Raw genomic sequence first — 137,320 nt, forward strand, 5'->3', positions numbered from 1 at the left:
GAAGACGCAGTCAGTGGCTTATTGCTGGGGTCGGTGTGTGCTAATTATACCCTGGGTAATCACCCTACAAAACATGTGAGCTTTCAAACTGCCGGGGCTATTTTTACTAAACCTCGGCTATATTTACCCTGTCCCTGTGCATTCGGTTGGTGGCACTTTAGCATCCCCTTTCTGGTGTATTTATAGCTGAAAGCACGGCTGAAGGTAATCGGCCGGGACATGCACTCTAAGGGAGGCTAATCCCGCCCTAGCCGTGTTGTCCCTGGGAATGCGAGCCGTCATCCCTGCAATCCTGCTCCTGTTCTCTCCCGGGCAGGTGAGCACTGGCAGCCAAAGGCCGGAGTTTTTGCTTCCGTGTTCAGTTTGGAACAGTCCCACACGTCACTGTGGGATCCCACGGGTAAAGAAAGGGCCCGGTGAGAAACTGCAAGGGAGATAAACACCTTTTCAGTAGCACCAAGATCACTGAGATGAGATACAGATTATAAGGCCTGACTTTGCACAAAGGGACTTCCCTCGGTACTGCTTGATCAGCCAGGATTTGGCAAATAATTTAAGCTTTGTAGGAAATTCACATTTAGTTCAGAAACAGTTTAACTGCATCTTGCCTATGATAATATCCTTTCAGGAATGGAAATTACTGTTTTTGATTAACTCCCTTGCAAAATAACGTCTGGAAAAAGTTTTCAAAATAATCTTGTGATTGTCTAATTGAAATGATGACACTTGCAAATAGGGAAGCAGCAGCATGGTGCAGACTGATACTCCGCCTGCACTGCTGATCACTTCTTACCTAGGAAGTTCACTGTTGCTGGCCCCAAACTTCATCAGACTGTTCAAAATCACTACTCTTCCAGGGGCAATATCCAACGTCCCTCACTTCCTGTGTCACAACTTGGCACAGCTGGTTACCATTGCATCACAAACGGAGTTTCTTCCCACTGTGTCTGGGTCTGCATTTTAAATAAATGACAATGCATTTGCATTATTTTTATTTATTTGAACACTATGATTTAAGAGCCTAAATGCAAGTTCTTCCCTTTATTTCTGCAAGTAGCACTGCAATCATAACTTACAAAAATGTTTAAAATACAAAATGTACATGAAATTACAATACAAGGCTCTGTAAACATCTAGAACTTAATCTTTATTGTCCCACATTTTTAAATATAAAACTTCAATTTGAACGATTTCCGAACCTCAAGGAATGACATCCATTTTGAGTATCAAAAATAGAGTTTCAAAGCTTTGTATCAGAACAAAACCATTATTTTCATTCTTTGGTTTAAAAAGGGTGGCAGTTCCCCTGATAACAGGTAAGTTTTACTACAGAAATTCAGATTGCTAGTTTATGGTAATTTCAAAACTCATTCCTGTCCCCCTGGATTAATATGCTACCCCTTTATTTCTTTTCCTAAACATCGATCTTTGACCCTCCTTATAGAAAAGCTAGCTCATCATTAAGGCTTTCCTTCAGGACCATCTAAATTATTAAAAATTTTTGGAAAAGTACTCAGGGAGAAGACAGGACTTAAGGGCAAGGAAGCGGATGCCAACAAAATATTAACAGTTGCCGGGTTCTGTTGTTTAATTAAATTTGCATAGTCCAATAGAGATCGTGTGCTTTTTATACCACTAAAATTATACAAGATTAACAGTCTGCATCTACGTTATCACACAAGCTAAAATAAAATTAAGACCCTTGTATTGAAGCTTTTACAAGGCAAATACAAAACTGCTTTAGTATCCAAAGCTATATTTTTTTAAATTTCATTTTTAAATAGGAAAGCATTTCTATGTCTACAGGCATCAAGGTATTTAAAGGCATCAGAAAATTTAGTGCATAGCAACTCCGGATTGTTTGGGCTCCTATATTTAAGGTACAGTGTGAATTCCAGCTACTTGGAGAACTTGCAAGGAGAGTCTGTACCAGCAGGATAAAGGAGCATAAATCCCATACAGTATGAAAAGCTTTTAAGTCAGAATTTTCCTACAAACAATGGTTAATGCAAAAGACCCAATACAAGAATGAAAACTGGAACACGCCTTGCCACCAGCACACACTCTGAGACAATTACATAGTTTACAGCATTGTGTGGTTTGATTTCTTTTGAAGGTGTTAAAAACATAAATAGATGTATTTCTGAGCATGTGAGTTCTTTCTAGGATCTTTAACATACATGAGTAGAGGACAGAGTAAAGCACCATTGCTGAGGGACCATTACAATATCACACTTTTCAGATTCCAGCCCTGCCAATTACTTCTTGCAAATGTCAAGACTTGCACCACTGAACAGTACATTCACAAAAAGGATGCTTAGGATTCCCAGCAGGTACACAGTGGCCTTGCATTAAGTTGTTTGAAATAATGATGAAACATCAAGTTAATAGCCTCAGGCTGCACTCTTAAAAGGAAGTACATGATAAAATTATAATTTTACCTACTTAACATATGATCTTTAAAAGTTCATGATTCAGCTATTACAGAGATGCAATTACAGCTGCTGCAGTGGTATTGCTGGGGCACTGACTTCACTTCAGGTATAAGGTTTTGCCTACAAAAGGTTCAATGGAAAGTTTTCCACAGCAAAAGCTGTGTTTACTCTTCAGGTGTTATAACTCAGCACTGTTCTCCACTGTCAGACCCCTTCATTCATTTGAAGTCTACACAGACTCATGTGCTCCCCATGTACTAAACTGCTAAAATGGCCACACTTGTCTGAACTGGATCCAATGCAAATATTCTTTCAAATTTTCTAATTCTTTGCATTAATTCACTCTTAATTTTCATTAGACTGTCATGGCTGACCCAAATGAGCAACTAAAAGCAACACCTTGGATGTTCTGAGGTTCCATATACTGCTGACCTTCCTTTGCCATGATTGGTGTACCGTCTGTTCCATGGAGGAGAGTTCTGTAAATAAGTGATTCCTGGGGGAGGGAAACGTGTGTGGCCTTCACAGGCAGTGTCGGATCCTCTCTACACTGTCTAATTGTAAAGGCCAGAGATTTTTAAGTAAAGATGTAAACAGATTATTTCAAATTCATCAGATTATGTGGATAAGGGAGATGCAGCCTCAGAGCACAGCACAGAGTTTACTGCTACTGTGATGAATCTTGTGTATTTCTTTGGTAGCTCCTGCTTCACACCTTTAAATTAAACACGGACACATTATACTGCCTAACCACTACTTCACAGTAAATTACTTTTTAGCAAACTGACTTTTATAAACAGCCTGAATCTAAGGAACTGTAGTGGTCCTCTCCTTAGGACTCCCAAGTGGCATGGGCAGGCATACAGCATATAAAAGATACAGCTGTGATCAAATGATTTATTGCACTGACAACTTGAATGCCACTGAATTAGTGATCTCAAAACCATATTCTGCAGGGATAATGGGAACATTTAGATCCTCAGCAAACATTAGATTTTCTCCTGTATCTAACATGGCTTTGATGTTGCTGTTCTTTAATCTAAAATCCTACTGCTCAAATTTGATTACAAATGTAACTTTCTAAGAAAAAAGCTATTTCAAGAAGGAGCCTGTGCTAATAAAGATCAGGAAAATTATCCATAAAGTTATAGAAGTTAAATTTTGGAATGTAATTTCTATCCCAACACTTTCATGATGGAATGGTCTTTTTGCAGCCTATCAAGTAACATTTTCAGTTTATAAACAAGTGCAGATCTACATTTGGCTTTGCTTCCTATGAATCTAAGAAAGAAAACACTACAGTATTCATATACACAATGGCTTCCATGGCATTGGCTTCAGATGACAGGTATGATTTGCCACTGGAAGATCTTATTAAGAAAAAAATTAAACAACAGAAGCTTTAAAGGCTTTCCAAAATGACCAAAAGATGTTACAAATCATCAGTTACAAACTATACTACCTCTAAGGGCAAGCAGCACACTCAAGATGTGCATTAAATCTTTTTCCATATTCAGGACTGTGAATATTATAAGAGCAAACTAACATCTCCACACATCTGAAGCACTTACAATATAAAAGTATTCTATTTAAATGCAAAAAGCAAAGCTTGTTTGTAACTTTAAAACAGTTAAAATATCTGGTGTAGATTCTGTGTGTCCATTTTAAGAAGTCTCTTTACAGTATCTGAGGAACTATAGTTAAAATGCTCTGTCTCTACATCAAAAATGTAACCCACTAAAAGGGCTTTGCAAGGATCCACTGTTCCAGTTCATAAAGGCCACAGAGTTGGAAGCACAGTAAGTCTAAAGAGGAAGAGGATGAAGAAATATTCAGAGAAAATGTGACGTTTTCATGGATGTTGAGTCGTTAGCTTATCTGTTACTGGATTCCATCAGATATTCTTGTCTCCAGAGATCCAGGACACGTATGTGCAGACTGGCTGGCCACTGTTGTTCCATGTGACACTGAGATCTGTGACATATCTCTTCCTATGATCTCATTCACTATAAAGAAAGAAGAAATATTAAAAAGTGACAGTTTTTATGCTTTCCAAAAGGCAGAACTCATCAGTATAACCCTTTTAAAAATAAATACTTCCAGTCCTAAGCCTGGATGCTGTTACATGACAGAAGATGGATGAGGAGCCTGGCTTCAGCAACAGTTAAGCAAGGGGGGGGGAAAAAACGTCCTGCCATAATCCATGCTGGAGCCTCCCTAAGCCCCTTGAAGAAAATAAGCACAAGACACACAGGTAACTGAGAGGCACAACATAGGTCACCTTAATAGAGATTTCCCCACAAAACTCCTTCTGTTCAAGATTGTTACAGGCACAACAAATAACTCTAACAACTCCTGGCTCTTTCAAGCTACTTACAGAACTTCCTCAGAACTTGGATTTGGGTTAATAGAATATTCTTTTTAAACACTACATACCTATTAATGGGCCAGTTTTCTGAATACTTGGATTTCGGAAACCACAGTAACTAAATTTTATCAGTCAATTTCTCTATAATGAAGATTTAGGATGGACTAATATGCAGGCCAGTTTGTGTGTCCATGCGTGTCAGCTTCAGTACAGGTTTTGTCAACAAAACTCGTACTATTTAAAAGTGAGGGACACTTGTCTGATTGTGACAAAGTTAACCTAAGTTATCAAGAAATGACAACTTTGGAGTCTTACTCTAAATCCTATAAAATTGATTGCAGGACAACTGAGGTTGGAAGATGATAAAAATTATCATTTTAAAGATTAAGTATAAAAGCAGTGATAGAAATGTCTGTTTTACAAAAATGGACCTTGGTAATGTTATCAAAGAAAACCGAGTAACCTTCTACATGGACATGAAAAATATCACATTAAATAATAATGACAAATTTTAGAAAAATATTGGATTATAACCAAGATCTCAATTGTTATTTCACTGTTAGAGGGAAGCACACCTGTTGACTCCCATTACTGAGTGGGCAGTAGGTTATAGTATCTCTTAGGGAGACTTTGAATATGCTGAATTATAGAGGCTTTTCCTTAATCATTGGCATGAGTTTGCTTGGACCTTCTATCAACAGGTATTTAATGGGATCTTTGTGTTGACTAAGGACCATTCTTGTGTTTAGAATGTTTTGTTCTGCTAATAAGCTGCTTCTGTTGAACATCTTAACAGACTTGGAACCCAGGCTTTTGCTACTTTGTTCTCCGTTGAGTAACTTTACAGAACAGTGTTGATGCACTTCACCACCTTTCTTAACGCTTCCTTAATTTTCCACAGCAGGATTTAGCTTCCTACTAATCATTCCTGTCCGGTAGAAGCATAACAAAATCAATCTACAGGTTGCGTTTATAGCACTGAATAGCCTGAGCACTGCCCTTTGTGGCAGCAGGATCGTAAGTGGTTCTGAAAGAAAACATATTAATATTGTGAATATGCTGAAGTCTGTGTAACTTATATGAAACCCAACTCTGAAAAGAGGTTATGTCTATATTCTTTTAACTTGCTTGGGAAAGCTTTAAAACCACCTCATGTCACAGCGCTGTGTGTAATGGAGGAGGTGTTTGCTATCCATGAGTTGACCACCTGCAATGGTTTTCTCCTCAGGAATGCAAGGACAGCTTGTTACACACACAGTATTGCAGCCCAAATGTTCAAACAGGTCACACACACTTCGGAAAAGCCAATTCCCTCAAGTATTACAAGACTTGCAACTCATTTGGCTTCAAAAAAACCTGTCATTCAATGAACTTAACTGCACTATGACACTGAAAGTTGTGTGACTGCAGGTAGGGCACTTTCCCAAGTATTTTTATTAGGCCAACACAATGCATAAGTAAACATCTGCTAAAAATCCCCCAAGACTTTTATTTTTTTAAACAAAATATAGATGATCATTCATAAGAACTGTGCTCCACCAGCTTCTGTCAGGGCATTCATTAGCTTGCTCTGACCTCCAACAGCTTTTATCTACTGAACAGTAGCTTTGTGCAAATCGAGTGTCCCAGCTGTTCAGTACTGCTAAAACTTTCATGAGTGCTACAATAAAAACATTAAAAATAACTATCTGAAGTTCAGTATTTTGAAATTATTAGACAGTTACTTCCCTTAAGTTTTGATGGCTGATCTGTATCTGTAGTAGCACCATCAACACAAACTGGTCTATCCCGCAAAGGTTTGTAGTTCCCACAGGCAGAGGTGTTTACCTGAACAGCACATAGCCATTGGCACTGCATTCTCCTTAGAACACACTACACTGAAGACAATAGCTGATCACACGGGATTTTATTTGCCAAACTTCTGCAGCAGTCATTATGTAGAGTATTAAAGCTACAGGTTAGCTCGTGTTGCTTTGTTCTAAACAATAACTGATTTGTTTATAAGAAGCTCTTGTGTAGCTCAGTGCTTTTTTTTTCCAATACTTTTAGCACGTGGTGAATACAGATGTATCTGGTTTACATGGATTTCCATTAGAAACATCTACCATTTCTTAGGCAAATGCAGGACCATGTCTTCATTCCAACAAAGAATTCTAGTGGAGAAGTCTTACTTGTCCCTGTGACTTTGTAAGAATTGCTAATTTATAAACCCAACCAGTATTCAAGTGTGCTTTTTTCAAAATAAGTATGTAAATCAGTGCTCGGCCAGAGCACCTTGCAGGCCTCAAGAAAAGGCCAAAATGTTTTTCCTACTGTGTCTGGCCAAGGTGTTTTTTCACCGACTTTGGCCTCCCAACTAACACATCTTCCTATTTTATACTTTCCAGGAATGTCCATTTCAGCTGTCTGGAACTCTGTATCCAACAAATGGACTGGGGGGAGCCTGCAGAGTTCAGAAAAGTCTCCATTGATAATATGAAGTACAGAAGATATAAATATAAAATTCAAATAAATATAAAATAAATGCTTCAAAGAAAGCAGAACTTGCATAAGGCAGCAGCTCAGATCAGTCTCCAATCTTTCATGGCACATATAATATTAATATAATACCAGCATTATCAGAACTTGTCTTTCTGATGGGGAATGGTAAAAATTAAAGCAGTTTAAAACGTAAATCATGTAGTCAGAAGAGATAAAATCCTTCATAAAAATGTACAAGGATGAAGGTGAAATCATACAGCATTTTCCTTTTTGTATTAACGACTAAAAGAGAAATCCAAAGGTCAGTATGACATGAATGCATGGCATGTCACCTTCTTCCACTGAGGGACAAGCCACACAACACGTAGTAGTCTGTGATTAAAACTGAAAACTTAATTCATGAGCATAAATACAGGTTTTCTACAATATTGTCTAGAAAAGCTCAAGTTCTTCAGGTGACAAATTGTGAGAGGAAATAAATTCCAACAATTCTGAGAAAGGACAAGCTCAGGCTCTATTGCTGATGCTTTACAAACAAAAGAAAATTTCTTTGCTTTTAAAAAACTGCTTAATTTCACCTCTCCTAGTTTTGACTATGGCTGCAATGGCTACTCTGTCCTAAAAATACAGCTAGAAAGATTTCATACTCCCTTTTGCTTAACCTTTACAGCCATCGCATTAGCAACTAGACACTGGGAAAGCAGCATGCACGGCTTTGTTAATCCTCCTTGTTTTGATACCATTTCCTTTCTTCAGCACAAGTTTGCACGGGAAGGCTGCAGAGCTTGTTTGGGATTCAGCAATACAGATCTCCAGGATGTTTTTCAGGTTCTCTGTGCTCTGTCTGCCAGGTTCACGTGTGTTGTGTAGTTCATACTTTTGCTGCCTCTTTGGAGAGAGCCAGTCTCATTAGACTTTAGATGGAGGTGAGCAGTTGTGCAAGTAGACCTTGACTTTTCAGTCCACTGCCCCCTCCAGTTAAATCCCTGCCTGTTTGGTACCTGTGGTGCCAGGTGTTGACTACTGATCCCATAGCCTGGACCTCTACTCACTCCTCAAGTCAGGAGGAACCAGAAACATCTTACACACAAAATCATTACAGAGACCTCGCTAATATTTAGCAGTCATTTGGTACCTGCTGACACCTAAAACCATTCTGGATGATCAGTGTCAACTGAGTGGATGACATCAAAAATGTTACAAAATGTTTTCTGTTCTAACACTCCAGGTCACTAACCCTGAAATAATGACTGGAGCAGATGAAAAGAAAGAAGGGTGCACACACTACACTCTGTACACATGTGGCATATTCCTCCATACAACAGTGATAAGTGCACTTTGAAAACTTGTCAGATATGGCACAGATCAAACTGTGATACAGCGTTTTTTTTAATAAGTTTTTCCTCCCTTTTTTTTTTTTAAATATCAGGCTGTGAAATGGAAATGATTTTAACAACTTTTCTCTGTCTGTGTAATTGACCTCTTTGGCAGTTTTCCCAGATTTCAGAATTTCAGCTGTTACTTTATTTGCAATACTTTCACCTTTTCCTCCCTTAGTATTTATCTGAACGTAAGCTGGTTGGTAAATTTATACTAACAGTTAAAAATAGATTGTGCAGAAGAGAAGTTAAGTTGGTGGGGAGAAAATCTGCATACATACAAATTACATTGGCCTGGTCAATACTGGTGATACTGCAATATTGGATTGCAAAGATTTTTGTGATTTTTTTTGTTTGTTTGTTCTTCCCTCTCTGTGCTGCATTGAAAAAGGAGCAACACACTGCATTGAGAAAGCACCAAATGTCAGATACAGGCTCCAGCATACAAATTAAAAATTGCAAAAAATGAAGCGGCGCCCTAACATCAATATGGGTGGAACAGAGTAGAAGTGGCTCTGACTTTTGGATCTGCTGTCAAGCTGTAAAATAAGAGCAACCACTTACTCTGTTTTTCTGGGTTCTTCCCATGGTTTTCATTTCCCATTGTGCTCTGTGTGCCTGTTTCCACTCCCCGCTCACTGCATAAGTGGAAGCAGCTGAAGCTCTGAGGCCTCCCCTGCCCCTGGGGCTGAGGGCTTTGCCTCTGGTCACTGAAGGCTTGCACTGGACAGCTGACACAGCCACAACTCCAGCTGTTTGTGCCTGACAGCCAGACTGCTCAGGATGGGCTCTTCAAACTTTGCAATTTGCAATCCAGACTTTTAAGATCTAAAGTTAAATTGAACAGCTCAGCCATTTGTGCAGTGAGTGACACCCAGAGCTATGGGTGCTGATCTTATCAGCTCTTCCAGTACCAACCAACCCTTCTGGAGAAATTCCCACCTACAAAAAGTGATCCATGTTCACTGATTTGAACAGAACAAAGCTCTTGTGTTATGAAGCTCGACATCATCATGAAAGCTGGTGCTTCTAATAATGAATTCCCAAATGTTTTGGATAAATTGAAAAACCCAACTATGAATTTAGAATAACAAGCTCTCTTAAGGTGTTTTTAAGGTGTTTGAAGTTCTAATATCAAAAGTAAAGGCATTATCTTTTTTAATCAAATGCCAAGCAAATACTAGCATGCTTCTGAATTGCTCAGTATTTAATTTCCCCTCTCATTGTGCTAAGAGAAAAATATTTTGTACTGGAGCACAAAGGAAAGCAGAAGTATATCTAAGTATATATATTTTATATAAGAACATAAGAAAAGGAAATTCCTGAACCTACAGGCCTTTCAGGGAATAATGCAAGTAACCTCTTTCTCCTTGCAGGAAGCCACTAATCTACAATCAGCATCTATACTTTCTACAGGACAAGCAAATCTCTTTAATGGTCAGTTACCAAGCATTTTAGGTTTTTCTAAGTCAAAAATGCTGCTTGAAAACCTCCACGGAGAACTTCAGGCAAATCACTTCAGACCACTAGGTCTGCAATGGGCAAGAGCAGAGACATGTGCAAAACACAACAATGCTTCCCCAGGGTGTTCCACCAGCCTCCAAAATACGTTTTTCCCAGGGAACTCCTGAGTTAGAGACAATATCTTTTGCACCAAATGCTCCCATATGGATTTTTCTCCCTGGGGTCTTTTAAGGTCTGTGCAAAATTTTGTCAACTGCAACATTCTGCGACAGCGGATTCCAAAGCTTAACTCCCTATAGCAGTAGCAAAGCATTTTAGATGTGCTGAACTCGCCCCAGGATTCCTTGGTGGTCACTTACTGGTTTCTTTCCCAGGAATTATCTTCCATTACCTTTTCTGTGGCCCCCACTCATTTTATTATACTTGGCATTTTCCCCTCATTGCTTTTTCTAGCTGCAGAATTCTAGCAGATCCAACAACAGGCATTCATCTAATTCCTTTATGCCATCAGGGACAAAATGTGGGCACAAAGTAGATCTATGGAGTAGCATTTTCTTATTCTCTGCTGTTCCCTAGACATTCCTAGCCTTTATTCACCCTTTCAAGACTACTTTTAACATTACTGAGCAAGTTTTCAGAGAATTGTCCATTTTAAATTCAAAACAGCTTTAAATGAGAATAGTTCACAGAGCAGTTGTCACTGTATTGGTGAGTGCAGGTTTTATTATTTCCTTTAGTCTAATTTTCACTTTTTCCTCTAGCTATCTGGTTTTTGTTAATCACAAAATCTTCCTGTAGAGGTTTCTAGACAGTTTTTGGTTTTCACCCTTCCGAACAGCTGAGCAGCAGTGGTGTCACATTTACCCAGGCTCTACATCAGGTTCTACATTACAGTTGATAGTGAACTGTTGCTTACTCTTTCAGAGCTGTTGTCTGGCATGTCATCTACTTGAGGACAATTGTCACTGTCACTGCTCTGAAACCTTTTTACTGACACCTTACCTTGAGACAGGTCCTGCAACATGTCTCCTTTTCCAAGGACTTTGGACATGAGACTCTCTAGCTCCTCAACTGCCAACATCAATACACAACACTTTCTAAGATCACTTATCTAATTTTAACTGACTAACTCATTTGTCATCCGCTGGTCACATTTCCCATTTAACTTCGTCACTTTAATGTTCTTTTCTGATTTCTGCATTTGGAAGCAGCTTGTAGTCTTTCTCACAACAGAGTAACTGCACACTTAATATGAACCTTCATAAATAATCTGCAGACTGCTTGCAACTATTTGATCCTTTTGACCACCTATTATATCTTCATAAGCTTAATTGTTTTCCTACAGTTTGTCTTTTCAAGTTTGTAACAGCCTGTAATGCTGAAACTGCTACAAAACGAAGATTGAATTTTTTTGTACACTCCTTTTGACCAAATAAAGAGATATTTCCTCGTGTGGGTTCTCCTCATGTTTTGGTACTCCCTGAAGCAGTCATCAGACTTACCCCTTCTATAAAGGATGAGTCAAGTATTCCATTAGTTACTTCCTGCCTTTGTAGATGCTCTGATCTCCTGCAGCACACTACAGTCACAGTTGCTCTCCTCTTCATCAGTATAATTTAGAAGCTGTGCTCTTCCTAATTTAAGCCTGAAAGTTGGCTCTGTAAGAATTATGTACTGGCAGTGGATACAGTTAACTTGTCTGATTTGACACTAAGCATTCTTCAAGGTACAAAACCATCCTACTTTCCTGTGTAAACCTATCTCTTGTATTAACACCACACTACAGTATGCCAAATACATAAATACCCATTATTTTTATTTTTAAAACCACCATGTTTCTCTATTGCATTTGTCACATGCTAACATGTGTGTATAAACGTGTTTCTCTCTCGGTCTGGGTTTCTCTTCGTGTGCACTTTGTAAAAGGGACTTGTCAGCGTACATTTCACAGGCCTAAATTTGGGGTTTGCCACCCTGTGTGTTATTTTTTAGTTGGTGATACTGGTATTTGGGGGTTATTTTATTATTAGCCCGAATTTCCATTTTTCAAGAACTTCTGCTCTTCAACAATTATTCTGAACCTATCAGATTCTGAGTTGCACAGGATATAGTGTAGAACACTGAAATAATCTAAGTTACAACTTGTATTTTACGAATTGATTTGCTGTTTCAAGACAGAGCAATGTCCGCTTGGTGTACAATCCTTTCCCTGGCTTTGCCATTCCAAATAGGAGCTACTTACCTTACTAATAAAATTTTGAGAGGTAAGGAAAGCAGAATTAAGTTTTTTGAAAGCTGGCAAAAGACCAGTATGATTTATTTCAGTTTCACAAGCAAACTTAGGATCAGTCTACACAGTAATTGTGTGAAAGTTTTATGAAGAGCTTGATTATTTTACTATTACCAAATCTACTGTACATTTACAGGTATTATCCTTTAAAAATCTATAGAGAAAGTAGAACACATTATAAGTGTTTATAATATATTTGTATATGTGTATATATTGAAAAAAAGGGCCACTATATTACAAACATGCCTAAAATGCCAAAGAACTATAGTGAAAACCACTAAAGTCTAAACACAAACAAGACCAATATACCATGCAACAATTTCTAATATCATTAGTATTTAGAAGAGTCATAGTGCATAATTATCTTGCTTATATGTGAAATAAAGAAGCTGAAATAATAAATCCAGATATTTGTACCCAACTATAGTGCACATTCAACTCTAAATCTAGTTATGGATCTGTATTCCTAATACTCTGACTGGTAGTGCACATCACTGTATCCCATCTATTTAAATTGACATTGCTTCATCTTTTTGAAAAAGAGAAACATTACCAATTTCTCAGTTAACTGATCTGGCCAGTCTTCTACCTTGCCCATATTTGGCTTAAGATTTTCATATCCTCTTCTGATGTTTTACTAGATCCTACAGCACTCAGGAAGTTCTGTGGCAGCTCTGTATACTTTGAGTGGAGATCTTTACTGAATGAGTGTACACCTGGTTCACAAATGCTGAATTTGCAACTATTTCAGAATACAGAAATAGTGTGTCCAGTTATAGCAATACTTCAGTATTTCACAGTGCTTTTCACTTGTAGCTCTTAAAACTCTTAAAACACTTTCCCCTTTCCTTCGTGCTCCAATTTCAAACATTGAAGCATTTCAGTAAGCAGACTCACCCTCTAGATTTTCCACATAGGAGTTGGACATGAGTGCTGAATGTTGAGTCCATTTCTCTGTTGAACCTGATGGCTGGTATTCCAGGTCAGAGATAAAACTGTCTGTGTCAGAGAAGAAGACAGACATAACTACTGACTGGACTAAACCAAGAAGTTACAGTTCACTCAATCAGGAAGTGATTTTCATTTTTCTTTTAATAGCACTAAATTTAAATACCCAGTTTCATTCACCAACACTGCGTTGTGACATAAGTAACTATTTATAAGTTATCAGAGTGCCTATTAAAACCAGTATCAGTTATCTTGTGTACTTAGTTACTTTTCAGTTAGCAGCCAGAGCCATAAAGGTAATGGTTAATATTTTTGGATGTCTGCCTAGTTGTATCATCATGAATTTACACTACTTAAATTTGATTTTAGTATTTGTGTTCAGAACATTGCTCCTGCAGTTTTTTCAATTTGCTTTACTTACTGTGGTCAAATTAGAAGTACTCAGGGCCCTTGACAGCAACTCCAGGGTAGGTAAAAGAGTCCTAGTAAACAAAACCTTTCCTGCCATTTTCCCTCTCCCGCAAGCACAGGAAGCTGTTGCTGCTCACAGCTGCTGGCTCCCCTTTGCTGTCCCACTGCACACTCTGCCCACGGCACTGCTCTGCGGTTGGGCCACCACAGCTGCGAGTGGCAGAACACCAAGTGTTATCTTGGCACAGGTGCTTCCCTCAGACCAGGGCCATGTGAGAAACCCTGCAGGTAGTGCACAGCTGCATTCATGGAACTGCTTTTCCTAGAGGAAAAATCAATGTCAAATGGTGTATTCATTATTTTAACCAACAAGTCTGTGTTTATTCAGTTGTGATTAGTGGCTATGCAGAACTTACAAGAGGGTTGCATTTGGTTTTTTTTCCTGCCCAAGACAGGGTTTTAAGTTTAGTAAACTAGGCTTTAACACAATTAACAAAAGTACTCTGGACCATGGCTAATTTGTGCCTTCTGGATAGAGGCACACATTTGTTTTGCCAGCATGGTTTCTAAGCCCTGCTTATGGATGACTCCTCGGAGAACAAAGGAATCTACTCTTACTTCCTTCTGAAATTCAAGCAGCTCAAATTACCTCTTTGGATGACTTCTTATGCTTAACTGTTCAAAGTGTAAAGTTACATGGGTTTAAATGGGAAGTGGAAAGCATTATCTGGGTTTCAATGAAAATGTTTGCTGCCACTGTGAAGGAAAGGAGTAAATTAAGGACAAATTCTTGTCAAATAATAGGAGATAAGAAAAGATCATTTTTCCCCATCAATTATGGCAGAAACAGCAACAAAGTGATATTTAAATAAAGATCTAATGAATCCAGGGAGATGGGCAGGAAATTGCCTCGTGATGAAACAAATTAACTGTACCAACAACCCTCTTTAGAAAGGTGAAGCTTTCAAGAGACCAGACAACAAACACTGACAAAAAGCCTCCAGAGAGAACAGTGGAGTTCATCAGCTCATAAAGCAACAGCCTCTGCACCATAAAGACAGCACATCTTATACAGGATTATATGTCACTCTGGCAGGGAAATATGCTTCTGAGCAATTTTTCTAATTAGTTTCATACTTAGCAAGATTCTGAGGTTCTTGCGTGTGCTACCAAAGCTGCTGACAGTGGTGAGTGTTTGCTTTTATCAATCCCTGACAACTGTGTCATGCACAGCACACACAATGTCTACAGCCAGCACCTTCTGGGACAGAGCATGCACTGCCCTCGGGCATACACTGCTTCTTGTTTGGGAAACGTGAGACATAAAGCAACAGCCTTTTCATCTGTGTGATACAGCATAAAGATTTTGTTCTACACACACACATTCGACCTTAAGGTACCAGAAAAATATACATTAAAAATACCATTCTTCTTTGTAATATCCTAAACATTTGAGAAAGCTTGTTACTTCCTTAAGCACTACTAAAATGCGTTCTGTAACCAAAGAATATAAAGCCAAAATGAAAACTATTAAGTTGAAACAAAAATAAAGAAAAATGACACCTGGTAGATCTGTTTAACTGATCAAAAATTCATACTTTTTGAATGACCTCTTTGTCCTGACTCAGTCTTTAAGTAAAGAAAGTTTAAGAAAAGCTTTAAACCCTCAATTATCAGCACCCGGTTTGGGTCAAAGCAGGAAGTCAATTTAAAATTAGAGGTCTGTTATGGATACAGGCAGACCAAAGAGCTCCTGGAGTCATCCCATTTGGTTTTCAGCATCTCTTCCAACAGAAGTCAATTAACTTCCTGTTTTTGTAGCACTATCTGATTAAAAGTTCAGCCTGTGTATCCTTTACTGCTGCTGAACTGAAGCAGGATGTGTGGGCTGTGGGACATAACCTAGAAGAAGTACTGGTTTTGGAAAATTAGATCTCCCAAAATATTCTAGAATGCATGATTGTCTGCAGTGTTGCTTCAGTGAGTAGCACAGAGTGGAGTTTTTCAAATATGTTCACAAAAAGAAGTTTGATACAAATTGTGTGTTTTAGAGGACAAATGAGTGAATTGCTCCTCTGACAAAGGCAAACAGGATCAGCAAACTTCAAGGAAAACTATGGACAGACTGCAGCACACACTTCCTGGGGCATACACCTTCTGCCAGCTCCAGACAGAACTCTACCAGCTGAATTTATGTGAAGAATCCCTGCAATTACATCACATTGCTTAATGCAATATATTTAGCCTGGTTTTGACTCCACTTGACCAGCAAGTAATACTGTGTCAACTTTCCCTAACAAACAAACAAAGAAAAAAAAGAGAGAAAAAAAGAAGCTGCCCGGCTATAATTAACCCTCAGCCTCCTGTGCTGGAGCAGCCAGCTGATCATGCTGGTCTGAGACCAAACCAGTCACATGTCAGGCCATGGCTGATGTGGCAAATTACCAAGGACGTGGTGGGTTGCCTTACAAGTCACCATTCCAAGCCATAGGCCAGGCTTGCTTTTAGTAATTTCAGGTTTAATGCCAACTTCACTAAGCAGTACTACTTTTTTTTCTAATTAACTGATAAAATAAGGCTGTATGGAATATTGGAGTACAGTTTTCCCATGCAGATTGTGGTTACAACTGTACAGAAAAACCAAATGTGCCTGCAGAGTCACAGCACCAGCTCTGCAGTTCTGTGCTACAGTAACAAATACCTGCTCATGTCCTGGCTATGCTATCACACTCTGCATTTCTGTATCCTGGCGAAACCAACTCATTGCAGTCATGTTTACCCCTTCTCTCACACAACAAGAGAGCTGAGTCTAACACAGAATTCAGTGCCAGCTTTGGCTCTAGAGAACGTGTGGGCTGTGCAGTGAAAAGTGGTGCTTAAGGGTCTCCGTGGATTTTTCCAGGGTCACAAGGTGTGCTGAGCTCCTCCTTCTGCTGCGATAGCCAGCACCCACATCTTGGTGCAGATGTGCCACCTGCACTCATGGAAGAAGTCTCTAACCTCTTCCAATTCTTGAATGGGAATATTTTTGAAGTGGTGCAGCCAGCTGAGTTTACTTTGCATTAGTTACAAGATGTTCTGCGGCTCTCACAGGGAGAGCTGGGCATAGACACCTGAGGATTTAGATGGCATTCTTACACATTAGAAATTTGTAACTGGTCTTCTCAATGGATGCCTTGCTGACACAGTTTTTATGGACACAGTGAGTGAATCCGCTAGAACATATGGTCAAAGCATCCTTTAACTGCTGACAGCTCCTGATGCATAACATTTCACCTTTGCTCACTGTTCCACCCTTCAGCTTTTAAACTACTGCTCAGTCTGGATCTTTATTTTGTTCATAACACACATTTCTCAGAGTAGATTTCCATTCTCTTTCAACACATTTCAGGTTCTGCCTTATCACCTCAACATCTCACTGCAGGACTGCTTTTTACTGCTGCCTCATACTGCTTGACAATACAGATCTAATAATCAGAATGCTAAAAAAGGAGGAGTTTGAACACAACTTTACTAAACAATTTATACTAGTATAGTTTTCAGAATGCCTCTTATCAGCAGGATTGTTCTGAGAGTTCCAGGTACAGTGTAGGTTACAGTCCTTGGCCTTACTGGGCACACTGCAAGGTGCAACATTTCTCTCTGTACACAGGAGACAACGAAAACAACTTGGATTTGAGATGCACATCTCAAGTTTGAGTTGCTCTGCTCCACCCTACACCAGACTCCAGCATTCAGTACTGTCTGTGCTTCTGCAGACCTCCAATGGCAGGATGCTGCCTTAATTAACACTGATCTGTTAATGATTAAGTTTTAAATATAGACAGAAATAAAAAGTATAGTCCTTCTCCAATCCTTTCTTATTCAGTCACTACTTTGATGCTCCAGAAATTAAGCTGAAGCTACAGTAAAAAAAGCTGCCTGCAAAGATGTACAAGTCTTCTAGCCAAGATCAGAATAATCTGAGCTTCTCAGCAAGAGAATTTATCAGCTAGAGAGTTATCACAGAACTATTAAAATGAATGAATGCTAATGGCCGAGAGTTCTAAGTGGAATGTGTCTGACAAAGCAGACTTACTGCTTTATATACACAAACTGCTTAGGGGATTTCTAGTTATGATTTATAGTAAATGCACATACTGGACTTTCTAATCTCCAGCTTTATGTAATGGAGATGCAATGAGTAACAAAATGTAAGAGGATTAGTAGAAGGTCATCCTGATTTGCTGAATACAGCTGAACAATATATTAAAAATGGTTAAAAACAGGTGTACATGTTAGAAATCTCATCACTGGAGAAAGCCATGAAATCCAAGGTAAACTCCCTCCTAAACTGCAAACCACAAAAGATTAAATTTGAGATCAACAGTATTACAACAGTTTTAAACCTAAAACTTGACAGCGGCAATAGGTAAACCACTACATTAGGAACACTTTTCAAAACGGGGTGGAAATTAATTAGGCCTCATCAAATAACCAGACTGAGTCTAACTTTGAGTAGCTTTTCTTTCAAGTGGGGAAGAAATTTTATCAGATGAGTGTGCAGCAGAGCCCAGTATGAATGATGGATATGGGAAAGGACAGAAATGACCAGCTGCCTGTTTCCTGTCACTTCAGCTGCCTTGTTTACATCTATTTGCAGCCCTAAACATTCCACTGTCTATCCAGGGAAATGTTAATCTGAGGTGCTGGCCAGAGGGCTGACTTGCTGAAAGATGTTAGAGGAAAAAAGGTCCAACACACTAGGGGGTCGAAAAAGTAGAGGGGACAAATAAAAGTGCATGAAGCTGCTTTTACTTACTTGGGTTCCAACCCAAGTTTCTGAGATTGTGCAGCCTGACTACTCCAAAAACCTAAGCAGAAAGGAGAAGTTTTCCAGAATACCTCTGAAGTAGTAGTATACAGTAGTATTTTGAAATTGTTATGTTTCAAATATTTTTTTAATATAATTTGAATTTCATATCCATGTGTCCTCATGCATTTTGATCCCTTGTTTCAAGTGAATTAGAAGGTGTTTCCTGTAGAAATCGAGGATGGGAAGAGGGGAAACAAAACATAAAAGCAAATTCAAGGTGGAGATTAGAAAAGTCTAAGGTATCAACAAGGTCCTGCTGAAAAACAAGATAATGAAGTCACACAAACTTCAGTATGGGGGGGAAAAAAGGAAAGAAGTGTCCTTTGTGCAGACACACAGGGGCAGGATCTGCCTTTCTATTGCGTAGCCTGTGTTCAATCACGGTCTGAACAGAGCCCAGGTAAAGGGCAAAGGAATACAACAGAATTTAAAAAGATTCTCCATCTGGTGATTGGCAAACACCTTGGACTTTGCAGGGAAACTGAAAATGTATTACACTTTCCAGGAGATGCTGGATCAAGACTAATCCAGATGGTCTTGGCTTGAGCACTGATAGATGTAGCAGCTTTGTAGTTCTGTACTATGTAGTGGTTTTGGAGGGCTTCTTGGTGTGTTTTTAAGAAAACACCTGAATGTTGGCTGAAGAGGCAGTGAAGAGTCACTTCTAGGGGTCTTACTTAAATTAATTTATGTAACTATTATCCAGACTGCCACATCTGGAGGTGGGGTGGGGGTTTCCAAGTTTCATGGTGGGTTTCTTGTTGGGATTTTATGAATTCTAGATCATATTCTGTCAAACTACACAGTAATTCTGGGATTAACTTTGTCATGGGGTAGCACTTCCATACTACACTGAAATTTTGTAAAATATTTCTTGAAATATTTTATTTTCTTGGCAAAGAAATATCTACTATTTTAATTTTGAAACAGTGTACATTACTTAAAAGCAAGAAGGTAATTTATGCTCTCAGAGTTTTTTGTTTATTTTAAGACTACTGATTTAAATATTTAAGGCCAGTAATCCAGAGATGATTTAAAGAATTTTCAGTTGACTTTGCGTTAGTGTTTTGTTTTGAGAGGTTTATTTGCCGTAATTGGTAACCCTCAAACCCCTATTTTCCAACTAAGTAGAGCTTTCAGTTTTGATGTATTAGCTGGGAGAACATACTGTATCAACACTCATTTTATGTATGTAATTATGTTTGGAGTTTTTTCTTTAATTGCTATAACATTATTGTAGAGTAGCCTATTTGCTATTTGTGCCTGGCTCTATTTGTACAGAAACTAAAATTCAATTATACATGAAAGAGAAATTTTAGAATTATTTTTTAAACCAGAGTATTATGTTAGATAAATTATTGAAAAAAGTGTTCTTGTCTAAACATGCTTCTTTTTCCCTCCTAAAGCTGATTAAGCAGAGGAAGTATTCACTCACATTGAGAGAACTGAGCAGCTTTGCTTCTTGTCACTGTGCCCTTCCAGACTTTTGGAACAGCAGGTTCATTTCAACATCTGATTTGTATTTGCAGATTGGAAATGCAAGCAAGCCCCAAACCCAGCCCCTAGGAAATCATCGCACAGTGGCAGCATGGGAGGGAAAGGCAGGAACCTGCTCCCAAACCCAGTGCTGCTGCCAAGGGCAAGTTCAGCATTTAAATCCATGTTCAGTTTTCCATATATGAAGTGTGTTGTTTAAGCAGCAGCTATCAGAACCTCTTTAATTTTCTATAACAATCATTTTTAAAAAGAAGTTAATTAAGCTGTGGCCATTTGACTCCCATGTTCATTGTACTCTAAACCATCAGCAAGTGGCCACGCTCTCCATGGGGCTCCGACAGCTTCTCCTGTGATCCCATGGCTTTGTCAGCACAGAAACAAGGCAGTACTTTCAGTGTGAAGCAAAGGAAATAGTATTGAAAAGCAACAAATAGTTGTGATATAGAGAAAAAACTGACTTTCTTTTTACTGCGCATCCATTTTAATTTCTGATCAATTATAAACAAACTGCCAAGATGCTCATAAATGCTAAACACTTCTGCTTACACTGTGAACAGTCTAACTACAGTATTTAGTTATATTTTATCTGTTTCTACTTTTTTTTTGGGGGGGTGTGGAGAGAAGAAGGATGAGCAAAAGTTAGGTTCTAACCTGACACCTCTTGAAAAAAAAGGATTTCTTTCTCACTCCTCTATATAGAAGTATAAAATGCTATTTTTTGCTGCATGCTGTTTCATAAAACTCTGCTTTTCTCCCCTCAGCAAGTCCTTGACATAATCAGTCTCTTCCTTCCCTTCTAAATAAACTTAAGTTGATTGATAAACAGTGTTTCTAAAAAGAGAGCTTTGTTTAATTAAGGTGGCCATTGAACTGAAAGCACAACTAGATTGGTTTCTCTCATTTTCTTCTTACTATGCCATGTCTTTAAAGGCATTTCTTACTAAATTTTATTACTACTGTCTGGAGGTAACAATAGCAAAGCTCCATTTATGAAAGGAGCTGGGACAGACACAGATATTTAACAGATGGCCTACACTTAAGCCTTTATTCTACTGCTGATGCAATTAAGTAATTAACAGGGATGGTTAAAAAAACCCCAAACCACAACATTTAAGGCTACTTTAGAAAAGAGACACTGGTACGATTCCCTCTGTCAAAACCAAACACATTTTACACAACCTTTAAGGCCAGGCCTTCTAGTCTTCCAGTCTTTATTAGCACAACATGTTCTTTAAATTGCTTTGCATCTACACCTTAAATACTCCAATGTTTAGGATCTGATATTTTTCTTTTTTCACTTGGTGGGAAAATTTTATGAATAACTATTTAATTAATAACTAAATAAAAATTGTCCAAATATTTAAAGTACAGTCTTTTATAGTCTGGCCTTTAGCATTAGAATATCCTTGTTCTGTTTATGTTAAGTGAATTTCTCAAAAAGGTAGCCAGAGTGGAAAAAGCAAACAGCCACTGTGAGCAGAAGTGCTGAATGATGACAGGTTATCTATAGAATGTCTGTGAGGAGGCCAAGACAGTGCCAAAATGCATGTGATAGATTATCAAAGCACCAGCCTGCCCTTCAAAACTGGGACAACTCCAAGAAACAAGCCTCCAAACTACATCTATGCAATTTAGATACCTTACTATGATTTTCACTGAAACATACCAATGAGACAATCAGAAAAGGCTTCAAATTACTTTCTTGAATATAAGATGTCAATGTGTAGGAGTTGATCCTCATGCCTTGTTTTACGACAAAACCAAAATCTGTGGGCAAATGAGACTAAAATGCTGGAATTGTATAACTACAAATTAACAGCTGATATAGTTTTAAACAAGTTGTTGCTTTGGACACAAAAATATGACTCCATTCTGATTATATAAATTTTCTTCTGTGAAGAGCAGTGTGTTCTAAACAAAACAACCCTCTCACACCAACTTTGTAGTTCAATGCAGATTATACCCCAGTATTGCAGTATTATATCCACTTACCATCATCTAGTGTAATGTCTTGTAGTCCTATAGTTTGAAAATTCAATTCCCGGTCTTCAGGTTCTGGTTTGATGTGCACAGCTGCCCCCTCGGGTGCAAAAGGAGACGAGTCACACACGGGGTGGGGCCCCAGGGGTGACACCGTGCCCAGGGCTCCCAGCGCGGGGCTGGCGGCCTGCGGTGAGTGCTGCCCCGAGCGGCTCCCGGGCGGCGGTGACGGGGCGGGTCCTGAGCTCGGAGATTGGTAAGGCAGAGGCTGGAGCTGGGGAGAAGAGGGGCCGGAAAGCGGCGAGTGGCACAGCGGGTGGGAAGCTGTCGGGGATGGGGATGAAGCGGACGCTGGATTTGGAGAGTGGTACGGGACCTGCTGCAGCTGGGGAGAAGCCTGGCCGAGGGAGCGGCTCATTGCAGAGGGCATGGAGCCCTGCCCGGTGCCCGGGCAGTGGTATCCCAGCGATGGCAGGTGAGCAGACAACTGTCCTGAATGAGCTGCATGTGCCAGTGGGTGTCCTGCTGGACTTGATGCTGACACAGAACCTGGATTTGAAGAATGGAACTGCATTGGTGGTAGAGCTTGGCAGCTAAGATTTATCAAATGAGGTACAGCCGTGTCTTGAGGAAACGAAATCGGATCAAATCCTTGGCTGGAGGCAGAGTTCATAGGAAGACCAGGCTGTCCATTGTACACATCGTTAGACTGCATAGGCTGGTAAGAAGGCCTCACAGGAGGTGCTGATGTTACCTGAAAAGACTGAACCACAGCAGGAGGCAAAACATGACACTCTTCACTTGGACTAAGGTTTCTACCCTGCATATGTGGCAGGTGTGGCACTGCTGAGGTCACCATGGCCGTGTAGGGTGGCTGAACGGGACACACGAGGCTCCTGGGTGACGTAGACAGCAAACCGTCATGGGGGTGTCCTTGCTCTGGTGAAGGCAGCTGGGTTCGCATCGAGTGCAGGCCCTGGACGCTGCCTGCGTGCGGCAGGGCCAAAGATGGAACAGCAGACAAATCCACCTCATCTCTGTGCTCTTGCTTCATTATAACTAGAAAAAGTAAAACAGTTGTACAATTCCAGCCCATCCATACCCTTTGACAAATACACACCAACTGCTGCTTAACAACCCAAATAGCACTGTTAGTGCCATCATTTCCCTTCTGCTCTGCTTTTACCTTCTTTGATTTTATGCCTGCTACATCAACCCTGCAAAGCCAGAACAACTCTCCCAGCAGGTATTCAAGGGCAAGTATCTTCCCTTCCAGCACAGCATCCTAACCAATGTATGTTTTTAATGACATTTGCAACCCAGCCAGAAAAAGTTCAGTTCATCTAAATGATGTTCTCATCACCAGAGGGGGGAGATGCTGCTGGGCTCCACTGAAAACAGGCAGATGTGGGTTCAGTATCACGCACTAGGAAAAGGTGAAGGAAATTTTTAGCAGGCTTCAGGCTTACCTCAGCCTCTGATCACAATGACAGCTGAACTTTGCCAACTTGCACACTAGTTTGAGTAGTGCACCTTGTTTTAATTACAGCAGCCCTTTAAGCAGGTCCCCCAATTTCAGTGATGGCAACAACTGTTCTTTTAACAGAGTTACAAATTGACACACTTTCAGTTACAGGTTTATTTTTTTTAAGTACGAGTAGTAGAAAAATGGTAACACTTAAATGCTCATTTACTACTTTATAAAATACAGTTAACTAAATATTACAGTCAAATGAACTGTAATACATACAGAGTTTTTTAAGTGCCTGTGTAATAACAGCTGCAGTTACAATTAAACTTGCTTCTTATTTAAGTAGCAACTGTCATTACTTCATTCCACCATTTAAATAAATAGAGATATTTCAAACAAAAATACAGTTTAAGATGTGCAACTATCTTAGGAGCTGATATTCTTGAAAAACAGTTGACAAATACCACAGAAATCTGATAACACAGTTAATGTGTACTTAGCGTACCAGACACCTCGGTAACACTGCCTAAATTTAAAAAGTGGGTAATTTTAAAGCCCAACAAGTGAGCACGGCTTATTTTAAATTGTGTTAACTAATGGAAGTTGGCTTTGCCAGCATATACATAAGTTTTAAGAAGTTTATTTTAATATCTGTATCCGACTTTAAAAACTCCTTCAGATGACTGACTTCAAGTGCTCCAAGCAGCACCAAAGGGTCCCCACCATCACTGGTACCTTGGGAATCCTGACTGCTCCAAATGGGCATGCAGCTCTTAAATAAAGCAAGGGGTAGGAAAGGAGCAGGCATTGCACACCTCGTGTAAGCTCTTCCTCACACCAAAGGCTGTTTTAACTACATCTGCAGTTAACATATCCTGTTATTACTTCTGGGTAAGTTACAAACTGATTTGTCTCAGTAAGCTGCAATGTGTCCAGAGAGGGGGAAAAAATATTTTGACCTTCCTTGTATCTAAACCTGGGTGTTTTTTTTCTTTTTTTGACATTTGAGAATGGAAAAAAATGCATAAATCTGTTCTTCTATGATCTCACTATCCTCTGTGTCATCACCAGGGTTATTTAAAGAGCAGCTTCTGAGATTCATCATCATTGTCAAAGAAAAGTAGAATGCAAAAATTATTCTGTAGAAAGTGTAATGAAGAAATAACTGGCTGTAGTCACAGAACTGGAGCTTATTGCTCTAAATTTCAGCTTTTTAATTAGACAAGCTTTAGTAACTGTTTTACAAACAGTTCCAAGCTAATCTTATGTACCTGTCAAAGGGACAAGACTGTCTGGAGTATTTTTGTATGTACACTTTAAAAACCAAAATAAAATGCCACTTTTGTATTTTTCATTTGATACCTGGTGTGTAAGTAAAACGTTGAGATTGGCTTTTTTTCCTCTTGCCATTGCAGAGATAAAACTGCACCTGAACTGCAGCTGTGATGGTTTTTTTATGGTATGGAGGAACTTCAAGTATGATGTTTGCCTATAGGAAAGTTGAAAAAAAAAAAAGTTTTACACATTAAATGCAAATGAAACTATTAATTACAGAAAAACTAAAACACCTACTGTAAAACTAAAGCACCCTAATATTTTGAAATTGGCAAACTTCAAGTTTATGCACATTACACAGTAAAACAGTACTATAAGCAAACTTTTATTTGGAGAATTTTATCTTCTTTTAAACACAAGTGCTCTGAAGATAATGCTTTCATTAAATAGACTTATCATCTAAAGGACGCTTTGCTTATCTGAGAGCACAATAAAACCCTCTAGCAGTTAAAGAATTGCATTTTGGATCATTAAGCTTTCAAAAAAAAATTTAGTTCACTGAAAATAATTTGTCACATTAGAAAAATTATCTTGGTTTTTTTTTTTAAATTTTCAAGTTCTTTTTTCATTACTTTTACAACAAGCATGCTATTTCCAATTCCTTCAAAGCATCATCTTAATGGCTACTTTATAGTGTTAAGCCAATTAGAAGTCTCCAATTGTCTGAATTAGCCAGTGATCTATTACTTTAATAAACAAAGTCTAAATTTCAGAACAACAATGAAAATGTCTATTATCACATTTTTTAAAAAATAAGCTTTCTAAAGTAAGAAAAATTGTTTCTCACCCCTTGACACTTTTCCCTAATTATTTTCCCTTCTACCTCCCACTGAGGTCGTCCATCTGTTGAGAGAAATTTACAAATAATTCAAACAAAAATCATTTTCTTAACACCTTAATAATTCATCTTAAAAATACTTAAATACTTAATATAAAACTGGATTTATTTTCAGTCATGAAGAGGCTGTTAAACTTACAGACACACACTGTAAACAAAGAACAGAGATGCTATTGGAGTTTCAACACTGTAGCATTATCAGTTGCCTGTTGTGCAGGGCTCTGCATTGGAACCCAGTGTGCTCATCCCATACAGGCAGACCGAGCTCCAGAGGAGACTGTGTGTGCTGTAAAGTGCACACAGGGATTGTCCCCTCATGTTTCTGAAAATGCTTCTGAAGAGTGGTTAAACTACTGCTGCCACTTGTGGTTATTCAAACAAACCCGCTGATGACTTGGAGGCTGAGTCAGCATTCGAGAGATAACCCAGGCTACACCTTCCTGCCCAGCCCCACGGGCCATGCACTGCCCGCAGCCTCCCTGCCCCAAACCCAGGGAGCCCGTGGGTCAAATGCTGGGCAAGGTGGCTGTGCTGAGAGAGGGGGGAATCACCTGGACAGCCTCCCTGTGCTCTGATCTGGCATAACCCACACCCTGAACGGAGCTCTTGGCTCTCTGTGCCACTGGGGGTTGTTACAGGTAACCAGGGAACTACAGCAGCAGCTGTGCTTCTTCCAAACGTATTCCGTTTGTGTGGCAAAACACATTATTACATAACATATGGTATTTGCTAATAAAAATAACACAACTCTTATTTACATATGTAAGGAAATAATAAGAGGTAGAAGAATTGGACTCGGTTTGCAAATTTTTATTTTTAATAATTTCTTTTGCTACTGTTTCCCTGAAAGTTCAAATCAGACACTTAAATCACAACAATGATAATTTAAGAAGTTCAGATTTTATGTTTTATTATTATCTAACTAGCATTTACTTCATTAGCTGAGGAGTCAGTTCCTATGCATTGATTATACCAGATGTAACATGGCATCAATGCCAAATAGTACATTTCAATTAGTTCCCATGTTCACTTTTCATTTTTTTATAATAAGAAGGAGAAAATACATGGTATGATCCGTCAACAGCATCTTTCAAATACACACAATTCCAAGTTAGTTACTCTCTAACTGTCTTCCTGAATCAGAAGTAGTACTTCATTAATAATTGCCAACCAGCACATAGATCAGTGCCCAAATGAACTTTCCAATTACTACTCCAGACTTTTTTTTTTTCCCCTTTTAAAACATCCTTACTTCTTACAATCAAACTCAGGTACTGAGCTTGGTTTGAAAAAAAAAAACCAGCAAGACAGTATTTACCTTGTCCTTTTTCAAAAAATATAATTTTGGATTCTGGAAGAAAATTGGATCCTGTCACCACCATTTCATGGCCTCCATTTACTGAGCAGCTGTTGATGCTGTACTTCTCAATCTGAGGAAGTTCTTGAGCAGATCGCTGAGCTTTAGAAATATTAAGGGAATAATTGTTATTCACAATTTTAATCTCTAGAAGTTCAGCTGTTCACTAGGTAAACATATAGAGATAAGTCATGGTACAAGCTCTTGTCAATGAAAGGGTTTTACCTTTAGAATGAATATTTTCACTGAGATGTGTCAGCTGCCTCTGCTCATACACAGACACTGCTGAAGCTGCTGTGTGACTGCACTGTGAGCTTAAAGCCCAAAATGTTTTTTCTCTACACCTCCAAGCTGCCACTTGGCAAGTACCATCTTTATTTAAAGATACAGTAATTTTTGGCAACTGAGCTCTTTACACGCAATGCTTTTTGCACACTTGTTTTATACAATTCTGGCAATAAATATTGTCAGAATGACACTACTACTGACACATGCAGAAAACGTAAGTATAAATGATGTATAGTTAGAGCAATCTTACAGCATTCAACAGGTATGGAAGCAGTCTGCAGAGATAAGACTTTTCCACTGGGCTGTGGGATGTGAACACGGAACACAAGGCGCACTCTGGTGTTCTTTCTTCCAATATCTGTCTCTCCTTTCCGGAGCTCTATGTCTGAATTGCGCAGTTTCAAAATACCAGCACAATCGATACTGGAGATAGGAGAGGATGGACAGATGGATCACAAGAGAAATGGAAGAAAATCAATCAAGCTATTGCCAAAGTACACTCTGTAAGCCTTTCTTTGGTTAAAGAATTAAGCTGTTCTATTTTTCCCCCACATTATGGCATTTCAAGTGTTATTTTAAATGTCTGAGATTAAAAGAACTCTTAGTGTGAAAACAGCAGCAAGTACTAGTGAAACATTTTGTCTTGTAAATGTCCAGCTGCTGCTTTTTTGAACCTTTTAAAGATTATTTGTTATTGCACATTGTTTAACCTCTGAAGTGAGTTATTTAACATAATAAACATCATTTACAAGGAGCAAGAGACCAATATTTAGTTCTGGTTTAGGAAGGACTAGAGAACAATAAACTGTACCCATCAAGTCCCAGCTGCTGTTCCACACAGTGGTCAATTACTCATAAAAGACACACAACCTCAATCAAATAACACATACGCACGGAGCTTCCCTGCCTCTCTGCTCCTTTGCTTCTGGCTGTCCACACACTGGCTTGCTTTAAGAGGTGTGTCTCTTCATCATGATCCAGGTTTGTGGAAAATACACTAATTTTACAAGATTTTTCTTTCACCTTTGCACAAACAAAGAAAATAAAAACTGAATGGCTAACTCATGCTGTGATGTACCTGGCTGACATATTATTTTCAGGAAGAAGTGGAATTTCCAAAACTTTGGTGCTGGCAATGATGATCTCCTGGCTGGCGGTGGCGACAGTCTTGCCAGTGATGCGGTGCACCTGGTAGAAGGCGTGGGGCCGCAGGTAGCGATCGTCGGCTGTGCCAATGAACATCTGCAGGTTCACTGGCTTCTCGCTGTAGCCCAGCAGCTGAGGGAAGGGCACACGGAATAGGAACAGATTAGCTGCCTCCTACTGCGTCTGTGTGCGCACAGTACAAACACACAGCTAGGCCAAAGAGTTAAGAGTCAGTAGTACTTAATCACAAATTTTTTCATACTCTTCAGCAAGCAGGAAAGTGAGTACAGGTATCTGTACCCAAACACAAGTAGTGGCAACAATTACTGGAACAAATGGATACCAAAATATCATTATTATTTTTGAATCTCCCAAAGAGAATTTTTCTATCTACAGAATGTCTACATCAAAACTATGCTATGCTTATGTCTGTTTCTGGGATTGTTTTTAATCAAAGCCAAATTACCAATTTTACTAAGATGCAACTAGATTCTAGAAATACTAAAATATTTTAGTTTTTCTACTGTGAAACGAAATAGCAACTTTTATTAAACTTAAGAAGTTTTGTGAATGCAAATGTATCAAGTTAGGACAAGAAGATTCAGTTTATACATAGAAAATCAAGCGTGGTTTATTTTTGGCAAAGAAAATACTTTAAACTCCCAAATTTTGCAAATGTTAATTTACACATATTTCCTTTTCTCAAACACAAATCTAACCACCAATGCACTCAAGTTGTCATAAAACCACCTGTTGCTTGAGCTAACTGCAGCAATTCTGGCACAACACACTGGAACAGCAGAAAAAAAAAAATTGAATCTAAAAGAGAAAGCCCATTTTATGATAGTATGTGGGTAATATTATCCAGAAGATTTAAGGAAACAAATGTAATCAACAGTAACATCAAAGTCTCCTTTAAGCACTGCTATTATAAGTCTGAAGCCTAGCGAGTATTTCTTACAAATCCATTTTCCTTCACCTTCCTGAAATTGGCAGATTGACGCAGGCTGCAAGTTATATAATTGCTAAACTGCATTGGAGCAAATTTACGTTTCATTGACTTTGACATCAACTTATGTTCAAGCGGGAGGGAGGGCCAGACAGTCATTCTTTAAACATGGTTTTGTCATGTCAATATTTTTGTCTCTAGGGAGAGTTATTTGGTCACACAACAATATTATCCAAGCTCGTTACAGAACTAACACTTAAAAACCAAGCAAAACATGTCAATTTAACCTACTTAGAAGAGTAATTTAAGCCAGTAGTCAGCGGCACAAAAGCCCAAAGCACACCCACACCCAGCAGTCAGAAGCTCCACTGCTGGTGCATCACTCCTGGCAGGGAGTTTTATGGACCAAATGAACTCCTGGTTTCTATATTCAAGCTACATCTATGGCAGCACCTACCAGTCCTGTCACTTTCATTAGAACTTTCTCAATCAGGAATAGAAATTTAGGTTCTGACAGAAGTCTGGAAAGTCTTTGTTTTGTCAAATATGTAACATCTTTTTGTTCTCGCTGGAGTTCTCAGTACAGAAAAAGCTAAGTCCAGCTACAAAACACCCAGACCAACCCAAAATATCCCTTCAGCCTCTGAGTGGAGACAGTCTAGATTGTCAAAGTTGCTTCCCATGTAAATGAATGTGATAAACAAGTATTCAGAAATGTTACAGTAAAGAACCTCCTGTGACAATCAGTGTACTGACAGGTTTCTCTCCCTTCATCTGTCAGAAGTCAGCTATAAACTACAGGAACACAACTGGACCACAAGGAACTTTCCTCTGAATGTTGTGATGACAGTGGAGCATAGGGACTGTTACATCAATTAAGTATATACACATGCATAAGTTCCTTTTATACTTTATGCAGGAATTCAGTTTCCAAAAGTTTCTTTTCGTTAAACACCAAATGAATATTTGAATATTTTTTATTAGTCTGAATTATTTTAGGAGTTTAAAGAAAATTAGGACATGTATTAGTTTAGCATTACAGCAGCCATCTTGTCACAAGTTTTCAACACTGTGACTCCACCATCCATTTTCCTCAGAGTTAAAATTAAATCTTAACACAATGGAATCCAGCCTAAATGTGACGTTAGTTAAATGTGTTCACTCTAATACTGGGAATTATAAAAATTACAAGCCAGACCTATTCAAAAATTTGACTGCCTTCCAAATGCGGTCACTGTGACAAAGCTAATTTCCAATTAAGGCTAATCTTCCCCATCCCGAACAATGGACATGTACACAGCAGTTCTAGAGATACTGGTGATATCAGAGATAAGGAGGGGTGGGGAGATACTTGTAAAACTAAGCTGGTCTGTCTACAGTCCATGAAGACCATCTTCTACAAAGGCCTACACAGAGTAAGAGCTCAACTTCAGGAAGTAAAACATCCCTCATGCAGCAGTCACACTGGTATTGCCCAGGAAACTCTATGGCCATATACACTGGCAAGGTAGCAGAGACTTAAAAAATATGTATTTGGTATTGCAGACAATTTATTGCTTTTACTCAAGGTTAAAATAAAAAGAGAAAATCCCCTCACAATGTAAAGGTATGAATATAACCAATGTGTGCAATACCCGTGGCAATTAAGTAAGCCAGGGAGTAGGAAAGAGAATAACCCCATGTCCCCCAGCACAGAGTGTAATTCAGGGCCTGACTGCACTAATGGGGCCTCATTAAAAGGAAACATCCCAGCCTTAAGCAAGCAATGGACAGGCTGCAGTGTCCCCGTGCCCAGTCCACAGCTAAAGCCAGCAAGCTCAATAGACTGTGCATGCTAACGAGACAGCCTGATGTGCTAGTGAAACTCAGGCAGCTGGAGAGATGGTGGATAGGAAAAAACCCAACTTTTATTATAAGAATCTGTGCTTTAGAATTAACATTTCCCCCTTAAATCTTGTGTAATAAGCGAGCTGACAACTCCAGGCATGCAAACGGATTCTGCAGAAGTACAGTCCAAAATTTACGGTGTCTGTAATTAAAGATAAGATTCTGTGGGGGCCAGTGAGTCAAAGTTTCAGTAGAAAATGATCCCGTATCTTGTGGAGAGGACGGCTGCACATTCCCTGAAGCCTCTGTTACAAAATCACTCAAAGGCCCCAGTGAAACCAACACACTGTGCACAGCACCACCGAAGTAGAGACAGCCCATGTGACACCATCCTCGAGAACAGGGGACAATGCTGGGTTACTGTTAATCCACCTCAAGCACCCCCACCATATCTGCAGGTACAGTCAGCACTCTGCCGAAGAGCATCAAAATATTCCGAAGTCCATTCTGTGGCTAGTCCTGGTGAGAGCAAGTCTTGGCTGTCACTCCCTACACAAAACAGAGTAAGCAAAGCAAAACTTTCTGCCCACCATACTTGGTCCCCACCAGAGACTGAATTATCACAGAACCTGCATCGCCTTCCATCTCCAAGGAATGCTGTCATCTCTCCTCCAAAGGAAAGACAGTGTTTGGATTCTGACTTGCCATTATTGATGCAATACCTACCTTGAAACTAATGCAGGAGCCTTACTATCCCAAATCGACTTCAAATCAGGAAAAATGACTTATTTAGGCATTTAAAATACATTTCTTTTAAATACAGTTTTGTTCTCATTCAAAAAAAAATTTGATTGTTCCTAATTTCATTGACAGCAGGATGACACTTTCTTACCACCTTGTCTGCTTTAGGCATAGTTCTGTAGGTTGAACAGCCCAAATACTTAAGTCAGTAAAAAAACCCAACCTGCTAATTGTTTTTTCAACTAAAATAAGCACTTAATTAACTTGAAAGAAAAAATACTATATTTTGTTCAAATACATAATGAAGCCATTGTATCTGAACCTTTAGTTCACCTTAGTAAAGAATATACACAAATAAGAACACAGTGTCTTTATATAGACCATAGGTATTTAAATAAACAGCATTTTACAACCTACTGGCAAGTGCTGAGAATCAGCACCACGAAGAAGTATTACAGTAAGGCACTACAGTATCAATGTGCCCAAGATTCAGTCATGGAGGAGGAGGAACAGTAACCTGAACTACTGATTTAGCCCTAGGTAGGCTTTCAGGTACACCCTTCAGCACTTATTCCATTAATGTGCAATCCTGGAGCTGCTCACTATAAACAAAAAATTGCTAATTTTACTTTAAAAAAAGATACACCACTTTCCCAGGAGCAGCAGTGTGCTGCAGACAAGCAGTAAGTTACTGCACTGTGTCACTACTGACCTCTAGAAACCCTCCCCTGTAACAGAATCCTGATACACCACCCACTGCTCTGCCGAGGAAACTCAGCCAAGTTGTTTTTGTGTTTCTATATCGTTTCCATAGCAAAGGTCAGTGCCTGCGTAAGTTAAACTAAAGCTGGAAGGCTAAAGACTGAAGGTCACTACAGGATAAGCCACAAGGGCTTCACGCCAAAGCATTTCCAGCCGTATTACTACACTGCACACAGGAAACCCCTGCATGGCACTGTGAGTTCAGAGCTTTTACCAAGCAACTACAAAAGCAGGCAGTTAATGAGAAAAGTTTTGTATCATCAAGGAGTTGTATTTTATGTGACAAACACTCCTATGTTCTTAATGCACACATGGAAAATCCTTTAAAAACGTGTCATGCTAGAGACTCCGTGGATTAATTGGATCACCAAAGACAGCACTATTTAAACTTGGAATTTTGTGGCAGTGGTGAGAACCTTTCCTTACTGAGGAAAACAAAGAGGTCACTTTAATTAAGAGGCATTAACCTGGAAAAAACAAGTTAGCATTTTTCCAGATTACATGCAGATTATATTTGGGCCATAGATGTCTCACATATCATTGGTTCCATGCTCTGATCTAAAGAAAACCTTGCAAATTGAAAAGCTTGTGAGAAGACTCTTTTAGCCTCTAATAATTAAAATTTTTACCTCCTCAACCCATTTCTTTTTAAATGAAGAAGATTCTGTCCATGTTTTCCATTTATCGTTGCAGGCCAAGTCTTATCAATCCCTATTCAAGTGTAAAAGTGTCATTTCTTAAGACATGCAACAAGACTTGGGAAAAATATCCAATAGAAAATATACACTTCACAGTAACCAGGTACTTACAGACAACACTAGTATACTTGGAAAGAGTCTGGTTTTTGGAACGAAAGTATCCAAAACCCCAAATACCTAATAGTGTCACTGAACCCAGAAATAATGTCAGCATTGATACCAACAACATTCAGATGGTGTTAAAACCTAATTGATTGTATTTTTAAAGCATTTTTCCTGCAAAACTTCCAATCATTTATTAGGAAATTGCCATGCTTCATCAAAGATTCATTGGGGCTTAATACTCATGTTTTATCTTTTATGTGCCTTTTTTTGCTTGCTAATTGAAGACAAAGATTTGATCAACACTTCAGTGCTCCTTTGCCTTTGCACAATTAATTCACTGCTTATGGCATTACTGGATTGGTGAAGTAGGCTGATTAGAAAGAAAGCTTTTACATACAATTAGGCCTCCCTAAAAATAGGGTATAGTCTTGAAATACAAGGCAAGTTTGGCATAGTCAACTCCCTGAAGTTAATCTATCTTCACCAAATGCACCAGTATCTAGATAAAAATTCTCAGTTCAAACGTGAACATGGAAGGAAACTCAGCTGTGTAAAGAACCAAAAGCATTTACTAAGCATTTACTTCAGATGGAGATTTCCAATGCTTTTCAACACTTTGATATGAAAAGCATGTTGCAACTATTTATTTCCTCCTTGATAGACGCACAGCAGCTGGATGCATTTCAGTGACTTCTGTATTCCTTAGAACATCCTCCAAAGTGACAAGGTAAGGAGGGCAAAAGAGAAGAACACAGGCCCCATTCTAGAGGGTGAAAAGAGCAAGCTGTTCTCTTGAATCAGGTACTTTTTCCTTTTACTTTGGAAGGCTGAGCAAAATATGGTATAGTTCACCATGAAACCTAAACGATCCTAAAGGAAAAGAACCTTCACCACTTAAATTTCAGTCCACTTCAAAAGTAAAATACAATTCTTTTAAAAACTTAAAGAAAAAACTGAACCATCTTAATGATCCTTCTAAATGTTTTATCCCTTGAGAAAGGAGAAATGTGACCCACAAACCTAGAATCTTTTGGACAGTGATATCAGAGAGGCACCAGTGCATGGCTTTGAACAACTGAACTTTTTTTTTCTACAGACATTTCTCCACAAGAATTTCCCTTATGAGTGGTGTGCAGTGACTTTCCTAAAGAACTGTGAGAATTGCTGGGTTTAAAAGCTGCAGGGCTATTTGCCAAGCTGAACAGCACATCTATCAACCATGACTTGGGATGACAAGGATCCAAGGGCATGAAGATGAACGTAATTCGAAACAAAAGACACAATGACTAACACCAGGGGTACAATTTATTGTGAATTTATCAACAGTTGCATTTTGAAAAACTTGAAGCAAACCATGGGCATGAAACAAAGAAACCAGAGCTCAGGGAAGCTATTGAAAGTCAGACTGACCACAGTCATCCCTTGCAGCCCTGCAGAGGTGAAGAGAGTGCTGACCTGTAATTTCCAATGGACTGCTTGAAAGAGACTGCAGAAACTGATGGAAGAAAACTCCATTCAGATCTGTTATGCAATATCCCAATCACTGGCTCAGAAAGTCTTCACAGCACATTGGAATTTTTTTTATAATTTCATTCTGACTCCGCAGAGTTTATAACGTTACAAAAAGTTAAATATGTTAAACCAAAATACCTGTTTCAACCCCTTCCTGAAGTGCAGTACTATTTTCTGTCGCTTGATTATTTGATGCACCTTCCATCAACTGAGAAGGAAAAGCATACATATTGAAAAAGTATCTTCCTTTGTCTTTTGTTAAATAAACTTATTGAGTAGACTGACTTGAAGACTTTAAAATAGTACAGACCTTTGCAATTGTGGAAAAAAATAGTGGCAGATAAAAGGAACAAACTTCAATAAACTATTAGGTAGGGGCACAAGCCCAATTAAAAACATTTTAAAGGTCATCACAAAAACAAACAGATCCTGCAAAGGACTAAAGCAAACAAGTAATGGCAAATATCAATTCATTACTGGTCATGGTACCATGTGTTTACACATGTACAGAACATTCTTCAAGGTTCAAAAAGTTGGATTCCTGTTTCTGAAATCTCACACTTTTACACAGTCACTGCTTGCAGACAGGATTGAAAGTGTTTTAAATACTGGCGTCAGGCATTTTTGAGGTGTTTTAGTCCTGCCCCATTTTACACTATGCAAAAAGGATATAATTTAATAGCTAAAATAGTGTTAAGGCTAACACAGTGCAGAATTGCAAGTCCCATGTAACCAGCCATCAAACCATCCATCTGCACTTGGCTCTACCACACTCTTGAAAAAAAAAAAAAGTGCTATTCCTGAAATACCAACTCCAAATGCTAATTATGTTATGGACAGTTTTTGGACAAGCATTGCTGGGATAGGAAGACATTATTCCCAAATAACCTGTAGAAAAAAAAAACTTATGATAAAAAAAACAGATGACCTTTTACTGGTTTTCATACCAATTACTGCATTTTCTAGAGTGAGTAGATGCATCACTTTTGCTATCTATTTTTGGGATTCTGAAGCAGAAGATGCCTAAATCATCAAACTGTTCTTGAAAGATACATAGGTTTAGAACCTCATCCAAAGGTCAATGTTTTTCCCAATACAGCCCATTACATAGTTCACACAGGCTGAGACTCACCTTCTGCCTTTTAGATTTATTGACAGGTTGCTGCCACCAATCAACAGTAGGCAACTAGAGCTGGGATACAGCCTGCCTTCTGGTGATGGACAAACCAGGAAAAAATTCAAGACAAAAATGAAAATTAGAGAGTGAAAGGCAGGAAGAATGGGAAGGGTTGCAAAACACATAAAAAGTGTGCTGTTTATTGGGCATAGAGAACAGGGAGAATTCCAATATAATACCTGATATTCAAGTAGTTACATGCATTGGCCACAGAGAACAGCTGGGAAAAGGTGACAGCCACAGAATTACAGGCCAGGAAACACATACTCATTTAGACAACCTTTGTTAATTTATTTTTATCAGATCATCTGACATTGCTTGGATAGATCCTCTCTTGTTGGTTGCAGTTTCTTCCACCAGGACTCAGGCAGAGTTTGACAGGCTTTTTGAGAACACATTCCTGTCTCAGAACTTTCAAAGCAGTTCAAAGTAAGTTTACTTTTGCTCAATTAGTTTACTTTTTTCTTCCACTGCAGCACTTATCATGACTTCAAGCTCTGCAATCACTTTAAACAGAGCTGACACTGAGTCCCTCTTTTACAGGTCTCCATTAAACCTCACACAGAAGACAACTCTTTGCTTGTCAGTGAGTAGCAGTGCATAGCTGTCTAAATAAACTGGCTTTTATTCAGTATTGCTTTGATTTTTAATCTTACATCTTTTTTCAGCTGCAGAACTGCTGAGTTGTCCATATGGATTACATGATGCTTCCCCTCATCTGTTACTATGAAGCAGCTACAGGAATAATTTTGCTTATGGCAGAGGAACAGAATGATTCCACCCTCTATAGGAAAAAGACACTTTTGGTCCAGGCAAATTCTTAATAGCTACCACAACTCCAAATCTATCTTGCATACATGGGGTGTAAGTGGGTTCCATACAGTGTCTGTTGCAGATACATCATCAGTTGTAGAACAAATTACGCCATCACAGTTCATATCTATACCTGACTCCCATAGGGGTCAATGGCCCCGGGACAGACACTCCTTGCACACTAAATGGTGCTATGGAGTAGCTGTGAGCTCACAGCCCCTGAGTACATCACACTGTATGGGTACAAGATGACCAGCATGGAGATCACCTTCTTCCCCAGGAATAGGACAAAAGATAAAAGGAAATACTACTTCTTGTGCACAACATGACCTTTATAATTTACTACCAAAAGATTTCATTAAATTTAAAATACTTAAGCACAAAAAACCGCAGAAAATTACGAGTAGTAGGAAAACAGTATATAAAACAAGTCTGCTTATTTAAAAAAGGAAAGTTCATTTTAGATTGGAAAACTAAGACACAAAAGTAAAAAACACCCAAACTATCCCTGAGCGATTCTTATCATGTGCCCACCTGCTCTAAAAGGCTTTTCTGTTTTTGATCATAGGCATTATCCAAGTGAAGTCTCATGAAGAACCTTAACCAGTCCAGACAGAAGCAAAAGCTCGTTCTATCAAACTGTAAGTGCAAATGTTACTTTATGTACAGTTGGGCCCATGGGAAGGGTGGAAATTCAAGCAATGATGACTGTTCATTTAGAGTTGGATAAAATGTGACAGCTACTTGTTTAAAAGGCTTTGTAGATGAGTGAATTGCAGACTCTCACCTATGAGTTAGAATGGTAAAGGTAGGGAGTGCTCAGAGACTGTCTCCTGGCAATGCAATACAAAATTTTCACATAATTTGGATGACAAAAGCGCAACATGCCACCTTTCTCCTTGCAAACCATTCTGCTGTATTATTTATTCCTTCCCTGTGAAAACTGTCAGCATTATCATGCAGATTCTCTACCAAGGTAAAAGAAACTGTACCAGATGACATGGATTAGCTGGAACATACTTCCAAGAAAACAGAGCTTAAAACAAAAAGCATCTGCTATTTAGAGCATTTTGCATTAAAAAAAGCAAAAAACAAGGGAACATCATTATAGAATTAGCTTTCTTAAAGTTAAGAGATATACAAAGCAAAGCATGATGCTCCACTTATTTAATTTCCTCCATTTGGAAATAAGCTGATTAAATGTACTCACAACAGATGATGCCAAATTTGTCAGAAGCTTAGTGTCCTAGCAACAGGTGTGGTACAGTATTAGTAATAGATTAATGACATGCACTAATACATTAATGGCGTGAAGCCATGTACTATCTTAAAAATCTTTATTTTAAATAATACATCAAGTGCACATGCAGAACTACAGAGGCTTCACAGTCTGGAAATTAGCACTCCAGCTCTCTATAAAATAATATTCAAAAGCAAAAATGAATTGTGTAAGGAGCAAAAGCACAGAGGCCTTCAGGCACCCAAAGATGTGGCAGTTGGATTTGACAATCGCTGTAGGTGTGTTCCAATGAAAAGATTCTATTCAATTTACCCACCTCCTTTCTCATCTCTGACACTGGTTAAGACACAGTTGTTTTACACAGGAAAATGCTGAGTTCTTTACTGCAATGATCACACACATGAAGTGTCTGCTCTAAAGCTAAGAGCACCAAAAGAAAAGTCAGAAACAAGTAGTAATGCATATTGTGACATGGATTTCTGTAATAGGCTTCCAGAAGTACTTGAAAACGTTACAATTTGTATGAAAGTAAAGTAATATTCGTCTGCTTACAGATATTCAGTAGCACCTTTTCCAAACTTGGCCCTTCCCATGCTGTTTTTCCCAGCAGTGAGTAAAAGAGTAAATACAAATCAATGCTTTGTTTCATAACAACTTCCTATCTCCTATCAAACACAACAATTAATTTCCAATCCAGCTGGAAGAGACCAAATTGCAAAGTAGAATATTGATTTGCATTTGCATTCATTTTAATTTAGAGAGGCGTAGTACAATGCATGTGTTGAAGCATGAGACTGTCAGAGACATAAATGCTATCCACGTTTTAAAGACAGCGTTCTCATATAGCAATGTATTCCACAATTTCAGTGCAAATAAATAGCTTTTAAAATCATTGGTCTAAGCCACACACTAAAAGATCTGTTTCTTCTAACTTGCATCTAGGACTGCAGCTTAGAAGCATCTAGTTCTGTAAGCAAAAGAAGGCCTACATATTTGTCAAAACTTACAAATATCAGCATAAATTCCCTTAATGCAAATATTAGTGCAAAACATAAGCACCCAGAGGAAAAAAATTAAAGAATATTGAATGCAGTTTACAGAAGTTCAGGAAAGATTTATTTTGTCAGCTAAAATCTCTCAAGTTTCTGTCCTCATTAATGATGTGTTAAATTCCACTGTCAGCACCTTGGCATGTGAAAGCTGTGTCTCCTTGTCCTCCACTGACTAAAGCAACACAATGCTCCATATGAAGGAACGTGTCTTGCCAGCTTTCCAATTCCAGCCTAGTCCAGGCATCCTCAATTTTCTCTAGTTTGCAGCATACACTTCCCTAGTAAGCACTTGACCCTTGCCTCTACTGCGCTAAGAAATCTGACAAAGGGAGAAAGCTGGAGCTCTTAGGCCACAGTACTATGAGAAAAAAACTCCGAGCAACTTTGCAGGGAACATGAAAGCTGGATGAAGACCTCAGCTTAAGAACGGAAATGGAAAAACAAGGAAAGACATTCAAGGAAGAGCATGGGATGCAGATAACCAACCCTTTTTAGAGGGAGAGAAAGGAACGATACAAAGTCTTTAAGAGGAAAAAAGGTGTAATGAAAAAGTTCAAGGTAAGATATCAGAGAAGAAATAGTTTGATAAACAGCCCAAAGAATATGGAGTCAGGTTGATGGAAGAAATTCATCAGATGAAGCGCCTGGAAAGCAGAGGTTGCTTCGACTAATTAAGAACAGCAGATAGTTTAAGACATTTAAATTCTGCTGGTATATCTTCATCTATATAGATGAAATGTAATGATGTAATTAGAGTGTGACAGAATTCACTTGCCAAAGAGGAGAAATAAACTATAAGGAGGAAAAGTGATAACATGTTTATACTACAGTAAGAGTAAGAAAAAGAATGAGGACTGATTATGCCAATCCTAATAGCACTTTGCATCTGGTCTCCAGTAGTAATGAGTTACTTCCAACTACTGGAAGAGGATAAATATATAAAATATGTTTTTAATATATGGACTGTAGCAAAAGATTTAGGACTGAAACACTGACCATAATTTTATTGGAAAAGAACATGAAATATCCTGGATTTGGAGGAAAAGACAAAACCCACTGTAACCTTGATGTAATCAGATTTTTTTCCACCCCTCTTTGTTTTATAAAGATTTTGTAACTGGTGTCTGATTTCACTTATAAACAAGCAGTTAAATTTTGTCTTAACCTGACCTGGGACTAAAGTAAAGACCATTAAGCAATATTGAGGTAATTAAAGAGATACTGCTTTCACCTAAGGAAGTGGCAAACATAAACCAAGGCTTCTTAAGAAGTCCCACAGTTTCTCAGCACCATTTGCCCCATGTTCAATGAATGAGGGTGGGTTCCCCTCCAAACTGTGTGAGCCAGCTGACACCACGGATATTAAAGGAGAATCAGTGACTATCCCTAACCAATCCACAAGTCTCCCCAGCACAGAGCAAGATATTTGTGTACACACCTGAACACTCAAAGTCAGAAAGAAGCACAGCACATCTCGTGCACACAGTTATTCCAACAAGACTGAATCCACACATTTTTCTCTTCAAAGAGAATATAATGCCAAAGCCAAGTCTAATTTACTAGGACCTTACATCTAATTCTGAGCTAAACAACAATTGGTTTTATTGGTCAGTGTTTTCAAAATACTTATCATTACATTTAAGGGAGAAAATCTTGCCCAAGAAAAGCTGTAAGCTTCACAAAAGGTAACAATTCACAGCATTGTAAATACCAATAACTGTAGTTAAAAAATTACTTTCTATTCAAGAAAGCCAGACTTCCTACCTTTACTACAGGGTGTCCTCCAGTAGATGCTTTTACTGCTCCTCTGCTTCCTTCTGTTTCATAGTGAGCTCTGTGATGAGTTTTAGGCTGGATTTCTATTTTCAGTTCACACTGCCCATAATGGCTTGGTAAAGGCCAGTCAAGAGGTGGCAATGAAGATGTGCTGCAATCAAAACAAGTACACTGTGGTTACATGAACTGTGCCATCTGGCCACAGCACAAAGTCTTCACTGTAGAATACAGACAATAATGTCACTTTCCTAACAAATGATAACCAAATAAGAATACCTATTAGCCTAAAACTGTTACATGAAAATTCCAAAGTTTTGCTGGTACATTAAAATCTTCAATTAGAATGGAATTTCTTCTTTCCAACACCTGAGCAAAAGAAAGGTACTGTATGACCCCCAGCCCCACACTACCAGTGCTACTCTATAATGCCCTTAATATTAACTTTTTAACCTTAAGTATATCAGCAAGCAAATTCAAATGTGGTTTAGAGGGAACAGTCTAAATTCAATCTGCCAATCATTAAGTTTTAACTCTTTGCATTATTATCTTCCAGCTTGCTGGTTTTGTTTTCCTTTGGCAAGCATTGCATTGTGTTAAAACTATAATTAAAATGAACACTATGTGATCATCCAAAGTTTTAAAAAGCTAGCTGTTCTATCCAAGCATAAAGACTTACTGCAACAGGCAACAAAGACACCTAAAGTTGTATTCAGCTTATCCATGGACACACCCTTACACACAGTAGCAAAGTCACTCCAGGGAAGAAGAACAACATACAGCAATTGAAGTAACATGGAAGAACCTCAAATCAATGTTTGCATACCTACCCTTTTACCTGCACAGATTTATAGACTTAAGATTCTAATAAGATGACCAGTCAGATTCAAGCCAGTAATTACCTGGTAGAGTAAATTAAATTATGACCATTTAGAAGTGAACATTTATAGCATTGTTTATAAAACAAAAACATTTATAATAAAAATAAGCTTCTATTAAAATAGTTTTATACTACCTTACTCTGACCAATAAGGAAAGCAAACTAGGTTTTAAAGTGATGGACAAATATTGGTTTGTATCATCATCTGGGAAAGCTCAATTTCATCTCTTACCACTTTAGAGCAAATCAGGTAAAACTCCACCACCAATCAATGCAAATTTCCACAAACATGAAGAGTCACAGAACCATGAAAGATAAATTATTCCTTTTGGGGATTTTAGCTAAGACATACAAAAACATATCCACAGTTGAGAAAGAAGATAAATATTTGGACTGAAGAAAAAAAGAAAGAAATCTCTGTCTTTAGGAAGTATCTGGAGGGACTTGGGCTCAGCCTGCAGCACCACATATCTACCTTTTACTACAGAAGTGTCAGTCATTAAGAATGGAAAAGAGGGAGAAGAAATGGCACTGCTTGCTGGCCTCCTCCTCAGGAGAACAACCTCCAAGCTGCTGATCTGCTGTTTCATGGGCACTGTACTGTGCACTTCAGGAGAGAGCTAGCATTATAACATAAACCTCTCCTGAAGCACCTTTTTGGGAGCAATCAGAGGAAGAATGTATTTCCCTTTCTTATTACTGAAAGGCAGAAATGTGAGAAATAAATCATCGCCACAAGCATTCAGTGTACAGCAAAGAGGCTTCTTTCCCCCATAAGGAGGTCTGATGACTGGTCCTCCCACAGCAATAGTATTTACTGGGTAGGAGAGGATGGTGATGTCAACAATAAAAGAGGGAACTGTCAGGAATGCAGTATAAGCCCAATCCTTCCAGATACTCACCACAGGCCAAGACGTACTGCCTAAATGCTACTACTGGCTATCAACTACACCTTGCCATTCACTTTTATAGCTATTGAGGGAGAAGGATTCAAGTCTTCAGTCTGAAAAGGAAAGAAAACGTCAGGATTAGAAGATACTAAAAAGGGTTTAAAAAGAAATGTAGCAGGTGAGAATTTTTCAACAGTGTTTCTGAAAATGTTTTTATCCCCCATATAACCAAATTTCTGTGTTCAAATAGTTGGTATATACTGAACAGATATGGTACCTGAGAGAACTCTGTTAACTCACCACAGGCTATATACCAATTATTGGGAGGCATTACTGAAAGTTGAAAGATAAATTCAGTCAAGAAAAAAGTATTTGTTGCTCATGACCACTCCCCATACAGTGTCTCAGGGAGATTTACTCCTCCTGCAATTAACTAACAATAATGTTGCGCAAGACAACAGTCTGTTGTATCAGAATCACATTATCTTTTGAAAAAATATTTGGCATACTAGAACAAACATGGAGACAGGAAAATAACCAAGTCTCAAGATTTTGTCATTCTTTGAAAACAAGTAGAAAATAACAGCATGAGAGAGCAAGGAAGCACACCATGCACATGTAGATGCTTAAAACATTAAAAAATTGCAAAGCTTCCAATACACAGATTCCCTAGTAAATGATACAGCTTTTGAGGCTGTACTGCATCAAACAGATGTTTTCTAGATGTAGCTGGTTCAAGAGTTACAGTTGCTTCCCTTTTGATGTTGGATATCCAAACTGTTGTTTCTCTCCAAATATTTTTCTTGTTGTCTCTATCACCTTGAACTTCTTAGCAGCAGTGGATTCTTAAAAGGTTTTAGGTTACTCTGTCATGTACCTTTCTGCCCTGAAGGGGCATAATTTTATGTATTTTTGCTTTCATATCATCCTTACACATTTTTTGAGACAAATACTATAGAGGTATACATTGAACTGAATCAGCAATCTAACTTTGGTTCATTTTGAAATGTAAATTTTTTCATCCTTTTATTTACCAGAGTTCCAGTTGTCTGTACATCTTCAAGCAGAACTAAAGGGTGAGAAGCAGAGTGGGAACTTCCTAATCAGCACCATCACCTCATTAAAGTCACATGAGCCCACAAGACTGCACCTTAAATAAATTTAAAAATCCAATAGAATACAGTCTACAAACTCTCGGTATTTTGGGTTTTTTAATTCTACGTAGAATTCAATACCAAATGAGAAAAATCATGTCAGCCTTTGGGATGCAAGAAGTAACAAGTTTGCATATGTTTTGAATACATTGATATGAAGCAATGTTATTTTGTACCAGATGCTGAATATGGGAATGGAAGTCTGAAGCTGCCAGCTTTACTGCATTTAAGGATCCATTCTCAAGAAAATATTATTCAGTCTACACTGTTAGGTGAAGATCAGCAGTAAAACTACTAGCCAATTCACCACAGTTCTCAGGTGTTAACTGTGCATTGAACTTCAGTGATCTCTGATAGCGCAGAATTTAAGTTCAAAATTTAGTGGTGCATTACTCTTAAAATATCTGGAACGTGTTTAAGAATTAGCAGCTCAGCTGCTTCAGAAATGAACAAGTACTTTCTCTGTCTCTCCCCAGCTTAAACACAGCATGACAGCTTTGTGCTATTGATAAAGACATCTAACTTTGCATTCCGAACCCAGATCAGCTGCTGGCCATGAGGGTTTTTTCAAGTTATTTTAGAACAAAAGATTAAGAAAAATTAGAACTTTTGTGTTTTAAAACCTTTCACTTTTCAGTCTTGATGAGGAAAGAACATGTTTGTAGATATTTCCACATGTTTCATTACTAAGTTCTTCCCAGTTCAGTGCCAAATTACTGTTATAATAGCTTGGGACTTAGCCTTTCACAGGAGTTTCCCTTTTTTTTTTTTTTCTGAGTAAAAAACCTTATGAGCAATGCAGTAACCTACTAGTAAAGGACCAAATCACATGTCAGGATATGGATATGGAAGTAATGAGTGATAGTCATTCTAAAGCTTTCATTAAATCAAATCTTAGCACATTGTTGAAACAGCATCAATCTGTAAACCTACAAATGTCGTCCTGGAAATATCAAGGGAGTTTTATAATCTGATTAATGCAAGGCTCCAAAAGCTCATACTCATATCACATCAAGACTAAAGACTTTAGGGAACAGCAGCTACTACAGGGAACTCAGAGGTAAAGAAAGAACCCTTCGGCAGCATTCTCAGGAGAAGCAACCACATTTAAAGCTACCACTTCATTGATTTTATCAATATTAATTTAACAAATACCTTCTTCTCTGCAACCATTATTTCCAAAACAGACCTGACTGATGAGGAAACAACTGATGTTCAGTGTAAGAACAGCCAAACGTGTCCATAATGACTTCAGCATTCAGACCTGTAACAGCCAGGGCACAGCTCATGGGCTCACTACACCTCTCTCACATAGGGAGAAGCTTAGGGCAGAAACAAGACTGCTTGTTTGCATTTGACTGCGGCCCCAGAGCAGTATGTGTGGGACAGAAGGAAGAACAAAGCCTATAGGACTCATTAACACAATCCAGTTAAAAACAATTACCTTCCACTTGTAGCACTGGTTTTGAACACAGGTGCAACTGATACAAAAAGTCATTTTAGCCACTCTGTATGAAAATGTTCCTGCCTCTTTGTAGCCACTAAATCTAGTAATAACCTTTCAAAGATACCCTGTAGTATCTCCAGATAGTTGTGAAAGTTGTTTCCGTCATTGGTTGAGATTCCCAGATCTTCTAGAGAGATGCTTTTATTAATTTTTAGTTGCAGCAAAAACAGTTTTCTACTTACAGCTCCTCCTAACATTTCAAAAGGGTAAAAGTTCACTGCCCACACAATGGCTATTCCACATTTTTTCCTTATCCCAAGTTTTTGCAGAGATGAACCCACGGCGTATTCTGTGACAAGTCAGTGTTGCAACACAGCAACCCCCTGAGAATCTCAAATCATAACTATGATCCAATATTATGGTTTTCAAGAACTCTTGTAGAGCCAAAATACTGCTGCGGCTGCTCTTCACTGTCTAGAACAAAGCAATATTCTCCCAGGTGGAGAAATTCTGGAGTTAACAAGTTTGGGGCCATTCCAGCTGCCACAGTGACCTATCAATAGACTTTACTAATACTGTTTACATTCAAAATACCACCACTGTGTTCCTAGCAGAGCCACAGTTAATTATGCTTTCAGAATACAGGTACAGTGTATTGCCACATGGAAATCTCTGTTCCATCATCCCAGAACAAAGTGTAGAGATGAATAACAGGTATAGCACAAAGGTCCTGTATCAAACACTACCTGAATTTCTCTGAATTCATTAATAGTGTGTAAACATTACAGTGATAGCCTCGCTCATTAAAAACCTAAGAGGTTCAAAGTTCCTTTGCTTGTCTCACTTAGGTGGGTCCTTATCTTCAAAGACAGTAATTCGCAAACATTTTCATTTTCAAGTTTTGCTGGTAGAATAGCTGGTGTTATTTCTATTTATCAGAAGAAGGTGATAAATACTTAGCAGACTAACTTTGTTTATAGAAATCTTTCAATGTGAGTGGACTTCTGAAATTAAGACCAAAGTCCCAATATAGTTATGGTAAAAATGGGACATAATTCTGTTCCTCTCTATTCTTTAGACTTCCAAGAGAAGGATTCAGACAAGAGAAACAACTTTTCCAAGTATTCCACTATCTACCACTTTATTTCAACTAATTTTTTTTCTGAATGAATAAATTACATTGTCAGCCATCCTGGTTTTCAGCAGTAAAATACTCTCAAGCTGCCATTACATATCCACCAATAAAAATATTTCTGTGCTGTAAATACATCTGTCAAAGCCTGTTTGTTCACCACCACTGGAATAAAGAAACTAGTTGATACCCCATCACTTCTCAGTGGCATAGATTAAATTCATGACACAACAGTCTGGAGACAAACACCAATTTATGTAGTAGTTTTTAAATCAATGTGCAAATCTCTATGAATTCCACAAGGGAAGTAAAAGAAACCACATTTTATTTCAAGATTTTTGACCATTAACGAATATTGCCTGGTTATCTTCCAGACACAAAAGCACCATTTGTTGCCATCAAACACTGTGGGGCTAAAGAAAGAAAAAATGAATGACTCATTAAGTTTACTACCCTGCAAAATGCCTCTTTGCTTGAGACACAGATTCTCAAGATCCACTTTACCAAACCTAAAGCCTACTCTTTCACTAGTCATCCGTGTTAAAATTTTAAGTTTAAAGCAAAAGATAACAAAAAACCAAGCCTAAAAGCAAAAATAACAGAACTCCGATGATTTTCAATTGCATCATCAGTGATCACTCTTCTAAAAAATAGCCCCATGTTACCTACACCAGTGCTGGCCATGTCTGTGATGGTCCTCAACTCCATAATCCCATAACCACGGTAAGCACCAGCAATGCTGCTTGATCTTTTATGAATTGTACTTTTAGAGTGAAGTCCTCACCAAAGGTATTGTATTCTATCACCTGCTCAGTAGAGATTTCTAAGTCATCTCTAGACTCTTTTTATTATCCTTGTTCACGTAAAAAAAGCATTGTAAAACAGACTTCCTGATATATTTTTTTTCACTTTCTGGAAATCTTACAACTCAACCTCTAACAGCAAGTGTGCAAGAAAGGCATAAAATCAGTGCAACTGTGGAATGTTGGGGTAAAATGTAAATGAGGCAGTTGGATCTACTATCACTGCATTAGGATCCCAAAAAGAAAGGGAAAGAAAACATGAGACACAGATAAAACCATGTCTTATCCATCACCTGTGGGGAGGCTGGGGGTGAAAGAAACAGATATCTTAAATAGTACCAAGAGTAACTACGTAATAAATAAAATTATCAAGTTCATTGCTGACTAGTCTGTAAAATGACCAGTTGAATCTGCCATCATACCTGGTGAGTAACATCATCAACAGACACCTCCACTATTCCCTGTGGAAGCTGCTGCCCAGTTTCACTCGTAGGAAGGAATTGTTGCAGTGGTCCTGCCCAGTCCCTTGACTATGCTTATCTTTCACAAGGGAGCAGAAATGGGACGCAGGGCACATAATACACAGACATTTTTCATATGCCACTGGCTGGCCGATTATGGGTTTCTGTGACCAAATAACAAGCTGTCATCTACAAAACAGTTTGGATGGCATGTGAAATATTACTAACATGCTCCAAAGCATGTTATACATTTTTAGATTTTGTTAAGCATTGCACACTTACTGAAAACAGAAGAACGAAGGAAAACATGGTCAGGGCTTGGCAGATAAAGCAGATAACAGATTTACAAAACTTTAGAGAGCATTCAGAGCAGAAGGTGCTACCTACACATTTCACACCACAGAATACATGAGGCAAATTACCCCCCCTTCTACCAGGGGTCAGTTATTGCAGCTGGGTGTGCACCTCACCTGCTTGGAATCAGCACACCAGTTTACTTCATGCACTACTTCATGCTTGACAATACAATCAAGACATTAGAAAGTGTACTATTTTTACTATATCTTGTAATTTATACTACAATTAATACAATTGTACGTACATACAATATGGATGTGAATACATAAATAGAAATTATACAATTCCTTATGACAAATAATATGCTCACTTTTGGTCACCATCATCAACTATTTAGAAAGAATAGATCTTCTTGCATTTCATTTTTATTCATAAAACGTAAGGCTACCCTGGTTTGTAAGAATCAAAATTATAAAATATTGTATGACAGAATAGAATGTTTTCCATACTGAAGATGCACACTGCCATACCCCCAATGGAACAGGCTACAACTGCTAAGTAATTGAAGATATCACTGACGATACAGCTGTCAGTGCAGCCATTTCCACTAATTCAATTGTCAGCCAACATTTTTGGCAGCAAATGTACTCAGCTTAATAGATTTATGTAGTTTAGTTGTGTGTAGGTGTAGTCTTCGTTATCTTCTGCCTGTTTGCCCATCTTATATTTACAGAAATTCTTCAGTGCCAGCTTCTAAATAAAGTCTGACATTTAAAAAAATGTTTTTACTTTTTAATGAAAACATGAAATGTGCTTTTTATTCAGTTGTACTCAGTTCTCCACAGTACAAGAGGAAACAGGTATGAGCTGTCTGTGTTTTAAACTACTTTGCTCATCCCACAGAAGAACCACTGATCGACACCCCATGCCTGTATGCTCATGACCTCTAACCCTACAGTAGCGCTCACCTTTTATGAGCAATGTTAGCCTGCAAGCTAACAAAAATGCCAAGTTAGGACTGCTTAGTATCCTTCATAAACATAATACAATTCCAAGATACACAATTAAGTTTAAACAGTCATCATTGTCTTAGTTCAAATGAAAAGATTCTAGTAACAGATGGCAATGGAATTAAAAAAAACCTCCAGACTCAAAGACAGTTAACTTATCTGTTAACACAGTAGTTTCAGACCTAGTAGAACAGATTTCTCTAGCCAGCAGCTTTACATCTTTACTGTTAAATTTTACATCCATAAACAGTTATGTGGAAGAACATTAAAGGAGGAAAAAAAAAAATCACTTCTATTTACTAAAATCAGTAAAATTCTGCAGAGAGAAATTAAAATCTGTGGTTATTCAATTAGGCAAAAATATAATGAAATGGTTGAATAAGTATTGCTTAAATATATTTAGCTGTTAACAAGCCAAGCTTAGTGACAACTTCTGAAATATTATACAAGCTCTATGACTTGAAAGATCACAGAACTGATCCATCTAAAAAGAAACAGACTGGAAAGGAGGGGGACTTTTTCCCCCAATTGAACCAGTTCCCTCTTCTGGGTCTCCACAAATCATACTGCTAGCACATGACAGGACTGCAGAAGGAAAAGACCTATTTAATTCTATCATGGATAGTGGAAATATCTTGGAACTACAGCCCAGACATCCATTCCTTCTGGATGAGTTTCAGCATGGCATACAATTTTTTTTTCTTTATTCTATTTACAGTGCATCTACTGTATTTTAAAAGATGGTAGGTATTTGGTATCTCAACTTGTTTTTTCCTAATTATAACATCTACCTGCCTTCAATAAGTTTTCTTTAAGAAGTCTTAATGCATCACTGAAATACAAGGACATTTATATGTCTATTTAAGATGCACAGGAGGGGAAAAAAAAGGAGGGAAGTACTTTCCGATCACTTACCGGAATATAGGAGTGTGACCAGGCTTAGGTTTGTTCCAAGTAAAGTGCGAAGGAACAGAAAGAAATTGGTCTCCGGGCAAGTCTTTTTTCAAGGTGTGCTGAGATCCAGAGCAATCATCTACCGCAGTTTCAAGGGATGATGACAAGTTACCTTGCTCTTCAGGACAGATATCTATTTTTCCAGATAAAGTGGCAGTCTGATCCTCTGAGGTCTTTCTGGTTTTTAGAGGAATATCAGTCTCTGTACAACACTGAAAGGGTGAAAGGCCAGAATTAAGGCCTTGTACATTATGAATGGAAGCGTTTAGCCATGTGTCTTCTGTTATGCTTCCTCTGGGAGAATGGCCAGGTGATGGAGTTGGAGAATGGTGAGGAGAGAGAGAACCAGCATAGCAAATCTCAGCACTGGAGTGTCGTCGTTTCCCACAGGGGGATGTAGGTCTTGATGAGGGCCTTGATGTTGGTCTAGGGCTTAGCCAATTTTCATCTGTAATACTAGTTCTAGGAGAATGGCAGGGAGACTGTCTAGGTGACAAGGCATGCCCAAATCCATAAGGCTGCTGCCACGTTTCATCACTGGGACCCCTCGGAGAACCACCAGGTGATGCCAAAGGAGAGCCAAGGGTAAATCGAGCAGCTGCTTCATTTAGCTCTGAGTCTACATCATCATAAACATGGGAAATGGATTCACAAGAGGAAGCATCTGAAAACCAGCTCCTGGATGAAATGCTGCTGGCAGGGCTCGGACTAAGGGATGATTCCCTATATGATGGCTCAAGAGGAAGATAGAGATGGTCCCGGGAAGGCCTTTCCATATACTCATTTTCTGTGCCATTTGTGTGTAATTCATCTTCACTGGCCTCAATCCCCTGGTGACAGTTGGGTGAAATCGATGTGATTTGAATGCTGGGGCACTCGAAGGGCTTGGGTCCACCTAGTGGACTGTACTTGGATTCTGGTACCTCGCAAGTGCCTTCATAGTTCTTGTGACTCTGAAGTCTTGTAGGAGGTGTCAGAGGAGAGGAGTGAGACTGCAGTCCATGGCGAGGAATACAAATTGGCTGATTGACAGAGGATGATGGCTGGTCTACATTAAAGATATATATGGATGCACAGTCATCTGACTCAAGATCTGAAAACAAAATTTAAAAAGAAAAAAAAAGTAGTAAGAGTCAGAATGCAACACTTGGAAAAACGCCATAAACAAAATCCTTTGCTTCCCAGACATGGGCTGTTACCAACATCCTAGACATTTCCCACTATTCTAGTTACACAAAATAAAGCTAATTCTTAATTTTAAATTTTCCCCAGTCAATTTTACAGAGAAATATGACTACAGTATGGTTTTCTATCATAAATCCTGTTCTCAAGCAGATTTCACAGTTTATACACATCTTCAGTCATTGAAAATATATAAACAGAAAAATGGGTTGAAATCCTGAAAGGATCTAAGCCTGAACACTCAGTTCCAACTTCATCTTTCATAACTGTATTCCACTTTAATAATTAAACATTTTTAATCAAAAATCATTAAAAATTCATCTTTTTGACACAAATAAGGCTAAGGTACTTTCTGCAAGCCCAGTCAATACTTACAAGCACCAGAACACCACATACATAATATTTATCTACTTCAACAACAGAAAGCACATCTTACAGTGACTCAAACTTGAATGAAGATCATGAACTTCTAAAAACATTCAACCAAAAGAGCCCTAACAATGAATATTATAAAAGATAGTATGAAGAATCATATTCCTAAGATATATTTTTTGTAGCTTAGAAAACTGTCAATTGCCTATGCTAAATAGCATTTTTCAGTGCAGTTGCGTGAAGTTTGAGCACAAGTTGTTCAGCAAAATAAGGCAAAACAAAATATTCTCAGATCTCGCTAACTTATCCAAAACACAGGAAATATTCCAAAGAAAAACAAACTGAGGAGTACAAGTCCTGTTAACAAAATCAGCAACTTCGTCTTACAGAACTGAAGCAGATTTTCTTGCCCCACTTCTCAATATTGAATTAACTGCCAATATGAGACATTTGTCTGAAACGAAAGTAGAAACCAACTTTTTTTTTGTATTTTGTAGCCACTGTAATTCCACTCTTGTTTCTTTCCACTTGTAAATGGGGTCTTCACTCTTTAATTTTCCATAAATCCAGGCTAGATGACATTAACTGCATCTCTTGGTATTAGGTCTTTTTTTAAAATAATTTTTATCCTGACTATCAGCAGACTATTAATATTTGTTTTAAAATAAATGGAGTCTCTCTCACAATCAGTTAAAATATCCAGACAGGAAGCTATGTATTTTAGACTTTTCCATGATGAAAAAAATTAGTTTGTTAATGAAGTCAGACTATTATCAGTTTCACTAATACCAATCAGCTTAATATTAACTAAAACAGAAACAAAACAAAACACCAGCTCTTCACAGACAGGGAAGCATTTCCAAATGAAGAGAAAGCACATTGTTACCAAGGAATGGACTACTTTCCTCAGACTTCGTTAAAAAAAAAAAACCAAAAAAGAAAAAGCTGACAGTTCATGGGCAGGGAACAACTCTATAAGAAATCTATTAAAGGAGGCAAACTGCATTTAGGGAGTACCTAGTAATATTATAAACACTGTGTGATTTTATATATATTATGGTTATGTATGACAATTATCCATATTATATATCATTAACTACAATTATATGTGTTAAGAGCACAAAAAATCAGTACAGGTTGATTTCTAAATATGCACACACCGAAAGGATCAGGATTCTCAGGAAGGCCTATTGCATGTATCACAAACAATTAACACCCTCACTATGCTGAGCTCTACCAAAACCACATTTCCCTGTCCTTTCACTAGGGTAACAAACATCTTTTAAAACATTAATTCAGAGTCTTTCTTTTTGCTCTTTTCCATCACAAAACATGAAATGCAGACAGCAGCTGGTTATAAGTTTTCCACATCTATTAGTGTATTAATGTGCAAGATCACTGTTGTCTGTTTCCTAACTCAGTATTAATAAAAGCAAAGATCAAGGGAAGAAAAAGGCAATCCTAATAAAGGCTACTATCCAGCTTATCAAAACTTAGAAACAAAACAGTTACAGCTACAGAATTTTTGAAATAACAATAAAATTGTTTTAGAAAAACAGCAGTTGGAAGTCTTCAAGCTCTGTGTGTAACCATTTACTGTCATTAATGGTTTTAGGAACAGTAGCAGCACACTGTTTGCACTAAAAGTCTCACCACTGCAAAGAGACCTATTTCTCTTGCACGAATAGTCAAGAAATCTTAAAATATTTAAGACAACTTCTCTACTTTCAGTGTCACAGGGATTTACAAAAAGCAGACATATACTCAAAATTTAACTTTCACATGGCTGAGGTGGAGAGATCAGACTGCACAGAATTACCAACAGCAGCTGGAAAGAACTGGAGAAGAGATGGAGCAGACAGGAGACAGCACTTTTTTGACTCAGGCTTCTTTGGTCCTTCTCCTGACAAACAATCTCTCCTGAATTTGGCACTGTGCTCTCCTGTTACCCCTCCCCAGCCGCACATGCACACACACAAAAAACAGGAAGCTAGAAACCTAATGAATATCCAATCCCAAAAGCACACCTAACAATGTGAACACAATATGGTTTGAAGTCCAAATCACCCAAACCATTTTCAGACACAATTGATAAACATGTAGATTTATTTCAGTCTGCACACACAAATCCTCCCCTTTATAGTTCATGTGTTAAAATAACCTGTTAGTTGCACATAAGAAAGGACAACACTAAGACCTTTACAAATCATGTCATTAATGCTACTGGATTCTTTACCAGTAATAATTTTTGTCCTATTAAAGACTGCAGAGAATCCAATCTTGAAGAGCCCTCTAACTTATCTTAAAGAACAGTAAACATACAAACACAAATACAACTTGGGGGGAAAGAGAAAGAATGAAAAAAACTTAGGTGATAACCCTTACAAGAGAAATAGTGAGAATAGCACAAAACAAATCCAACACAGGGCTTCAAGAAGCAGAGGGTAAACAAAGGGAAGTCTCACAATAGGCAAGTGTAAGGCAAAAAAAGAGTTATGGAGAAGCCCAAGGGAAAAAAATTGAGTTATGGAAATCTGGTTACTTAATAGGAGAGCTATTACATCCAAACAATCCTATTGAGGGAGGAAAGACAATAAAGAAGTAAAGTTGGCCAAGTCATGAGGCCATCACTGACCATAAAATATAAGAAAGCACTCAAGAACAGAAACCAGGGCAGATTAAGAAGGTAGAGCATACAAACTACTGCAAGCACACAGGGGCAAGATGTTAGATAGGACAGACACAGCAAAATACAAGGACCACGAGAAGTAGTGCCATTCACATCAAAAGCCCATCAGGACACTGAAAAGGTAGGTGTGCTAAATCCTTTTGCATTAGGAAGGACAACAGAATAAATTGGTAACAGATAACGGCAATACAGAGTAAAGAAAACTGGACGAAATAAAAGGTTAAAAAATACTGGAGAATTACGGGCCAGTAAGTTCAACTTCAGTTTTAGAAGTAGTATTAATAGTTTATTTGTTCCAATAAGCATTTTAAAGGAGACAAAAACAAAACAAGTCACTGTTTGCTCAGAACAAACCACGGCAAACAAATTTTGTTTTACGATCAAAGGAGATCTTCTGGATAAATGGCATAGAAAGAAATTCAATTTTGTTTTTACTTACTAAGTCTTTTAACGCTACCATGCACAGAGAAGCCATGAGTCTTTAGAAACTTACTGAAGCCTTCTTCCCCACCCTGCTGAGATCAGGTTCACTACTGAAGGATCACAAAAATGAGCAGATGCTCTATATTCACAGTGTATAAGCTAAATAAAACTGCAGACTTTCATTGTAACCTTACATCAGGCGACTGTGTCATCCACTGTCAATGAGAACCAGAAGGTTGCTCATTTTGAATGTACATTTGCTACTGTCTGGAAACAGTCGTATACAGAAGCTCCTGTTCAGTATTAAACTGATGCTGGCTCATCCCTTACTAAGCTGCTAACTACACTTCAACATAAGCTGTCTAGTGGGGGAATATAATTAAATAATATCCAGAACAACTGCTTCAAAAGTACATTTTGCTTGCTACTTGGTGTATCAGAGTGCATATTTAGGACTAGCAATGCTTGCCCACCAGTTGTTCACTCCTCAATGATGTACTGGCACATGCACGTGCGCAGCTGTGCGCTCAGCCAGATTTCTCCAGAGAAGGAAGGTCAATTACTATCAAATGTCTGAACACAAGCCCTGTGCCAGAATTATCCAAACTATTTTATTATTCCAAGTTTATAAGCCCATAAACAATCATTTTCAGACAATAGGAGTTGCTGTAAGGTATGAAGAAAGTGCAACATGACCTAGGTCTTACAAAAATACTACTGTGAAAACAGGTTCAAGTAATCAAGTCCTTTAAATAGCATGAGGAAAGACCTGAACATTGACACAGACATATGTGTTCTCAGGCAAGTCTGTCTCACAAGCTTTAAAAAGAATGGCCAACTTTTCTGTTTTCCAGTCCTGTCATGACAGTTACCATTACCTCTTTCTGAACACAATAGTTACAAAAATATTTGTAAATAAGGACAAAAAGCATATGTGGCTGTTTTTTGATTTCATTATTCTGCAGGTTTGCAGCAGTTCATGTATTTCTTGGGATGAAAGAGGAGTCTTAATCTTCACAGGGAACACAAAATAGCCAATAATCATAGTTTTCCTTTTGTGCACTTAAAAACATGACTGATCAGAGTTGTGCTTGGTACACTATCACACTAAAACTTTGTAAGTGGATGTTTAACTTCAGTTTTCCATTACAAGCTATCAGTTCTCCAGAAACACTTCCTACAAGCTTAAACACCAACTTTAAAAACCCCACAACCCAAAACTGAAACACAGCAATGTATTAATTTATAAGGAGTACAACTGACTAGTAAGCGAAATATGGTACCGAAAAATACTAAATTGTGAAAAAAATTAAGGTAGCAGGGTGGAGTAGGGGGAAACACATCCTTCTAGACCAGACTTAGCAATACGTGAAGCAGTATTGCAGGCAAGTTTAAGTTTTTAGAAAGGGAAGATTTATGACAACTCATTTTATGAAGCAGTTCACTCTCTTCGATGGTTTTGTGCTCTGTTTCATGGTCATATCAGATTATGCAAAAAAGGATAAAAATAAATTTTACTTTTGTCAATCATGCATGCCAGAGGCAGTTCTGTTGTGCCAGTCACAATTTCACTCATTTTCTTTTGTTAAGCAAGAATACTGGAAATGTAGAAGAAAAATAATCTCAACAGGGAGAGCTCATCAATGAGTCTTTTCCAAATTCTAGTCTGGATAAGAATTCATTATCCTTGCTAGAAATACAAAAGAATAAAGAAGATGCACTAGTTTAAGCAGTTTAAGCGAGAGAATAATCCAGTATATCAAATGTTTACAACTGACACTGACTAAAATAAGAACATACTGGCTCTTGGGGTGTAACTACACCAAGTTTTTTCAGCAGCAACCACCCTCCCACACACCTTCACACACAAAGGGGGAGGGGAAATGAGAAGAGAGGTTCTTCTAACACAGATGATTTTGGCAATCATATTTACAGTGCACTAACACCTGTATATACACAACTGACAGAATGGCAAGCTTTAGGACGTGGGGGAAACAAGCAACAGGAACTGCAGGTGTTTGCTAGCGCTCACTATCAAATAATGTAACATGCAACTAAATAAACCCTTAGGCCACAGCCTGGTACACATTTAAACTAGAACTGTTGTCCTAGTGTACCTCCAGCTTCACACTGAAGTAATGAAATTAAGTTTAAAATAGGGAAAGAACAGCTTTGAGATACATTGATAAAAAGTTATGTACAAGGCAGGTAAAGAATTCAACTTGTAACTGTAAGATTCAACAAAAATTAGTCATTCTGAGTTCAGTTACAAAACAGAAAATAGCAACCGGAAGAGCTAAGCAGTGTTTATACCTGTGCCTTCTCCAGCTCTCCTGCTATTTCTGGCTGATTATGAAGCATGTCTTTAAACGATAATTTTCTAAAGCTTTTGGTTCAGTATTTAAGGATTATTCATTAATACTCACAACAGGTTAAAAAAAAAAAAATCTACTAGATTTAAAAACCTCCAAGTTCTGTGGGCTCCTCTTTGGTTCCTTTTTTTTAATCTGTGGCTATATCATTCAAGAAGACATGGTATTTCACTGCATAATAACCTTGTAGACAAAACAGAAGCTGCTGCCCTCCAGTTTGAGGAAGCCTCATTTGTCAGTCACTGTCAGATCACAAGTCAGCTTAACATGACCCAGCAGTTCAGAGATATTAGTGTACAGCCTTTCGGAAACAGCACAATACATCAGCACAGCAGGTACTATCACACAGTATGCAGCCTTTTGACACTGCTGTTCTGAAGATGAATAATCCTATTCTATATGATCAGCTGAGAGAGTCTGCAAAAGTCTGCAATCCCAGAGCATTTTAGATGTGTAGGCATGGGACCTGACAGAAGTCTGATCACTCCCAAAGTGGTATGCTGAGCCTGGCCCACTGGAAGTAGACTGAGCATAAAGGTAAGTGAGAAGACTAGGCAAACACTGAGCGAAGGGAACAAGGGAATTAATCATGTGCTGTAGTTGCCAGCAGGCCAGGTTTGTCTAGATTCTTGGTATTGTGGGCCAATTTACCAAGCACAGCTCTTCCTTTGTGGGGGCAAAACCAACAGACTCCATCAAAAGGCTCTCCAGTTACTCAAACAGAATGAACTGAAATCCTCACCTAACTCAACTCCTATATGGATGCCTTAATCACCAACTGACTTCTAATACAACAACCCTGCTCACAGCAATCTGATGCCCTATACAGAGACACTGCCAGTTTACTGCTCCACTCTTGAAGCAAGCACTGAGCAGAAGCCAAGATTCCAAGATCAGAAGGTGTAAGTAGGGCCATATCAAAGAAAACAGACAGGAGTGTGCAAGACAATGTGGATTTTAGTTTACAGGAGAGTATGGTGACACAGACTAGGGTCTTTGTGAAAACTGGTAGAAAAGGAAAGCAGTAAACCAAGGCAAGATGTCCGAGTGGGGAGCAGTTACACAGTGGAGGGGAGACTGAAATGGAGGCATCCCCTTTCTGGTTATCAAACAGAACACGACACAGAGACTGAGAACTGGTATCGATAATATCTGAACAAACTTGTTTGGGAACTCTTCACACCTTGGCCAAATTACACTGTACTTCTGCAGCTGGCCTGCGTGACAAAGGGGCAAACCATTCCACACCAGGCAATCCTCACTCAGTATTTCAAGCCATTAATTATTACAGCTTTTCACCAATATTTTATAATACAGCTTAAATGTGGACTTCAGCTGCATCAAACTCAAAGGCTGTGTACATCAAAGAACTGTAATGAGCCAGAATGATAATCTGAAACTGCCTTGTTTTCCCATCTGCTCACATGAACGTAGAATCAGAAACACCTTGAATTCACTCTGCTAGATTGATACAGTAAAAGGCAGAAACAGCAATCAGCCAAATGAAAAAGAGGAGGCTGAAGCTGAGCACGAATACGATTTTTTTCAGCAAGGTTCAGAATGATGCCCCAAAATACACAGATGATGATATTAGCATGCCTCATGACTGTGCCATGTATAACTTTGCATCTCTTCCCAGAGTCCTAAACAGTTTATGTTTATTCCAGCAGGAGTGGAGGTATCACCACATACTGTACATCAGCCTAACCTCCTGCCCCCAAAACAAAAAGCTTGGCAATTTGAAAGACAGCAGCATTTGCCCTCAAAAGACTAAACTTGATAAATTACACTGATGAAATACAGAGACTCTTAGGCAATTTAAGGAAGCTATGCAAAACACAAAACGTTGACAGATTTTCTCAGTAGTTCTTTGGATTAAACCATATATTTCCTTGTGGCCTTGTTGTTTGAGTACAGTTATTTCAAATGACACTGTTAGAGCCTTTTGTAATCAGAGTTACTGAATCACCTCATCTCCTTTGTGTCCTTGTCTTAGGGAACAACTTCTAAAGCATCTAAAGATACACATGAGTAGCTATACATCACCGTGGATATTATTACAGGCCATTATGCATCCATCAAAGCAATGAATCATAGTCACTAACAGTTAATAAATGCAACATGACTGGATTAGCAGTTTGTCATTCTGTCACACTTTCATTTTGGCTATGAAGATACAGAGGGCTACTCTGTAAAACAACTTTAGTTACAAGATAACAGTTTCTGCCCCAGCCCAATCACAATCAGTCATAATTCCATTCCCTCTCTAGCGCAGAACAAATACTGCTTCTCTAAAAGTATGTTAAAATCATCTTTCCATTTTTTCCAAAACCATTAAAAAAATTAAAATCCAGGATTATAAAAACATTTCTCACAGCATTTGTTTCCAAAAAAAAAATGTTAGCAGCCACTAAAACATTAAGACTCTCATTAACCCTCTGCACCAACCTGCTAAAAAAAACCCCCAAAACAATAGAAATATTTAACTCCATTCAAGAATTTTTTCTATATTAAAAATATTTCTCATTTTTAGAGTTACTTGAGTTACTAATCTTCAAAGTGCAGCGTGAGAAGGCATTTTTAAGCATGCAATTCCTATAAATCTAAATATTAATATGAATAATATGATTCTACATTTCTGGCATTAATAAATTAGCAGTAAGTACTGCTGATGTTTTTACCTACAAACATCTTTCATGCAACCTCAAATGAAGTTTTTGCTTCTGCTTTAAAAAAAACCACCAAAATCACCACACAACACTAACTTGAACCACACACAGAGTTCTATTTTCATGAATTTACTGGTGAAAGATCATGGGTTTGTAGTCGGATCCCCAGGAAGTTCATTCTTCTCTCCTTCCACCAGACCTGCAGTGCTTCAGATTCAAATTCATCTTCCCTGAATGACTTTGAACAGTTCCACGATTTTTTAATGTTCTCTTTTGCCAGTATTTCACCAGAATACTTACAGATGGGTATACTAAAGGTAGAAGAGAATGCTGGCTTGTTAATAAGCTTGCTCCTGCATTGCAGTTTTACTTAGCCTTACTGATCATTTCACTCATCTTAAATTCCACTGTCATTCGAACCCCACATGGCATGCCTGGACAAATGCAAGGACTTGGATGTTGTTTTACTGGCTGGGCTCACTGCCAAGTCTGCTCCACGTACTTCTCTGGCCCACTAGGGCAGCTTGAGGCAACAACTCCCGTATTTACATTATTGCTGTGAACAGCCAAACTGCTGCTTACTATTGACCCAGGCCCCATCTACTTGAATTTATTCCCTCTCATTCACAGCGACATTAATGAGCTGGCTACACTTCAGATGGGATATGACAAACTGCTTCCAGTTGGACAATACAGACCAAAGGAATGGGACCGTCATGTTTTAAGTAGAGGGCTACTTTTTACTTTGGAGAAAGAAAGAGCTTATTTCTAATTTTCAGAAATATGTAAGACAAAGCACTAGCCCAAATGCTTTTGCATCCTAACCATCTCCCATATCCCAAATCTCAGGATTTGTTTCCATTTACACTCTGCCCACAATTCAAATGGGAGGGAAGGGGACAGAGAGTGACGTGCAACTACGAATTCATGAATAAAATAAGTGACATTTTGTCAAACCAGGGACCTTTTTCAAATCCCTGCATTACATAGTGACTCACTACCTAGTGACTCTCAATGCACTATGTAGTGATCAAAGAACCATACTGCCAAAACAGAAAAGTTACTAAATTAGATTTGCTGCAACTACAACTGCTTCGCAACACCACACAAAAGATTTTGGCATTTTCCCAGAATGGTGTCATCCTGGTCAAGCTTCATTTAAATAGGCAAGGTTTCATTTATCCAGAATACTGTAAAAAAATCACAACATATTCAAACATGTAAGCTTGCCAGGATTACCATCTTAAACTCTTACTCTTAATTGCCAGGCAATTCTTGACTCCATTTTCCTTTGTCTCTTCCTCAGTGTTCCTCTAAGTTATCCTGAAATCACAAGACCCTCTGTTTTTGGTCAGATGCAGCTGTTTGGTTTTCCCTCCTCCCCCCTATCAGCAGATTATATAACCACAGACTATATGACTGATTTGTATTGTGTCCCTGTGTGTCAATCTTTTACATGCAGATACCAGCATCCACTAGCTTGTAAAATAAAATGATAGTAACTCAATTTCCTGCAAGTGGTGGTTTATCACAATACATTTAATACTCAGTTATCTAATACATAAACAAATAGGTCTGTTAGAAAGTGTCATTTATATTTAAGACAGAAAAAAAAGAAATGGATTCAAGTAACTTATCCATTCATTCCTTTGTTAAAGGTGCACCAACTGATCATATTCTTAAGCCACATGAGCACGCTTTTGTATAGCAAATGTTAACAGGTCAACACAGACAGCTGTGTTTATACGGATGGCTCAAATCATGCATATTAACCACAGTTACCATCTTGTGCAAAGACTTTCTCTCCTACCCATTTATATACACGACCAAATCTAAACAGAATCAAAATATTTAAAACAATAATAAAACTTTAAGTGAACCATACAGGTGTGCAAGACAGCCTGCTAAAAGATGTCTGAAGTTCCTCTTACTCAGCTAAGGAAAGCAAACTTTGCAACAGTTCTGGATCAGCTCTATGTGAACACAAAAACGAACTTCTCCAAGAGCAATCCTCAGTCAACTCACACCTCAAGTTCACAGCTACTGCCAGCATCCAGCCCTTAATTTTCCACTCAATCGAATTAGAAGACTACTCTCTCTTTTTCTACCACAACTTGACTTTCTTAAGATTAATTACCTTAATCACGATCTTGGGGAAAAGAACAAAGTTCAACCACATTGCAAACTCCCATCAACAGCTTTGGCTGTTTTCTACTCTCTACCAACAACCCCTGACAACAATATCAGTCATGAATACACATTTAGGAAGGGAAAAAGGATACTTTACATATTAATGATCAAGGTAAAACTACAAAGACTAGTATTGTGGTGGTGTTTCAGTACAAATCAGTGGCTTTACGCCTTCTACGACAGATCTAAATGAAACTATGTAGCACGTACATAGTGCTAGTTTTGTTACAAGAGAACTCTGCCTAGCTGAGGGAAAATTCAGCACCCATCATCACTTCAGAGCACTTGGTATGTGGGCAGGAGACAACTGCTGAGCAGCCCAAGCAGCTCCTGGATGCTCATCGAGAAAGGTCAGACATGAAAACCTTCAAAAGAAAAGATCAGGTATTACTCTAAGAGTCACTATAGCAAAATGTGTATTCCAGTCATGATATCCAGTAACAAACCAATAACCTAACAGCAGTCAGCTAAAGGAAAAAAAATCTCAAAGGAGAACAGGAGTAGAAGTTATCAAATCAATGAAAGAGTCAAATCCAGACAGTGTCCATCCATCCAGAATGAGGCTGCAGCTCACAAAGATGTTTTGAACTGTCACTAAATACATCACAGAATTGGGATATTTTTCAAACTCTTCAGGAGAAAAGTAAGAGAGATTGTAAGATTCATTTGTAACAAGATTACTAAATAGTATTACTTAACCAGATGTTAAGTCACAGGAAATATGAAGAACCCCTTTTCAGCTTGTTTCATGGTTTCCAAGAAAATAAAACAAATACTATGATCCTGAAGACCAAGGAGGGTAGTTTGATCAGTTCTTTCAAAGTACTCATATTGTGGGAAAGCAAATAAACAGAATCAACCAAGGAAGATTACTTACATGGAAATACTAATTTCTCCTTCTCTACTTCATAACCCAAGAACAAAAGGTGGAAGTTAGGGTGAAACTCACATATTACTCTGTTTCACTGGGTAACAAAACATTAGCCCCTCTTGAGCTCTTAGAATACTTAATCAGAAATAACAGGAACATTTTAGACAGGATTCTAAACAGCAGCATCAATAACTCATATGTCGGAATTTCCTAAGTAATTAAATAATTCATTTTCTGAATACAGAACAGTTTCCAGCTTCTATTTTTAAGTTAGTCCCGATTTCACATACCAATAAGTAATAGCTTTGCATGATACAGAACCTTACAAGATCCTGAATTCCCAGTTTAGTATTATATACTTCAAGTACAGCTTTTACCTTGTAAAAGTTCATTCTTTAAAAGAGAAGATGAACCACTAAAATAAAACTTCAGCTAAAGAAAATATCATAGCAACTCATATTTGCTTCCATTTTGCGAAGTTCGGCATTTAAAAAGCATAATGTGTCCTCAAGCAGTGTGAAAAACTCAATGCAGTTTAATTGCTTAATAAATTCTAGACAAACTTCCCAAAATTATACTGAATAGTATTGCAAAACTGGTGGTGGTGAAGGGAATGGGGGCATCATTACAAAAGCATTCAAGCTAAGTTCAATTATTCAAGTGTCACATATTACAACCCAAAACTCTCTTCATCAAGAAGACCAAACCAGGTGGCACATCAAATACGGTCACTGACAGCTGCATGGCAATCTATTTTAGCAGCCTGTAGAGGACCTGAACATAACTGTAATGCGCATGCTGACTTAGACATTTCAAATGCAACTGATATAAGTTGGCACGATACAACCAGATGCTACTGCAGCTACCCAAAATTTTGCAACAAAGACCACACTAAAGAGATTTGGTTCACTTCAGAGTGATCTGTAGCATCACCTTTGGGCACTGCAGGCTTGAATTTCTTGGTCATAAAAAGATGAAGCTCATCAGTACCTAGAATGGTACTGAACACTTTTAGTGCTTAACACTAAAAAACCGAAGTGACAATTTCTTTGTTCTTTGGGACAAGGACACTGAACAATCACAGAAACAGAAGGCAAGATTTTGCAGACGGTGCTCAGTACCTAACGTCCACTTGAAAGCTGAAGAGCTTTTGAGAGTCTTTAATTTAGCAATTACCTGAGCAAATTTTTATCTCCACTCAAAAACTACAGAAAAAAGGCTACCCCTTTAATTTCAAGCCAAGAATGCTGCAAAGATTGCAGTATTACACTAGGAATTTAAATCATCTTCACACCATCTTTCATGCATTCTCTTCTGCAGCAGGAACTACAACTTCCAGATCAAGCAAATAAACACTACTGCAGAACAGGGGTCTCAAGTCCTGCCACTTAGCACAAAACTAAAAATGTAATAACTAAAGATCCCAGCTGATTCTTACTCTTCTTTTAATATCATAAAAAGGGTGATCTACTGCCTGGCACTAGCACTTTCTTAGTAGTTCAGATATTAAAAGTATTTCAAGGAAATTAAAGAATAGCTCACTTTTCCTTGCTTTTGATTATAAATACAGTTAAATATAAACATGTAACTGTATATACTTTCATGTGCACATATATAAAAGAATAAAATCCTCACAACACTAGAGTAGTCTCAGCATAAAAGACACATCATTAACATATATTTCCATGTTATTTGCACAAGAACTTAGTACCAGACACTTTTTCATCAGAATGCCACTCTCAAACTTCTAGAGATAAAGCATGAAAGATCAGAATGTGTTTTTAGGTGTTCTCCACGATCATGGAAAACTTAGTAATTTTAGTATTATTTACTTCAAATTAAGCAACTTTCCCTGTGACCTACTTGTTTTATTATTAGCATACATTTGAAAAAAAATACCCTTATGCTTACTTTGCAGCACAACGGATACCACCACCAAAGGAAGTGATATGGGATTATGAAATAGATGCTTTAGGGATCTCTAAAAACTTTTTTCTTTGTTCATCTAACTAATATATTTAGAAGAGGGGTAAGGGACAAAATAGATTTCCAATATGGGACCTCTCATATGAATTCTAGTTCTTCATGTGTAAAATACATGGGCAGAATTAACAGATGAGCCCTGGCAATACTTTTAACAGAATACATGAAGACAGAGACCTACTCTAACCCTTCCCCCCGAAGGCCACATCTGTGCACAGCAGGCGAGATCATCTCCAGAACTCTACAAAACAGTAAAATTACTTGAGTTTCAGATGCAGATGCAGGATTTCTTACTGAAAGCTACAGCAAACAAATTAGTTCATGGTCCAAATATCACATTTTAAATTTGACATAAGAATAGTTTTGACTTATCAAGCATGGAAAATTCTCTGTATTCAGAGTAATATCTGAACTGCTTGTTAAGGAATGCTACCCAAATACAAATATCATAACAGTGAGTTGATACCACACTAGTATTTCCAGTTTTCTGAGCAACGTGTTCTCTCATTCTCATCTATCATCAACAAAAGGAACACAGTTCCAGTTTTATGTAAAAATAATAGAAATGGGGGTGTCATAATTATTTTTATTGTCATTTGTTAACATGTTTTCCATTGTTTTCATACAGTACTGTAATGCATTTATCTAGCTTGCAGAATTCAGGTCCCCTTCATAAAACACACCATCTGCTACTCCACTAAGATGGAAAATAGGCAACAAAAATCTTCCCTTACCTAAACGAATCTGCAAATTAAATCTGAGCATCAAGAAAGTTAGGGATTTTCTAAGAAGTTAATCCCGAGTTTTCACACACAGACTGTATCAAACAAATTTTTTTTCTAATTAACTTAGGCAGACAACCGAGTCAGAGAACTAAACAACATGGCTGCATCATTTAGCCTGGATACAGTAATGTTTCAGAGCTATCTTATCATCTAACACTTAGACATAAAACAGCCCATTACCAATTAATACTTATTTCAAGTAGGTTAGAAAATAAAGCACGCAGCCATCAAACTCTGGTACAGCTAAACAAGACACAGCTGGCCCTTATTGATTCTTCACACCATAATTCTCAGGGAATACTATGTTTTCTGCAGTTTAAAGAAATACGACTTTTTAAAACAGGATTTCCAGGTTCCAATACTACAAAACAAAGTAAAATTGAAGGACTCTGAGATGTATGCGTGTATCTGTACACACGGACCCAAAGGGCCATCACATCTCGACACGCGGTGTTCGCCCATCCACACGTACACAAAGTCTGCAGGAACACACTGGAGTAACTGGGATGTTCTATATACGGGGAACACTTCGGTTGAAACTTCTCATCGCAAGAGCCCGAACACTGCTCTCGTCCAGCCCCGTTAACACTTCGCTGCTCTCTGCTCAGTCCCTCACCGGCCCCACCGCGCTCCCCGGGCTCGGGGGGCGTGAGGCCACCAGATCCAACCCGGGGCCTCTTCCCCGCCGGAGCTACCGCGCCCGGGACGGCTCCTCCCGCACGACGCGAATTCTTGGGTTTCTTTTCCCAAAGAAAGTTGTTACGGCAGGGAGAGGCCCGGCCGGCCCGGCCCATCGCCCCCTGAGCCCCCGCGTCCCGCGGGAGGACCGGGAGCGGCGCCGGGAAGCGGCCGCGGCCTGAGGGACGTATGGACGGCGCCGCTCCCCCCGGGCTGCCGCCTCCCGCAGCGGCGGGGCCGGCGCAGCCCCCGCTGCCCTCCCCGCCTCGCTCGGAGGAAAACAGGAACACGACCGACCCCCCCCGGCCCCGGGGCGCACCTGCGGGCCCCAGCGGCGGCCCGGGGCCGGGCTGCCCGTCCTCGCCGAAGATCAGCCTGAAGTCGAACTCGTCGGTGGCGCCGCAGTTTGCCGTAGTCATGGGTTTGGCCGGCGAAGCGCAGCGAGACCCCGTTGCCCCTCAGGGCCGCGCCGGGTCCTGCCGGGCTGCGCTCGCCCCTCAGGGCCGGCGCATAACACCGGGCGGCGGAGGGGCCAGAGGGGGAGGCGGCGGCGCGAGCGGCGGCTACGGCCCCAGCGCGAGCTCCGGTGCCCGGGCGCTTCTGTCACTCAGGGTGGGGCGGGCGCCTACTCCGGGCTGCGGCTGGACCCGCCCCCGCGCCGCGCCCCGGGCAGCGCCCCCCGCCCCGGCCCGCCCCGCCGGCCCCTCCCACCGCCCTCCCTCTGTCCGTCCGTTCCTCCCGCGGTGACGTCGCGGCACCGACAACACCCCGTAACGGCCGCGTGCCGCCGAGGGACTGCAGGGAAAGCCGCCTCGCCCCGCCCCCCGCGCCGCGGGGCCTGCCGGGAGTTGTAGTCGGCGGTCGGCGCCCAATCGGACGTGGCCAGCGGCGAGCGGGGGGCGGGGCCGCGCGCGGGGCGCGGTGCCACGTGTCGGCCCCACCGCCGCCGAGCGGCCCCGGCCCCGGCCCCGGCCCCGCTCCCGCTCCCGCTCCCGCTCCGTGAACCCTCCTGCAAAGCGCAGACGGCCCCACGTGAGAGCAAAGGAGCACAAATCCCTTGCGGCGTGTGGAGTGTTACATTCTAAAACACCGCATGTAAATAGGTGGTGCTCTTGGCACCAATTAATGACTCGAGTAATTAGGTAGGATGGCGTAAGCTGAGGAATGTCGCTTGGGTAACAAATGCTGGCTCCAGGACTCGAAGCTGTTTGCTACTTGCCTTCCGGCTCAGTGGCAATCAAGCAAACAGAACCACAGAATATTGAGTTGAAAGTGACCCAGAAGGATCCCCAAACTCCTGGGCCTGCACAGGACACCCCAAGAATCCCACCATGTGCCTGAGAGCCTTGTCCAAACACTCCTTGAAGTCTGGCAGGTTTGGTGCTGTGACCACTTCCTTCGAGAGCCTGTTCCAGTGCCCAGCCACCCTGCTTGCACTGTGGCACTTCCTCATGCACTTCACTTTCTGGTCACCACAGCTGCTGCACCAAGGCCGTAGAACTGTAGGGGATTCGCCTTCGAAACCAATCCCAAAAAGCATTTTAAAGGATGGAATAGTGTCTTCATAGTCTTGCATTTTGTGAGATCTGCATCTAAAAGTTTTAATCATAAGGAAACTAATTAAAATACTCCTTAGCAATGTATGCCATCAATGAAGGGAGCCCAGCAGTCAGTAGGAAGAGCACAGAAGCTTCGGGATACTCTGCTCGCATGACAACATACCATAATCTATCGTTTTGCCTTCCACTAAGGTGGAAAGACAAAAAGAAGGTCAAAACAAAATGTAGAATTTAAGCTATTCTTGCAGCAGGAGCATCTGTTCCCTGCAGGACATGGCAGTATAGAAATGGTAACTGTCCTGATGTGTCTGGAATTTGCAGTCTAAGAAATCATAGAGCAACTTAAGGGGAGCTTAATATGAGTACTTGAGTTCTGTGTCCAGTTCTGGGTCCTTCACTTCAAGAAAGACATCGAGGGGCTGGAGCATGTCCAGAGAATGGCAACAGAACTGGTGAAGGGTCTGGAGCACAAGTCCTGTGAAGAATGGCTGAGGGATCTGGGGGTATTTAGTCTGGAGGAGGCTCAGGGGAGACCTTATCACTGTCTCCAACTTCCTGACAGGAGGGTGGTAGCCAGGTGGGGGTCGGCCTCTTCTCGCAGGCAATCAGCGACAGGAAAAGAGGACATGGTCTTCAGCTATGTCAGGAGAGGTTCAGGTTGGACATCAGGAAGAATTTCTTCATGGAAAGGGTTGGCAGGCATTGTAATGAGCTGCCCAGGAATATGGTGGAGTCACCATCCCTGGAGGTGTCCAAGGAATGACTGACTGGACATGGCACTCAGCACTCTGGTTGACAAGGTGGTGATCGGTCAAAGGTTGGACTCGATCATCTTGGAGGTCTTTTCCCACCTAAATGATTCTGTGATTCTATTCTATGGTTCTAACTTAATGAAAGTCACTGTGTGCTGTGGAATTAGTAAAATATTAACCCTTAATACATATGATCTAGAAAGATTTTAGGTTTGTGCTGAAACTTGAGCATTGATGGAATTTAAACTACTACTCACAAATAGATAAGTTTGCTTATAGACAGTTATGTAATACTCAGAGTATAATTTGTTATGGAATGTGAAACTCATGCTAACCAGAAATATCATTGCTATCTCTAAGGTTTCATTACTCAGTTGCGAAATCAGCTGAACTAGTTAGTGTGTTGTGACTCTACAGCCATCTGGAGATTAATATTGTTTGATTCTAAAATAACTCTAATTGTTTCTATGCGCAGTATCTTTCCATGTTTGTTGCTGTTCAGACAGATCCAAACAGGCATGTCTTAATCCCAGGCATGCATTTGTACCTGGCTGTTCTCACTGGAGCCTGTGAATGAAAGTGAAAAAAGAAGGCTCACGTGAAGAGGAATTGGCTACAGTGAATAATCCTCAGTCCAGAGGCTCTTAACAGAGTGCAACGAATTCTCTCTCTCTGTGCACTGCTGAGGAAGCTCAGTAATCTGTGTGGAAGAAGGCAAGCCTAAATGAAAAGCTACTTTGTGACATTGCAATTCTAGTGGAAACAGAATGCATTATATTAAAAAATACTTTGCAGAACTTGGGACACCAGAAGTTTGCCCAAAATGGGAAGTTGCTTCTAGTGCAAAAGCAGCCATATGTTTTTTACTTATCTTGTAAAGCACTGTCCTTGACATTGTCACTTCCCACACACCACTAGCTATTTCTTTACTGAAAATACACGAGCAACTACAGCTGCTGTTCCTACAACACTTAAACCAAAGATTCACGCTCATGTTAGGGTAGTCAATTCCCTCTCCTGAAGGAAGCCCAAACCTTTATAAGAAGCTCACACCCAGTTGGCCTGTAGCCTCTTTTTATCTCTAAATCCAAGGTCACGTAGCAAGACAAGCTGGAAAAGTATGTGTAATTGGATTAACTGTGGTTAAGAAAAACCCTTATACATTCTTGAATGAAAACAGCTCTACGACGAATGAGTCAGTAATATACACTATACAGTAAAATGACTTTTAACAGCTAATTTTTGCCTAAAAACTTTTGGGTAATCTTTTGCGTTTCAAAGCAGCTATATTAGACTTTGTCTTATTGTTAAATAATTGTTGTGTCAAATTACGGCAAATGGAGCAACCACAGCAGTTTCCTGTTCTGTTACACCAGTAGATTATTCATTATGCATGTCCCTGGTGAAAAATACAATCAAACTTCTCTTCATAAGGGAGGATTTGAACGCAAGTATTTGATCCATGTTCTTTGATAAGATGCTCAGAGTATATTTCTAATGAATATGCTAAATCAAAGATATTAATATTAATGACTTGCTCCTTTCCCTTAACTGTAAAATAAATCTTGTCTCCCCTTTTTCTTGTCTCCACTGTTCATTCAGAAAGCTATGATATATGCAAGACATTAGGTTATATGCAGGCTTTTAGTCTTACCTACTGCTGTCAATTGAAAAAGAAAATGGAGTATATGTTCTAAAATAAAACAGAGTGACTGGTTATGACATGACCACCTAGCTAACAAGGTAAGAATTTAGAGAATATGTAAAAGGTAAGGTGGCATTGCAAGTTATTTACAGTAAACTTTATAAAGCTTTTTACTTCAAAAGCAGATGTATGTCTTTGAGTTCAGTACTTCCATTGCCAGCATTATCCTTTCTTTTTATTTTGTCTTCACCATAGCTTTCATTTTGCTGACTCTGTTATACTGCACCTAAAGCACATCCTTTCTGCATTTGAAACTGTAAAGAGAAACACACCTTCAAACCTCTTCTACACAGCAAAAGAGCAATTGGGGTGTGACTGGGAGTGAGTTGGTAAAACAACTGACGTGAGTGAGCTCGCATCAGTTTCCAGGGAATTATGTCAACCTCTGTGCTTGAAGTCCAGGACATGGATGGCTGATTTGGCTTTTGTTGGCTACTGAGAAATGAAACAGTGGCAGTAACAAGGGCAACTTTATTTCACTTGTGGTTTTGTGAGGAGAAGTTGCCTTTATTTATTCATTTATTTAATATGCATAGGTGGTTTCTGTCCTTGTTGCTTCTAGGCTGTGTTATTGCATCCAGATGGGGATACACCTTGATCTGGTCAGGAGCTGGAGTTATTGCATGTGCTTTGAGAAGGAAGGAACGTGCTTCCTGTGGTATTTGAATCCTTTCCAAACTGCGGCTATTTTTCAGGCGTGTTGTGACTTTCGGCTCCAAAAACCTGAGGGCTACATTGTGCTGTGTTTTATTTTCCACACATCATCCAGTGCTGGATAGCTAGGAATTCTGGATCTGCAGCCACATCCCAGATCTGTATTTGTGTTGGAGTAAGAGGGATTCCTCCCCCCTTCCTATGGGCAGCAAATCAAAGCCAGCTGTGCAATTGTAGCCAGAATAGGCTTTGGAAGACGCATGGTCAGGCATTTGTTCTGCATGATTCAATCAACCAAACAGCCTCAAATTAGGAATATAACACAGAAGGTTGCATTTCATGTGCTTGATCTCATTCGTGTTTGTGGTTGAATCTGGACCTGTTTAAAAGCCACACACACCAGCATGGCATAGAAAGGGCAGATAAGAAAGCACAGAGAAAGACTCCTGGATTGAGCAGATAGTGTTCTTTGGCTGCAGCAATGGTTATGCCTTTTACGGCTGCTATTGAAGAAAGCATGAGTACAAGGGACATTTTTTGATCAATGTGTATACTTAATACTCTTAAACTCATTTGCAAATGGCATACAAACAAAATTATTACAGCCTTCGTATCTCTTACAGCTAACAAAGCACATCCATTGTCTAAGCAAGCAGAATGGTGTTGTATAGGAGAAAGATAATATTTCAGTATAGAGCCTATGTTGAAGAAAGTTAAATTCTGCAGTCATATAGGAAAGGGGCTTGCATTCTGCACACAAGGTCATAGGTTATTTATATTTAATATGTGACATCTGGCATTTAAAATAATTTCCTTGGCTAATTACCAGTGCCTGGGTGAAATATGAAACTTCTGCCGTTGGGGAATTAAAAGCAAAACAAAAACAAAAGTAGATTGCATAGCATTGGAAAGTTTTGTAGCGAAATTAGGAGTTGTGCTAATTCAGGCATTAAAATACACAGTAGCAAAAAACAAAGTAAAAGACAGTAATTTGACTGAACTTTGATAAATTTTTAGTGAAAATCCACAGTCATCCTTTTAAGATTTCCTATGCCATGACTTACTTACAACACTCCTATCTAGATCTTGAGCTTGATCAATGGGGCATTTGTAATAGCAAGAGTAATAAGTTAAAAAAAAAAAAAATTGTGTACAAGGTGTGCGTTGACAAAAACATACCCACATAAAAACTTAATGAGGTCGCAGTCTCATTTAACCATTTTACAGTTTTACCCAAGAAGTTTCATCACTCTCCTAAACCTACTGCAGTCATATTAAATACACTTTAATATATTTCTCTTCAATATACTTTTACATTAAACAATCATTGCTTTGCTTTATTATTTGTTTAACATGCCATGTAAAGCAGACATTACTTCATAAAGTTTGCTGCTGCTTTATATTTCTAGCATTTTACAGTGGAGGTTGCAATCCTCCCATTTGGAGGTTACCATCACACATGTTGAAAAGACTATAGAGTGTCTAGAAACCTGGCACTGAACTGCACGGCTCTCCTCACAGACTTCATATTCATAGTATTTTGCTCTCAGAACATCAAGTGAAAGGAAAGTAAAATTACCAGCTGCATTATTACTGATACCAGCATATAAGGACACTCCAGACACAAGTACTTGCTTCTGAAATGATTGCTTTTACAGATACCTTAGAGTCTTATTACAAAGCCTAAAGTGGTTTGTGAGTGAAATCAGATGACAGCCGAGATTGCTACCAGAACAAGAACAAACTCCTTTAATGCACAGTGATGTTTGCATAAGATAAATATTTGTGGGAACTCAAATGAGGTTTCATAAAAGCTCTTAGGCTTGATAAAAAGACTAAGATGGCATTTTACTTACTTTTCCATATTTTAACTTTCATTTTTGACTGTTCACTAGCCAACAGACAGTCCTCTTGTACATTACTTGCATATAGAAAATACAGGCTCTGTTTTGAGCTTCCCCCTTCTTGCAGTCTAATTTTCAGAAAGGCACAAGTAACTTGCTATTTATATAGACACAAAACACTGCCTTAGTTTCCCTCTAAGGTGAGGGTAACACAACTTCTGTTCCCCTTTTCACTTAGATTGCAAATGCATCTGGGTAAGGACTCTCAAGTCTGGAATACTTCTTATTACACTCCATCTGAACAGTTAATCAGCCTGTCCAGATGATTTGGGCTGGTATTTCTCTTTGTACTGGACAAGGAGAAGCATCACACAGCTGTTGTAGCAAAATGGAACCTGAGTCCCCGAGCCTTTAGCTATTCTATCCTAGGATCTATAAATACTATGGTCCTTCTGTGGAATGGTTCTGTTTTGTTCAAGTGTAATACATGCGCAGTTTAAGGTGCAAGAGTTTTTCTGTATTTCATATATACATTTTACATCCTTTGATTAGCTCAGGTATAACCACAGTCTCATGTGCTTAAGTCATCCCTCCCTATATATTGTAATTAATAAATGATACATAGACTTTGCTTATCCATAAGTTAATGTTTCTTCAGTATTTTAATTATCTTCAGGGGTAGAAAAAGAGTATTTTCCCTCATTACAGCTTTTCACCATAATTCAGAAGAAGCAACTAGAGTAAATGTATTACTAAACTTTTCTTGATGTGCCTATTCCCAGGTTTCCATAGGAAGCCTAATGGGCTCACTCTTGAGTGAGCAGGACTGTCAGCCTTGTGCAAACCACTCTCGTGTCCTTGACTCAGATCAGGCTAAGCCAACATGAAACAATAGGTTCCAATGATGCGGAAAACTTTAAAGGCTGCCTGGCAGTTTGGATCTCGGACTTCCACCTTTCCTCTGTGCAGGTGGATCCCTTTTGCAGTCATTAGATCACATATGCTCACATCACTTGCTTAGTCTGTGCCTAATGAGCTTTCCAACTCAACATCTTAATTTGGACACAACAGGTTTCAGCTGAGAGGTAACATGTGGAACACGACTGCCATACCCCAGCTGTTGTAGGTGCTTATGTGTCTTTTTTGCTATAATCCATCCCAGTCTAAAGTCAAACAGGCCAGCCAGGTGGTTTACATTTATTTTTGCCTTTGCACTGGAGTAGAAGTTTTCATTAGCTGCTGTTGCCTCTCCATTTTTTAGTTGATTGAGTTTCCGCCTGGCTTGATGTCCAGATTGCAGCATGTAAGAGGGCTGATTCTTCTTTGACAGAGCAAGGGCTGGGAGCTTTAACTATTTGATTTGGTCACAGAATCAATCCTCATTACAGTCAGTCACCTGATATTATGCTGCTGCTCTTGATCCTTATCTTTCTACCCTAACCCCTTCCCAAGAATAGGCTTAGCTGCATTCTCTAGCTCCTTATATGTTGGCAGAGTGGATTGGGATAGAGGTACTGTTGTATATTAAAAATTTATGGAAAGTAGAAAAGACAAAACACAGAAAGGAATAACTGTTTAAATACTATCTCAGTATTTTTCCTAGCTGGAGAATGAGCTATTCAATTAATAAAGTGATCCCAGTCAGCTCTGGAAGAATAATACTCAGTAAAGGTTCACACATTTAAAATTAATATAGTTTTTCTGTATTTGCAGATCCTATATATTTATTCATCAGATATGTATATAAAGAATGGTTTGGCTGGTAATTTATATTGAACAAAACAACAGAGTTTAAATGAATGCTCACATAAAAAGGATTTTCAACATGTATTCAGACTAGAAATCTTATAACAAGGGTTCATGTCACTTAATTATCGAGAAAACCAAATCATATGATCAGCCCTTTTGCTTTCATTATCAAAAGGGCAACAGATGCCTGAATATGCACAAATCATCTGTCTACAAAAACAAAATAAAATGTTTGACCTGCTGCTTACTCCTTTGGAGACCAGGGTCTGGTGCTCCCATATGTTAAGAAGAAATAATACAAATACGCTACAAATATTTTCCCATTAAGAAAACCAGTGAGAGGAAAGGCTAAACTTGTTAAATTCAACATTATGATATTATTCGATTGGTAAATGATTCTATGAGGTCTATACCAAATTTAAATAGGTTACCTTCCCATTAAAAAATGGAATTTGTCTAAAACAATTCTATAATCCATGACATTAAGTGATTCATGTTAAAATACAGAATACATCCATTCTAAAACATGATACATACTTTAGAGTGATCAAAATCTTTTTTCTCATGTATTTAATTGCATAATGTTCTTTTGAGGCATTATAATTACATGACTTTGACAGACTGAAAGTATGATTATCTGTACAAAATATCATGTGCCTTTATCACTTAAAATGTTGGCTAGTTAACATTTTAAGTGTTCAAAGCTGCACTGGCTCCTGGGAAAAACAGTTGACTAGTCAGTTTTACTTTTATTCAGTCTGACTTTTTTTACAAAGCATTTTTTGACACCGGGGTTCACAATCTGTTGATTAATCAGAAAGCAGACAACAATTGCAAAATGTATCGTTAGAAAATTGCTCAGTGTTCAGACTACTCTCTAATTTTGTCATTTACTTCTAGTTTCTGTGATTGTTAAGCAAAAATACCATAATAGTAGTTACATCCAGGTAGTAACATTTGGAAGGCAAAGAATATAAGAGAATGGAAACTGGTCACCTCCACGATGATGGGTAAAATACAGACAGGGAGGTGCTAGTAGTTTTATGGCAATTTTTGCTTTAACTTAATAAACCCTTTCTCTGAACTAAATAGACAAGAAAAGGTCTCTGGAATCTGCTATTTAGCTTTCCATTTGAATTAAAACATATACATCTTCTCCAGTTTTGCACAATTGAAAAAGAAGAAACAATCAATCAGCCATGGAGTGGTTTCACATATGCTCACATGGGCAGGGATTCAGCAGGACTGTATGTACTCACAATCACTATAATGCATGACTTTTTTAGCATGTAGTAGCATTAAGCTGCCCTGATGGCTCAGCAAAAAAATGCTGAAGAGAACAACAGCTGCCCTTCTTGGTGCTCTCCTGCAGCAGACTCTAATCCTCTGGGTTTATACAGTTGTTCAAGAAACATTTAAAGGAAAAGCATTCTAAAGCACCAGAGGCACCAAATGGGACATTGCTTGCTCCAAGTTTTATCTATGTTAAGAAAAATGTATTTTATGCTTTAAAATTTTTACAGTAGCACCTTCCAAAAGCACTCAATGTATTAAAGATCCATATCACAGAATGCAGTTCCGTATTTGTTATCACAAAGGGAGGGGTGTGTCTGCTACAGTATGACCATAAACTGAAAATGAATCTTTTCCAGTCAAGACAGTACATGAAAGTTACTCGTCTAAGCAGCTTCCAAAGTTGTAAACCCAGTTCAACTGGCTACCAGGCTCTGACTGTGCTTGGTACAAAACAATTGGTATGTACCAGTGAATCAGACAAAAGATCAAACTAAAAATAGTTTCAACATTGGTATTTATATATCTTCAGAGTATTAAAAACAGTCTTACTGGATTTCTTGGACTTTTTCTCATTGGGAATTCCCTAACAAATTACATTAATGCTGTAATAAAATTGATTGTAAGAGTTTAAAATTAAGCTTTAAAATTAGTGTAGAAAACATTGGTAAGCCAAGAAATGTTAGAGCAGAACTTGAAAGAAATCCAAACTTTTTAAGGCATAGAACTACACATAGGATATCCAAGCAATGTTAACTCTTTCCTATAGTAGTTCTTTAGTTGGAAAATAAATTTGATCTACTTTTTAATATTATTTTAATCTGAGATGACAATCTCTTCTTACAGTAAATGATGTCAAACATTTGGTATTAATGTACAGCATTTCTGGTGTCAATAATTTTGTAAAATATCTAAAACTCTTCTGTTAATTAACCATAACATCAATTCACAGTGTGAGGCTTCATGTTAGGAAATAGTAGCTATATGTGGTTTATACTGCTAAGGGAATTACAAGTAAGAAATCCTAAAAGGAAAGGAATGGTTGCCAGTAAACTGTACAAGACCAAAGGTTAAGTAACTCTCAGAACATGAGGTTATGGGTTGAAGTAGTTAAAGGGAAAATATCCCAGAAATACATTTCAGAAAATAAATTAATTAACCCATACTATCACCAGAATGACAGGTATTTAAACAAAAGGGAAAGGGTGGAAATAATTCCTTTTTTGGGAAATCTACTTCAATATTTAAAACTTAACTGGCCCAAATATGACTCAAAATTAAAAATTAAATTAGAATTCTGTAGGATTTAAATTCCTTTGTACTTAATATCCTTGCATTTCTCAGTAGTGGCTCAATTGCTCAAGAAAAACAGTATTCTGGAAAGGAAATTTTTATATTTTTTCTGCTTCCATTCAGTGTGTCTTTCTCTAACACCTTAAGCCAACCTAATTTACAGCTGCCATAGCCTGGCCCTCCACCCTCCCCTTGGCTGCCCAGTGATTTGTGCTGATGTGAGCACTGCGCACTAAGGCAGCTCAGGGACCTGAGCCAGTTAAAGGCTCGTGCTCCAAAGAAAACAACTTTTTGTCTCAGTTCCCTGAACTGGCTCATTATACAGTAGCATGAGTGGCACAAGAGAGGGACCTCAGCCAGCTCAGCTTCAGGCTTGTTTGACAGGAGGTCCTAGAGAAGCTCTGGGACCCTCACTGTTCCGTGGTTAACCACCCCTCTGTGAGCCCCAGAGTCCACAGTCTAAGGAGTGACATGAACTATAATTACCTATACGCAGGTAGTAAATTAAACAGATGAAACTTCACCAAATCTGATACTTCCAACATGGAAACAGTAACATCTTTCATCAGAAAAGTCACAAATGGCCCAGCATGACTTGTTATAAGTGGTTCACTAGAACCAGCACAGTAAAGGTGCAGTGGGATTGCTGCTCCAGTCGGACATTTCCCTGTGTGGAAAGGGGGGTTTCCCCACACTTTCTTCCCTAAGACCCCCTCGTATGAGAACTGCCTAAACTCACCCAACCGGATGGAAATGTCTCACTCACTTTTGCTGTGTTAATTTCCTGCCTGGGGCAGAACAAGGTGGGAATGGAGTAATTTTCTTTCGGAAGCAGGTTTTTTCAGCTCAGCTCAGCCTGTGGCTGTTCCCTCGGTTGGGGATGCATGTCCTGGTGGGATGGCTGCTGGGCTCGGGGAAGGGGTGACCAGGCACCCACAACCCACCCACTGACACTCCCTTCCAGTTACAGTTCAAATAAGCCACATTACCCACACAGCTTAAACAGTGGATCTTTCCCTGTGAAAATCAGGATAGAACCTGTATCATGGTCATAACTTCATCACCTTAGTTTTCTTCACCAACAGCCCACCTGCCTATGCCCCAGAGCCAATTCTCTGAGGTATTTGATTGGTGTGTACCAGAGCTCTCTCATTATGCAATGAGGCCACAACAAACATGTAAAAGACAGGGCTTTGTATATAGCCCTTTCCTGTTCCTCTATTCTTGTGTCTCCACACCTTCTCCGTGAAATTAAAACAAAAAGAGCAATTTGTATCAACTGAACACATCCAGTTTCAAAAATAAGGTACTAATAAGGATGAACCTGTTGCTTCAACAGAAATTGTCAATTGCTTGCCTTTAAAGGCAGGGGGAAGCTTTTAAACCATGGGATATCTGAAGGTTTGATCAAAGAACAATATATGGAGAATGAATGCAAGGCAGCAAAGGCATAATGACAGGTTTCTGACCTACAAGACTTGCAGGAAAAGCCAGCCCAAGTCAGGTACAGTACAGAAATCGCTGGAATCGGTTCAATTTGACTGAATGCCAGAGCAAACTCTAATCCAGGGAACAGAGCCAGACCTGACCCCATTTGCAGGACCTTTGTTGCTGTTTTAAACATGTATCTTTATTGTGCCAGATAACAAACCAGAGATGATATTAGCCTAGCAATTAAAGAATAATTAGCAAAAGAAGCAATGCTGTGATCTGTACCAGTTACTTAGACTGCCATTAATGCCAACTGGGGTGTATTAAGTACAGATTTTTCTCTAACAACATTTTAATCAATTTGAATAAATAAATTGATTTAGGCTGCATGATACGGTATAACACCTAAGTCTCAAAACCTCCTCCCTTATACATTTAAACTTAAAATCAGCAACCTAGCCATTAAGGTAAATTTCAGTTATAACAAGCATTAGGAAATAAATTTAATATTTACATCTGTTTGTACTCCAAGGCTTATAAGAATATGGTGTTAGGCAATGCCAGCGTCATGGTTTGCTCCTTCCCTCTGTGCCCCGGAAGCATCCATCTGCTCAGCAGAGCCATTTGTGAGACCACCCCGTGAGCCAGACCAAGGGAACTGACCCAGCTTTGGGCTTTATTTGGGAGGAGAGGGGAGGATAGTTCAGGTCGGGTAACTTCCCCCTGATCTGATCCACAGCGTGGCCCCACAAAGAGCTGTGTCAGCACAGCCACACAGGGGTGGTGCAGTGGCTGCAGTAAGAACAAAGACCAAGGATGTCTAAAGTTAGTACTGCTGCCAAATGCTGTGTGTCATGAGACAAAACCACAGGAGCAGCCCCGGCCACTGGACATGGCCACGGCAGGCAGCAGCCCGAGAGAAACACTCCAGCACTGAGTCAGATCCAGGCGCCCCACGAGCAGTAAAACCCCTGCGAAGGAGCACATGAACGAACAGATGGTATCTCGAGGATAAATGCTGTGAATACATTGCTGTACAGTGACTTTAGAAGAAAAGCTGTGATGAGGCTGATCAGTAGTGAAACTTGGAGAAAGTGAGTCTGAACAGTAAATAATGAGGCTTATTGCAAGTGATAAATACAGAGCTATTGAATTATTTGCTATAGAATTTCCTCGTGTTAACCTTTGTTTTAAAGTCATTTGCATTCAGTAATGAGAAGGATAATCACTTTAAAGGATCATTGCCAGAAAGAAGTAGATGAAATTGTAAATCAGGTAAAAAAAGGCTAAAGCTTACTTCAAATAAGAAAGAATCTTTAAAACACTTAGACAACAAGTCATCAATTTTTCCCCTCTCCATAATCCACAGCAGTAACTGAAAACAAGCAATCTATCCACTAGGGATGACTGTTGTTTTAAGCCATGGCCCTGATGAATGTATTTTTTAGTCTCAGATATAAGGAAAGCTACAAAAGGTCAAAAAATGTGGGTATAGTTTAGATAAACATCTAAGAGTTTGGAAATTCATCTGAATGCCTTCTGTCAGAAAAAAATGTGCTGTAAGTCTTGTGAGAAAAAGGCTTATTTGCAATGTTGCTGGCATTTTTATTTCTGTTCTCAGCTGGAATATGATGAGAGTAGTCAACCTCACACATGGTGGTTTGTCTTCAAGAGTTGTGGGGAAAAAGTTCAGTTCTAAAAGTAGAAGATTATGGTGAGACTTTTATCCTATGTAAACTCACTTTGCCTCTTGTTACTAAAAGAGACAATGGGATGGTAATGTAAAATTTTTGTTATTACTGAAAAGTTGCATGCAGTTAAAGAGATAATTGTTTTCACTTTACAAGATTAAAAAGTCCCCATATATTCAACTAGAAAGACAACTTCTGTTCTGATTTTTAGTTACATGGCACAAAATCAAAAATGCCTCTCAGTTGACTTGAATTGTAACTCTGACACCCACCAAGTTCTTATGACATGCCTAGAGATGAAGCTTGACCATACACAGCAGTAGGACCGGGTCTTAGCAATGAATGGAGTAAATAGTCTACCATCAATAAATTACCTCCAAAAACTACATTTAATTTCCAAAATGCCTTAGAAATGTATCATTCTTTCATTTTAAGTCAGTGGGATGTAGCCTCTAATATTAGTCATGAAATGAAACTTGAACTTTTAAATTACTTAGACTTGTTGAAATTTTTCTACCAACAGTTTTATGTGACAAAATACATGTATGTGCAGGGAAGGGCCATAGTGTACATGTAAATTTTGAGTACTCAGCCTTGTCAAGGGCAGCTGAAGAAACAGCACATCTCTTCCATAAAGGCAATTCTCCTTTTGGATAGATCAGGGGTTTTTTTTCCTGAAACAAATTAGTTTGGTTTATATTTCCTTGGACTAGCTCTACTGGGAAGCTTTTAATATTTCTAATGTCACAGACATCCACATCAACAAAGGTAGCTAATATCTACAGGACATAGTCTGATAAATGCTGCTTTTGCCAGCAGTTCTGTCTTAAACCATTCTTGTCTCCAGGGTCCTTGGTTCCTTCCTTTTCTTTCTGCCTTGTTGCCCCCAAAGAACTGTTTGGTAAGGGGGTCGAAGTGGTGTGGAGAAACACAGGTTTTAACTTGCATAAGCTCCCTGATTCACCTATAAATCAGACTTGCACTATGAGGACCGAGGAGATACCTCCTTAAAAAGGGTCACACACAACCCTCCATGGGGGTATCTCCTTCCCCCTCCCACCCTAGATAAGGTTGCAATTTCACATCGCTTTTGTATGAACAAGCTTGTTGTTACTGACTCTTGCAGTTTATTGGAAAATTAAAAATTAAAATATGCAGACTATTTTATAACCCCACATGAATATACAAACTTTTAAGATCCAGTATGTTTGCCTATACCCAAACCAGATACACAGTATAGGTATTTGTATGTAAAAATTCATAGACAGAATTTTAAAGGCTCTATAACACAAAAAAGAGCTGTTAAGCAGCTGCTCATTCCCCACTTTTATGAATAGAGGGCTGAGTTATTACTTTATATAATAGAGTACTTGTTTTTCCATGAGGTAGAAGGTAATCCCTAACACTTAGTCAGTTTACAGGTCATATCTGCCTCCCCAGTGATACTTCCAGGGTCTGGTAAATTTTCTGAAGGGCAGTGGGACTAGACTAAGTACCTTTCATATACTGATCAGGGTATATGCTCCCTATTTAGAACCTCTATAAAGAGATTCTGAAGAATATGCTTTTGTTTTAGGGAGCAGAGGCACATTTCTGTTTTGCTCCTCCCCTCCCGAATCTTTTCCTTCAGAAACAACTCTTGATAATCCTTCATGCTTGTGTTTTTTTAATCCATAGACAAAAATCTGGAGCCAGAAGTCAGAAGAAAACTCAAATGCATAAATCCTCTTAAAAGAGCTTCTATCTTATCTAGGCTTATATAGATGTGGTAGGAACGTGGAGACTGGAGCCAACTGTATTATTTTTGCCAATCTGCCTTCAAGTGTGAATAATGTCCCAAAAGTTTATATCTTTCCTAGATATATGTAACATGGTTCACAGATAACTGTGTAGTTTGTCTGTCACCTATCCCAGCAGCTGTGAGAAATACCTGGACTCCTCAGGAAGACATACTGTTCAAGATGGCATCACCTCGTTCATTTAGAAAATAATAAATTCTCAGGAGCAGCATCAAAGAGTAGTGAAAAAAGGTCAGTGTGGATCCTGGACCAACTTTTCTTTCAATTCTTTCTCCTGGACCTTTCTCTTCCCCTTGCTTTTTCCATCCCTTATGCTCCTTGGGACCAGTTCAGTACAGAAGATTGCTCTGCAAGCCTTGGCTTTATTCACAGCCAAGTAAAGCAAAGGATCAGACTCATCTGCCTGTCTAGAGCAATCAGAACTTCAAGTTTATCATTCAGAAACCATAAGCTGACCATTTATTTAGCCTTTGTATCACAAGGGACTTTGAGAATGGAGTTTCTGTCTTCACTGCCTTGATCTGAGAAGGAGCATTACTGAATTTGAGGACATGGTCAGACTTGTGCAGCTGCTCTGTATGAAGAGATGAGCTCCTTCACACAAGCTACAGCTGCCAGTCCTCTCAGATCTGCCAGTCTGACTACACATGGAGCCACTCCCTAACCTGGTTCTGTCAAAATAATCTGCTTTTTGTGGCAAATTATCAGAGAACCATAGGAAATGAATGAAAGAAAAATGCTTCTTTTTGTTGGCTCCTGTTAGTCCAGGGACTGGACAAGGTTCTCACTGACAGTTGGTTACCATGGCTATTAATACCCTGATAGAAAGTGAATTAATACTATGATTTAGAAGAAAAGAGTGAAATCTCACTAGGAAACCCTAGGAATATCACAGGAGTAGGCAACTGTATAGCAGTTTCTTTAAAGAGAGGAACTGATGGCCATTTGGAAAAAAGTATTTATATTTTAATGATCTGCAAAGTTAGCCTCTGGCAGTTCTATTTTAAAAATAATCACTTACAATTAAAACCAGTTAACTTGAAAACTGCTGCAAGATGAAATATATTTGTTCTCTTGTACACACTTTGAATTGGCACAACTTTTCTTTGCTGCAGACTAGCTTCCCTCCGAGTATTAAATGCTGCTATCTTATATACATAGGGAAGAGGAACAGCATCTGTTACCCAGTCAAGAAACAAGTCTGAGCGCCTTGCTGCCAGGAAAGACAACTCACTTTGTACAAGAATGCTATTTGTCTGTTAGACATACAAGAATCCACTTAGCTTCCATTTCAGCTCATTTGTAGTTGCCAATATCTACCCTTTAAATACTTCCAGCTGCCACTTCTGTGCTGAAAAGGTATCTGTTTTCATCTTTCATTTAGTACTGAGACATTGTCCAAAGCATCTGGCAATGTGAACTGTGGGGCCCTGGGTAGCCTAGGAACTATATAACCTGGTTCAAAGGCATCCTGGGATGAGAATAAAAGAGGTTCCTGAGTGGTTCTTCTGGCAGCAGTGGCCCTTGCTTATCAAAAAATTCCACCTAACAAACCCATTTTCTTTTGCAGGCTTGTTTTTACCTGCATCAGTTCCCGAGTCAAGTTGGCCAGGTAGTTGTACACAGTTGCACTTGCAGAACTGAGTGTGATGCAGGGGCAGGAGGAGATTTCCACTGTACTTTTCTAGAATGGACTTCACAAGTCACACTTGTAAAACTGCCTTGACCACAGTGCATTCAAATCATAGACAGAGGACTTCAGCCGACACAGCCACTAATCCAAACCTCTTCCATAGCACTAATTCCCCAGGCAAACATGTACAAGTAGGCTGTGGATTCAATAATGATTTCAAAACGTTTTGAGGAAACAATAGTGGGAGGATAAAGGAGGTAGAACAAGATATTTAATTTTAGATTCTACACTTGAGTGAATTGTTTATCAGCTGCCATGATCCCTACTGAGAGCGAGCAAGAAGTAATAAAATGCCTAGGGCTTAAAAGATACAGTCTTCCCTAAAATCACCATCTAGGCTCAGAAATGCAGATTTCCACCACAAACTTGCATTGCTGCCATATGCATCAAAATCAATGGCCAGTCCACCTAACTACAACTATTTTAACCATTCAATAATGCAGATATTGGCCCAGCAATTCCCCAATGTGTCTGCGAGTGTATGGACACTGTAGGAATTTTTAGAGCTACAGCTCATGAAAGAACAGCCAGCCTGGCTGTAAAGCAGCTGTTGTTAGCAGAACTCTTGCAGCACAGATTTCATTGCAGGGGTGCATGATGTTCTACAAAGCTGAATAAATACTTGAGAAGTTTAGCCAGCTCCGAGATCTGTTTCAGTCTGGCTCTTCTGCCAGTAGCCAGTCATTTTAACCGGTATTTTAACAATACAACTTCAATTACATGGGAATAACATTTGTCTTTACTGCTCCCAGAAATCACAGAACTTACAAAGCAAACTGTCTCCCAATGTCCCATATCATTTGATCAGGAGGGCTCTTTTGCCATGACTCTCATCATCTGTAGTGATAACTTAATGCAAAAAAATTACAAGTCTCATTTGACTAATATGAATGCTGCCCATAAACAAGATCCACAAATGTAAAGGTTAGGCTGCCAGGAGGTATTTCTCTGGGCCTGAAGCTAATGAGGCTTTGGCTGTATTGACCTTTCCTAGATGACTAATACTGACTTCAGCAGCCCCCATTTTCCCTCCTTAGGCACTCTCCATTCCCAGGTCCCTTTTCTCACTGAGGTGTCATTCTTGCTGTTGTGCCACCACTAAAACTTGTGTGGTCCCAGAGTGAATCAAATCATGGAATTGATTCAGCTGAAAAATAAAAGCAACCACAAGCAAGTGTCTGTGTTGGCAAAAGGGAGGAGGTAAGAAGCAAAAGAGGCTGCAACAAGAAGCAGAAGGCAAGGACTTGATACCTCAGTTCAAACCACAGCCTATTATGTGAGCCTTGATAACAGAGTCTGTCTATTCCAGCAGAGGATCTGGAACTGTAAAGGGATGAAATTACTGCTGAGTGTGAAAAGGACAATTAAAGAGTTCAGAATAGATGCCAAGTCAGCCTTCATAGTCCCTTACCTTAGTTACATCTCCACTTTTCCTTTCAAGAAAGAAAGGGTTTAACGTGTTTTCATTCAGTGCTACAATAGTTCATTTAGTAGCTTTGAGTGTCTCTAAGAAATGTGTGTTTCAAGAATAATTAGTCCAAGAATATAACAGCAACATAGTTCAAACACAGTGTCATTCCAGTACACTTATGAGACTCAAGGACAGGTAGCAACTTCCTTAATTGATGGTCATTCAATACCCCTTTTTTGGCATTCTTCATTTCACCTCCCATCTCAGTTAAATATAATACATTTCACAAAAAAGCTCATGCAGCCCCCATGAATTACTGGATATCAGTTCCTTCTTCTTAAGCACACAATTAAAAAATTTCAAACAGAAAAGAGCTTGGGGCAAAATTCCTTGGCTAAATAGCTTTTAAGTTTGTGAGAACTTAGATCCAAAGTATGTTACTTTAATCCATCTAATTCAACCAGCATTTCATCCTTTATAAGTAATTCAGTCTAAAGCTTTATACTCAACTAGTGAAAATTTGAAAAGAATGCTGATTTCCATTTTAAACAATCTCCTGTCAACAATTCATATATAAGAAAGTACATCAATACATCCCATGTATATAGGGGGTAGATCTGAATTCAGGACATCATCCAGGATCTTAGAATCATACCTAAATTACCAATAAATGCACTTATGGAGATGGCATATCATTTTACCCTGACATTAATATTGCTCCATGAGACCCCAGTTCCAGATCCCTGACAATTTTAACTTTCTGCTCACCAGTTCATCCACAACACATTCTTTAAGCTGCTTTGTATAATGTTTTTCTTTCTCCTTTGTCTTGATTATACCATGAGTCCGTTCTGAGCCCCTCAGCTTCCTCCTCCTTTACCACATTCATCCTTGTCTGTCAGAGAGCACAAAAAGTGCAAAAATATGTACTCCAGCTTCTCCTCTCCTCTTGTGACAAATGGGTCAGTCAGCTGTGTGCTCCTCCCTACCTTTCACCCTTTGCACAGCTATATCCTGTCTGCTCTATTGTTCAGCTTTGTTCTCTTAGATGGTAAATTCTTCACAGCAGATGCTCCATATTGTCCTAACACTTGGCCTATTTTGGATTTTGCTATAATATAGAGAATAAAACTATATTCCACACAGACCTGAACTTTGTTTCATATCAACCAAAAAACCCAAACCCTGTGCATAATTGCTAATGTTTTTGAGTCAGAAAAGTAATGTCGGAGTCTATTTTTAGACACTGTGTTAAGTTTCACTCACTTTTGATAATCTGCATTTTCCTTTTATGGAGCTATGTTTTGTTTATGGCTTAGAAATTGTGCATGAGATCTCACACGATGACCTTTAAAATAAACCAAGTTTAACATCTTGATATCCACAGTGGCGTGGGAGTCTAAAGATGTGGTTGCAGATACCTGTTTCTCGTTAGAAGGAAGCTAATGACAGATCATGCCACTTCCTCAGTTATCAAGGAAGATCCTCTTGATGCGAGTTTTGTGTTAAACTACTGCAGTTTGCCATGCACTGGGGGTGTATTTCTGTTGTATAGATACAAGTTGTTGACAGAGCTCAATAATGTATATTATTCATTAATTGATTAATCCATACAAATGAACAGAATAAATTTAATACCAATGCAAAGCTGATGAACTTGTCTGCAAATTATTGAGCAGTCAATACATGTGAAGTACACTGGATAATAATTTTCCAGGCATTTCCCAGTTCTATCTCATCAATCACAAGGAAGCATAGCAGAAAAGTGCATCTGTTGGTCTGTATCTTCTGATGGCACGAATTTCTCTGCTAGTTTGCGTAGAAGTGCCAAAGAGTGAAAATCATTACATTCCTTTAGGAGATCAGCTACATTACAGACAGTAACTGTACAAACTCCACAGATGCTCTTATCACTGACCCTGAGTCCTGATCTGAAGGTATTGTACTTGAAAAGACTAAGAAGCATTTTAATTGCCCTTTTCTTTTTCTGCCACTGATGTTTGCACTGAGGTTGTCAACAGGATGTTTCGTACACACATGCTCTTGAGGATCCCAGCTGCAGTGTGAGTAAGCAATATAAGGAAAACCAACACCGGCAGCAGTTGGATGCTGCCAACTGTGCCCTACAAACCTCTAGGAAGAAGCTGTGTAATGACCTCTACTACAGAATCAATCTTTGCAAAGCAAAGACTGGAAAACAACCAATGTACTTTTTTTTCACCCCAGCAAAAAACCTTCTTGAATGGAAGTCAATACCTGCACAATACTGTTCAGGTGTAACAGCTGCACCCCAAATTCATTTTAGTTCACCCAGGGATGCAAGAAAGGCTTGCAATGGAAATTCCAGGATTAACAAGGTGACTATTTATGTTCAGCTGAAAAGACTGGTCAGCTTGACATGCCTACTCTAAATACTGAAGTGGAAGAAAAGAAAGGTGTTTACAAAAGCTAACTTTAGCTTAGTGAGGCTAAGAAAACAACTGAGCAGAAGCCATCCTGAATTGCCATTTGAAAACCCTGCTCCCAACCCACAGAGACTGAGTGAAGAGTAGTATCAATATGCTAGGATTAGCTTTTGTCAGTATCACAAAATCTGTTGAAAAGTTGCAGACAGCTTCTTCTCTCAGGGGTGAGTTGTATTTAGTGAAAGTTAGTTTAAGTCACAGTCCTAGAACAGTCAATAAACATTCCTAATGCAAGAAGGAATACAATTAGCTGCTCTCTGTGAGTCTGCAGTGACAGTGTGCACAGGGGGTTCTAAAGTGCAGGGGAAGTGAGAGGAGTGAGCTGTGTGGGTGAAATGCTCTCTCCGACCAGGTGATCCGGTGAATTCACAGGATGGGCTGAGAGGAAAACAGTACATGATGACAGTCAGGCAGTGATAGGTGAAGATGCAAGATGTTTTCTAACAGGATGAGGTTAGCTCTTCCTTTCATGAAAATGTATCTGTAAAATCTCCTCTTCATCTAAATTGATTTTGTTTTTTAATTAAGAGGTATGAAGAAAATAAAGTGTGGGTGGATCAAATCTGTTTGTCTTCAGTGTGTTTCTCTACAAAGTTAAATGGAAACTCTTTCCTCCATCCTACTATGAGCTGTGTTTGCTTCTGTGGCATAAGGCATCACTTTAAATAAACACTGCATTACGCATTTTGCCTCTAACAAAGAATGGAGAATCCTACTACAGGCTCACAAGAGTTTAAATACTGAATATGAGCACAAGTAAAAGGGGTAAATGCTCAATCTGTGGGTAAATGCTGTCCCAGTACTATTGCACAGAAAGACAGTAGTGACTAATTTTATTTTTGTTTTTCTTTCTCTATCCCTTCACCCAGCATCGCTGCCATTATGGGACATGCACACTCTCAGGTCATGACGCTGCACAGTCATGCATGTTACCCACACCAGTGAGCAAACTACCACTGATTTTACAGTCTACATTGCAACACTTGGCATGCTGATAAAAGTTAATGGGAGAGAAGGTCATTTATTAAATGCCTATTAATTCAGCATTCATAATGCAGTATTTCTATAGCCTACAGGCTACAAACTTTCTAAGAACTACAACTGTTTTCCACATTCAGGCACAGCAAAATATGAAAGCTGCTATTAGCTGTAATAAGAGAATGTCACAGGGCAGCATGACAGTAAATTACAATTACCATGCCACTGATGTGACAGGTAGGCAACGTGATCTAAGTGTACAGTGATTTACTGCCCGAATCCTGCAGTCTCAGTATTGCACATCTCTGAAATCATATCATTCTGATGCCCTTGTGAACACTCCACCTTCCATTCCCTTCCACCTAGAGATCTGAGCACACAATGTTCAATTAACTTCTAAAAATAAAAAACCCTTACAAACACCCCTTTTGTATGCCAAACAGGGGAAATAAATGCACGCTTCTGCTCAAGTGAAACTGCCCATATTGTTTTTAACACTCTTCAGATCGCAAAGGTTTTGTGGCTCATATAGGTAGCTCTACCCACACATGTTTACTTGTGTTCTGTCTGGTGTCCAGGATTTGGCTCTATTTCAGCACAAAAGAAAACAATGGTTTCAGCTTTCAAACTTTTTGTTTTACTATGAGTATGTAACTAGAACAGATACACAGATTGCCTGAAAGTTTGCTTTTAATTTTATAGCAATTCAGAGAGCTAATGAATCAGTAAACTACTACCAAAAAAAAAAAAAAAAAAGCTTTTGCTGCCTGAAATACTTAAATAAAACTAGAAAACTGCAGTAGTCCATTTCTTAAGTAAATAAGCAGACACTGAATCAAACCAGGTCAGTCACTGAGAAGATTCACAATGAAGTTCAATTAGAGCCTGATTTTTTTTATCTCAAAAAGATAATCTTTTCCAACACTTGACATGAGAAAAGGCAAAAACGTACTAGCTGTAGTTAAATATCTTTATAACACTCACTTTTCTTTGACCAAAAAAGGGGAAACCACTTTATCAGTTTCTGTTTAAGAAGTTTAACACAAAGGCCCATGACCAGCTGCTGACAATCCATGCTAACACCTGTGCACAGGCAGTGGCAAGTGCACAGGCAACCACAGCAGCCTAACACTGCACAGAGAAGTCTGCAAGTCAACAAAAAACTGTATTAGAAAAGGGAACATGTTTATATAGTTTTAAAGCAGCTAAAAAGTAGGTTGAAGATCTGTATTCAAATCCAGTTCTGCCGGCTCTATGCAACAGAATATTAATCAAAAAAATCCATGTTCACAACTATACATAGATTAGATCCATTGGTTCCAATCACCAAGCAATAATTTTTAAAGGCAGTTGAACAGGAATTTTTCATGTTGAACACAATGACATACTGAAGCATTAACAAACGTATGGAGTTTATCAAGGAAAATTAAGTTAAAATGAGTGAAGTATCAGATTTGTACTACAGTGCTCTGTAAACTCTCACAAGAGATTATCTCTCAGACAATAATTTTCTAAAAACAGAAAACAGAGACTCTCCCACCATACCAGGGCAAGTGAAAAGTATTTATTTGTTTAACTAATAGTTGTTTAACAGTTGATTCACATTAGCTCCTGCAACACAGTTTCATTTGGGAGCTAAGTGAACACCACAAGTGAGGCATATTTTAAGCCTCCTCTCACAAAGCCCACTGAGGTTAGAGCTCCTTGGAATACGGGCAACTGAACCAGACTCCCCCTGGAGCTCAGCAGTTCTTCTCCTTAACTGACCTAGGCAACTGTTTTTTAACAATACATGATGCACTCCCTCCTCACCAAAGGCTTGCTTTTCATGTTTAGCTTTTAATGTTTTTCATCAGCTTTGTCATCAGCACCTCTGACTCAAAGCCTCAAGCGTTGGCCTCCTGCACTGTGGTACAGATGGAACTTAAGCCTTACAGGCCATCTCATCACTCCTTGACTCCGAGTCCAAATATAAGCAGGCTCCTGTTTAACAAGGCAACAGCTCTCATTATGTTGAGCTCCTAGGTTTGATTAAAGAATGGCAGTAAAATGCTTTTGTGAATGAAGACTGCCTTCCAGCTAACACCTGTCTGGGACCTCTCACAATCTTGCCAGTTGACGTGTTTGAAAAGCACATTCTTCTGCGTGTCATAACGGGTAAGCGAAAACCAAACCAAAACAAAAACCACCCCACCTCCCCCTCCTTCCCCAGCAACCCAAGGCATGCTTATTCTTTGACTTGGAGAGCAGCTGAGCTGACATGTGGCTCACTTGTCAGTTTCTGAAACTGCAGTGCTGGGGAACTCTAGGATTCTGATATTCAAACTCTGTATTTGTACCGCCAACATTTAACCTCACATTCCAGGGCGGGGTTGGGCTCAGAGCCCGGGACATTCCAAAAAGCATTCCAGCCAGCAAGGCCCTGGAGGTAGACCCACAGTGAGTGAAGTGCATCCACGCTAAAGGCTGGTAAAAATATCTCTGTATTCCCATTCACGTTTCTAGTAAGCAGAATACAGGGAGGACTAGTTACAGTTCTCCCCATACCCATGGACCACAATTTGGCAGGTATCATTACAAATACTCTCTGCAGCATCATTATCAAGTAAAAAATACAACTGCTTTTTTTGTTGGCTGATGGTACCCCGGGACAAAAAACCCTCCAGTTGCTTCACAGAGTTCCACAGGATTAATAGTGAAACATTTTCACTAAGCAAATACTTAAAATAGAGCACAGCTTTCATCAGTATTAACCCAGTATCATATTCACACTACGTTTAAAAAAAAAAAAGTTTCTGAAAAGTGAGGCTAAATATCCTCCAACCCAGCTGTGGTCTCAATTGCCACCCTATGCAAGAATGCAGAAGTGCAATGGCTGGATTGTTAAACACTGCAGAAGTCAGTGTATTTTTCTGAAAACTAAAAAAACCTGCCACCTTCTGTTCCTGGAAGGTACAGCAGGGAAGAGAAGCACGGGAGAAACCCACACAGTGTAGTTTGCTCTTTAAAAGCAATGTGCATGGAATGATTTCTAGGAGGAAAGCACTGGTCACTGAAGTAATTACTTTAACACCAGTGCTGAGAAGGGAACACACGTGATGAATACAATTATGCTATCAGTAGAACTGGCTAGGATTGAATAATCAAAGTAGGGCAAGTTGTCACACATTAGTTGTAACAGTTACAAGGAATGAAAGTATGTAACAAAGTTATTAAAACATAACATTCTGCCATACACGTGCATATATATACAAGTGCAACTTTTCTTTGGTTCTTTCTGAAACTGATCAAAGCTGTCAAATGTTACACTTCCTAGCCATTTGCCAGAATTACAGCCCTTCTATATTTAGCATTAAAAGCTCATTCCAACAGAGTGACTCCTCACTCTCATTTTCACAGGCTCTGTTTGGTCTATCCATAACTACAGCACAGACAACCCCCTTAATGCGTACAACCAGTGCTGAGAGCTAAGAGGAGTAAGGGCAACATTGGCAACCATGTAGTAATTTCAGGAAGGATTTGAAAACATGCAGTTATTAAAAACCAGAAACATCCCTCCCAACTTCCAGCACTCATATGATTTAACATACACACTTTGCAGACTGGTGTCTACATAGCATTTGTTTCACTCATAGCAAACTATTGCAGCCAGTATTATCCAACCCTCTCCATCAACCAAGCCAAAGCACATATCCTGTAATATGAGTATTAAAGCACCTCCAGGCAACTCATACAGCCTTTGTTAAAGTATCTGTCTTCAGCTACAGTTCCATGAGAATTTTTGACAGCATCCTGCAGAAATCTGCTCAGCTGTTCAAATGAACCCAAGACTTACACCTCCTCAAGCAGCACTGGAACACCCACCTCTCACCACAGACCTGAGCTCTGAATTGCATGGAGTCACTGGCTGGAAGGAAGCAATATGAAAAGTCTGCACAGGCTGTACCTCACTAAGGAGGCAGGAGGATGCCCATCCACATTGCATGACAAAATACCAGAGGTAACCCCCAAGTTACAAATACTGTTATGAAGGCCTTGGTTCCTAAACTGAACAATCCTATCTCACTTCTCTAAGAAGTTCAAATCAGCAGCGGCACACTTTCTGCTGAGTAATTTTTTGGGTTTTTTCTTGAGTCAAAAGAGAAGTAACATGCTTCTCACGATTGACTTATCTATAAACTCGTCCCAATCGACTGTAACTTCCACTGATCCATAGTAACTGCTGCCATACAAGTCCACACTGTACTTAGGCATCACCATCTGTATTACCCAAAGATTCAATTTCCCTTTTAGACAGACAATAATGATTAGAGACTAAGCCAGATCCTTCTATGTGGCAGTACAAGAGACAAGGGGCACAAACTGAAATACAGGATATTCCATGTAGGAGAAGGAAAAAAACCCCATTTTTGCTTACTTTAAGGGTGCTCAAACACTGGAACAGGTTGCCAAGAAAGGTTGTGGAGTCTCAATCCTTGAAGAAGTGCAAAACCCAGTTAGACGCAGTTCTGGGAAACCAGCCCGAGTTCACCCTGCTTTGAGCAGGGGGTTTGGACCAGACAATCTCCAGAGGTTCTTTCCACACTTGAACAGTCCATGATTCTATTACATTAGACCTTGCAAACCACACTGGTAACAGGACCTAAAAATGACTTTTTCTTTATTATTACGGCTCCAGATAGTTCTGACAAAAGTAAGATATCCAGATAGAATTTATAATAGGAAAAGGGCTACTTCTGAAATTTCTGATTATTATTGCAATTTTTTTTAGTGCTTCAGAGTAAAATTGTAGCACTAAAATGATATCAAATGTAAATATATTTAAGTGCATTTACTTCAATGTATGAATTGAACAAGAAAATTCCTTCTTCCTAGACTGTATAGATGTACTGTAAATTACTCTAAACAGCAGACATTTTAATTTCACAACCCTGAATATTATCTGATGAGATATTGTTCTTCCTTTTTGAAAGAATGGTTTAATTTGGCACGATCACTTGAGGAAAAAAATCAAAATTTTAAATAGGAAGATTCTTTATGAATTGCAACCAAATGAATTATATCTTGTACATTCTTCATACAAAGTACTTTAGAGGTCATGGCATGAAACATCCCCATAATTTTGTTTTCAGACCAGAGATGATAATTTCAGGAGCCCTCACACTGTTGAGGGAAACTAAACCACCATTTCAATAAACTGTTAGTAACAGAAATCTCTGAATTCTTTTGGCATTCTTTTGCAGATTCAGAACCCTAAATCAGACAAGCTCAGCTGAGTTGCCATGAATCAGACAGCATCTGTATCCTCTCTTGGCATAAAGCACTTCCTTACAGTTTACTTTAATAAGAAGTTGTGATGATGGAAACAACGAAGAGAACACGGGCCTTTGATCGAGACCCCCTGCATCACCAACAGCTGATTACTGAGAAAAACAAGGTCACATTTCAAGAACATACAAGGCCATATTTGGATGGCCATTATTGCAAGTAATCTACTTGTAGACATTTATGAGTACTTTCAAGTTCAAAAGAAAAAACAGCTCAAAGTGCCTTCATTCAACAAAGCCATTGCTGCCAGGCTTGGCTCCAGTTCCTTACTGGAAAGACACAACTGTAATACGTAAGACCAAGAAAGGATGGTTAATTCTATGTCATATTTCTGAAGGGTAGAATGTAGTAGAAATTATCACAGAAGACTGTTATTTAATGCTTGTCTTACAGTTTTTAAGTCCTTCTCCCTGCAAAAAACTTTTTCTTGATACATAAGAGATGTAAACAAAGCTTGCAAGTCATGCATAAAACTCAGTTGACGCAACCATGTCTACTTTGCTATTAATATTTTCCTACATTGATTTTTCTGATTAACTACACAGTTCCATAGGGAATTCCTCTGCTTATGGATGATATATTAATATATCTCTTACCAGCACACTGTAGACTTCTTAAAAATAAAAAACGAATAATAAAACCAATGACAAAATTGCTTTGAAAATACCTGATATTTTAAAAAAATTTATTATTTGGGATTATCTTCTCCATGTTCTTTAAAATCAAGTTCCTAATTATCATCTGAAAGGCACCATAGGGACAGTGAGTGGTGAACAGTAAACATCTCAGTGGCATTTTTTACAACTGGGAAATTTATCTGTCTCTGAGAAAATCCAAATGAAATGTGAACAGCAAGATATACAAACAGGAGCTCATTTGTAGCTGCATAGGCACGAAACCTCTAACTTCCATGCTATCGTGGCATCTTCGGCACATTCATGTCAGAAGTTTCTTCAATAAAATTGGCTTTTTTATGGGAAGGCTCAGCAAGATCTTCTCCATGGTCTCTGTTAATCAAGCGCTCCTGGTCTTCCCTCTTGCGTTTGTTAATCAGGTGATTTTCTCCCTCACAGAGCTTTCCCTCTGGGACACCCAGTGTTCTCAGACAGACAATAGCTGCAGCCTGTTCTGCCAGTTTCTTGGACTTGTCCCTGAAGAGCAAGCAGACAGAGCACACATAAAAGTGGAAATAGAGGTCTCCACCTGCCAAGAGATAACTTCTTGTCTCTGATGCAACATGAGGAAACAACCAGCATTTGTAGTCATCTCACAGCAGAGGAACAAAACAGGTCAGTTCCAGAAATTATTTCAATCTTGCTAGGTGTCAAGTGTTGATGCATCACTCTTGATGCAATATTCCTAGAAAATCTGTCTCTATCAGGTCTTGTCTCTCAAACACTCTTCATTTCAAAGGTACAAAGTCAATGTGTGCTTGGCCCAAGTGGTCACAATCCTCAGAAAGGTAACTTTTAAAAATCTGATCACTAAACAAAACTGAGTTATGAAGGATCACTTTTCTTGAAAGAGGCTCAGGCTTAAGTATACTCTCTGGCAGGTGTACAAGTTCCTTGATGCTGACAAAAGCAGGAAGTGCTCCATAATAATAAAAATTCTGTCATTTTTGAGAGAGATTGCACATCACACATTTGTGAAAGTCAGTATTTGAAAGCACTTTCTTCTCAAAATTTCATATCATATAACTTCCTAAAGTGTTGAACAGGAAGGCTGCAAAGCAGATGTGTGCACTTGTCCTGCTTAAAATGTTCAATGCTGAGCTCTAGCTTTGCAGTTAAATCAAGATCAACTTAGGTGCAAATGCCTCAAGTCAACTCCGGTATTAATGGATGATTGTATAAAATACCACCGTGAAACTTTAGAGCAGCCCTGGATGTAGCTGCTAATTAACTGTGATCTCTAAGAACTCACTGCACTGTCCTCTGCTTCACTGGATATACACACTTAGTCCTGACTTCTCAGTGGAATGGATCTGCTGTAGTGGCTGAAGACACAACCTCCTCCAACATTCCCCTCTGCCTCCCCTGGCATCTTTCTGAACTCATCACACACAATGGAACTGGGTCACCTATTTGCTCCCCTTCCAATACAACTTGTGGACTAACGCAAAGGGAATTAAAATCTGTAACTGTTTACTTGATTATGCCAGTGCTAACTTCCTCTTGTTACATTCAATTTTCAGAAAATTTTAATCCTTTCTCCCTCCTAGAGGTAGCTTTAGGAGGTAGCTTTTAGCTGACCTTTATCAAAGTCAACTGGAATAAACTGGAGTACCCTTTTAATGCAAATTTTTAAGCAACATTTCAGAAACAAAAATCCAGCTGAAAAAAACATTAAGGATGGCTTACCACAGAGTTGATCGGTATTTTTGCTCAGCTACTGTCACTACTGAACAGAATAATCTATCCAGTGGTCTTTGAACCTGTAGAAAAAAAAGCATTAGAAGGGAAGGGGCTGTCAAAAACCAGTAATTTACAGAAGAAACAACATCATCAACATTCCTTCATAGGTATAAAAACAAGAATAACAAGTAACATAACTTTAAAGTTACTCTAATTCACACCACAAATTTAACTGTACATACTTAACATTAAAAAAATAAGAAATTGTCCAAGCTGCAAATAATTTTGCTTTACAAAAATAACAAATAAACAAATAATGTCCCCATCTAACCAAACAGGTGCTCCTGTCCCATGCAGTTCCTATGTGTTAACAGTGTGCAACAAGAGAGAAAACATTCTGAGACTTAATTCTTTACTTCACAGAAGTAGTAAAACAAAGTAAGTCATGGGCTCCTATATAATGACCAAGAAGTTACAGCAACTTCTTTCACACATGAACCAAAGCAGACTGAAGGTCTGACTTCTAATTTTTTATTTTCTAATAAAATAAGCTGCTATTTTTCATCCCTATATGTATTACCATTTCTGCAGCTGCTTTCTGAAAGAGCTACACCAGACTGGGAAGCATAATTTCTCACTACCTTGAGTCCTAAAATACTTAATTTCATGTAGAAGGCAGAGGAAGAGGTTTGAAAGGGTTTTTCATCAACTCACAGTTTCATAAACAGGCTGAGGATGCTTTTCTTTCCTACACCATTCCAGAAGATACATTTTTGGAGTGATCTGTGGTGGATATTCTCGCCTAGACAGAAAAAATTGTGGTCAACAACTGTGCACAAAGTTCTATTTTCAAACAGACAGTGCTGCTTATTGCATTACTTCTACCAGTTATTTGAGGTTTAATTTTACAGCTCAAATTATAAAAAAAGATGCTTCTTCCTCATTAGATAACTTAAGTAATAGATGTGACAAAACATCTAAAATAAAATCTAAAGCTTTCTATTAATTCTTCCCAAACATTTACATCCTGTAGTAATACAGCTAGAGAAGAGATACTGCTTCATAGGAATTCACTCAGTAAGTGCTGTTTTGCAAATCATTTTCAAAAAATTACTAGAACACTGTCAACCTCACATTTATTATTCAGAGACGCAAGATAGTGAAAAACTTGATTTGCATGCTTACTTGTCAAATCTAACAGCCATTTTTATTACATCTGGATCTTCCATTTGGTCATCTTCATCTTGTGTCTTGCTTTCTAAAGACGTTTTCTTTGCTTCAAAAATAGCTGTTGTTTCTTCATAGAAGTCACCCATTTCAAAGACTTCACTATTCAAACAGAATTCCTTTGTATTAAAGATCGGTTTATAAATTTTTGTATCACATTATGACAGAGAAAGTAAGTAGAGAAATCAGTTGCGTTTATGGTATATGTTAAGAGGACAGAGAATGAACTGGAAGCGTGGCTATATTCTGCACAGTGACATTATATTGTTTCTCTTTCAATTCTAACCAGACATTGTTGAGCTACAAGTAGAAAAAGAACGTTCTGATTTCCAGCACTACATATGCAATTTGTAGCTTGGAAGTCCAGGCAGAATCAGTCAGAAATACAGGTACTGCAATGTTCAAAGTATTAGCTCATTTAATAACTTGCAGCTGGATGAGTCAGCAAACGAACATCTCAGACTGCATCAGTTCCACAAAGGCAATAAGAACCAAAAGTAGGAAATAGATTCTTCTTCTAATTATAGTAATTAAAAATACTATAAGCAATGAACACTATAGCATCCAAACCCCTCAAAATCTCAGATTTTCTGACTTCAGAGTATTATTCACAAGCACAGATAACGAGTTGCTGCAACCAGGATTTTAGTCGAAGGCAAAAACCTCAGATCCTTTTAAATTTCAGATCCATGGCAGGCTGGATCTACTTTGAAGAACTGAGACTATTGGTTTTCTGCAGATGATAATGGCAATTAAACCTGCAGCATAAAATAAACTTTCACTTTCTGTTATGAGGATGCTGGTTGATATGGGGCTGTTCAATGACAAAATGAATTCTGCCCACTAAGCCATCTCCAACACTCCAAGCAAAAAAGCAATGAAGCTGAACAATACTAACTTATGCTTCTAAGGGAAGGCAATTCATTAGGTACTGCTATGTAAATGTTTTGTGGAAAGAGCAGCAGGCCATTCTGCATTCAGCACTGAGGTTGAAGCTCAAATGGCTGTAACCTGTTCTCACCACCAGGAGACAGCAGAATTATGCACCATTTTTATCTGAAGATAAACTGGTGCCTTTTAAAAAACTGAATGTTCCTCAGTTATCTGGACATGAAACAGGTTGTTCAGAACAGGGGTTAAAAGACCAAGTTTGCTGGCAGAAAGCAGTTTCATAAATTTTCAAATGGCACTGTCTGTCCCCCTCTCCTGCACACACATTGCTTTAGCCCATTTTAATGTTGGTATTGCATCACAGGTACAAAAACTGAGAAAATTCGATTTTGGAAGCCCCTAAAGAACTGTCAGGCATAGCACACAAGCCCCAAAGTTTTACACTAGATCTGTATCCAGTGTTTACATGTATGAACTGTGACACCTCTAATTACCTGTGTAAAACTCTTACTTTACAATATTTATTTACATATTATGCTTTACTGTTCATGCAGCAGAAAACACCACCATCCTTTTGGCTAAGACTTAACTGAAGTTGCAAAAGACTGTTTTAGTTTCAATCTATACTATATCTTTTTTCTTAAACTTGAAATCTATAATCAAAATAGATAGTCTGATACTATACTAAAATGTGTTAATTTCTTTAAATTGCCAAAGTGAAAAGTAACTTGCAAAGTTTAAATGTTTTTCATGGATTTCACTGCTCCTTTAAGAATAATGAAGCCTAGCTGCCTTTATATATGCAATACAAATTCCCTTCATTGCACTGTAATGTAAAGTAATGTAATAATCATGGACAGAAGTATTTATAGCAAGCCCAAACTGGTAAAAGGCAATAAACTGGCAAAGGGATTGCAGACATTTCCATTCATTTTGAACATGAACAGAATGCTGATTAGGGTTTGCTAGAAACCATTAAATTATTTTGCAAAGTATTTCACACTTTCAACATTTCTATCCATTTTTATACATATTAGATATCAAACAGTTTCAGACTTTTTATAAAAACAAGGAGACTCTTCCCCTCCCTTCCACCAGGAGAACAATTATAACACACAACATGGATATGACACATACAAGCTCAGAACTTTATTTTGTTCAGTTTGGGATGGGTCCAAACCTGAATTCCCCTAATTCTGTGCAAACTCTTTAATCACCTGCCTATTTTATGGTTTCTCTTAAATTTTTCCTTCTTCCATTTCTGTCTCTCCCACTGAGAAATTTCATCCAGTCTGTTTCAGATGTGTGGGATGACAAGATTTTTTAAAACTACTATATTTCCTTAGAAGATTGCCGTCATTAGGATATTTCAGGTATGAAAAGCAGAACAAAAAAATACATTTAAGTACCATGCAACCACACAACCCTGATACATGGTTTTGAGTTTGTAAGTGTTCATTTTAAAACAAATATGTTGCAAATATTCCAGTAACATTAAAAACCCCACATGCAAGATGCAAGAGAGAGAGGTAAATCAAATAAATATCCTTGGAAGAAGACGAGTTCCATAAAATTTCAGACAAGCTGAAGTTTTTCTTAATCACTTCATGCAAACAAATGCCTGTCACTCAGTGAAGCACCACTCAAATTAGTGTGCTGAATATAGAGAGTGTTAGGGTTCAAGATTTATCATCTGAGCGTGAAGGAAACCTGGAAAAGGTTACTATGTTATTTCACATCTCCTTATCTGGATTTTTTTGGGGTTGTTTCTGGGGTTTTTGCAACTTGTGATGTTGTGAAATGCCAGGCAGTGCTAGACAGAGAAGTGGTGTGCCAGCTTGGCAGAGTACAATACCTTTTCTGAAGTCCATGCTTACCAGAGCTCCTGTGTGGACTGTGCAGCATGCAGCTTCTTACCCTGAGTAGTTTCCAGCTGTTCTCTTAACATCTGACACAGACAGTATTTAGTGTTGGTGTAGTGATTATCATATCTCACTGCCTGATGGAAAGAGACAATTTAAAAACACACCAAACAAATATATCTTACATACTGTGTATGGTCTCTTGATGACTTTCAAAATCATTTTTGAAAGGCAAACCACAGTGGTTTCCTCAATAACATATTCAACACTACCCATGAATGTGACTATTAATCTGATTATTTTGGCATGACTTCATGAAATAAAGTTCAACTGACTCATACTTCTGAAGAAAGAGTTGACCAGTTTACATCACTGACTAGCAATGCACTGGTATTTTAGTAAGTAACTGGCTAATAGCAAGCTCAAATTAAAACAAAAAAATTTTGAATTGATGACATGATCAAAGTTACAGATTTCTGACTAATTTCCTATTACGTCATTAAAATGTTCTCTTTTGAATAATGGATAAAACTTTGTATGTTAGATGACTTGGCTAATGGAGCTACAGGACTACAGTACTGCATTACTTTATTGGCAAATCATTCCCTTTGCTTCCCTGCTGTGAATACTTCTTGACATTATTTGTGAAAAGTAATTAATGGCTAAAAATGAATCTAGGAGCAACAGAGAATTTAATATTCTCTCACTTTTCTGTTCAATATTGTATATTCAATACTGTATACTGTACATAATATTCTGTTCAATTTGTACAACTGTGACTTCAAAAGAGTTGGACTACATATTTTTAAATTTCTTGACATTTTTAGATAGCCTTGTAAGCCTCATAAATGTTCCCAAGAAACTAGGCCTAAAAAGCATGTCTTCTGAATTCTGATTTCTGAGTATTTTTTTTCTGAACAAAATCAAACAGAGGAAGCGGTGGTTGATTGCAAGACTCATGTCACTGTCACTATGTTAAAATATCCCCAGAACCAAGCCTTTGAAATGGAGTTAAGATGCTTCAGTAAAATTTGGATTAACAACTTTAAATCATGTTAATTACAAGTAAGATCTTAAATAAACCATACATATTTGATGTAATCTTGCATGACATCCTTCAAGGGGCAAAACCCCTCTTTTCTGAAGATAGAGGGGTTCCACATGGCAGCACGAGCAATCATGACTGATGAGGCAGCTGTTGCTTTCTGGAAGGTCTCAATGTCTGCATATTCTTTGATGAAGTCATGAGATCCTCCACTAAAAATTAACAACACAAATGTAACTAATTGTGGTTCTTCTTCCTGCACTTGCAAATCTTAAGTTAGGTACAGGCATCTGATCATAATGAGCTAATTAGTCCAACTTACTTTGCTATTACTGGAATGGAGACTGCTTCAGATATGGCCTTGATCACATCACAGTGGACAGGGTGCTGAGGCCTCTCCTCCTTCTTCCTTTCCAACAAACAAGAAAAAAAGAAAAAAAAAGACAAGACCAAAGATTTCCTGTGGAATTTATAGGTCTCTAAATCACAGCAGACATGACAGAAGGATTATTGGGATATACTTGCTTCAGCTTATTTATTTTATATATTTAATTTTTCAGGTATAAAGTATGCAAGATAATTTTAGTTCTACTTGGTCTTTGAGAACAAATATTTAGGAAAAGAGCAGCAAGCAGTTCCATTCCCTAAATACTGGCTTGATTTTCTAGAACAGCAATTCAGTTAACAGTTGACATCAGAACCACATATGACATTTAGAGTATAGAGTATACTGATATCAGTCATATACTGTGCTCCATTCATCAACAGACTAAAAAAAATCTTTCTTGCCTAAAATCAATTTACCTTCCATGGACTGCAATGGCAGCAATGCCAGTTTTTTCTATTCTCTTCACCAGATTCACAGTATCCTCAACCTGAGGGATAAGACAGACTGACATGATTTTAATTCAAAGCAAAACTATCATGTGACCATGTGATTCATGTGTTTCATCAATAAAGCCCAACACATATAATCATTTAATATATATTTCAATTAAAGAACTACATGCTATGGCAAAAATAAAGATCCATTTTCAATGCTTCCTTGAAACTATAGTCTACAAACTTTCTCAAAACAGGTAACATAATACTCTGGAGCAGGAGAATATTTTCCAACAGGTTTTCAGACTGTCAATTGAAAATTGAACACTTGATTAGCAACTCCTCTCTAATGACTACTCTGTAAATTGTAATTAAAATGCTTTCCAGTAAGAGGATGCCTTCTGAAATCAACATAACATGCAATCACACAACTATAAATATACCTCTCAGATGTGTCTTGAAAATGTTAACCAGCATCTAAAAAATTCTAAGGACATTCATACATGCCCAGTGAATCAAAAGGCCCAGTATATCTTCAAAGAGGTGAGATGCTCTTAAAAGGCAGAAACAAAATTGACACACTGCAGCATTAGCCTGTCTCATGCAGCTTTAGGGAAAGGGAGAATGAAAAAAAGGGAAGGTGAATTTTTCTTTCAAAAGCTGGAGGAATATCTGTGGCTCATCCCAAACATACTAGATTCAGTCTGAAAACTGCAACATGTCCCAGCTGGCAGGGACGCAGAAACAGAAGCTCACCTGCTGTTCTGATGGATTACATTATGCAAAACCAGCTTGAAACAAAAAGGAAGAGGCTCTAGGATTGCTGTAGAAAATAAAAAGGAAAGGTACCAGTTCTCTGATTTAATACTCCAGAACGAAAATGATCTTAGACTGGGTTACTGATTCTTTTCACACAAGCTTCATTTGTTTATCCCAACACATAAATGACTTTTGAACAAAGCTGGCTCAGGAACAGCTCATCCATCTACTAAAATACCTCCTTAGGTCATATGCAATCACAGTATCTAGGCAGGTAATTAAATACCCAATTGCAAAATAATCAGTCTTTAAAAGAGAAGGCCCATCATCTCTTGGAAGTATAAGAATATGTAGAGAATTAATCTGCAAAAAGAAAAGCAGTAAGGAAGCTACATCAGCTGTAAAAAAAGTCTGGAAAAAGATCCTGAAAAAGACAGACCCTGTAACTTCACTGGCTATTCTAAATGCGAAAACAGGAAAACAGTTTGGAAGAAAAATCAGTCTGAAAGAAAAGAAAACAATCATCTATTGGCAACCCCATGTGAAAAACAGGAATTAACAGCATCTACTGACTGCTCAAGGGGTGGTGTCCTACACCTTTTTGTACCTCTATGACATAAAAATGGCTTAGTTGAGAAATTTAGAGGATAAAAGCCTCTGTACCCTTGCATATCATGGAATCTGCCAAGCCCACAACCACAGCCTCTGTGCACCTGCAGGTCAGATAACCCTTTAGGCCGGGACAGCATCCCAAACAGAAATTGTAGATCCAAGTGCTATTTCACAGCAAGAGGCCTACAATGGCACCATACCAGAAGACCACATATTCTAACTGACAGTAAATCAGAGAAATAACAGCTGAACAATTCAGCACAATGATTTACGTTCTTACTGAGGGCAAAATGCGGATTTTGCAGGTAACTGGTTTACAAATTCCTTTAACAAGGGTGGTCAATATCTGGAAAAAGAAAAAAAGACAAAAACCTGATCACAACAGTGACATTACTAAAACTCTCCTCCTTCCTCTCTTGAAGATAAATTAATAAATCAATAAAATTATTATATTTTATTAATAAATTAATACAGAATAATGTAACACTATTTACTATTCCTCTATAAAGAGTCTTACACGCTAGACAGACACATGCAATCTGCAACTGAATATACAATTTTATCCAGTAGATACACAAACCTGTCTCTAGTCTAAGACATTTTTACTTCCACTTCTTTGTTGCTTTCAACTGGATTTTTTAGAGAGCAATTAACTGCTGCTGGAGTTTCAACACTGCTTTTAATATGAGTAGACCAGTGAACTCTGATAATTTCAAATTACATGTATAGACACATAAAACTTGCAAATACAGCACCACACTGAAAGTTTTAAAACTGAAAAGAAGGCAGTAATTTTACAGTCCACAGAATGGCAAGGAGAACAAAATCAGGAATATTTATTTATAACCTTGATTCCAGTGTCCTAAACTGAGTATTCCACTCTAGCTATTACAAATTTGTCATCTATACAACTCGTTCCTGCTGCCAGTAGAGCGCAATGCACAATTCTTTCCAATGCAACTCAAACCCACCAGGTGATACTTACAGACTCTATTTTGTCAGGATCAGACAGCAGCGCTGCTCCCATACCTCCCTGGGAAAATAGACAGAAGCTTTTATGCACTAGGCAAACATATTTTTCAACTCAACCATTTTGCCTAAAAGCAGACCACAACAAAAGCATAATGTTATATTAAGGAAAAAATGGCAAAATTTAAAATACAGGAGCATTAGTGAACACTTCGGTGCTACATTCCCTAGACCTGTACAAGAATAATTAAGCAGTAATTCAGAGCATCAGTTTGCTCTCATTACTTTATGGAGCAGACAGGGTTTCAAAAAGCTATTTTTAGCAAATACAATCATGCAGTTTCCCCTCATTAAGTGACAGCTCAACAGATTTATTGTTTTAACATTACACACTACATTTGAGGTTTTTATGTCAGTAGTTTCTGTCCATACACTACATAAAAAAAAAAGACTAAGACAAATTAAGTGCCTGTAATGAACAGAAATAATGAACATTTAACATAATTATGAACAATTTAGTATTTTGGCTACTCTTCCCGTACTATTTCATCTGCAGAGGCCAACAACTTTTTTGTACAAACTTTTTTGACCCAGAACTATTGTGGGAGAATAACCATTTACCAGCAGTTGAACATTTGATCTTTCACCCTAGTATAAGATGGATATTTTGATGTTTTGTTCTTAATTATGGTTCTGTGGAGCATTTGACATCAGAACAGAGCACCATAGTCTGATTTATTGATCCTTTATCTCTACACCAAGTGGCTTAACAGTCCTAACAACCAGTTTGAATGCTCTGTTTTAGCCACAGATACAGGACTAATTTAGAGCTGCATGTGCTTTACTACAAAAAAAAATTAAAATCAGGTATTAATTGATCCATTGTCCTCCCATTTAAAACTGACAAATAATTGAATTCAGCATTACTAAGTTGTGACTGTTTTTTGCCATCTATTTGCTCAGATGACAAATTGTGATTTCAATTCTTATTAAGGCTAGGCAGAACTTATTTTACTCACCCAACAAATTATTGACCTCAGAAAAACATTAAAAACCCTAAAAAAATACTTCATTTTACCTAGCCTTTAAGAATTTAATTATCTAACAGCCTATGTTATTTTACTGTATTAGGGCTGTGACACTTTCTAGAGTGTTCTGCTTATTACAAAAAATTAAGTTCAATTTTTCTCTGGATCAAAATTTTACTGCTTCAATTTGAAAACCATTCAGTGTATTGAATGGAGTGTGAGTATTCCACACTCCATACCTTCAAGACAGAAAAGGCTCATTTAAGAGTAATCAAAATCCACTTGCCTTAGTAGAATATTCTTTTGGGCATCCCATGTTGATATCAATACCAGCCACATCACTCTCTCTGAAAGAGAAGGAAAAAATGAAACTATTTTTTAGCCTATTAGAACAAGAATCAAGAACCAGATATCCTTCCAGGTAATTTGTTCCATCATCTTTAAGGCTTAAATGAGAGCTTAAGGTAAAGTTTATTTGAACTTCAGAATTTTTAGCTTCTCACTTATTTAAGTTAAATATATAAATCTTAATGGTGGTCTGAAGAGCACTCTGTCCACAGGTTTCAATAACCAGTGCTGTGCAGAAGCTGCAAATACTCATCTTAAATACCTTATATATACTTAATCATATATAAAGCACATCCACCACTAAATTCACCACAATCACTACAGCAAGTCCTATTGAAATTTCCATCTATTTAAATGGAGCCTTTAAATCACCTTTTTGAGAGCCACTTTTCATTTCTGCACAATGCATTATTGGAGTCTTTAAACCACAAACAGTAACAAACATTTTCAGTTGTATTGGTCTTGCAGCTGTGCAATACCCAGGAAAATTCATACTGGAGAGATCAAGGACACACTTGCACTAGCAAAAAGCCATCAATCCCAGAACAGAATTTATGCAGCTGAATTTTCCTGGTTCTATCAAGAGCTACCTTGATCCCCTTAATCATAAAAAACTGTCTTCTACAATAATTCCTCTGTACAAAAAACCCCAGACAAATCCATGGTGGGATGGGGGTGAGAGCAGATGACTTACACAAGCTTAGCTACTGCCAGGGCTCTTTCAGCATCTGCTGAACCCTGTTGGTAAAAGAAGAGGATTTATAATTACAAAATATCATTGAATTAATAAAAAGAAAGGTGCTTACTTGCACATGTGTACAACTGTATTTGTTCTGAACATTTAGTACAGACAGGGACCCACTCAGGGACACACTGGATACTTAACACATTCACCTAAAGCATGTATTGGAGTCAGACACTGGATGATAAAAGCTGTCACAAAAAAGGATCCACAGAGGTCTGTCTGCCCTCTTTACCTACAGCAATATCAAATGTGCTTAGCCCCTCAGCAACAGATACTTTAATGTTCTTAAGAAGCTCCACTAATAACAATTTTACAGCCTCTACAAGCAACCTATTTCAGGGCTACATTACCACCAAAAAAGGTCTTCTCAATATCTAATGCAGTCCATTCATGCTTCTCCCTTCCTCCAAGCCCATTGTCTCTTGCCCTACACGGAGTGGTCTCTAAGAGCAAATTACTGTCTTTTTCTCTTCAGCAGAGAGGGAATCTTTAATCCATTTGTGCAATGCTAAGGCACACATTAATCCTCTCTTATCTATACTAAACAATGCCATTTCTTTCAGTCTTTCCAGTGAGACTGTTTACAGGACAGTGCAAAACTTCAACATGTGATCAGACATCACCACAATTTATTTCTGGCATCCACAAGTTCGGAAATATATCTGAGATACCTATTAAAAAGCAAGCTGTTGTCAGAGAGCACAGAGTTCATGTTAATCACCTCTTCTGAAAACACATGTAGGAGAGCTTACAATAGCATCTTGATTTGTACCAATAGCTTAGAAATTCTGCAGCACATTTCATGTGAAGCTTTACCTGCCCCTGAAACACCAAGAAATTGACAGTCTGGAATACAGAGAGCTGCTTTAGACTGACATCAACATGTCACCAGCATACCACATCTGTGTTGTTAGAAGAGTACTTTGTTTCTTACCATTTGGAAGATTACATGTTGCCTCTCCCTTTCACAAGTTCTGAAAACAACTCTTTCATTAGGTGCAACGAAGTCCACTGTTTCAAGTACTTCTGTATCAAATGAGAAACAGATAAAACTGATGAAAATTCTATAGAGATGTAAAAATTTTAAAAGCCATATGACTATGTAATTTATATATAAATGAAATGCTATTGAAGTCTTCCATGAACAGCAGAGCTAATGGCACCCTACCTGTCCCTGCAGTACATTTCTGACATACTGCCGTTTCCCTTCCACAGTGCTCCCTAATGACCCTGCAGCCTTTTCCTTGGACATCGCCACCAAGACAAGCCCAGTGATGACTCACCAGAATGAACGGTACTATTTTTGGGAAGGGGCAGGAGGAGAGAGGAGATTTGTAGTGAACTTCTGTTTCCCAGTAGGGACACTACAAACGTCACTCAGACAGGGCCAGGTCTCAAAGACATCTTTTTAAGAACTTGCAGGGACAATCATGTTATTCCAAGTCCAGCCCATGGACTTCAAGTTAGTAAATGAACGACAAACAGTGAGATTTTGCATGTGTTGCTTCCTTATTGCAGTAGACTAAAAGGTGTGTATACTATCATGTCACAAACAGCTAACATTTAAAAAGACTCATGATTGGAAACTATTTCTCTGAAGCATTTTTGTAGCAATTATAGTGATGTATCAATTATAGTGTAGTACATATAATCTCACTAAATTGTGTCTAGGGACTTACAGTAAGCTTTTGAAGTGCTCCCTTAGACCTGTCTGCTGCACTATAGTTTCAAACTTTCAGTTTGTTTGGATTGCAGTAGAGACAATTACTTTTTTTCTTAACTAGAAAAGAGACTGCTTACAGGTATTATCAAAAGAAATGCCATACTTACCATTTATAACCCTCTTACACTGCAGCATCTTTATGTCAATCAGCTCCTGAGTAGAAAGGATAAAAAAATCTCAGTGAGTTGAATTGTTTCAGCCAGTCAGCTCTAAACAGTTGCCCATTTTATTAAATAATTATCTAGAGAGACCAATTTCTCTGAGCAACCTGTTCCAGTACCTCAGCACCCTCTGGTTAAAGAACTACTTAATAACACCTAATCTAAAGCTCTCCTCTCTTTAGTTTAAAACCGTTTCCCCTTGTCCTATCACTATCTGTCCTTGCAAAAAGTTCCTCTCCCTCGCTTTTTAAAAGCCCCCTTTAAGTACTGGAAGGGCTCAACAAGGTCTCCTCAGAGCCTTCTCTTCTCTGGAGAACAATCACAACTCTCTCAGCCTGTGGTTGTAGGAGAGGAGCTCCAGCACTCTGATCATCACTGTGGCTCCTCTGGATCCACTCTAACAGGTCCACATATTTCTTGTGCTGAGGACCCCAGACCTCAATTTCAGTCAGCTTTAAAAAAAGTGGTTAAGAAACAAGGACAGCAGTGCTGTGAGTAAAAATATATATGGAGGCACAGGAGAACTAACCAGATGAGACATGAGGTCAGTCCACAAAGTTCCTTCAAAGTTCTGACTGTACTAAAAAAAAAAAAAAAACAAAAGAAAAATACTAACCCCCCCACCCCAAATGCAAAGAAAAGTACAACTTGAAGAAATTGTTATGGTGTTTTGTTTAAACTACTTGAAGTTGCTGAACAGCCTTAAAATATGGATTTGCCGTAACTTGAGAACTGCTTGGAGAAATGCCCTAAGACATAGAGATTCTTCTTTCCTCATTTTTAATGGAAAATTATGTGTAAAAAGAACAAGTCATACAGTGAAAAAATTCCATTTGCACTTTTCTTAATAATAATGCTATCAGATAAAGCCACCTCATCTGCTCATCCTCCATACCTCACAGTACACGATATCGGCACCATAGTCCAGAGCAAGCAGACGCATTGGTAGTGTTCCCACTCGCACCATTGGAGCCAGGATCTTCTTTCCTCTAAAACACAGCGGTGTGTTCACCGTCATTCCTGTTGCTGTACCACCTGAAAGAGAAACCCCGGGAGGACTGCCATGGAGTGTCATTTCCTACCGGAAAACACAGATGTGTCCTTTGCCGGAAAGGGGCAGTGGGTGCCCGCCAGGTGTGACAGGGCTCGCCCGGCAGCGGGGGTCGGGCTCGCCCAGCCGTGAGGGAGCCGAGCGGCGCCGGGGTATCTCCGCGGGGTATCACACCGGCTCCTTCCCCGCGGGAGGGGTCCCGGGCCGTCCCTGCCAGAGCCCCTCAGGCCCGCGTCTCCTCCCGCGATCGCGGCGCGGGGACAACTCCCAGCCGGCAGCGGAAAAAGGCGAAAGAAGAGACCGGCACCGCCCGCGGCACTCACCGTCCTCGCGCGGCTCCGCAGCGGCTCCGCGAGGCGGGGAGAACCGGGGCCAGCGCCTCTTTCAGGCGTCATCGGGCAGCGCCGCCGCCCCACGTGAGAGCCGCGATGGCGTTGGGCCGCGCCGGGCCGGCGCTCGCCCTCCCGCTGCTGCTGCCGCGGCGGCCGGCGGGCAGCGGGACAGCGGCGGCGGGGAGCCCGCAGCCCCTCGGGGCCGTGGTGCGCATCCCTTGGGCCCTGCGGCTGCGCCTGCAGCGGGGCGTGCAGCGCCGGCGGCGCGGGCAGGGGGAGGCGGCGGCGCCGCGTCCTGGGAAGCTGCTGCTGCGGAGCCGACGGCCGGAGTTGAGCCAGCCCCGCTGGCAGACGGTGGGGCGCTGGGAGCAGCCGCCGCTGGTGTCGGCGGGCTGGAAGCACCGGAAGGCGTACGGGGATTACTTCCAGCTGGAGCCCTCGCAGGAGGCGGCTCCTGCCCTGCAGGCGCCGCCGGCTGAGGCGGGACAGGGCCCGACCTTCGCCGAGCTGGGGCTGCAGCCGGCGCTGCTGGCCGGCCTGGAGCGGCTCTCCATCGGCCGGCCCACGGCCGTGCAGCGCCTCGCCATCCCCGCGCTGCGCCGCGGCCGCAGCGCCCTGTGCGCCGCCGAGACGGGCAGCGGGAAGACGCTGGCGTACCTGCTGCCGCTGCTGGAGCGCCTGCTCGGCCGCCCCGAGGCAGCGGCGGAGGCGGCGGGGCCGGCGGCGCCCCGCGGGCTGGTGGTGCTGCCGTCGCGGGAGCTGGCGGCCCAGGTGGGCGCGGTGGCGGCGGCGCTGTGCGCGCCCGCGGGGCTGGCGGTGCGCGGCCTCACGGGCGGCGGGGCCGCGGGCGGGCTGCGGAGGCAGCTGCGGGCGCCGCCGCCGGGCCCCGCCGTACTGCTGGGCACCCCCGGCGCGCTGCGGGAGGCGCTGCGGCGGCGCTTCCTGGCCCTGGAGAGGCTGCGCTGGATGGTGCTGGACGAGGCGGACTCGCTGATGGACGAGTCCTTCACGGAGCTGCTGGAAGAGATCCTGGCACACGCGCCCCTTGCCGCCGGCGCTCCCGGGCCAGCCGGTCCCGACGAGGAGAGGACGCAGGTGGTGGTGGTCGGAGCCACGTTCCCCGTGGGGCTCAGCGAGACGCTGGCGAAGTTCACTGACGTGGGCCGGTTTGTCACCCTCGGCACCCAGAGCCTGCACTGCCTGCCGCCTCACGTCCAGCAGAAGTTTGTCCGCCTCAAAGGCCAGGACAAGCTGCCCGAACTGCTGCAGCTGCTCAAGGAGCGCCCATCATCTGGCGGGGCTGTTCTCATCTTCTGCAACAGTGCCAGTACTGTCAACTGGCTGGGCTATATCATGGACGACCACAAAATCAAGCACCTGAGGCTGCAGGGACAGATGTCGGCAGCTGCTAGAGCTGGCATCTTTGCCTCTTTCCAGAAGGATGATGTGTCTGTCCTTGTCTGCACTGACCTTGCCTCACGGGGGCTGGACACCAGCAATGTGCAGCTAGTGGTCAACTATGACTTCCCAGACACCCTGCAGGACTACCTGCACCGTGCAGGGAGAGTTGGCCGGGTTGGGAGCAAGGCACGTGGAGCTGTGGTTAGTTTTGTCACCCATCGGTGGGATGTGGACCTGGTACGGAAAATAGAGACTGCAGCCCGGAAAAGGACAGGTCTCCCAGGAATGGACTCCTCTATTAATAAGCCTTCACCTAAAGGAGGTTGATTCAGGTCGCCAGGCATTCCCTGGTAGGGGCTTACCTTGAGGTCATTAAAGCAGAGCAAATGAGCTGCTGTGTGTAAGGTAGACTGAAAGAGAGTTGAGTTTCAGAACCAGGTGATCAGGTTAACTTTGTGTACTGTTCTGGAAGCTGCAGTATTCATTCCCACAGCCATCACAACATGTGGCTTTCCCAAAGGAAACTAGTAAGTGAGTAACAGACTGCATTTGGAGAATATTGAAGAACTACTTCATCAGTTGATTTGGATTACTTATTTTGAGACTTATAACTTAAATTCAAATCAAAATGAAGGTATGTCTGTATGAAACACAGCTCTGTTGCATTTCACTGCTGCCCACCATCAGCTAACATTCATTATTAAAACTTAAAAATTGCTACTGTGGCAGGAAAAAAAGCCTGACCAGTTACAGACACACGTAGAGAGACTAAAGGACGAAGGATACTTGATTTTCTTGTGATGTAGCTGTTCACTTGGAGAATTCTAGACCAGATACCTGTAAAGTTCAGTGGGAACGAGAAGGCACAATAATGCTTGAGGCTCTTTCAAGGCCTTAATTTGTTATTTTATGGTTACCTTTCACTGAGAAATGGGATCTTGCTCCTTCATTCTATATTAAATAAAATTTTAAAAGCCTAAAGTGTTTCCTGCACATTTTTTTCTGCATACTGTAGTGACATGTCCAGTTTCTGAACTGATTGTAAAAAACCCAGAAAAACCCAATACACTGAAAGATGTCTTCTGTTAAGTGAAAGAAGTGTGTTGACTCACAGCTTCTAATGACTCTCATGTAACAGAGTGAGTGCAGGATTTCTTTTGAATGTTGTGCCATTGTCCTATTTTGCTTCAAAAAGTTTGTATCCATGGTAAATAATCACACAAATAAGCATTTTAGCTCTGATTTTTGTTGCAGTGATTTAACCCTTTCTTTAACCCTTTCTTTTAGTGGCTGTTTTTCCCATGCCATCCACTTTAGGCTGTGCAATCACTTGGAATGAAGAAATAGTAGATTTCTACATTATGGTAAATGAGAAGATCACAGCATTGGATCTAAGTAATACACTGGAGCTACTCTTAATATACTGAGAGTAAAAGCTAAACAAAGAAAACTTGCACAGATAGTCACCTAAGAATCAGGCAATATGACCTTATCCTGTTGTACACATTTGCTCTGTTCATATTGCACAGTTAAGGGGCTCTTAAAGGAAGTTACAAACTGCAGTATAATTATTTAATACAATGGCTCCCAAGTTTTAGAAATACAGTGAAAGAGCGATCCAGTTGGAGACTGGAAACCCATTCATTGCATGGACGGCAAATAATTTGTAGTTTAAGTTCTGTAACTCACATTTTTACAGTCTGTGAACAGGTCAGTCTGGATTGCAGCACGCAGAAATACTAAATTAGACAACACAGTGAAATAATGAAGTTCTTTCAGTGATTTGCTTCCTACTTTTGAAGTAATATGCACTTTATATAGTTACAAGTAGTAACCTTGAACTTGGTACAAATGCCCTTAACTGTTTGTTGCTAGAGCACTGTTGATCACAACAGTTAGTAAAAAAAACCCCAAACAAGCAAAAAACCGAAAAAAACCCGCACCACAAAATTTCGGGCACTTTATATATATACTAAAGTGGCTGATAAAAAGCCTTGGGTAGATAGACTCAAGAGAACACTATATTTACCAACAAAATTTTTTGTAGACTGCTTTCAAACGAAATCAGTTTTTTAAGCATATGTTGAGAAATACCACTTTCCTCCTGTTGCTCACCAAGAGACAGTTGTTGGAGGCAGTGATAAACAGGAGTAATTACACACAGGAGCACACAGACATTTAGACCCTGGGATGTATAAGCTGATACAGAGCCACCAAATGCTGACAGCCACGTCACTGACACATGTGAAAGGTTTTACTGCCCAATAGGTAAATGCTATAGCAAAGCCTTCAAGGGGATTTAGAGACTTTAGAGATTTATCTCACAGGTAGTGATATAAATGTGTGTATAGCTCACACATAGTCAAATTTGTTGATGAAACAAAGACATACAAAGACTTTAGTTTGACTTCTCCTAAACTGCTCTCTGAGTCGCATCACTCATTGTTCACATCCAAATGACTGCCTACAGTCATAATTAACTGCTGCCTTCTTGTCTGTATAGATGCTACCTTCTGTGTAAATCTTATTTTAGATCCTGTTGTCACGACTACAGCTGCATTTGGGCTCTATCTTATGGGCATTCAGGTAATTCTGTTTCACATAGCCCAGTGTCTAGCAAGGTACCCTAGGACAAACTCTGTCACGTATCATGACAGTCAGAGGGAAATACATCTCCTACCACTCCAGCAATCTGACAAAGTCCACAGTTCTTCAGACTCCACCACTCCCTGGAATGCACTCATATACATGTTCTCCCCAGACAGAACCTTCTTCCCTCCTCTTTCTCCTGAAACATGTTTGTGAGCCCAGCTTACACATTAGTGATGGAGTGTGTGGTAGAGAAATTCTCCACGCGCACTCTGGCCAGTTTCTCAGTGGAAGCCGGCCGCTGGAAGAACTTGCAGGTGAAGACTTGCCGGCAGGCCTTGCGGAAATTCTCCGAGAGGAAAGCGTAAAGGATGGGGTTGATGCAAGAGTTCCCGTAGGCCAAGCAGTGAGAGATGATGCGGAAGGTGAAGGAGATGTTGTTCAGGGGAAAGTGCCCAAACTCTGCCCACATGGTGATGATATGGTGTGGCAGCCAGGAGAGCAGGAACACAGCAACCACGAGAAGCACTGTCTGCGCTGTCTGGAAAAGACGAGATCGTGTGTTAAATGGTCACAATGATCAGGTGAGGCTGTGGAATGAGTGAGTTTGCTTTCCTCTGTCATTAGTGAAGGCAGCATAACACAGGCAACACTCACGACTGCCAGGTGGGCACATTATGACAGTATGAAAAAGGATGCTAAAAACCCTGGTAAACTTGGATTGGCTGGTTTTGGCTCAAGGAAATAGCTATAGACAATGGAGGTAGTGCCTATAAAACTTCAAACAGTATAAAGGCTGCAACAATGCTAACTGTGTTACAAGGAAGAGTGGAAATAATAGCTCATTTGGAGGCTGAGGAACATTAACGCTATTGAAAATAATTGCAGGGAAAAACAACTTGCAGGCAAGCTTGCCACTGAGAGGAGTAACAAAAACTGGCCTGAGGAGAAGGATTTTTCCAGTATCTTCCCTATTACAGGAGAAACCCAGAAAACCATTGAATAGAGGATTTTTTTTACGTATGCAGTGTGCATTGATTAGAAATGTTCCTAGCTGGGTGATGACCTGAGGGAGGCTCCCTGTGCCTCTGGGATCCCAGCCTGTGCTGGCTGGGTTAGAGGTGTTCCTCTGCCATGGTTGCTTCCCAGTTAACTGGGCAGCCTCTGGCACAGTCCCAAAGCTTGACCTGAGGTAAAATTTTCCTGAAAACAGTGTTCTTCGAGATCACCATACAAAATGAAGGTTATCAGTGACAGTAAATAAAATTAGGCTATAACTCACTTCAGCTTCCTTTCTGTAAGACCCTGAGGCCTGTGGGAGTAGGATCTCATTTTTCACGTTTAGGAGACCTGATAGTGTTGCTTTTCTCTCACTTTCTACTTCTAGAACACTAAGTGAATGCCTAGCAAGGCTCAGAGATTGCTGACTTGGAGGCCCTAAGATCCTTTCCAAATGTTTTTGTGGGGCTTATTCCACCTGACTTCATGAGTTTTCAAAAATACAAATGGTAATACAAGGTGACCAATTTTTCTGTATTTAATCCCTCATTTTGGGGTTCTGTAGCAGATGCACAGCTGGTGACTTCCCTCCTCTTGCTCCACTTGTTTCTCTGCACAATGTCTGATTTTTAACTTTGGTATTTAGTGTTTCTCATTTGTATTTTGTCATTTTAATAAATATAACAACTTGCAGACATACAGATGATATCCTTCCCCTGAGGCGAATTGTTGTACAAGTAGCAGGAAAGCAGTGGAGAAAAATTAAAACTTAGGTTGCATTTCAGCTTAAGATTTACAGCCTTGCTAGGCTACGTCAATGCTTCTGTCAATAATTCCCTAGCATGACTTCAAGTGAATAGTGTAAAGTTACTTTCCTAGAACAGGGATAATTTTCTAGTGAACAAAAATTCATTTAGTCAGTGGTTATCATGGCCACATTTAGTTAAACCCATTAACTTCTCTAAGGAAGATGTTATTGCTTTAGATCAAGACTACAATACAAGTTTTAAAAAAAAGGGATTTCTGTCAAATAGGTCTCTCAAACAAGTTTGTATTAACTTTGAAAGGCAATAACCTGTAGGTTCATTGTGTACCTGGCATACTCCAGGTGCTTCCTTGTTTCACCTACGAGAATGGTGTCTGACAGCTGAGCTAACAAAGATATTCCCCTGAGAGTGAACAAACTACACTGCCAAGCGTCCTCAAACCAATCATGCTCTGAGCCAGATGATGTCCTTAAAAATAGACTGGAATGATTAGAAGTTGATGAGACCAAAAGACACAGACCTAGTGGTCTTGTGGGATCTAGCTTACCCACTTGGTAAGCTTGGTATGATGGGTACCAAAGAAATGATGAATAAACAGATCTCATCATTAGCTTTCACCAGAAGTAATGGTGCTACTTCTTTACCCTCTAGCAATGTTAAGTAGCTTAGGCTTGTTACCCAGGCAACCTTTCATAGCATCCATCTGCTTAAATTAGGGGGCTACAAGCACTGAAATATTCTTTTGAATAAGGCTTATATACCTGGCTTTTTTTCCCCTTTTATTGTGAAATAACAAAACTTGCATTTAACATAGGGCTGAGTATTACAAAATGGGTTTGCTGTTGCTATGTAATAGCACAAAGCTATTTCTGGGGTCCAGCTTTTGGGGATTTTGAGATGGAAAACAGACAATATTAGAGCAATAATGTACATCATTCATGACTCAAGAAACAGATTTTGGAAATGGAACTTGTGTCTGTTTTTTCAAGTTAGGGATCATGTAGTTAAGATAGAGGAAAGTGAACCAAAACATTATTTGACTTTTAATGTTACAACTTTGTTGTAGCTTAAACTACTGTTACTATAGACTGACCAGCTATGGAGGACTGATCCAAATAGTTTGTGTATTGTTAGAGCTTCTTCCAGGGGCTGTGATAGTTTGCACATTGCATTACTGTTGGTCAAGCTGTCCCCACTTAATGCAAACCTTCTGGTTCAACTTTGAAGTTTTGGTGGGTCCATAATAGACATGTACAATCCGCTCTACTGGGTTGTTTCAGTCTCTCTTAATACTTCTAGAATACTTCTAGAAGTCTTTCAAGCAGCTCCAGAAAATAACTTACTGTGTTATTTGTTGTAGAGTCAGTGTGTTTAAGCTGTACAGTGAATTGATAGCATAGTGACAAAGAAAGACAAGGAGATATTTTTGTTTGTCAGATAATTAGACAAACTTCTGTTATTCTTCCCCCGCCCCCCCCATTTCTGTCATGTGCAGATTGTCTGGAATTTACCTGCTTATTCTTTTGTTATCTTTATTGGTCATCTGCCTCTCATTTATGCTTTCCAGACTTTCTTTGTCTGTTTTGCCCTTTGATTATTTTTTTTCCCTGGCTCTAGACAAGCTGTTTCTTGCTTTTAGCCTTCTCCCATCCTTCAAAAAGCAATGGGAAATATGTTTAAAAAACATTTTGGGAGAGATACCTCATTCCGGAGGATGATGAAGTCCTTAAATTTAATTGTGTTTAGAGCTGTTGTCCTTGATAAGCTTCTAATGAAGTTGCTTCAACTTGTCAGGCATCTGCTCAAGGGCAAAATTAAGATTGTCCTGTAATGAGTCAAATGCTTCAAGTATTCCATGGATTTACATATTTTAGGAAGGACTAGCTGAATTCCTGAGATTAAAATATAGAGTGGACAGAACAGTCTAGAGGGGTAGAGGGCTTGCCACTTTCCTAATTTAGTCCCAGTTGGAGACAGCCCAGCTGCACATCATTTCTCAGAGCTGATCAGACCATCCATTTCTACTGTGTACTTCAGCCACACAGAAATGGGAAAGAACATTCAATTAGGTTTTTATTAAAGAGTACTGGCTTGCAGACAAACTGGGCTTCATTAGTGAGACAACTGCTGTTTCCTGAATATGCTGAGATTATTTTCTCTTTTTTTTTCTTCCATAATTCTAAATGAAGAAGCATAAAGAAGCCTATGCTTGTTCTTCCACACTGTCTTATCAGCAAACAACAATTGACTCTTCCTTTATTGCTGCTCTGTAGGAGGATGTCTGATACCTGATTATGTGATCCACTGATAAATCTTTTCTCCTGTTATGCTCATCTCTAACTTGTATATTTTTTCCCTTAAAGTTTGAGAGACAAATGGTGCATGTTTTGATTGCCCCAGACTTGATTATGGTAAGCTACAGGGTTACAGACTTCACTATATATTGTAATTTACTGTAGTGAAGACTTGAAAAAAATGTAGTGACCCATGGCTTTTGGGTCACTTTTTAAAGCTTTTGGTTTTAGATACTGCAGGTACCCTGTGTCAGTGCCCAGGAAATACATGTGGCTTAGTGCAATATACTACTGTACTGCTGAAGGAACTTACCAACCTCGGAGGAAGACAATTTTTGTGGCTTTAGATTCAGGGATATTGAACCAAGAACATCCCTTTGTTCTAAGTCCATCTGTGAGCCAACGTGCAAAGTGAAAACTGCCAATTTCTTCACTCCTGCTGCCACATTCTTGTTTGCTCTGTTGGCAAATCTGACTCCCCCGATGGATTTGCAAACATTCTTTTCCTTTTGCACATAAAGTTCTAACAGAAAGGTCCCAAACACAATCTGATCTCCAGAAACATGCCCATAGCTAAGTGATAAATGCAAAATGTTCAGAAAATGGCATACCTATTCTTAAGTAACTTAAATGTTGGATAGCAGCTTTCTCTACTTCAGAGCACACACATCTTTTAATTACTATTGAAGCACTTCTCATTGCCCTTTGGTCTTTTTTTTTATTACATTTGTATATAATTCTACTCTTCAGTGAGCTGAGAAGCACACTGAAAGTATTCTTTTTCATTGTTCTGTCTTCTTTCTTGGAGTCAGAGATGGCAGCTGGATGTCATGAAGAAGAGGAGGGACTGAAGTAAATATATTTTCAGATGTTATCAGTTCATTTTGGTTACTTGCTTTATGTACAAAGGGGGCTCTTCATTTCGCAGCAGCTTGCTTGCACTGTTCCAGCTGCTCATCTGCACATCTCTCGTTCTAATCTCCTCTGTTGGTGCCCTTGAAACTGACTCATCCTGTATTCATAAACGCTTATGAGCATTGTGATATTTCTATTATCCCCTAATTAGTAATGATGCTCTTAATTCCTGCTGCCCTGGGCTCCTGTTAACCAAACAACGTGCAGGATTTCACCTTGGAATTATATTCTTTTGCTCAATGGATCCCAGGATCTTCCATGTTCCTTTGCTGTATCTACTGTTGTTCAAATGCCAAGGCCTTGAACTTCACGTCCATTATCTCCATGAAAACCTTCAATTTGCATGAACAGTAGCCAAATAGTTAGTTTAGCATACAAGAAAGCAGTAACAGTGCAGCTTTTATCTGCCTCTCTTGGCCAAGATGTTCAGGAATACCTGTCTATCTTGGCGGAATTCTGTATCTTTTACCTTAAGCTCTTGTATGACCTTCAAAGTGCAGCACTCCAGGGAGTGTCCCAAATAAACTCCGTGTGTCTTCGTATTTACTTATCTCTGGAAGCAATGAACAGCTGATTTGCTTACCCACCAGGTAAGCACGGCTCACCTTCCTATTGTAGCTAACCAATAGAAAAGCATAGTACTAATTTGTTATCTTTGAGTGGCTCATTTGGTCTGTTAATTGAAGCTTTTGGCCTCAAGGCCCCACAGCTCCTACTATCCTTTCAAGGAAGCCTGCAAAATAGCTGTGAAATTCACATTCCCAGAAACATTCTTAAATTTGAAAAAGCATTTCAGATTGTTCAGTTTGCAAGCCTTGTTATTTGTTCTTCAAAGATGCACAAGACAGAACTGAATAAACACTGAGGAACTCTGGTGTGCTCCAGAGGCCAGTAAAACACCATAGGGCCATGGTAGCCCTCGGTTTGCATTAATTTCCGTCATTAAATCATCTTATTTAAGGCAGATGTATGAGCAGAGCTCCTGGGGCTGGGCTCTTATGAAATATTTTGCAACACTGTCAGAGGGGGAATTGTTAACTTTCCTTGGAGCCAAATTACAGACTTGCTGTACTCTGCATAGTTCAGAAAAGAGATAACAGAATTGAAATACACTTAATTGTCATAGAGGGGTGCACAGAATTTCTTAGCCTGTGGTCTTGCTGGCTGGCCTCAAAAAGCGATTATCCAAAACTTCAAAGGAGAATCCCACAGCATCACACCATCTGATTTTCAAGGCTGGCAAACTTGTACAGCCAGTATGGCATTAAATGGGGAAACAGACGGTCATGTATCTCTTCTGCGGGCACAGTCTTAGTGCATCATGCAGAATTTCAGCCTAAGCTTGTGAAAAGTACTAAACATCTTCCTTGATCTAATGCACAGATGTTACATATAAATGGAAAAGCACATTAAATTGAGCATGTCCAACATTGTGATGTAGATGGCAAACTTATATAAAAATTTCAAAGTGGGAATCTGAATTAAAGGTCAAAATCTTTTTATAACGGGATGTGAAGTCAGGATGCAGCAAACTTTGTGCAGGGGAAATTTTTAGAAAGTTTCTTGTGTGCTTAAATTGAAAAGGTTTCTCTACATAATCATCCTGTAACTTAAAAGCTTCCACATCACAACCCAAGCACAAAACCTTCCCTTTTTTTTTATTTGGTGATTTGTGCCTGTATGTCATTTGTAGGTTTCTGCTAAAGACAAACTTGTTCTTTTCAGCAGGTGTTTGAGCACTGACTTGGAGGGGGTGACAGCTGCCAGAGCTCTCCGGATTATTCATAAACTGGACCCATTCAAACAAAATGTGGTTGTAACTGACTTTACAATAGTGTGTCTGAACACTGCCCATGAGTAGTTTGTCCTAAAAATCAGGGCCCTCTTAAGCTGTCCTTTTAGCTCCTATGTATCTTCAAATAACAGACTTTGAGTACAATGTTGTGGCAAATGGGACAATGACAGACAGCAGAACGATCATCAGTAATGGAGGAGAAGGGAAAAGTGACTTCGCAAATGTAGTGCAGGGAATAAAATCCCTGCTGAAACCCCAGGTATATCTTGTGGCACTGTGGTCTGGGAGACAACAGATGGGTCTTCAGATGCTGCTGAAGTGAAGCCTGGTGTTGGAGACATTTATTTAAAGGTGCTTCATACAGCAGTGGGAATTTTTTGACAAGACCCTGTTGAGAGGAAATTGGGTGGCAGTGCCACTCTGTAGGTGTATGTGTCAGAGCTCCTCTTAACTGTGTGGATAGCCAAAACCCCTACAATTCTTTTAACTTTTAACTGGGTTTTGTTTCCATACTGTGATAACAGAGAGAATTATCACATGCTTGTCTGCACGTGCAGCTCTGCGGGTCCCTGGGCAGCAGGTGCTGCTCTGCTGGGAGCAGGCAGCACACACCAGGGAGGGAGGGGAGCACAGCTGGAGGGAGCAGGCACTGGGAACCATACTGTGTCATGAAAAGGCAAAAAGGGGTAGAGAAACAAGCAAGAGACTTCTTGAAATAACGAATTCCCAATACCATAGTTCATTAGGCTTTGTTTCCTGTTTCCATGGGTTTGATTTACTTTTTAAAACAGGGTTTTATTTTATTTTTTTTTTCATTTTAAAGGCATAGATATAAATTCATGATACAGTACGATCTTTAAAGGGGGAGGTTGAGCCACAGTACCAAGTACCTGGGCTCCAGTAATATGTTTCACATACTCAGGGTCAGTTAAATCCAGGATTATTTTGCTTTCTTTGCTACAGCAGTGCAGCTAGGAAAGTCAGGCATGTACTTGCACAACTGGGACTATCAATTTGGCCATGCTATCACCATCTCATTAGAAATCACCGTAGGGCTGGATCCAGCAGTATCCCATTTGTTCCGTAAATATTTGTCTTATTGAGGTTCACATGCTGTTTCCAAATTTCCAGGATGTATTAATAGCAGATAAAATACCAGCCCCTCTATGACCTTTCAGGTGGCTTTAATTTGGATTTGTCCCAGTAATACTTCCTACTGTATTTCTGTGTTCTATGGCTCAAACTATGTGAGTAAGAATGATGTCTCTTCTGCTTGATATCAGTGTTATAGGATCTGGGGGTGGAGGGACTGACATTACACCAAGACTCCAGCAAGGTCAGTGAAAGCTAAAGATCCAGAAATAAGTCTTGACATTTTAAAAACTCTTACCTGGTAGTACTATTTTTTTCAGAAGCAGCCTGTAACGGAGCATAATAACAATGTGTTTCCAATCAGCATGTGGAATGCTGCTTATGGCAAGACCACAGCCTGAACTCTATGGCATTTGCTTTCTTTCTTAACTATGTTTTATCTTGAAGTGTTCAGTCCTGAGGAGCGTTCTTATAGCTTCTGAAATGCTGAGTGACAAAGCAAATTGTTTGCAGTGGTAATGCTGGCAACTCTTTCACTGGAAAATCTTGTTCAACAAGGACTCTGAGCCTGCAATTTGATTCTTTTGAGACTTTTATTCATGTATGTAGCCCAGATGAGCGTTGGGAGATTTGAACAAAAACCTGTTTGCAAAATTTGCTATTTAACTGTTTAAAAACAAAACAACACCAAACCCACAAACCAAACAGAAAAAAACCAAACCAAACCCAAATAGGAAAACCCAAAAAGAGCAAACCCAAACCCCATTCTCTTGGAGGTGGAAGGAGGATAATAGCCCAGTTTTCTTAAAATGATAGGAATGAAGCAGGAACTGCATGGTCATAGTTTCAGACTATACTCCTTTTTATGAATATGACACTGTTTTCCATATCAGTGTGGTGAAGATGCACACTGTGAATTAACAGATGTAACTCAGATGATTTTATCACCTCATATGGGAAGACTTGGTTGTTGTGCTACACTTTCTCTCATAGCTCAAGGCAATCAGCGTTTAGCCACTGAAGTCACACATATTTCAGAACAAACTCGATGTTCTGTATGTACTAAATTAACCTTTCAAATGTGGATCAAGATTCATTTGTCAAATATCTTTGAGTAAAATAAGCAAAAGCTGTTCACTTAATCCCTGATGAAGTTTATGAATTAAACCCAAACACAACTACTTTCACAAATGGACCAACTAAGTACATATGAAGGAAGCTGGATTAGCAGAACTGACATGCATCTATGAGTTTCCTATTAGGCTCTAGTGTGAAGTGTGCTTAAGAAGACGTGCTTTAAAAGATGGACTCTCACTCTTGTGTTTCAAGTATGCTTTGAAAGCATATGCAGGAATTCAGTGTGTCTGCAACCAGACCAAGAAAGCCTCCTTATGAAATGTTAAGAGTAGTGTTTGCCACAAAAAATACTTGAAGTAAGTACACTAAAGAAGATGCTTGGCGTGCAGGAAAGCTATATGGACAATTTCTACACAGACAGTGCTGGAAGAAGACATATTGTGAAGGATGATATGTGTGTGTAGAGGAATGTATTTTATTTTTCTTTTATCTGAAAGGATCACCTATTAAACTAGGCCTAACTGTGCCACATGGAACAAGAATTGCTATTGGGTGTTTCATAATTATGGCCAGGAAAATACTTAAGGGGAGGGAGGAAGAAGTGCTGCATCACTAACTTGTTTGAACAGGTAAAATCAAAGGTGTTTTTTAAAGATTGATCCTCTTGGCTATATCTAATAACAATGCCCAAGGCTGAAGAAACTGTAGAGCTATTTTTTCATCCAACTCTACAAAGCAAATCTGAAAACAACACAAGTGGGTACATTTGAAAAAGTGACTGTCATAAATGAAATTCTTAACTTCTTTACAGAAAAGTGACAGTAGTAATTTTCAACTGTTGGTAGTATTCTCTTAAAAATTAGCAACAAAATAGGTAGTGTGCCATTCATACATGGGTAAAGAAATTCTGGAGGGGAATTTCATACAACCAGTTTAGGGATTTGCTGGTGACTTTGAGACCCAAAACAACTTTTCAAACTTATGAAATTGTGAAATGATTCTATGTGGAATGACATTGCTTCTTAGCACTTTATTTGCTGCATTTTACATTAGCAAAATTGTCAGCATGTCTTGGTTGCCTTTTCTCATGGTAGCTGTTAAACTCACCAAACTCTGACTCCGCTTTCTGTTTGTAGTCTGCACTATTGATCAAGAAATTATACTCTTGATTTTGAAATTTTAATTCACAGTTTATCTGTGGTAGCATCAGCATTCATCAAAAAATCAGCAGGCAAAATAAGACATGGTGTTCTTCAATGTAGTCTGTTCCATCTAGGTCTGGTGGTGTTCCTGCAGCAGGCAACACACAGCAGCTCATTTCTGCATAATGTGTTGCCTTAGAAAAGGTGGTTAAAAGAAAGTTTATCAGAACCTACTTGAAGTTAGATGAACACAGAAAACATGTTCAAAAACACTCTGAGGGGAAAGGGAAAGGAACACCAGTCTAGCCAATATTGTGGTGTGTAACTTCTATAGTTATCGTGTTATGAGATATTATTGTAAATACCAATTGAGTTCTATCCTTACAGACAGTGTAGGTGCAAGACCAATTATGAATTGATACTCATAAGTATATTGCAAATAAAGCTGAGTGTATGTTAGTGAATGTAATGAACCAGTAGAAACTAAATATAATCTATAGTTAAATCTAGTTAGGATCCATAGGCAAAAAGGACTGACAGAAACTGTAACTGTAAAACAACTGGAATCAGCATAGACCAGGCTGATTACTTTATAAAACTGGCATACCTATTGTATTATGGTCAATTAACAGATTAAACCAAAGATATTTACCTTCTTCTTTGATCTCTCTGACTTCTTGGAAATGTTCTTTACTTTTGTATGAAGATGGTATAAAACCTTGGGGGGAAAAAAGGAGCAATATATGGAATGAGAAATTGAAATTTGTGTATTAATACTTGAACTCCTCATACAAGCACCAAAAATTTGAAATAATTATTTTAACATTACTTCAAATATGATACTTTCAGATTTTAATTCTAAACTCTCCACTTTCTCTTTTAAGAAACAAGGTTTGGAAAGAGCATTAAACCTGCTATGCTTCCAGTAGTTCAGCACATATTAAGAGCTCAGCTGGCACTATGCTGAAATCCACAGGGGTTTTCACATGGACTTTGAATTTTATGTTGTGCCTCAGATTGTCTTCATTTATTCCGTAGGCTGATGATGCACATGGGCAGAGAGCAGGCTGCCAGTCCTGTTCCCTGGTGGGACTGTCCTGCTGCTCCTGGAGGCAGCACAAACAAATGTGGTGGTAGGAGTGGGCTCACCCTTGAAGGGAGGGTCATAAGGAGTGTTGAAGCACTGCAGGCAATTCTCAATTAACAACATCTAGATCTAGCTTTTGAAAACTGTTTACAGCACAGCAATAACCTGGAAATGTTTATCCTTCCATAGGTTTTTTCTCTTGCCAGTAGCAAACATTTGTTACTTAGAAAGAACAAAATGAAAAATATGAAAAACAGCAAGATTCTTTAGAGGGTTTGGGAGCCAGGCTGGGTGTCATCTTAGCAGTTGTAATCCTTTTTGTGATCTAGTGTAATTTCATTCTGTTTTCCATCCCTCCCCCCACCTCAAAAAAGTATTCTGTACTAGGAGAGAATACGGAAAGGGTTGGATCAGTTATTTGGCTGTGTAGCTAAGCACACACAGAAGCCACCAGGAGTCTGGGATCTTTCTCTCCATTTAAACATTATTCCCATCCCTCGCACCCACCTTGGCATAGCAGCAGGTGATGAGCAGCAGGGGCAGGAGGTATCCCACCAGCAGGATGGTAATCTTGTACATCTGCTTGGCTGTGGAACCGTTTGCCCAGTGCTCCCAGCAGAAAGAGCTGTTGGGTGCCTGGTGATGGCCACTCATGAGGGCCTGGTGCTGGGCCACGGGGATGGCGATGAGGAGAGACAGCAGCCAAATGACAGCCACGCCAAGGGCAGCGTTGCGCTTGCTGCGGATGCAGGGCGAGCGTTTGGCATGGACCACAGCAATGTATCTGTCCACAGACATGGCCACCAGAGTGAAGATGCTGACCAGCATTGTTGCCATGGCCAAGTAGTGAACCCACTTGCAAAAGAAGGCACCGAAGATCCACTCTGGCAAGGAGTAGATGGTGGCCTGGAAGGGAACGCAGAAGAGCAGAAAGGAGAAGTCTGCAATGCTTAAGTTCAGGATGAAGATGTTGGTGGCACTGCGTGATGGGCGTCCCCCAGGCCGGAAACGCCCCAAAACAACCAACACTAATGTGTTTCCCACCATTCCCAGGAGAAAAATCAACCCAAAAAGCACTGGTACAATCACCACCTCTGGGCCGCCCCTGGTTGCTTCTGCCCAGCATGTTGGGGACTCTGTTTGGCTGGTCTCAAGGTTGCACTTGCTGGTGTTGGCTCCAAGGGAAAGCACAAAGTTGTTTTTCTGCTCCTTCATGGAGCCAGGCAAGGAGCAGTCACTGCAGCCCTGAACTGCTGACAGGTACATCTGTGTTTGTTAAGGGTGGCCAGAGGTGAACTTTTGTCTTTTCCAGCGCCGTGTCTTTCCTTTGAGGAGCAATTTTCTAAAGATGATTTTTCCCAGTTCTCTCTGTCTCTGGTGCAGATTATTCCAGGGACTGGCAAAAAGGAGGTTGAGGAATTTGTGTTATCCAAGAGATGACACCCAGGTTTGGCAGCTGGTGCCAGTGTGGCAGAGAAAAAGTCCGTGCTGGAAGAGCAGAGGATGAGGCTGCCCTGGGAGCTTGGAGCAGCAGCAGAGCAGCAGCAGCTCGGCTTCCTCATGCCCCTCCTCTTCTGCTTCCCTCCCACACTCCCTGGATCTGTGGCTGTCATACCTGCTTTCCCATCTCCATGCCGAGCTGTGGCAGAGAGAACAAATGCTGTCTGTGACCTGAGCACTTCAGAAAACAACCCCTGGCCATCTTTGTCCCCATGCATTACTGCTCATGAGGGGGAAGAGCAAAGCAACCATTCTCATCCAAAGGGATGGATAAGCAGCAGCTGCTGAACAATAGTGTGTGCAGTTCTGTGAGAGGCAGCACTGTTACTGGCTGCACAAGAAGGAAAAAAAGCTAAAATACTTTAATCAACAGATAAGGATTTCATTTGTTTGTGTCATAGTCTTCAATGCTCCCATTAGAGCATAAAGCCATCTGAATAGTTGTGTTTCCAACACAAAAAGCTGTGAGAACTTTAGATTCAGGAGTGGGTCTTGCTACTTCTGGGATATCTGCCCAAATTCCTTAGTGCCTGAATATTCTTGGACCTTGTTGATCCATCTTCAAAGACATATTGAGTTCAGCCCAGTAGTGCCAACAACCTCTGCACTGGAAAAGGAAATGTTCAGTCTTAGTAGCTATGAGCAGCTGTAATATTCCCTGCCAGGGAACAAAGATATGTTTTTTTAACAGAAGTTTTATTAAAGATTAATGGCTCAGTTACTGTGGCTTTAATGCTTACTTATGGAAACAGTACATATGTTTTAGAATGTACTAAGTAGGTTAGTTTTAATGGGTTTTTTACTCATATTTCTTAAGGAACTCTGCAGGTAGTGAGGAGGGAACGAAGTTTAGGCAAACATTAACAGTACCTGCACACCGTGATTTATGGATGCAGGACAGCTGCCTGCAGAGAAGAGTACCCACCTCTATTTTCAGGGGTTACAACTCCAGGCACTTGATCAGAGTGGGGCACCACTGGATCCTGTGAATGGGAGGCCGGGACTGGGGGCAACCCCTTAATTTTAGAAACGAAGTTCAGGACCTGACAGTTGCTCTCCCTTGCGTTTTTTTTTCTAAGCTCTTGTTGAGAGGAGACAGTGTTGCCTTCCGCAGCCTGCTCTGATTATACCCTTGCTTAAAAACTGATCAGGAGCTAAGTCCCTTCTTTCCCTCATAGCTTCGGGGTAGTTACGGGGTGAGGCGGGAAGTGGCCAGGGCAGGAAAGATGTGATGTCTAAGCTGCAATGGAAAAAGTGATCTCCCGTTGCCGTGAGCAGATCACCGTGGCTGGACCCGGCGCCACCTGCAGCTCTCTGGATCTTCCATGGCCTGGCTGCCTCACTTGCTGCGGCACAGGACCTCAGACACGTCTTCCAGTTCCCGAATGTTTTGTCTGTTTGATGGGATCTTTGCGGGGACCGTGCAAGATGTGGGGCTGTGCTGCAGCCCGAGTGCCATCTACTGACATTCCGCCTCCTTCGCTGCCTTCAGGCAACTCCTCTGGCGCCCTCAACCTCTCTTGCCCTCGAACACAGAGTCAGTTCAGTACTTGACTCTGTCTGCTGTGGTTCTCTCTCGTCCTTATGCACACACCCCGCCTTAAATGATGAAACTTAAATATGTTTTGCTTTTTCCTTTTGTGATAATATGTGACCACTGTAAGGTTACTTCTGTAATATTATTCATATAAATACATGTAATGTTTTAGAGAAGGCTATTGAAAGTGATTTCAATGGCTATCTCTGTATTTTTGATGTTTGGGGTTTTTGTGGTTTTGTTTTATCCCTTTTTCTTTAGTGAACAGTCATACCAGAAAGAATTATTTAAAAAGCACCTGTAACAATCAGGTAACAATGTAACAAATGAGAGCAGGCAATTTTGTCTTTTAGTGGGTTTGGGCAAAGTAATAAAAACTGCAATGTGTGTGGTTTCTACTGCCGGGGACTTGAGACAATGCATGCAGGAATTTAAGAATTGCTTGTATGTGCCACCTGCAGAACAAACACAGCTTTGGAGATCTGAAAGATCTCATGGCACACTAAGCAGAAAATGGGCAGAGAACAGCACAGTTTTGGCAGTGAGGAGGGATAGATCATAGGACTGTTTAGATTTGTAAAAAAAAATAAAATTCAACAATTAACTAAATTCTTACAGAAGGAACATTCCAGTTCTCTGAAAGTGTTATAACTGGGGCAGGGGGAGGAAAGGTGAATATTCTGGATAGACAGTGGCGATCACCTGCTGAATTAGGCATCCAGAAAACTATGTGCAGGCACTCAGCTTGTTTTCATTAGGGAACTGAGATGCTGCAAATCTGATTTCAAATGGAGCTTGGCTGGTGTGGAAGTATTCCTGGCTGGCCTTGCTCACAGGACTTACACATAATTTCCAGTGTTAATTTACATGCTTTGCTGAAAACTTATCCTGAAAGTATGTTTACCATGGCAGCCAAAAGTTTCACAAAGGTAAAGATTCCTTCTTCTGTTTCCTTCATTGTGCCGCTTCTCAACTGCTTTAAATCATGTTGTTTTGACAGAGAAATCTCCTGTCCCTGAGAATTCCCAATCCAAGTGCAGTCAGAAGGGAACTGACAATGCCAAGACAAAGTACTTGCCATAAGACCTGTTCATTAGCCCAACAAGGAGGAGAAGGTCAAGTCACTTGAATAAATACAGGAGCATAAATAGCAAATGAACCTGTAATGTCTGATTTGCTGGGAACACCCACATTATGTGTGGTACTTTAAAATTCACTGTGTTTCATCTGGAAACCAGAAACAATTAATGCCCTGTGGATCGAGCTGCATGAAATACCTCAGCTGTAAAAAACCTGCTGCTCTTTAGAAACTCTGTTGCTTCTTTGATGAAGACAACAAATATTTAAACATGAGTGGGACGATGTAGGAAAAGGACACTGAATACTCTGTGAGAAGAAAAAAATATAGAAGTCTGACAGGCATCACTGCTGGTCAAGATCAAGACTGAACTGGAAGCCAGATGCTGTTGCTTTTGTCTGAGTTTATTTGGGCTAAAAACATTGGATTTTTATCCCTGACTAAACAGGCATCAGAGGTGTCTTGTTGAGAGAGGATAGTACTGGACCTCTGTGAACAAATTGCAATCGCTGTGTAAGGAGAAGACTGGGAGGATGTCAACCCTAAGAATAACGGTAGGGGAAAAAAACCCCAAAACATTAGATTGTAGTATTTAAATGGTAACATTTTTAGTTTGTGTAGGTACAAACTGATTTGTCCATTTTCTGATTGCTAATGAGTGCATCAGCTCCTAATTGCAGTGAATATCAGGTATGTTGTAAACCATTCTTACTGTTTTGATAGTCATGGTTCAACGTTTTGGTACCTGTGCATTAGCTCTCTAAGCCTCTCGACTTTTGAGTGGGAGGAGGGCACTTAAGCACAACAGCAAGCAAAAACCTTACTGTCACATTTTTTTCTCTCTCTGGAGAATGTGGGTTACATCTCAGATTCAGGTCCATTTAAAGAAAAACAAACATCCAGATCAAAAGCCTGTTTGTGGCTTTGGGTTCAGCAGCTCTTGCTGCTCTTTGAAAGGCTGATTCAGGCTGAAAAGCCCTTTAGGCTGACTAATGAGCTACCTAGACACAACCAGGAAACAAGCAGTGGTAGGGCAGAAACATTTGCAGTTGGCTCAACTCTTTCCATTTATGATCCCAAGTGGAAAGAGAAGGTGCAGTGGTCATTCCTCTTGAAATATAACCCCAAGAGAGGCCGGAGGTCCTGTTGACTGCTCTGCATATTTTCCCCCAAAATGAGAGCTCAGATTCAATTCCTTTCCATAATCCCTTTCCTGAGATGCATCTAGATACGTCCTGAAGGAACAGAAACCTTAATCCCCCTAGAAGTTAACTTTTCCACCAGGCCTCAAGCTGAGCTGTACGGGGTAGTCTTGCCCATTGCGGAGCTACGATGAAGTGCTGAAGCAAGTACAAACCTCCCAGGGCTAGAATAAGTAAAACCTTTCACTTCTTGTGAGCTGTAACCTTTGAGTCTCTTGGGTGAAGGATCAGAATTGAACTTACATGTCTCACTCTGGCCATTAAGTCCTCACACAACTTTTTTGTGTTCTCCTTACTGGACATTACTGTACTTACTGGACATTACAACCTTACTGTAGCTAGTTACAAATACCCTACAAATGGCTTTTGCCTTACCGAGAATTTGTAGTAAAAATAGAACAACTTCATTTAAACAGCCAAAAGCATTGTATCCACACTGTTAGCAAACTTTCTTCTGCAGTTTAATTTTTAAAAAGGCAGGTACAATTGTTTAACAAAGTTTGTTATTCACTTATAACCAAAAAACTGAGTAAAAAAATCATGATTTTGGTTCTGACAGAAATGATGTTGGAATAAAGCTACAGAAAGAAAAGACTGTTTGGCATACAGTGTTGGCAAATACTGGGACAGGAATATGTCAAAACCATAATAAACCTCAAAATAGGATGCTTGTTGACACTTAGTATTCTTTAGAGAATAAGGAACTGTGTTCTGGCTTATGTCAACAGATTCAAGACAATGTATCTCTTCCTGTGTGTCCCTGTGGTTTTGCACACAGCTCTTCTGTGAAGTGAGAGGAGATAAGTGATGTGAGTGATCTCTCACTGTTTGGCCTTAACACGGAAGAACAAGATGTCTTTATCTGGGTCCTAGTGTGATATATTTGTAAATATATATGAGCCTCCATACAAAGGACAATCAGATCCCAGTGCAGAGTCTGAGACATGCTTGTGTTGTGAAAGCCAGAAGCACAATATCTCCCTGGAGAGGTGCTGCTCCCCTGTTCAATACCAGAGCTGGTGCTTACATAAAGGAAGGTAAGAAGATACTACAAGTTCAGTGGAGTGTGTGAGTTTGGTCCCCTGTGATTTGAAAACCAGATCATTCTATGACAACATGAGAACATTTAGTTAGCTTCTCATGGTGATAACTTAATTTAAGTTCACAAATCTATTTTTCCTCTGTGTGTATCAACTTGAGTTTATCAAACTGTTTGGGTAAGTTCACTCGTCCCCTCATCTTTTATGTGTAACAAGATGTGCTGTCAACTGGCCAGCTCTGGAGCATAACAAAATTCTGCAACAGTTCTGGGAAAGTCCTGGTGTCTTGCTGTGCAAATAACCCTTTTACTCAGTCACTCCAGACTGTATCACAAAATGCTGCTTGTTACAAAAGGAGAGATGAAAGTGTACATGCTGCGCTTTAATACCATCTTAGCAAAAAAGTGTCCACAGTGATTTGCTCTCCTTGCTGCAAGGGTACTCTCTTTCCAATAGAACCACAGCAAATTTCTATCTACTGCCTCATTGAAATTACTGCCAAATTCCTCAATTCAAGAAACCTTTTCTTAAGAAACATAACATGTTTTGTAAAGTACCCAGAAATAATGTATTCTAGGTTGATAAATTTTCTGGTCTAACAAAAACATCCCAAGACAAAAGTACTTGGAAGATTTTTAATACTTACGGAAAAAAAATTAAAAAAATAATATATATATATATTTGGGATATCTTATTTGCACACAGCTCTGGATGTTTAAGAGCACCTGATTGTGCTTCATGTCAGATTCTGAGGCAGCTAACTGAAAATAATTACAGCAAATTCTAGATTTTTCTGAAAGCCTCTGACAGACTTAATGAGCAACTTTACTTAGTTTCCAGTTTGTTCAGTGTGGTCTGGATAAGAGACACAACCAGTCAGTTTATTTCCATGCTGCATTTGGGTTCATAATGCTTCTGAGGTAGGAAAATAAACACCACCTGTATGCGTGCCCAGTACAGCTGTTTGCAGATACACGGCAAAGAGAAGTCATTGCTTAAGCCTTTCAGAATTGCTAATGAAGAGACTGGCACACAACTGATTATTTGGAAACCTGGTACAAGAACCTACACTCTTCCAATATCCTAGCATGTGCTGACAAGCTTGCAGTTAAAGGTGGTTGGGAGCTTCTACTCATAAGCAAAAGAATGAATAAGAAATCAGGCCTTGCTCAAGGATTACCTGGATAATCCATCTTCAGATCAGGCAATGATGACAATTTTTAGGCATCCCCCCAAACTCAAAGCAAAGTCTTTGAACACAAAGAAAACAATTAGACGCATTATTAGGTGGCAAAAATGAATCCATGTAGACTTGCTCTACATTTAATTTTCTTATTGATACCAAAATTATTGGCTCTTCTCAGAAACCTGTGCTAAACAGGAAACATGGCACTCAGTGGAGCCTGCTGCCCTGCAGGGCTGTGGGTGCTCAATGCCACAAGGGCAGCAGCTACATTAAATATGAATATGAATGGCTTTGCTCTTCCTGAAAAATTTGAATAGGAAGTGGCAGAAATAGAGCTTTGAGAATTCTGCTTTTTTTAAAGAGGAAAGTCTTTTTTTTTTCTTTTTCCTTTTCTTTTTGTGTTTCTGGAAGTCTTTTTGGATAAAATTCTCAAACTGAGTAGGCAACAACTTCTGTTGTCCTCGAGGTTTTTGTGACCTCTTCAATTGCCTTTCAAAAAGATTTTTCTTTTAATTTCCTTGGGTGCGGGAACAACCTCCAAACAAAAAAGCCCACCCATCTGAAACAAGCTAGTTTGCATCCTGGTTCTCAGAAGTGGTCTCTAGTCCTGTCAGTTAGCAATCTGTCATCAGATCACAGACTACATATTATTTTAATGAGGAACTTTCACCTTGCTTGAATCAAAAGAGTTAAACTGGATACCTGATACCTTTGTAGAACAAATGTATAGCCAAACAAACAGGCCTTGCTCGGTTTGTTTCACTATTTGGGCCTTATCAATTGCAAATATTAATACTATTTTCAAATAAACATAATTTAAGTTACTAGATAAGCTTTTTGCAGCTATTTTTTTTCTGCTGCTGCTTTATCCATCTTTGTTTCCAAGAAAGTACAGAAATTAATTCTGTGAGAGTATTGAGACAGGAGAATCTACAGCAACTTTGGTATTTTTGTAAAAACCTGTTGACAAGAAACCTTGATGGGTGAGTTGGGGTTTTAGGAGCTCTCCTGGATTTTTCTGTTAAAGGAATTTTCCCCACACGTGTTGCTAGGGGGACAAATGGCTGGGTACTTCAGAAAAAACCAAGAGGTGGCTACGGGGTGGGGTGCATCTGGCTACTCTTTTGTTTCACCTGGGTGTGTGGGCAGTTCGGTCTCTGGCATTTGGACAGAGAGGGAGGCTGTTTCTTCGGCTGCTTTTCCTTCTGCTGGAGAAGCCCTGGGATCCCGAAGCCGCCTTCCCTGCCCCGCTGGGAGCTGGGCCATGGCTGCCCTGCCCCGCCGTTGCTTCGAGCCTTCGCTGCGTTGTAGCCCTGCTCGTCCTGCCTGCCCAGACCTCCGGGGGGTTCCCTGTTTGGATACACCTCGTCTGCCACCCGGGATTTGTGCTCGTCCCTGCCGCTCCAGCCTGCCGTTCCAGCCTGCTGTTCCCGAGGGTCCGGCCGGACACCAGGATCGGCTGCCCAGGGGTTTGTGAAGCCTTTGTCCCATCCCTTCCCGGGATCCCGGGGCACCAGAGCCGCGTGCTCCCCGAGCTCGCTCCGGAGCGCCCCCTGCAGCCGCGGGGGAACCATCGCACCTGCCCTGCTCACCGGGAGCCGCCAGCGCCCCTGCCGGCTGCGAGCGGAACTGCACCCGAGGGGAAAGGGCCTGACAGCCGAGAAGGCTGGCACTGGGTTTGTGATTGTTTGCTGTTACTGCCATGGTTATTGTTGTTTATTTGCCTTGTTATACACATATAGGTATATAATAGTAAAGAACTGTTATTCTTATTTCCCACGTCTTTGCCTAAGGGCCCCTTGATTTCGGAATTATAATAACTCGGTGGGAAGGGGGGTCACATCTGCCATTCCAAGGGAGGCTCCTGCCTTCCTTAGCAGACAACTGTCTTTCAAACCAAGACAGGGTGTCAGAATAGTATTAATTTGTGCTCATCTTGAAAGGTATCTGTGTTATTATGCACTATTTTCTTTCAGCTACAGGGAACGTTCAGCTCTAGCTTCCTTCTTAGGAGCTTTGGTGATATCTTGATGTGCTTCAGGAAATCTTTTCTCTGTGAAGAGAAAAACTTATCTTGGTACTTCCTATTTCTTTCGTGTTTGGTAACTGGTGACAGTTGATGTTGTTCTGTATGTTCACATCCTGAGAGTGTATGGCATTCTCTGAACTAACTTCAGGGTGCCGGTCAAATTAGTTGTGAAACTGGGGCAGCCTCAGGCACCCACAGAGCAGAGCAACATGGGAAAAAGTTTTTTACTGACTTGGTTTTTAACCTCTTTCTTTGATCTCCCAAGATTAATATTTCTCATAAGGTCTCACCTGAGAAATATGTTGCAACCATGCTGATTTAAACAGATTAAAATTACCAAAGAACCTCCCATCACCACCCCCTCCAAGTGTGAACTCACTTCCTTTTAGGACCTGAAACTAATGCTGAGATGAGTAGAAGAAACAGATGGAACTCAATTTGCAATAGTTAAGTCTGCCTGTATTGCTATTTTTATGCAAACAGAAGTCCTGGTACACAGGATTTCCTCTTCCTAACATGTTGTAACACTTTCTAATTAAAACACTGATATCTGCACTCAAGAAATGCCAAACTGACTGCCCTGGAGATTGCAATATTCAGACAGAAGTACAACAGCAAGTTTGAATACTGGATAAGCAGGACTTACAATACTATGTTAATGTGGCCTGTTCCTAAGCAATTGCAATGTGGTTTTAAAGCTGATTCACGCACAAAACTATATCCATCTGTTGGGGTTTTTAGGAGTTCTCCTGTTTTCTTTTTCTCTTAAAGAATTTTTCCCATTGATGTTGCCGGGGCAACAAATTACTGTGTGCTTAAGAAAAACAAAAGGCGTGGCCATAGAGGGAGGGGTCAAACTGGCTACTCTCTTTCACCTGGGGGTTGGGTACACCCCGGGTGGGCTGGTGCTCTTGGAGTTGGGACGGAGAGAGGCTGCCATTGTTCTGGAGGGATTTTGTCAGCGCTGCGGGCTTCTGCTTTCAGCTGCCTTCCTTCTACTGTGAGTGGAGCCTGCTCACTGGAGCGGCTGTTGCACTGGGACCCTAACACCCCACCTCACTAAAAGAGGCACCTGTTCACCATCTGCTCGGGTGCCTCAGTGAGAAACCCCGGGATTCCCAAGCCCACCTTTCTCTGCCCTGCTGGGAGCTGGGCTGCAGCCACCCTGCCCCCGCCGTTGCTTTGAGCCTTCGCTACATCATAGCCCTGCACATCCTGCCTGCCCAGACCTCCGGGGGTTCCCACTGCAGCTCCGAAGTTTGAACCATCTCGTCTGCCACCCGGGATTTGTGCTCGTCCCTGCTGTTCCAGCCTGCTGTTCCCGAGGGTCCGGCCGGACACCAGGATCGGCTGCCCAGGGGTTTGTGAAGCCTTTGTCCCATCCCTCCCAGGATCCCAGGGCACCAGTGCCGCGTGCTCCCCGAGCTCGCTCCGGAGCGCCCCCTGCAGCCGCGGGGGAACCATCGCACCTGCCCTGCTCACCGGGAGCCGCCAGCGCCCCTGCCGGCTGCGAGCGGAACTGCACCCGAGGGGAAAGGGCCCGACAGCCGAGAAGGCTGGCACTGGGTTTGTGATTGTTTGCTGTTACTGCCATGGTTATTGTTGTTTGTTTGACTGGTTATACACACATATAGATATATAATAGTAAAGAACTGTTATTCCTATTTCCCACGTCTTTGCCTGAAAGCCCCTTAATTTCAAAATTATAATAATTTGGAGGGAAGGGAGTTGCATTTTTCATTCCAAGGGAGGCTCCTGCCTTCCTTGGCAGACGCCTGTCTTTTCAAACCAAGACACCATCCCAAATGCTGAAGTGCTGTTATGTAGTGTAGTTGATACCAGGAGCTGGTAGAATAGAAGACCTTTAGAGAAAACCAAATTGCAGTTAAAAATGACTGCTGCAATAGGTACCTGCACGTAGAAAGTCCTACTTTCCCAGCTGTAGTCATCTACAGTTTAATCTGTGCTGGTAGCGAGAACACAAGTGGTTGGGATGTGTAAGTACTGAAATTAATGAAGTTGCTCTGGGATGGAACAAGCCTTCCTAGTGTGAAAAGTAGTTCCAACATGTAATATCTCTCTGCCTCCTGACAGCAACTGATTTGAGTGTGAGTGCTGCAGTTATTTTATAGCTTCTCAGCTTGCTCCAAAATATGTGTGAGGTGAATATAATATGATATAAACATAGGGATAGCTATTATCAGAGAGACACAGCTGTGTAACAACATTCTGGACAATAAAGATAGCTCTTGGGATATTTATTAGGAGACCAGTCCTGCCAGATGAACTCTGCAGGAAGGATGTACATCACAAATGCCACATTTGTAAGAATTACTATACACAGACAGCTGCTAACGCTAATCCAGGGCTATTGGAATAAAATTACAGAAGAAACCTCACTGTGAGCCAAAGGAAGCATTTGGCCTTTAGCAGCTTTAAAAATCAGTTGTTTTCTGAATCTGCAAGGAGGTGAGTTGTTAAAAGCTCAAGAAGGTGCTTAGTGGCTCAGCAAAAACAGTGGTTGAACAAGGAGTCGGTGAGCTTAGTTTTTCTGGAGGCTTGTGAAAACAGAGTTTTAG

At 39.8% G+C, this 137,320-nt stretch overlaps 4 protein-coding genes across 6 annotated transcripts; 1 reads left to right on the plus strand and 3 right to left on the minus strand.

The window, feature by feature from the left end:
- Window positions 1–979: 979 nt before the first annotated feature.
- On the minus strand, window positions 980–67,070 carry NFATC3 (nuclear factor of activated T cells 3). Of its 2 annotated transcripts, XM_048317006.1 has the most exons (11): window positions 66,754–67,070; window positions 50,182–51,313; window positions 41,184–41,346; window positions 28,476–28,675; window positions 27,648–27,820; window positions 27,071–27,211; window positions 25,702–25,757; window positions 24,942–25,068; window positions 22,121–23,167; window positions 13,315–13,416; window positions 980–4,441 (listed from the first exon to the last, which is right to left on the minus strand). In XM_048317006.1, the coding sequence occupies exons 1-11, from the start codon at window positions 66,851–66,853 to the stop codon at window positions 4,317–4,319; spliced, it is 3,366 nt and encodes a 1,121-aa protein (XP_048172963.1). In that variant the 5' UTR covers window positions 66,854–67,070; the 3' UTR covers window positions 980–4,316. The 2 variants fall into 2 exon arrangements, with proteins under 2 accessions (XP_048172963.1, XP_048172964.1); XM_048317007.1 differs by lacking the exon at window positions 13,315–13,416.
- Window positions 67,071–94,750: 27,680 nt separating this feature from the next.
- On the minus strand, window positions 94,751–110,687 carry DUS2 (dihydrouridine synthase 2). Of its 2 annotated transcripts, none has more exons than XM_048317010.1 (16): window positions 110,669–110,687; window positions 109,524–109,663; window positions 108,575–108,620; window positions 107,679–107,770; window positions 106,694–106,737; window positions 105,938–105,998; window positions 104,640–104,687; window positions 103,935–104,000; window positions 102,266–102,336; window positions 101,784–101,870; window positions 101,505–101,673; window positions 100,432–100,553; window positions 97,622–97,765; window positions 97,151–97,238; window positions 96,443–96,516; window positions 94,751–95,230 (listed from the first exon to the last, which is right to left on the minus strand). In XM_048317010.1, the coding sequence occupies exons 2-16, from the start codon at window positions 109,644–109,646 to the stop codon at window positions 94,993–94,995; spliced, it is 1,473 nt and encodes a 490-aa protein (XP_048172967.1). In that variant the 5' UTR covers window positions 109,647–109,663; window positions 110,669–110,687; the 3' UTR covers window positions 94,751–94,992. The 2 variants fall into 2 exon arrangements, with proteins under 2 accessions (XP_048172967.1, XP_048172966.1); XM_048317009.1 differs by lacking the exon at window positions 110,669–110,687 and adding an exon at window positions 110,003–110,103.
- Window positions 109,692–112,393, plus strand: DDX28 (DEAD-box helicase 28). The gene is given in 4 exon segments (XM_048317008.1): window positions 109,692–109,721; window positions 109,724–109,751; window positions 109,754–109,869; window positions 109,871–112,393. Coding segments are annotated over 4 exon segments (2,043 nt in total). The 3' UTR covers window positions 111,740–112,393.
- A 430-nt stretch (window positions 112,394–112,823) lies between these two features.
- Window positions 112,824–126,618, minus strand: LOC125332159 (galanin receptor type 1-like). Its single transcript, XM_048316822.1, has 3 exons — window positions 125,677–126,618; window positions 124,735–124,800; window positions 112,824–114,542 (listed from the first exon to the last, which is right to left on the minus strand). The coding sequence occupies exons 1-3, from the start codon at window positions 126,433–126,435 to the stop codon at window positions 114,225–114,227; spliced, it is 1,143 nt and encodes a 380-aa protein (XP_048172779.1). The 5' UTR covers window positions 126,436–126,618; the 3' UTR covers window positions 112,824–114,224.
- Window positions 126,619–137,320: the final 10,702 nt, after the last annotated feature.

This window comes from Corvus hawaiiensis, chromosome 12 (assembly GCF_020740725.1).
Source record: "Corvus hawaiiensis isolate bCorHaw1 chromosome 12, bCorHaw1.pri.cur, whole genome shotgun sequence".
Taxonomy (NCBI): domain Eukaryota; kingdom Metazoa; phylum Chordata; class Aves; order Passeriformes; family Corvidae; genus Corvus; species Corvus hawaiiensis.

Coding starts and splice junctions, on each gene's coding strand:
- NFATC3 (XM_048317006.1), bottom strand. CDS start 66,853: ATGACTACGGCAAACTGCGGCGCCACCGACGAGTTCGACTTCAGGCTG. Junction 51,314..66,753: donor GCCGCCGCTGGGGCCCGCAG/GTGCGCCCCGGG, acceptor TTTTGTTTTCAG/ATCTTGAGTCAGATGACTGT. Junction 41,347..50,181: donor GGTCACACTCCTATATTCCG/GTAAGTGATCGG, acceptor TTTTGATTGCAG/CACATCTTCATTGCCACCTC.
- DUS2 (XM_048317010.1), bottom strand. CDS start 109,646: ATGACGGTGAACACACCGCTGTGTTTTAGAGGAAAGAAGATCCTGGCT. Junction 108,621..109,523: donor CCGATATCGTGTACTGTGAG/GTATGGAGGATG, acceptor CTTTCTACTCAG/GAGCTGATTGACATAAAGAT. Junction 95,231..96,442: donor AAATACCGATCAACTCTGTG/GTAAGCCATCCT, acceptor CTTGCTCTTCAG/GGACAAGTCCAAGAAACTGG.
- LOC125332159 (XM_048316822.1), bottom strand. CDS start 126,435: ATGTACCTGTCAGCAGTTCAGGGCTGCAGTGACTGCTCCTTGCCTGGC. Junction 124,801..125,676: donor TCACCTGCTGCTATGCCAAG/GTGGGTGCGAGG, acceptor TTTCCCCCCAAG/GTTTTATACCATCTTCATAC. Junction 114,543..124,734: donor CAGAGAGATCAAAGAAGAAG/GTAAATATCTTT, acceptor CGTCTTTTCCAG/ACAGCGCAGACAGTGCTTCT.